Below are 144179 nucleotides of genomic sequence, written 5' to 3'. Positions count from 1 at the left end.
CAGTTTGTAACCTTACAACATACTCAGACCTGGAAAGTAGCTGAATTTTGCAGGAGGAGAAGGTTAAAAGAACAGGTTGAACATATTTGTTGTTCTTTGAAATCATTACCTGCATTAAATATTATTATATTTATCAAAACAACAGCTGTTTATAATGAATATATAGCTCAATACTGCCTGGCAATGCAGTATACAGTATATTTGTGAATTCCCCCTGGGATGAACAATCTATCTACATTCTACAAAATTGATTTGTTTTTTGGTGGTGTGTACTAGTGTAATGCTGCCTCCTAGTGTCCATTAGTGGAACTACATAATTTAATAACATTTTATAAAGAGGTATGAAGTATTACTCTGAATTTTCTAATACTCTAAAGTAATTTTTAGAGTATTAAGAACACGCAGATCACTCGTGCCACATTTTTGTTCTTGTTTATTAAAAGGCTTACAGTAAATTCTGGCTTTATTTGTCCATGCCCTCCATTTATACAATACGTTGGGTTGATCTAAATTGAGATTCTGTTAGAATCATCGTACCTTTTGACCTGCTCAGTTTGAACCACACACAAAACCCTGAGGTGATGATTACATAGCAAACATGAAAACTGCAGGCCTATTTACAGCCTCGCACCATGATGTGTTACACACTTCGGAAAACAAACAAAGCACACATGTATTACTGAAACAAGACCATCTGTGCCTTTATTTGTTGTTATAAAACTTCCACAGCAGTCTCAGTAGTATATTGTTATAATAACTGTTTCCTTTTAAAAACACTTAGAATGTGGCTGAGGTGTAGACTTTCAGCTTTAATTCTATGAGTTTAACAAAAACATTACTTCAACTGTCCAGGAATTTACACACATTCCCTCTATTTTTACAGCCCCAAAAGTAATCAGACACTTGACTTATAAGGAGTAATGGACAGGTGTTGTGTTTTTTGCTCCTTATTTCTTGACAAATGAAGGAGACGAAGGTCTGAATTTGAATTAATCAAGTTAATTCCAAGTATAACATTTACAAGATTTAAGATTTTTATTTGTCACAAACATGGTTATATGCAGAATACAACTTGCAGTGAAATGTAAACCTGATTGGCCACTCAGAAATTTGTGCATTAGGTAAAAGAGACTATAAGTATAAAATAAGAGAAAATATGAGAACAGAAATTAGCTAATAATAAAGCGGTATTTATAAAAGTGCAAATTGTTTAGTTTTGCTATATATATATATATACATATATATACATACACAAAAATAATTTTGCCTAAAGTATTCGCTCATCTGCTTTTATATGCAAAATGAACTTGAACAGCTTCAACTCCTCTGGAAAGGCTTTCCACAAGGTATAGGAGAGTGTTAATGGAAATTTTTGACTATTTTTCCAGAAGCGCATTTGTGAGGTTGGACAATTCATCCAAAAGGTGTTCTATTGGGTTAAGGTCAGGACTTTGTGCAGGCCACTCAAGTTCTTCCACACAAAACTCTGTGCACTGGTGCGCAGTCATGTTGGAACAGGAACGGGCCGTCCCCAAACTGTACCCACTAAGGTGGGAGCATGAAATTTCTTGGTATGCTGAACATTAAGAGTCCTTTCAATGGAACTAAGGGGCAGAGCCCAACAACCAAACAACATTTCTTTACACTTGGCACAATGCAGTCAGACAAGTACCGGTCTTCTGGCAACCACCAAACCCAGACTCATCCATCAAATTGCCAGACAGTGAAGCCTGATTCGTCACTCCAGAGAACACGTCTCCACTGCTCTACAGTCCAGTGGCGCTTTGCATTGCACTTAGTGATGTAAGGCTTGGAAGCAGCTGCTCGACCATGGAAACCCATTCCATGAAGCTCTGTATGCACTGTTCTTGAGCTAATCTGAAGGCCACATGAAGTGTCTGTAGTTATTGACTCTGCAGAAAGTTGGCGACCTCTGTGCACTATGCGTCTCAGCATCCGCTGACCAGCTCTGTGATTTTACGTGTTCCCACCCGTTTTCATTATGTTATAATACCACTAACAGTTGACTGTGAAATATTTAGTAGTGAGGAAATTTCACAGCTGGACTTATTGCACAGGTGGCATCCAATCACGGTACCACGCTGGAATTCTCTGAGAGTGACTTATTCTTTTACAAATGTTTGTAGAAGCGGTCTGCATGCCCAGGTGCTTGATTTTATACACCTGTAACCATGTAAGTGATTGGAACACATGGATTCAATGAATTGAATAGATGAGTGAAAAAGTATATGATAAAATGATGCTTCAAAGCACAGGGAGATAAAGTCTCAAAACAAAAGCAACTCAAGCTTCTTGAGGCAAGTAAACAAAAAGTATATATAGGTTAGGCATGTGATAATAGAGGGAGTATGTACAAAAATAGCTGTAATTACTAATTAAAAAATGCAAAATATTTGTTGAATCAAACATAACTTCGTGAAGTAAAACTGAAAGTCTGTACATCTTGATTATTTTTTTTGTTTTAAACCATTTGTGGAGATATAATTATTATAATGGGTCCAAATACTTATGGGCCTGAATTCATATAACTCCGCATAATACATCATTATTAACCGCAGCTTGAAATACTTTGTACATATATACCTATTAATATAGTATAATACATACTATACATTTATATTCTTCTTCTTCTTTCGGCTTCTCCCATTACGGGTCGCCAGAGCGGATCATCCGTCTCCACACCCCCCTGTCCTCTACATCTGCCTCTGTCACACCAACTACCTGCATGTCTTCCTTCACCACATCCATGAACCTCCTCCTTGGCCTTCCTCTTTTCCTTCTTTCTGGTGACTCCATCCTCACCATTCTCCTACCGATATACCCCATGTCGCTCCTCTGCACATGTCCAAACCATCTCAATCTCACTTCCCTCACCTTGTCTCCAAAACGTCCTACATGCACAGTCCCTCTAATAAACTCATTTCTAACCCTGTCTATCATCGTCACTCCCAACGAAAACCTTAACATCTTCAATTCTGCTACCTCCAGCTCCACCTCCTGTCTTTTACTCAATGCCACTGTCTCTAAACCATACAACATCGCAGGTCTCACCACAGTTCTATAAACTTTCCCTTTCACTCCTGCAGATACCCTACTATCACAAATCACTCCTGCTATCACTATTCTCCACCCACTCCACCCTGCCTGCACTCTTTTCTTCACTTCTCTAACACACTCTCCATTACTCTGCACTGTTGACCCCAGGTACCTGAACTCCTCCACCTTCTTCACCTCTTCTCCCTGTGACCGCACCACTCCACTGCCCTCCCTCTCATTCACACACATGTACTCTGTCTTAGCCCTTCTGACATTCATTCCCCTTCTCCCCAGCATGTACCTCCACGTCTCCAGCCTTTTCTCAACCTGCTCCCTACTCTCACCACAAATCACAATATCATCTGCAAACTTCATAGTCCACGGAGACTCCTGTCTGACCTCATTCGTCAAACTGTCCATCTCCACTGCAAACGGGAAATGGCTCAGAGCTGATCCTTGATGCAATCCAACCGTTACCATGAACCAGTCTGTTGTTCCTACCGCACACCTCACTGCTGTCACACTGTCCTCATACATGTCCTGCACCACCCTCACATACTTCTCTGACACACCTGAATTCCCCATATCATACCACAACTCCTCTCTCGGCACCCTGTCGTACGCTTTCTCTAAATCACACAATGCAACTCCTTCTGACCTTCTCTATACTTCTCCATCAACATTCTCAATGCAAATAAGGCATTTGCGGTGCTCTTCCTTGGCACGTCTCTTTGTCTTCCTTTCTATTTCCAGATGTCACACCAAGTATCTTTCTAACTGTCTCCCTTATCACTCCTGCAGTAGATGCCCAATCATCCAGCACCTCTTCACCACCACTGAGCCCCTGTCTGACCTCTTCCCTGAACCTTACACAACAGTCTTCCTCCTTCAGTTTCCACCATCTTATTCTTATTTCAATTTTCACTCTCCTCCTCTTCTTCTTAACCTTCACAACCATCCTACATATCACCATCCGATGCTGTCTAGCTACACTGTCCCCAGCCAACACCTTACAGTCTCCAATCTCCTTCAGGTTGCATCTCCTGCACAGAACATAGTCCACCCGTGTGCACCTTCCTCCACGCTTATACGTTACCCTATGATCCTCCTTCTTCTTAAAATAAGTGTTCACCACTGCCATTTCCATCCTTATAGCAAAATCTACCACCATCTGCCCTTCCACATTCCTCTCCTTAAAACCATACCTACCCATCACCTCCTCATCACCTCTGTTCCCTTCACCTACATGCCCATTAAAGTCTGTCCAATCACCAATCGTTCATTCCTAGGTACACCATCTACCACTTCATCTAATTCACTCCAGAATTTTTCCTTTTCCTCCATCTCACAGCCCACTTGTGGAGCATAAGCACTCATGACATTTATCATCATCCCTTCAACTTCTAGCTTCATGTTCATCACCCTATCAGAAACTCTCTTCACCTGCACTACACTTTTACTGTACTTTTCCTTCAGAATCACCCCTACACCATTTCTCTTTCCATCCACACCATAATAGAACAGTTTAAACCCACCTCCAATGTTCCTGGCCTTACTATCTTTCCACTTGGTCTCCTGAACACACAACACATCTACCTTTCTCCTCTCCATCATATCAGCTATCTCTCTCCCTTTACCAGTCATAGTACAAACATTTAAAGTACCAACCCGAACCTCGCCTCTAGTACACTTCTCCTTTCCCTGTCGTCTCTGTAGACGTCTTCCTCCTCTCCTTCTCCTCCTTCGGCCAACAGTAGCCCAATTTCCACCGGTACCCTGTTGGCTAACAATACTTGTGGTGGTCGTTGGTAACCCGGGCCTCGACCAATCCGGTATGAAATTCTTATTCGTGATCCGAATATTCGATTTGGCACATGTTTTACGCTGGATGCCCTTCCTAACCCATTTAAGGCCCATTTATCCAGGCTTGGGACCGGCACCAAGCGTGCACTGGCTTGTGCAACCATAATGGCTGGGTTACATACTATCCATTTATATAGTATAGTACTATAGGGTATATACTATAAGCACCTTGCATATAATATAGTATATAGGCATTTTTAGACCCAATTACCCTGATTCATGCTGAACTATGCTGTCTTAAATTGCTAAACCAAGATGGTGCAGGGGTTATCATAAAACTCGTAGCAAGATCATTAATTCCAAAACAAGATTTAGCCATATATAAAGGTTTTACAATAAATACTTCTCTTAATATAGAAATGGCCGAAAAAATACATAATCTGTAATAAATAAACCTTATTGAAAAGCACAGCTCTGAAGTGATGGTGAAACAGTTTGTGGTTTTACTGTTCTGCATAAAGGACAGAATGCAAAGGATTGTGTTTGTGTTTACATATCGAGAACAAATTGAATCTAGATTCTTTACTTTAAAAAGGTGAAGGAATTATACCTGATTGTAAAAAATCTTGAATATTGATTCAATTGGCTGTTCCAGTCTACTGTAAAAATTTGCACACAACACAAAAACTTATTTTTCCAATCAATTAACCAACATCAGGAAACATCAAGGTTTTAATAAATCAGTGATTACGATGCAAATTATGGACTCCGTTCGAAGACGTGCAGTCAGAAGAGGCAGGTGAGGAGGTGATGAGGCAGTGCCCCTCCTGTTATATTCCAATAAAAATAAACAAAATGTGAAATTAAAATATTTTTAGATATTAAATAATACAAAAAATAATTATTCTCTGAGATGTGTTGTAAATAAAAATTTTTAATTATTCTAAACTTTTTATCGTTAAAATTGCTGAATTGCAGAGTTGGCCTGTAATTGCCAGCAAGGCGCAATGAAGTGAAGAAGCCGAGAGCTCTTCCTCACCTCAGATCAACAATATACTATTTGTAGACTCTTATTTGCACGTCATCAGCCTTCAAAGTCTATGTAATGTATTTTACATATCTTTGTGAAAGTGATTTTTTATATTAAAGTAGAATTAGAGGCAGCATTTCCCATTGCTGCAACCACGGCACCCTGCGAGAGCCTGTGTACTGATTGTATATTATTAAATAACAAGTCAATTCAAGAGTCAGGTCAAGTCAAGAAGCTTTTATTGTCATTTCAACCATGTATGTAAATCCAGTCCATTTTAGACCTCAGTCACTGCAGCTCCTACATTTATCCTGTTGCCTATAATGCATTAGATGGCCTGCATCTTGACTTCTACAACAGCTTCTTTAATTAGACGACATGGGCGTTACTATTCCATGCTACTTCCGGTTAGATGAACAACTTCCGCTGACGTATTTTAAAAGCTTGGCGGTTAGGATTTTTGCCCGTATACATCGCAGGCTAGCTGTGTGGAGTCGGCGGACGTGTTGGGTTTTTATTTCTTGTTGTTTTTTTTAAGTTGGAGTTTCTTTAAGGAGGTGAAATGGACGCAGAAACTATGACCTTACTGGCTGGACTCGTTGTCAAAATCAGCCGCAGTGACGGTAAAAGAAGTAAAATAGAATAGAAAGTTAGCAGCTAAGCTAAAGGGAGCTAAGGGTTTTCTTGCCTTTTCTTGGCCTGTGTCTGTGTGTGTGTCTCTGTGTGTGTCTGTGTGTGTCTCTGTGTGTGTGTCTGTGTGTGTCTGTGTGTGTCTGTGTGTGTGTCTGTGTGTGTGTGTCTGTGTGTGTGTGTCTGTGTGTGTGTGTCTGTGTGTGTGTGTGTCTGTGTGTCTGTGTCTGTGTCTGTGTGTGTGTGTGTCTGTGTGTGTGTGTGTCTGTGTGTGTCTGTGTCTGTGTGTGTGTGTCTGTGTGTGTGTGTGTCTGTGTGTCTGTGTGTGTGTGTCTGTGTGTGTGTGTGTCTGTGTGTGTCTGTGTGTGTGTGTGTCTGTGTGTGTGTGTGTGTGTGTCTGTCTGTGTCTGTCTGTCTGTCTGTCTGTCTGTCTGTCTGTGTCTGTCTGTCTGTGTGTCTGTGTGTGTCCAAATAATAGTTGATTGTGATTTTTTCTTTCATTTGTAGGGCATATTTATCAATGTACTTTGTCCCAAAGCAGTTTTAAAGAGATTAAGTTTATCCCTAATGAGTGAGCTAGTGGTGAGAATTGCAAAGAAAAACTCCCTGAGATGTTTTGAGGAACCAGTCTTCATCTGGGTGGTGCTGAATGTTAATTCATTAGTTGTCATTGTTGAGGTTTACTGTTAAGTAATGATCATGTAAATGCAGAACTGTTCATGCAAACTGTGGCCCTTAGTAGTTGTAGCAGACTGCTGATATTAAAGTCCTAATCAATCCTAAAAGTGAAATCTCCATCTGTGTTGTGTATGTGTGCAGGGCGAGTTCACAGTGCAACAGTAAAAACAGTCAACGCTGCAATGTCGACAGTTCATGTGGAGTGGGACGAGAAAGAAGTGATCAAAGGGAAAGAGGTTTGCAATACTCACCTCTTCCTGAGTGATGTTTGTGAATCAGAAGATCTCTCTATAGCTGTAAGCGTTTTGCTTTTTACTCATATTGGTGGTTCTGTGTGCACTAGATTGACATGAGTGACATCTGTCATCTCAATGCTGATCTCATCGAGTACTTAAAATCAGGACCTCCTACTGCTCCAGCCCCGAAGCCTGTACGGGCACCTAAAGGCGAGAAAGTGAGTTTGATTGATGGATTTATACTGTTGCTGAGAAACCCTATTTTGACTGTTTATTATTATTATTATTATTATTATTATTATTATTATTTATTTTTTAGGTTTACCAAGACCTACAAACCTTTTCATTTTCCACTTTTAATTTGATCGAACAACCAGGAAGGGGAAAACATGTATTTTATAGACCCAAAAAACAAAAATTACAGATAGCCTGCTTGCACAAGTGTGCACACCATTTTATGAGCCATGTGACTGTGCTCAAACTTAACCAAACTCAAGTTCAAAAGTAAATCATGCACCTGTCATTAATTAAGTGATTCTGATTTTTAAAAAGTGTAGATTAAAAGAGAGGTAGAAAATATTTATAAAATAAAATTTGATGTACCTTGGGACAATAAAGGCCATTATTTGGTAGAGATAATGAGGTACCAATGTGACATTATTGAGAACAGTGTGTCTTTCCAAAATGTATCAAATTAGTATACAGAAACTTTAGGTAACCTGCCAAGAGACAAAATTCAGCAACAGTAAATGAGGTGCAGGAAAACCTGGCAAGTATTCATAGCCATGTGGGCAAATGTGTTTTGGTCTGATGAGCCCATGGTAGAACTTCTTGGCCATAATTCTAAGAGATAAAAAAAAAAAAAAGAGAGAGAGAACTATAGACCATTTCAGCAGCTATTTGTTCATGTGATGTCTTTGGTCCTTGGACGTTTCCAATTAACTAGCGTGCATATTCAAAGCGTTGTCTGCTTAAACACAGTGATGTTGCGACAGTTTATTTATTCCTGCGATTTAAAAAAATGTCAGAATTATGACTAGGACCATGTGGTTCGTGCTCTCAGACCAGGAAATAACTTGCTGTCAGAAATTAGTGTTTAGTGTTAAAGGGGTGCAAAATTATTGGTAAAATTGGCAACGCCAAAAACGTATAGGAACGTATTTGAAATTTTGGAAAATGTATATAAACTGTACACAATAATAAATATAAACATATTAACAATATTTGGATTTAAAAATAAAATTGCTTTTATATTGTTATAAAACCCAAATTCAGGATATTTATGTATAAATGTACTTAAAAAAAAAAAAAAAAAAGCAAAAGCCACAGAGTAACACTTTTTTAAATTTAAGTAATTTTAAAGCTTATATTGGCTGCTTGTTTAGTGCATGGGGGATTTCTCCTTTAAACAAATTTACTCATGCTGGGTTTTTTGGTTTCTGTAGATAAATAAAACTTACAGGCCCAATTACAAAAAAAGATTTGGTGTACAAATGCATAAGCATTTGCTGAAAACCACAACATTGACTAAAACTGTAATTGTTTACTGCGGCTATTTGCTGCTTTTAGGTTTAGTGTTCGCACCGTTTTAATCGAATCCATCAGTACGTGATGCAAACAAGGCGATTGTGCGACCTGTTGCTTGTCATAAGATGGCAGCATGCAAACTAGTACAGTAAATATTTAAAAAATAAATGTAATGTAAATACTCACCAAAAAGGACATTTTGGACATTATATTGTGAAATTCAGTGTTTTTGACGAATGCACAGTGCATGTAGGGGGTATGGAGTTATTAACCCTGCAGTAAGGGTACTGTGTGCATGTGATCGATGAATGTGCAGAGTAGAAATTTGACTGAAATTGCTTTAAATCTTTTATTTATTATTTAAGTTCCCTTTTTATAGGCAATTTTGTAAATTCCTAGTTTCTCATTAATTCCCCGAAAATTCCCATAATTTCAACCCTAGTCACAGATAGCAGTCAAACCCTTTCGCCCAATGTTCCACCACAACAAAAAAAATTCATAGTAACATGGCTACACGCTTTTTATGGATGTTATAGGCCAGTTTAAATTTTCTTACCACGCATGCTATTTTCTAACCCGGCCATGCAAGAGCACTAAATAACGCCCTGGTTACTTGAGCAACAAATCAAAGAGGAGCATTTTAAGTGTCATCCACATTCAATGACCAAGTTTTTCCGTCTTTTATCGCTTCTCTGTATAACCACATTTTTTACACAATTCCACAATTTATAAAACATTGTGGATTGGCCTTGGATGTACGTCATGAATCTTATGGATTGAAATTCAAAGACTGGTTTATTAATAATTGCAGTATTGTTTCGGCAGTATTGCGGGTAGTCCCTGTAGATATGTACACGGTTTCGCGTTGAGTCGATTAAACTTTAAAAAAATATTTCATACTGTGTGCTGATCAGTTATTCGGAGCAAATTGTAGTTTTACATTCCATACATGGATTTGTCTAATCTGTTGCTACTATGTTGTAAAAACTTCAAAAGCAACTACAATACTTGATGCATAACCTGCTGCCCATTTGGCAATGAGTTTCAGGCTGCTTGGGCCTTGCCTACTTGGAACACATGCTCAATTTCCTTTGCTTCATCTTAATAGTTTTCTATATCGTGCACCATGTGCTATTTTCTGACTCTTTTTCACCGTGTCTTTAACCAGCAATGATGAACCAAAATTATTTGAGCTGTATTTTTGGTTATTGAACTGACTTTTGTACAACTGTGTTTTTGTTTTTGTGATCGCCATTTCACAGTTTTGGTTTGTGCATTTACACATAGTTGATATTTATTGCTGTAATGTTGTGTGTATTAATGTAGGCATTTTCAATTGTAATAATCATCCTCTTTTTATTTTTATTTATTTATTTATTTTTTCTGAGCAGTCTACCAAGTCATCAAAGATACCTGCCCCTTCAGAGAGTAAGTGGGTTTTTCATTTGGTTCATTAGAGGGATTTTTCAAGCATTGCAATGCATTTGGAGCTGTATAACGTTAATGTGTGTTTCCTGCTTGAAGTGGCCCCTCCTGCTGGTCCCTCTGAGGAGCCAGGTTTGTATGTTTCATGGCTCCCTTTCTGAATTATACACTCTTGATGGGACTTCATAAATCAAAAATTGATCCTAATAGTTGATTGAGGTTCTCAACCTTGTATGGGGTTTTTGTTTTCTGGTGATTATATGCAGAGTCAAATGCGGTCATGTTTAAGTGAATTAAACTGAGTGAGATTTTATATATATATATATATATATATATATATATATATATATAGAGAGAGAGAGAGAGAGAGAGAGAGAGAGAGAGAGAGAGAGAGAGAGAGAGAGAGAGAGAGAGAGAGAGAGCTCGATCGATCGATCGATCTCTGGGAGTATTTATCTCCCAGAGAGAGATCGATCGATCGCTATATCTCTGGGAGTATTTATCTCCCAAATGCAACATTGTTGCTATATTCTATAGTTTATGTCTCAGATGGCTAAAGGTTGAGAACCTCTGGGTTTCACTAAACATTGTTTCCTCCCTTCTATGCAAGTCATGTGCTGATTGTGTGATCAACACTCGGTGTTAGGCGCTATCATTCTGCATATAACCTATATGACTATAATTTGTGAGGCTGCTACTTAATAAAACCCTGGCAGCACTAAAATGAATAGAATTGAATTAAAATGAAGTTGGCTGAGTAACATAGTAAAACAATTGAGCGTACACTTATAAATATACCGTAATTTACGGACTATAAAGCACATCCATATATAAGCCGCACCCACTGAATTTTACAAATATTTTTATTTTTAACATAAATAAGCCGCAGTGCCTACACTAATGTACTTTACACAGGCTTTAACGAAAGAAACGTTACACATGGTGTAACGGGTGAAATATGTTGCGCTTCCTTTACGAGCATAGCGGTATTTTGAAATAGCATGCCACTGCATTTTTGCGGTATTACTGCGTGTGTTCAAGACAATGAATATGTCCTTTATTATTTTCTGATGCTCATTTCTAAGTTTCTTTGTCTAACCCTTAACGCTGTTGCCAAGAAAATTTAAAAAAAGCACGAGTTTTGGAAACCTGTCTGTGCTTATATGATTTCTGTTGCAACTGGAGTTAGCGAGCTCTCCCTTCACCCAGACTCAACGCGTTACAACGGCTTGTATCTAAACAGTAGCCTACCAAGAAAGTCATTGTTCACTGTCTTCCTCCTTCCTTTCACAACAATTTCTCTCGGGAGATTGTCTTTTGGCATCGTCGTGCGTTTAAAAATCACCCGATGGAAGTGTTTATCCTGAAGCCGTGCCGCTCAGAACACAGGTGAGGTGCGTGGTGGTGGTGGTTTTTTTTTTTTTCTTTTTTTTTTTGTGAAACCAGGAAAAACCCAGGAAAAATTAATAAATTAGCCGCTTTGTTGTTAAATCCGCGGGTTTCAAAATGTGGGGGGAAAAAGTAGCGGCTTATAGTCCGAAAAATACGGTATATCACCAATACCAAAGGTAAGGGGGGAAAAAAAGCACTGTCTTGGCACAATGGGCCTCATTTATCAGGCATACGACTATGACCACCTGCCTAATATTGTGTTGGTCCCCCTTTTGCTGCCAAAACAGTCCTGACTTGTCGAGCACTAACAGCATCTTCAGCAATTTGAGCTACACTTTTTGTTGGATCGAACCACTCGAACCAGCCCTAAAATTCCCCAAATTCACGCCCCACATGCATCAATGAGCCTTGGCTGCTCATGACCCCAATATATCCCACCCACTAGCACGTGCCATGATGAATCATAAGAGATAATCAGTGTTGTTCACTCACTGTCATGATGTTATGTCATCATGCCTGGTTGGTGTGTGTATATACATTGAAGTCTAAATCATGTCTTTCCTTATTCATGATCACCTGGCTACAGTGCTGAGCTTTTTATTTTTTACTTCGTTTAACCAGCTGACCTTTTGTCTAAAACAGAGATGCTGCTTCATTTATTTGTCTAAATTTGAAAACTTTAATTTTCAGATCCGTAATTTTATTTATTTACGTGCTTTGATCCTGTACATTGTTTTAATTGTCTTTAAAGAGTAAATGTAACAAAGTATTTATAGAAAAACAGTGGCCTAGCCAAATGAAGGTGATTTTTGGCTGTATCTGTTTGCAGCAAATTTGCAGTGGTACGACAGTCATAGCAGAAGTTACCTCCTCAACAATTTGAACACTTGTCACTGAATGTGCTTTATTAACATTAGCGCTCTGCGTGGATGCTTCCTACATTTAACCAAGTTCATAAGCTGTGCTTTGGAAAATTAAGTAGTATTTGTAGTTGTCATGGCCATCCATAAATCAACGAATCGACTTGTCCATATTATATTGACGTAATATCAGCACATGACTGCAGCTCTTTCTTACCAGTGGTGAAACTCACTAATTATTAGCCCTAGTAATCAGGATTATCTGAAAATGCACCGATTAATTAATCGAATCGACTTGCCAGTTTTATTGTACCCATTATATCATTTGTATAATTCGCCCTACTCTAAATCGTTTAACTTTCCTTCCAGTCTCCAGACGAATGACCACTCGGCAGACTTGTCTGTTTCGACCACCAGCCATTCCATCTGCTGGTGTGTCACATGCTAATGATGCTCCCAGTAAGGAGCAGCCTTCATCTACTATTCCAAGAGCCTCAGGTCAGTGCAGCGCTTTGTGGGTAATCATGTGCCAAAGGCTTTTCTGTAACTGTGCTCGTTATTTAGCTAGGGTCCTTAATCTTTTCAGGGCAAAGGATTTCAAATGACTGCGACTCATTAATTTTATGTGATCAAAAGAATAAAATGCTTTTAAATAAATGAAAGGTAATGGAACCAGTGCATTTCTGTGACTATCATTAATTGTCTGCATGGAAAAAGCTCAGACTTTTTTGCGGCCAAGCCCCTACGTTAGTGTGGTATGTTGAGACTAAAAAAAGCATTTAAATTGAAGGGCATGTTTGGCTGCAGGATAAAAAAATAATTAATATTAAAAAGTAGTATAATAAATATTACATTTTGTATCAACATTGAACGGCAAAGAACATTTAATTATATTATCTAAGGTTTAAGGAAACACTTCTTGCCTAAAAATTAGACATTACTGTGCACTTGCTGCTGTCTTGGATTCTGTATTTACTTGTTCAGGGGATTGTGAATTGTGAATATTTTTTTTTTTTTTTGTTTGCAACAAATTTGACAACTGAAATACTGCATCTGTGCCTTTAATTATCAATAAATGGATGAGCATTTAATAACTGATTTATACTCAGGTGGTCGAAGTGGCTGTTGGAAAACTGGAGCTCTGTTACATTATTCAGCTGTTTAGGAACAGCTACTAATCCACAATAGTTATACATTTATGGCAAAAAAAAATAAGCCATTACAGCTTTTTTTAGGGCAGTGTAATGGGGGACATCTTAATATTTTAGTCATTAAAACTCTATCGTTGTGATTAATTGAAAGCACACAGCAATAACGTTTTATATGGATTTCGATAACTTTATTTCGCATCACGACAGGATTACAAAGTTACCCAAAAAGACAAGTCGTGAAACCCCCATCTCTGCCTCCTGCAATTGAAGCAGTGTCGGAAAGCGAAGCCTCAAAATGCGCTCCTGCGCATGCTGCTAGTAAGTTGAGTGCAGTCTGCTTGCACATTCGGATCCCTTGTTTTATATTGGTGCTGGTTGAGGGCAAATTTTATTCTGCTTATGAGACTTCGATCAAAGCGGCTGATTTGTAATAGCAAGTCAGAAAATGAGATGAAACCGAATCCCCTTTATTATGTATATTTTGTTGATTGGCAAATCATTTGCATTGGTACTATCCCTTGCTTTGTGTTTTAGACCAACGCCTTTCACGAGCTCCAGAAGTAAGCAAAATTACAAACAAAAGGCTGTCCGTTCTAGCTAAAATCCCAGAAACTCATGCCAAGAAAGGAAAGGTATGTAGTAAATTGGAAAACTAAATGTTTTAATAGGCCACAATGCTACCTCCTCATGTTTCCATTTATCCTCAGTATGGGGATATGAATCGCCCCAACAAGCAGTTCTATCAGATGATTGAAGATTATCGCGAGACCGTGGAGAAAGTTCCGTTGTATTTGAGCGACCCTGTAAGTAGATCAGCATTGTGTCCCTACACCATCCACTTTAAACTGTCCATGCGTTTTGCTTATGTATTTTAGTGAATATTTAATAAATCTGGAATACATGTGTTAAAGGTTGAACTACACAGAATCTGTGTGTGTGTTCGCAAGCGGCCTCTAAATAAAAAAGGTAAACATTTTTAATGTTTAAGAGTAGCTATAAAGGGATGTTATTTATATTATAGTTAGTGTTTTATTACTATAATAATCTCTAAGACTGTCTTAATTTTTTACTTTTTTCCCCCTCTACAGAATTGGCTAAGAAAGAGATTGATGTGGTGACAATCCCAGGAAACGGAGTCCTCCTGTTCCATGAACCCAAGCAGAAAGTTGATCTCACCAAGTACCTTGACAACCAGTCTTTCCACTTTGATTACTCATTTGATGAAGATGCCAGCAACGATTTAGTTTACAGGTAACTGGGTGTGTCTTGTCTGCTTTATGAATTCAAGGGATGCAAATATGGAGGGTGTGTGTGTGTGTGTGATATTGGTCACTGTGAGATCTAGAGAGGGTACGTTGTTGGCAAAGACTTTCTTGGAAACCGAAATGTTTTTCATTTGTGCCCATTATAAAAACATATGTAATATTAAAGAGTTTTCAAAATGAATGAAGCAGAGTTTATCTTGTTTGAATCTGCTTGGTATCGGTAAAATAATGGTTGCTGTAACTTTGTACATATTTAGGATTTTTCCAAGACCATGTTTTCTTTATTTAAGGGGGGGGCTGGATGGTAGCTTAGGAGGGCTGACTACTGGGAGTGGCTGTTAATCACCATACATAGCAGATGCATCATAGTAATGAGAATCCTCTTGTTCTGGTCTTCATCCATTGCTGTGTATACACACTTTTGAGGTGTGTACCTTTCTAATGAACACTTTTCTATCCTATTTTCAGGTTCTCTGCTAAACCTCTAGTTAATACTATTTTTAAGGGTGGAAGGGCAACGTGTTTTGCATACGGTCAAACCGGGAGTGGAAAGACGCATGTGGGTATACAGTCAGTCTTCTTCGAAGTGCTTTTGTTGTATAACTGAGAAATCCTTACTTTTTTTTTTTTTTTTTTTTTTTTCTGTCCTTGTAGACGATGGGTGGAGACTTTTCAGGAAAGGCTCAGAACAGCTCCAAAGGAATCTATGCATTGGCAGGTGCCTTGTAAACAAGGACATCTCTTTGCAAACGATTGCAAATTTTTGTATCAAACAGTTTTTTAAAATTTGTTTTCCTCCTTTACAGCCCAGGATGTGTTTGCGTTCCTGCAGCAGAAAAGATATGCTGATCTGTGTGCATATGTGAGCTTTTTTGAGATCTACAATGGCAAGGTGTGTAAACAGGATTCAATACATATGTCTAATTTATCCACTTGGTTTGCTTATATTTTGAGTAGCAACTGTAAATGCTCAGTGCTTTTATTGCCCCGTTCCTATCAAGGATTAACTGTCTTACTATCCAAAGGAATCAACACCATTGCAACATCTGCAGTGTGTGAAGTGATTTAAACGAGGTTCATGCTTAAGTGTGTAAAGCAATACAAATTAAAATGCCCTTTAAACATAGTGGTCCATCTTAATTTTGTGTTGATTTCACCTGTTCCAGGACAGTGCTTTTATCAGCACTACGCTTTTGTTGACACTAAACAAATGTATGAAGCTTTAAATTTGAGCTCCTCATGCTCCCTTGTCTTTAGCTTTGTTTGACTGGTGTAGCTATGAGTTATGGTGTAGTTAAGTCTTGAGAGAGAATGTGTAATGACCTTTCAGTCCTTTCAAACTAATGATTAGTACATTTTCTTGTGTAAACACCCTCCTATAATTGTAAACTTATGACTGCTAAACCACCTGTGCCCTTTAGCTGAAATATCTTATAACAATGTGTTTTCAGGTCTTTGACTTGCTGAATAAGAAGGCAAAGCTGCGTGTGCTCGAAGATGAAAACCAGCAGGTGCAGGTCGTTGGTCTGCAGGAAATGCCTGTCTCATCAGTTGAAGATGTTATAAAAATGATTGAGAAGGGCAGTGCATGCAGGTAAAACTAAAGCACCCAATAAACTGTTCAATGCTTCCTGCTACCCAGACTGATCTGACTGAAGTCAGTAGTTTCACCAGAACCACAGTTAATGATCTCTAGTATTATCTGGGGATGAGACACGATCTGGTCAAAATGAGGGCTTTGAGTGAAGTTGTGTACACTTTAAGAACTATGCTTTTGAGTAATTGGATGGCTTGTTTGCCCCTCTCTTTTAGAACATCCGGCCAGACGTTTGCCAATGCCAACTCGTCCCGTTCCCATGCCATCTTGCAGGTTATCTTGAGGCGGAATAAGCTGCTTCATGGTAAGCTCTCTCTGGTAGACCTGGCAGGGAATGAGCGGGGCACAGACGTCAGCAGCAATGATCGGCAGACTATGGTGGAGACGGCAGAGATCAATCGCAGTCTTCTGGCATTGAAGGTACTGTATGGCTTCCCAGTAGTCTTATTGTAGGCACTGAATCTTTTTAGTCTAGGCGTTTTCTGTTGCGCTGTAATGGAACGGCCTATACAGTGGTCCCCCAGAATTCGTGCGGGCTACGTTCTACGACCAGCCCCTACAGGGGGACAGCCCCTTTATGGTACCTTAGTGAATTCATATAGACATTACGCCAGTAAGTTGGTTCCTTTTTAATGCATACTCAGCAGAAAATGTGAACTAATGGATATAAATGCTTTATCACTCAAAATGAATAATACAATAAGGTATTGATTAATATATTAATAAACCGTGAATTATGGGGGTTGATCGTAAATTCTAGATATTTTCAATGCATTTTTTGAATTTCACTTTTGTAAACAATACAATGGTTCTCTTAATTTTTAATCAGGGACTAGAGTTTTTCTTCCCCCTCATAAAAGGTCATTTAAAGCTGATTAATCACGGTAGAGAGCCAGACACTATTATTGGCATCAGTTTTGCCTAGGACGAGGAATGCATGCTGTGAAAGTGTCAGACTTTGTCTAATTACTGATTTCCAGGAATGCATCCGATCGCTGGGGCTGAACAACGAACACATCCCCTTCCGGATGAGTAAGCTCACCCAGGTGCTCAGAGACTCCTTCATAGGCGAGAACTCCAGGACATGTATGGTAATTAGAGCTGGATCGTATGCAAGGAAGATCATTTTGTCAAGCACCGTAAAGCCAAAAGCTTTTGACTATCTGGGGGAAAAAAAATAATAAACTCAGTCAATTTAAGGTTTTTATAACCTGCTGCATTAGCTGTGATTAATGAATAAGCAAATTTGGCAAATAATGAATAATATAATCTAATAAATTATTGGTAATGTTAATTCCTGAACATATGCATTTTGTTCAAACGGTGACCAAACATCTAAGTGATTACAAATGAAACTACATTAGGATCAGTTAATAATATCTATGCAGCAGTTTATTTTAATACACAATTTAAGTGTGACTACACCATAAAGAGCCATTAATAAATTAATGGTCACATGGTAACATATTTCTATAACTGCTGAAAAAAATGGTGTAATTCAATAGAATAGGAGATAAATTACACAAGCCTAAGCACATTATTGATGTGCCTTTCAGATTGCCATGATCTCACCCGGGATGAGTTTTTGTGAATACACTCTTAACACACTCCGGTATGCAGACAGGTACAGTACAGCTTTCTTCGTATTTGAAAGTGCATCTAATTCCTTTCTGTTGCAAAAAAAAAAAAGGGTTGTCTTAAGGGTCCCTCTAGTGGCTAGTGTTGTCTTTACACTTGGTTCTGTCTCCTGCTGGTAGGGTGAAGGAGTTGAATTCATTGTCGAAAGGAACTGCACAGAACACCAAGTTAACTGAGGAGTCGGCGGAGGAGGGCACCAGTTTTGTGGAGGAGGTAACTTTGTCTCAGCTTAAAGACGATTTAATTGTACAGAACGATTGTCTTTTGGATAAAAATGTCCTCATTAAACCCTATGCATTATGATTTGTTTCAAAGTAAACCGGTTTTATTTAATTTGATTTCTGACCACTTTTTATACAGGAGGGTATTTCTGCAGAATATGAAGTCATGGCCCAGTTGTCTGAACTCGAAGATCGATTCTACGAAGATCTAAAGGTGTGTAGATTCACACTATTTTAGTCTGCGAATTCGGCTAAATGACTCGCCCAGCTGTGCTGCTGCAGACCATATGCCTCTGAGAGGTGTTTAACCACTTTCCACTTTGTTCACATGCTTGTCATATGCCCTTCAGGGTGCTGCTGAAATTGGCCAATCTATGGAGGAGACTGCCTATGATATTGTGAGCGGAATTGCAGATATCGACGCTTACATGGAGCGACTCCAAGGTTCGTTCCATAATCGAGGTCTAACAGAAATATCACCCAGGCATGTAAAAAAAAAAAAATGTAATAAATTAGTTTTTGCTGTCTTTTTTTTTTTTCTTTCCATGTAGCATCTTACAATGCTGTGAGAACAGCTGTTGAGGCAATAAAAGCCAGCGCACACAACCTGGCATGACCCGCAAACCGAAGAAAAATCCACGTTAATGTTGCTGCGTAATGTTAACCTGTCCCTTGATAACTCAAAATTCCCTTGTAAGTTTTAATTACAATTTGTTTGGATGTTTGTGTCGTCATATTATAAACCTTCTTATTCACTGAATAAATGTTTACTTATGACAGATTGCCTTACTTTTTTTTTTTTTCCTTTCTTCCAATTCTGAATTTAGTTACCAATACGAATTATGTGTTCCAGGAGTCTTAAAGAATAATCAGTACAGGGTAGTTATCTGTAATTTAACTAATTACAGTACATGGTTTAGCAAAACTGAGCAATCTATAGTGCTGTACTATATCAAATTATATACTTATGTATATACTAGCACTGTTCAAAACTGAATATTTTTACTTTTGTTGTATCGCCATTATGAAATCTAAACTCTGTATCCCATCTGTACCGTTATAAACAGTGCTTCACTTTTTCTAACAGGAGGAGGAATTGTATAAGGCTTCAGTTTCAAAATAGTCAGCGTAGATGATCCTTTACTGTTTTGTGTTTACTGGTGCCTAATTCTTCAACTTTTATTTTAAAAATGCATGTAAAAATAGATAAAGTATCTGAAAGGAACGTTTTGTTTCAGAAGGTACAATACCCATAATAGGGATATGTTCATTTCGTTGCTTTTAATTTATGCCCTATAGTCTTGCATGGGTTTGATGTCCTCTGTGGTATGATGTTGACTTTCTATCACTCGCTTATTAAACCAATTACATTCTTCCTTGACCCTTAACAAATACAATTCCTATTTACAAGTTCCAAGGAGTTTACACATGCTCTGTGAGCCAAAGACGGGACAACTAATCAAAGACCTACTAAACAGCCCTCGCTGAACAGTTTTTCCCCCAAATGATTAAAAAAAAATAAACAAACCAGCCTGAAACTGGGTGGCCCTGTGTCTGTGTGAGGCCCACCAGTCCAACTACTTCTTTTGCAAGAACAACCCCCCCACACCCACCCCCGAACACACACTATCCTACTCTCTGGGTGGCATTCCACAAACCCATTCCCCTTTAATAGACATACGTCTCCAACCCATATTCAAAGACCACACTGCTGATTTATTATTTTTTTTATTTTCCCCCCCCCATGTTATTGCAAATTTAAAAATGGATGCAATCGTTCCTTTATGTTCAGACTGCACAAATCGATAATGGTTTCTCTGTGATCTTGTGACGTAAACAGAGCGCTGTCTTGCACGATTAAGGTATAGGCTTCAACTCTGTACTGTGTTTACAATATAATGACTTTTAAATGGTGACTATTCTATGATGTAAGGAACGGGCTGTTGCTCAGTTTGTGGCACGATTTCCTGTTTAGTCATTCGGTTCTTATGTGAGAAAGCATTTAATCCTTTTCAGAGACTTGAGGCATCACACTAGCTGACTGTTTTGTCAATGCGTAAGTGAATGCCTTAGTATTATTGATCGCAGTTTTTACAATAGCTGTAAATGTAAATAACTCAAATCTAGATCTTTTTTTTTTTGCTTTTTCCAACATGACTCAGAACTATGTAAAGCATGTCTCATCACGGTTTGACGTTTTTAATAAATGTCAAACCCTGAAAGTACGTACAGCTTCTAATCTACCTTATGTTTACATTATTTCACGTCGCGTGTTAGGAAAGCTGCGTTATGTGTAAGTTGAGCTGTGCAGTTTTGACTGCGGGAAGTCGGACTATTCCATGTGACCGCTTTCCACGAGCTCCTGCCTGGGCTTAAGGCGGCTTCACTCCAGTTGTCTCTCTTGGGATTGCAAGGCTTTGTGTAACCTAATCTGACTAACTGCTGTTTCTAAACTGTTGACGCATGGATTTTCTTTTGTGTAGCAAGACTGCAGCGTTATACTCGAAAAAGCATTTACTATAGAGTATGGATGGTAATAAAAAAAGCGAACGAATCTGTGCCATGTTCAGTTTCATTGCATCCAATCGCTTTGTTGCACGGCATCTTCATAAAGATGAATCGCATCGCATGGGCAGTCGCTTCATCTGCATCTTTTAATGTATCGTATCATTGGCTTGCGTCGAAATGCCAATTGCATTGGCCTCGGTTATGGAGATGCGCATCCCTACTAAAGGGGAGCGCATTGACTTCTGTTTTCATTACTCCTGATTTAATTTGGATTTTGTTTTTAATTGTGGAAGCCTAAAATAATGTTCAAATCTTCATGTCTGTTCATCACTTATAAAGTGACATTTTACATTTACTGTGACTTACAATTCACAGTAGCACAGTAGCTGTCCAATCAAATAATTACATGTTCATGGTATTGCTGTTCCACATGGTGTGAAAGTGTAGGAAGGTCAAATAAGATACGTGTTCATATAGGATTATATTAAGGGGTGATGGCTTGAAATATAAAATGACTTTCATGTATTATTTATGTGGTTGGAGATAAGAGTTATAAAGTGGATTTTTTTTGTTTTGTCTCTCCCATACCCCCCCTTCCTAAAAGCTAATTTCTATATTTTTTTTTAAACGACGACATGAGCCATTTTCTCGCCCGAGTAATGCGTTTCATATAACCACTGAGCATTTGTGTATCTGTTGGCCCCTGACTTTGTTTGACTCTCTTTTCTCTCCCTGGATTCAGTCTGTCCACATGAATATTTTTCTAGGTTTAGAGAGTACTGGCGGCAGCCGCCTCTCGGTTCCCATCACCTTCACAGACTAAATAAGCAGGCAGAACCACCCAGCGAGTCCGACCGAGCACAGCAACCTCTGTTTGCTTTTTCTTTGTGCACGTTCCCTTTCCATCGCCTTCTTCATTCCTGCTCTTTGACTCTGCCTCTCAGTTGAGCAGCGATGGGCGGTTACAGAACCAATCCGTCTCGCCTCTTTTAAATGGAGATTCCCAGGCATGAAGCAGTGAATCAAATTTGCGATTCCAGAGCATGAAGTTAATCCATTTGTTTTATTAGTAGCTCACAGAAAGGACCTGATAAACTTGCCACAGTTCACTTTGATGGGAAAGCATGTAAATTGTCAGTCCGTTTTCCTTTGCTACAGGTGTGGTTTAACCCAATGAATTAACAAACCGCAAAAAAATAAAACTGCAGAAACGAGGGTGGATGGGCTGTGGTGCAGTCTATATAAAAGCAGTGTACATAACCAGGCTGAAACCCTGCTTACACAGCTGACAAAGGACTCTTCAAAATGCCCTGTGTCTCTGGAAACACTTAATTCCACTACATAGATCTGGCATCGACAAGAAAGAAGCTTGAACAGGAAGCATTGTTAAAATCACACACTTGGCTTGTAATTGGCTCACGGTTGTAGCACAAACACTGGTTTGGGGAATAGACACAGACCTGACCTGACTAGCTGAGGTAAAAAATGTCCAGTGATAAACACAGTTATAAGAATGTATAAGTTTAAGTGCCTGTAAGTTTGTTTCTTATAAGTTTATCCCTAATGAGTGAGTCAGTGGTGATTTGAGTCTAGAAAAGAAAAAAAAACCCTTGAGATGGAATAAGGAAGAAACCTTAAGAGGAACCAGACTAATCTGGGCACCCATCCACATCTGTATGGCACTGAACGTCTGTTCATTATTTTGTGATCGGCACCGAAATGCGGAACTGTTCATGCAAGTTGTGGTCCAAAGCCGTTGTAGCAGACTGCTGATATTAAGCATAGTCCAAATCCATTCATGTTCACTAAGTAACTTCATGGATCTTTAGGCTGTTCATGAGGAACCAGACTCGCAGAGTGAACTCCAATTTAAGAGAACTTGGTCCAGAGGTAGGGCATTGGTATGACTCAGGCAAGGAAGAGAGAGAAACTATTATTATTACTACTATTATGTAAAACTTAGACACTGTACAATGTGATCAAGGTGTAGACATGGACTCTGGCAGCAAACCTGAAGGTAAGCCAAAAGGTAACACCGATTAAGAGGGATCTCTGGTATTAGAAATGACCCACCACACCACAGTCAACAAACAGAAGTGAAAGCGTCAAAGTTTGGGACATCAACATCTAAATGTCCCAGTTCACCAAAACACTCCAGGCTCCTTTACCTATTTGCATCGACACCACGACATAAAGGGTAACGATGTGATGCATGGGTATTAAAAAAAGTGCTTAAAAATCATAATAAATTCTCATTACCATTCAGTTATGTTCTGTAGATCATACTTCTATTTTGTATTACAAACCAGTTCAGACACTAATCATAATATCACAGATATAATATCAAAATTAAGCAACTCATTCAATGACTTTGCAAGTGTGTTTATGTAGCCATTAGGGGGCAGTCAAACTGTTTAAATCCAGGGCTCCTTAGGTCTCATATTCACTTTTCTTTTAACTGCTGACACTTCTGAAAAAATTAACCAGAATCATCCAGCCTTTAATTATTTGGCTTTTCCATGAAAGAACACAACTGCAGAGAAAGAGTGCAGATAGCTACTACAGGCAGAACTTTTTCCCCCAAGCAGTCTGTTCATATGCGTGTAGAATGTGTGAATGAATTCATCTACTGTTTTCCCTTTTGAGCTGTTTTGTGTGAAGGAATTGGGTGTGCACTACATTTGGCACTGTTGGTGTTACAGGAGGTTGATATGTAACAGGCATTGGCAGCACTTTCTGCCTGTAGGGCGGCCATGTTTATGGCCGGTTCTAAAATGCCGAATGGACAGCATACTTGTCAACACAGGTGTGCGACCACAGCTACTCACTGAGGCAGCGGTTTATTAAACACACAAATGAATAGCAAGCTTTCATTGCTATTTGTAGGGCATCTGACGCAGGCTGCCGTTATTTGGCCTGGCGTGGACCGAATACGTCGAGCCACGAGATTCTTCATTTCTATTCACCATGTCGGTGCACGACATGTCCACGCTTACTTTTATTTGTTTATTCAATTTTTTGCTCATGCTAGATTTTATGCTCAAAAGCAAAACAAAAAATGTCTCACTCCATTTCAAAGGGCATTCCCTCAATGTATCTTAAGTGTTTAATAGGAAATCCATCTGTGTCTTTTTGGACAGGACCTGAAACCTCAATCTTCAGACAAGAGGCCCACTGGACCTTTATAGTATCACTTGAGGCTTGATCAGGACGTTGATATATCCTCCTGTCTGGAAAAGGGGTGTTTGACCCTTCTGTAGCACTGATTGATGATAGTGATGAAAGCCACTGAGGATTGTATTTTGAATTTTGGGTCACATCCTGTTTCTATGTAAGTCCTAGTAAGACTGATGTCTCATAAATGAATAAGAGAAATGTGCTGGAGAAAGAGAAACTCTTCTCCCCTCTTAGCTGATCCTACCGGTTTTTTAATGTCATGGGACACAAACAGACATGTCAAAAGCTTGATTCTTTGAATGGAGACGTATAATTTGGATCATTGTTCTAACAGAATTTCCAAACATTAACAAGTTATAGCAGCTTTGTCAGAAGCAGGCAAATTTACTTTTTAGAATCTCCTGATGCATCTACATGATGTCACTGATCCTAACAAGGTCTCCAGGGTGTTTGGGGGGAGCCCTGAATCCCACATCACCACAGTTCCTCAATCCTAAACACTGGGATCTTTCCTTTAGAACCATTCTTTTTTTTTTCCACCAAACCTTGACTGTTTGTTGCCAAACAGTATTGTTTTTGTCCTGGAACCTGGTTCTAATCAGATCCAGTGGTGTCTCACGAGCTCCAGCCACGTACGTTTGTGGTTAGATGAAAGAAAAGTCTTCTTTCTGGCATGGTTTACAAATAGTTTATTGGCATAGAGTTTGTTGTGTAATTACAGATGGAAGACTTTGTGACCTCAAAATGGTGCTACTTTCTGGAAACGTTCAATTGTGAACTGTATATGCCACTTTCTTTCCAAGGACGAATGCTATTGTTTGTAGGCAGTGTTTGGTTTATGAGGGTGAACTTGTTATTTGTCATTTGATTGGCGTATATATATTTTTCGATGTTGTTGAATGACTAGTGGACTTTTTACCTCAAGAAATTATTTTAAATATAATTTTTTGATAAGGGATTTTATTCATTCATGCTTTCAGTATGAGATGTAGCTAAGGAACCACAAAGATGTTTTTTTCCTCTGACAAATCATACTTCTAAAAGGTGCAGTAGTCCTTCACACAAAGACACACGCGAATGAAAAGTCAAATACAGTAATTTCTTTAAGTTTTATTTCCAAAAATACGTATCAACTTGTACACGTCAACACTGCATTACAAAGATCAACACAACAGCTTCTTCAACATGCCAGAATGAAACAAAGAAAAAGACAAAGTAGGAAAACAAATCTTCAATGAACAATTACCATATCATGTCACAAAGTCAGTGGGTGGTGGTCAGGGCCAGCAAAACTTTCTCTGCCGGCCTAAACACCATTAAAAAGCACTGACCTACATTAACAACCTAAATTCTAATGTTTGTTTTATGAAATTGTATAATTTTTTCCCAACAGTTTATTCTCTTCATTTCATAGCGTTTCTCTTGGCTGCACTGCATCCAGTACGTGTATGTGGATGTTAGATTTTTTTGTCCAATCAGATTTCAGCCTGTATGTGCTGTCATGTCAATCTAATCTGCCCAGGGCCTTCAAAGTCAGTACTGCTGGCTTTTTACCATAGTCGACTTAAGAAAAAGCTGTTACTTTACCCAATCAGATTTCAAATTTGCCTCACAGGGCAGCTAGCTGGCCCAGAATAACATCAGCATTTTTCCATCCTCTGATTGGTTGGTATTCACCCTCCATATGTGATTTCTGTAATGCCACACGTTGTTATGTTGCGTTTTTGTATTGTATTGATGGTTTCTATAATTGTGACGTGATAGTGGTGGTATTAAGAGGTGGATTAAATCGGGTAAGTCCCCACTGAAGGCCCAGGTACCAAATGCATGGTCCGCCACTGCACAAAGTAGACGAACCATTAGTATTTAATGGACAAATGATATTAAAGTAAATCATTTTAGATAAAGTTAATCCAGATATTCATTGCTGACTGTCTTATAGAGGGGCAATATTTTTATAGAACTTCAACAAAAGCTGGTTCTCAAAGTTTTTGAGAAGGTAGAGGATGGAATTAAGACATGTGACCAAGGCAAGCATTTTGACATGCATCAAGGATGGAGAGAATCCAGGAATTTTCCAAAATAAAAAATTGTTAAGAATCAGATAATAAATAAAATGGAAATAATGTAAGTTATATATTCTGTCTGTGCGGCCCGGTACCAATTTCCCGGGGGTTGGGGACCACTGCCTTATACCACTAATATATTGACACTATATTATTGTGGTTATCAAGCTTTCTTATTTTTAGTCTGAACCACACCACCTAGTGGTTGTTCGACATTCTACATGTTATTCCATCATGACCTGTTTCACAGGACTGTTAAATAACTGCAGTGATCAGGACCTCAAAGCAGTACCAGTTTCTTCAAGAGACATCATTTCCATTTCCATTTCCATGGCACCTCTATATTGTACCATACATCTTGGGCTAACATCACAGTCCAGAGACTGCATTTGTATAGTGCCCATATTTGGACAGAAACTAAAACCCAGAGCACCCAAGGACACATGTGGCCCCGCTCTTAACGCCCCTCAACATGTTGTGCCTGGCCACATGAAACAGCTTTGCCAGTCTCCTCTCTCCCTTCATTACGTTTTATTACCGCTTGTATGTGTTTAATTATAATCTGGAAAACTTTTAAGCCAGTGCCATACAGAGCACACTACCTTATGATTATTACCCGTTTTCGTTTTTAGAACTGAGACTCCGCTATATGCAGTGAGCTGCTGTGGCACACAATTTGTAGGCAGCAGCCCATGGAAAGGTCCAAAGCAGAACCCCGACATGACTGCCATTCGCGCCATTATTGTCTCAACCACTTCTAAACACTGGGTTTGCATTACAAGCGCACATTTGGGCCCTTCTGCAAACAACACAGGGCCAGAATGAATCAATTAAACAGGCATTCCGTGGGTTCCTGTTTATTTAAACATGTTTACGCGGCAAGGGGCCTGTCTGCGAATTCATATTGTTCCCGCTCAAGAGGAGGAGAGATGAGAGATTGCAAACACATTTGTTAGTCTGAAGCAAGTTGTATAAATATTGATTGCCGGATTGATCGAGATTAGGAGTGTCGGATGTATAGGTCAGAGCTAAAACATGCAGCTGGAACACTCTTCCATCATCACGGCGTTCATTTGCACGGATCCAGACTTCTTTTTCCAAAGACTGACTTTCTTTACACGATCGTCGGATATCCACTTGCACTTGTTCAAAAGCATTTGAAAAAAAAAAATGCTATAATTCTGTAACATGTAGGCTGCCTAATAAAACTTCCATGAAGAAAAGCAATGCTTCACGCTCTAACTACGAAAACATCTCAGGCCAAACCGCTGGGTCAAGTGAGGAAAACAATTCATAAAACAAATCTCTTTTTTCCACAGTCAACAGATGTAAAAATCATTGCCAGTCTATAAAAAATACATATGCCTTTTTTTTTTTTTTTACTAAACCACCTGACTAAATTTAAGCAACTGTAGCCACTCATTTAGCTGACCACCCAAGAAGCCCAACAGATCATGTGTTGACTCGTTTGATCTTGCACTGATTTTTTTCCTCCCTCCCTCACCATACACACCTCTTTCTTTAGCACTTGCTTTACCCCTGATTCTCGCCACCTACATGCAGTGATCAGTTGTTAAAGATGCCAGCTGCATGTGCATTTATTCTATTTAAAGCATCTTTCCGTGGGTGCCAGATGCCATGTGCTATTTACCAACAACTTTATTAACATTTCCACCAGCCTAATTTATACACACTGTTACATACATTTACATTTATGGTAAAAGGCAGACGCCCTTAACCAGAGCGACTTAAAACTGAGCAGGTGCGGGTTAAGGGCCTTGCTCAAGGGCCCAGCAGTGGCAGCTTTGGTGGCATTTGAACTTGTGACCTTCCGATCTAAAGTCCAAGACCAATGCCTTAACCACTAAACTACCACTAATATCTCTCAGATATATATACACACACACACACACAATATATTTTTGACTACATTTATTGAGTTTTAATTAACACACACACACACACACACATATATATATATATATATATATATATATATATATATATATATATATATATATGTGTGTGTGTGTGTGTGTGTGTGTGTGTGTGTGTTAATTAAAACTCAATAAATGTAGTCAAAAATATATTGTTTTGATATATATATATTTTTTTATTTATTTTATTTTTTTTATTATTTTTTTTATATATAATATATATAATTTTTGCATTTTATGTGCATTTTTTTTAAGCATGATACACTTCTAATTCAACACAGTTCCATTTAATGTTGTGGAAAAGCTGACAGTTACAAATCCATTTTTTACTTACGTCATAATAGCTATAAACATTCCCTTACCAGCCTCTCTTTTGTCTTAATAACATGACAGGCTGAACTGACTTTTAATTTGAGTCTTCTGTCCTTCTGTCCTTCTCGTAGGAAGACATTTTAACCTCAGACTGTTACAAAGCAGACACTGGTGAGATTTTTTTCAAAAAAGAAGGATCCACATAGAAATATCAAACCATATCAATGCTTTAATCTGTTGAACCACTGTACATATGCTTACATATTAAGTCAAGTCAAGTCAAGTTTATTTCTGTAGAACTTTTCACAACAGAAATTGTCTCAAAGCAGCTTTACAGAAATCAACAGTTAAGGTGAATGGTGTGTATTTATCCCTGATGAGCAGCAGTGGCGACTGTGGCAAGGAAAAACTCCCTTAAGTGTAAGGGAGAAGTGAGGAAGTGAGGAAGAAACCTTGAGAGGAACCAGACTCAAAAGGGGAACCCATCCTCATTTTGGTGACATCAAGAGTTTGATCATAAATCTTTCAACAATACAGAACACTGGAGAGTGAGAACTAACATGAGTACTGGAGTATAAGATTATAAGTAATGTTCTTCCTACAGTCTTATACAGTCTATATGGTTAGTAGCTCCTAGTTTTATGAGCTCAACATTTGTGATCATCACAGATCCAGCATCAGCTTCTCCACGCCAGAGCCTTTAAACACTCCAGGAGGTCCAATGTCAAAACCACACATGTAGTGGGATCCAATTGGCACTGCTACGTCTCTAGATGGTTCGGGATGTTTGCGAGTTCGGCATCTACTTCTGCAAAGGTCCGTATTCTTCACGAGGTGGGAGGTGACTGGAGCTGGCCAACCTCAGGATGCCTCGGGATGGGGAAGGAAAGAGAAGCAGTGGAGAGGAATTAGCATAGCTGCTGTTTATGATATTAACAGCACAAGTTGATAATGTGCATGTGATCAGATGTTCTGGAGCACAAGGTTATGATGTGAGACGTATGTTATGTGTAGGCTTTGCTAAAAAGATATGTTTTTAATCTGCACTTAAACTGGGTGAGTGTGTCTGAACCCCGAACACTGTCAGGAAGACTATTCCAGAGTGTAGGAGCTAAATGTAAAAATGATCTACCGCCTTTAGTGGACTTTGCTATTCTAGGAACTACTAGAAGCCCAGAGTTTTGAAATCTCAGGGAGCGTGACGGATTGTAGCATGTTAAAAGACTGGAGAGATACATGGAGATAATCCATTTAGTGCTTTATAAGTACATATATATCACAAGCTGTAAATATGATACATGTTTAACACCTCCAAACTGCCAGTTTTGGGCACCTGAGCAAGCCCTTAACTCACTACTGCTCATTTAGTAAATGAGATCATTAAGAGTCGCTTGGGATAAACACTTCCAACAGGAAGTGGCTATATCTCGCTATCTTTGTCTCTGTGTCTCTTTTAGTAAATGTCTTTGTCTCACTGTATATGTCTCTCTCTTGCTGTCTCTCTATTTGTTTCTCACTCTTTCTAAAGCTGTGTCTGTGTCTGTGTCTCTTTGTCTTTGTCTTTGTCTTTCCTGCTTATTTACATGTCTAACAAAGTTTTGAGTTTTGAAGTAATGCCATTAGTGATTTATGATGAAAGACTTCCCTGGTTCGATTCTTACCTTTAGTTTCATATTGAACATTATAAGAAGTTTTTAAAAACAGAACAATGAAAGGTCATTAAAATTGGTTGCTGGCAAATCATGGTATATCAGTGGTGCAGGTGTTGGAGATGTGGTTCTTGTACCTGAGTCACTTCTCATAGACTTCAAGTTACTGAGAGAATAAACAGGAAGGAGAAATTTTGACCCTCTAAAATCTTGATCTAAGAGAAAACAGTGGTCTCCTAACTATAGAAAAACCAAGAGTCCAATAAGCAACGCATTATTTACCACCCCTTTGGTAGTCTAGTGGTTAGTGATGCGGTCTCTGCTATCTGGCTCACCCAGTTCGATTCCCACTGCTTAGCTTTCCTTTAAATTGTTTAAAAAGTTTTAATAAAGAACTATAAAAGGTCCTAAAAATCAGGTTCTTGAAGGAAATCCTGTGGCTCAATTGGAAGAGCTTTGCCTCTGGGTTGAGAGGTTGCTGGTTCAAACCCCGGCCAGGGCTCAAAGTTAAGAGTGTGGAAGGTTCCGGTGGCCGTAGTAAGGAAGGTGTCAGGAATGGCTGCGTGGAAGGTTGGTTGTGGACGGTTTCGGAGGGTGTATCCTGAAACAGGGGGCAATATCCGGGCATCTGCCCCCCCAGCTTCTGAGAAGCTGAAAACAGGGGGTTATGAAGCAAAAACGTCCAAAAAAGTATTGACTTAGTTTTGCAGCTATAGGGAAAATTTCTGCCAAAAACCTATCACCCCCACTTTTTCTGAGGCTGTGAAGCAGCAGGTCTTCACAGCCTTTGTTCACAGTCAACCACTCCATTGCTCACCACAGAGTACTTTCCACACAGCTTACCTAGTGTGGGGACAAGCCAGAGTTGAACCAGCAACCTCTGAGCTCAGAGGCAAGGCTTTTATCACAAAGCCATCAAGTCCCACAACACACCTTCTTTTTTTTGGGGGTTTATCCTTTGTTTCATGCTTCAACACTAGAAATTCAGACCAGACAGAAACACAGAACGCAGGATTCGAACCCTGAACCCCAACAGCGAAATACCAGTCTTAACCCACTGAACCATTGGGAAGGACCAGCTGCGACGATTGTTTAGCGCGGTCTATCTTTTCTTTCAAACCATCAACACAAAAATATATTGCTAAAGACAGACGTAGGAAGCAAACCCATAACGTGACTAGCAAGGACAAAGCAGGATTTGAACCCTGATTCACACCGTTAGCAAGGCACCAGCATTAACCCACTGAACCATCAGGAAGGACAAGCTGGGAAGCTTGTTTAGAGCAGGTCTATCTTTCTTTTTAACCCATCAAAACAAGAATATGAAGATGTAGGTATCAGGAATTTAACCCACCTCATGACTAGCAGACAGAAAGCCAGGTTTGAACCCTGACCACCAACATTAGCAAAGTACCAGCCTTAACCCACTAAGCCATGAGAAAAAAACTGGATGGGAAGCTTGATTAGAGCAGGTCTATCATTCTTTTCAAACCATCAACACAAGAATTTAACGCTAAAGAAAGATGTAGGAAGCGAATACAGATGTAAGTAGCACAAGTTGAACACACATTGTAAATAGCAGGAAGAAAGCAGGATTCGAACCCTGATCCTCACCATCAAGTCAAGTCAAGAGGCTTTTATTGTGATTTCTACTCTACACAGTGGTACACATTACACAGTAAAAACATGACAACGTTCCTCCGGAACCCTGGTGCTACACTAAACAACAACAAGCTACATAAAGTGCATCGAGTGCAACCTAGTGCAAACAGTGCAGACGAAAAACAGTACAGACAGACAGTGCAGACAGAAAACACAAGACAACACAAGACAAGACACAAAACCTGAGATAGCCAACTAGTAAACCTACTGTATACTCTGAATATACAGTACTGTATGAGGAGAAGTGTAAAAACTATACCCGGGAGTGAATATAAACAGACACAATGTAGTGCAAAAAACAGCAGCAGTCAAGAGGTGCGAAAAACAGCATGTAAACAGTATAGTATAATAACAGTATAGTGTAATAAGATACAGTAAAGGTGCAAAAAACAGCATATAAACGGTATAATAGAGCCAAAGGTGCAAAAAACAGCATGTAAACAGTGTAGTACGGTAGAGTATAAATAATAATAAATAAATGATGGTGGAATGGGCTGAGATGAGTAATGAGTGTGTGTCGAGTGTTAAGTCTAGGACTTCAGCGAGGCACCAGCCTTAACCCACTGAACCATGGTAGAGATCAGACTGGGAAGCATGTTTAGATGAGGCACAAGCCTTAAACCACTGAGCGACCGCGTGTGCTTTTTGGAGGGTTCATACTTTGTTTCATGCCAGCGCAGTAAGAAAGAAGGCATGTAGGACTGGCTTTGAAAACTTATTACCAGCGTGGACTATATTAAGGACCATGTTCAGGCACAAGCCTTAACCCACTGAGCTACCACAGAAGTGCTTTTTTTTGGTGGAGTTATCTTTCATTAAAGACCAGGAAATCAATCCAACACAGAAAGGACAGAATTGAAATGTTTTCAGAGTGGCCAAGGTCCAGAAGTTTTATTTACCAACACAGCAACCAGAAATCAAACTCTCAAACTCATCCTCGTGGGGACCCTGACATTAACCCACTAGGCTATCACATCCATCCATCTATCTATCTATCTATCTATCTATCTATCTATCTATCTATCTATCTATCTATCTATCTATCTATCTATCTATCTATCTATCTATCTATCTATCTATCTATCTATCTATCTATCTATGATGTGAGGTCCAGTTAACAGCTAAAACAGGTAGCAGTAATAACTACTTTTTACTTAAGTACATGTCAGAGCCAAGACTTCTTTACTTTCACTTGAGTAAAAAGGTATAATTAGTACTTCAACTTTTACCCGAGTATTTTAAAACATGAGTATCTGTACTTCTACTTAAGTAAAGGATGTGTGTACTTTTGCCACCTCTGTTTGGAGCATACAAACTGCAGGGCTACAACAATAACTTGGGAAAAAAAAGCCAGGGATGTATCAGATTCAGAAATGCGAGGCAGTATTGTGGGAGGTTGAGGAATTTACAGTGCACGCCTTTCATCTGCATAGGTGGGCTCGGTGCACATGGGACTCTCGCCTCAGGACTCATAACAATCAAACAGGAAACGTGAAGCCAGGTTGTTACACCCTTCCCTCCCCCCACTGCACCTGAGCAGCTAGTTCCCTCAAATCAACCTACAGCTCAGTGCACACAAACGCATCCTGCTGAGCCCCAAAAACAGTATCAAAGTATTGCATTGTAGATTTTAATCTAACATCTCCTAGTGCATCCTACAGCATTAAAAAAATCATATAAAAGAAACACACCACCATACAGAAGTTGATTTGGAACATTTATTTTGTTAGTTGAATTCTTGTTAAGGGTGAAGGGAAATAACGATCACACAAAGATTGTGTTTTTTTTTCTTGCACATGGATTTCTGAAGTCAGTGTTTTAGACAACAAATAGATATTTGTTCAATTTTTTTAGATGAAGAAGAAAGCAAGGACATCTACACAAGGTGGACAGTGACAACCACACACCCCTCCTTCATTTTCCAAACAGATTTTCTTCTCATCTAACAAAAACAAAAAAAAAAAAAAAGAAAATCTCCACTCCAACCAATTTTACACCCCCCCTCCCCTGAAAAAGCAACAAATAGATATAATTATATATATTTGCATTTGTAATATATTTACTCTTTAAAAATATAACATCAGTCTAGAGACTAACATCTGTACAAACTACAAAAATAAAACTTTTTATATAAATAATTCATATGGCATGACATAACATTTCAAATAGAAGTACAGGACCCCCATCCCCAAGTCTTTCCTTATTGCTGTCACATAAATCGAATGTTTCCCTGGGTTTAATCCTGGCAGTGTTGTGACCGGTATTGAAAAAAAGTAGAATCCAAGAAACAGAGAAGAAGAAATACTGGCTTGAATGAGTTAATACACTGGTCTAGCTGGAGAAGTCTGTGGGAAAACAACAATCCACCATTGCATGGAACTTCAGCTATGTATTTACCTCTAAAGCAGCTAAAAATAAACAAAACCTTTACCTCCCTTTGTACTTAAATAAGATTCCCTTTTGACATTTAAGGAACACGAAAATGGACCTGCTATATATCTCATAGCTTCAGCAGGAGAACTGTAACAAATGGAAGACTTAAACTCTGTATAGCTGATTATATATATAAAAAAAATGCTGCCCCTCAAGTATTCAAGTGTATTGACTGCGATATAAAATTTGTATATGAACATATTGATTCTGTAGTCCTGAATTACATGGCAGGTTTTACTGACCTCAATAGACAGAGGAGACAGTGAGAAGCTATAAGGCTAAACCTTAGGGGTTTATGGACTGTAGAAGAAGTATACATTTTTCATCACTGTCCATTTAGCACAGAACTACACCAATAGTGAAGAAAAAAAAAAAAATCAAGTTTCCACGTGTGTCAGTAAGCAAAATTGAAATAAATGCTATCAGTGAAATAAAGGTAGAAAGAGATATTTCAAAGAAATTAAATACTTGTGACAGGAATGGACTGAATATATCTAAGTTTTCGACATGTTACAGTGCAATCAAAGACAAGACACCATCAGGGAGTACAGTGCAGTGGTTGCTCAGAGGTTAAAATTCTGTGTTAGGGACAGTAAGGTTGTGAGTTAAAATCCCAACACTGCTAGACATCCACTGTTGGGCTTTTGAACAAATCTCTTGACTTTTGACTCAAAGGCCCAAAACTCAACTGGATTCTATTTCTCTTTTAAGTCCCATTCAAAAGAAGTGTTTGCCAAATGAATACATAGAACTGTGATGTAATCCGGGAACAAGTCAACGAAATTCGCAGTGTAAGAACATATTAATCGAATGTTACAGCTTACATCGAGGAGGGGGTTCTACTCATTTTCAAGACATCATCATATATGATGTATAGCAGCAAAAAAAGAACACTGACCTTTCATTTGCAATAACCTAATAATTAACGTCTCTGAATTTTTACATATAACACAATTCTCAATCTTTACAACAACAAAAAAAAGAGGAAACAAAGCCTATGGATCCTCTTATATATCTGACTTTTACATAAGACAATACACAAGTGATACAGTACTCTTTTAAATAGTTTTTCCCCTCTTTTAGTATTAAAATATATTTGTATATATTTATAAATGTATATTTTTTTAATATCTTTTAAAATAAATCCTCTTATCTGTGAGGTTTATGTACAGTTCAGAAAGACAGAGCATAGGGACCTCCCAAAACAGCCAGAAATAGATTCCAGACAAAGGGGTTTGTGGAATTGTAGGGTGAAGATGTGTGCTGTCTAGAAATCTTTGGCTGTTTGGGTCCATGTAGAACCTACAACACACAAAGAATGGAACAATCAGTTAGAACCATAGTTCTTTCGTTTTTTCTTACGTCATCAATCTAATTTTTATTAAATGCACATTATGTCTTGATCCTGTTGAAATGTATAGATGACTTACCTAGACCCTGTTTAGCTTGATGCTGGTGGTTATCTAGGGATTCCAGATCTTGTAGTTGTAAAGAGTCTCTTTTGGAAGGCTGATTAGCTTTTCCATACGTTTGCGAAGTCCTCTTTGAGTTCTCAAAAGAGTCTGACATGCTGTCCTCAAAGACCTCGTGCACGGTACCCTGATATGACCCCGGCAGATTGGGGTGTACTGACACGGTTACTGAGGCAGTGGCTGTAACCATAGTGACAGTGTTGCTTGGCGGCTGCAGTGTGTTGCCACCTTGTGGCAGAGCTTTAGTCCTGTTCTGCTGTGGCCCTCTGCCTTTCTGTAGTCTGGGACCACAGTGAGTAGTTCTCTCGTAAGAGTATGCACTGTTGTTGGGTAAATGGTGTTGCCTGGATCCCTGGCACTCCGACTTGCCATTCCAACGTGTGATCTGTGAACTGATGGAATTGACTGCATTCTGCGCTGCCTCGTTTTGGGGGCTTGTGGCTGATGGAATTTCATTGTAAGGTTTTACAACCTATGAAATACAAGGCATCAGATTAAAGCTCTGAAACATGGAGACAGCAATTTTATCAACTTTATTAAATATGAGAAACCTACTGTGAGCTTCGGAAATGATGGGTTCTTGCTGGCTTCCAGCAGTATGTGGGAAGTTGGCAGCTCTGAAGGTGTGGTTATGTATGCAGTTCTGTCACAGTGCTTGTAGTCTTCCTCCCCGATACCGGATGTGTTGGTCGTTTCAGAGTAGTACTCGGAGTCTGAGACCTCGGTGAAGGCCTGTCGTGGTGCTCGGGGGATGTGCCCAGCATAGTAGCCATGGTTGTTCATGATCCTGGGAACGGGTTCCGGTGAGGGACTGGAGAGCCCGCTGGAATTACTGCCAAGAAAGACTTCTGCTGGAGGGCCCATGATGGATAGCAGAACAGGCAGCAGTACCAAGCCATTTAGAATTCCCAACAATGTCAAAATGGTCAGCACTGCAAAAAAGTACCTTTAAAAGAAAACAAAATGGGATGCACATTTTACTTAAAAGCACCAAAAATGTAATCATATGCAACCTAAAAGTGGCACTGTGTGGCAAATTATTTCCTAAAAACAGTGAAATGGGTTCTAAGTTCTAAATTCTACCCTCTGACTCCTCCTCCCACCATTTCCTCTTGCCATGTCTTCTCTCTTGGCAAGCGGACAAAGCTGAAGAGAAATTCCTACGCTCCATCTTTGGCGTAAGCACTGGCTTTCGCTCCCTCTGGGAACCCTCATCTATCACGACTGCACTGGCACTTCCTGAATAAGTGTGTTTACATTAGTGAGCGGATTCTACACGTCAGAAAACACTCACCTCGTTCCAAAAAGCTTGCTCTCACTCTCTCTCTCTCGTAGCATATTCTTATTAACCCTTTCCATTTCATGACCTGTTAGTAGTTTTCCTTTTAGCAGCTTAATATCCCCTATCAGTGAGATCCCATTTCACATTGAGCAAGATACATCACCTCTGTATTTATGCTAGGCAGGCCAAAAAACCTAATTCTAATTCTTCCTCCTCAAATGTTCCCTTTAGCAATAATCACACCACAAAATTACAGTACAAGGTCATCCGATAAAACAATTAGCCCAAGAGCCAACGGTAAAAGTAAATGGACAACAAATCCAGTATTGTAGCAGATTTTTGTGATTCGATTGTAATTTTAAGTAAATCTAGTCCATAATAATGTAAAATGTATTCCTCTATTCCTCACTGGAAGCTGACTCTGACAGCAATGCATGATTGGGGTGGGATATATAGCCTACAAGGGTGTAGCTCTAGGTGGGTTGAATAAAGATCTAAGTAGAGCTGTGTGTCCTGGTTGGTGTGCTAGTAGAAAGGCAGTCATAATGGGCTGCAGAGCTACAATAATTTGCGTCTCTGCGTTTCAGCTCATGGCACCAAAAGAAGGCTCGCCCCTTACCACAAGAAAGGGAGCATGAGAAAATTAGAGAGTGCTTCAGTTTATAAGCTCAAACATACACAGACAATATGAGTCTTCGAGCTGTGGTTCAGATATCTGGAGGATAAGAAAGAGAAAAAAAACAGTCTGGGAAAAAAAAAAATCAGGATGTGGATTCTGGGACTTTAAAGTGTTCCCTTTAACAATCCCTGCCACACACACCCAAAATATTCCTTAATGTCACACCCAACAGGACTGGACTAAACAACTGCTAAAAGCTCTACTGGGAGCATTCAAGTTTTAGAGTGGAAGCTGCTGTACATTGACCTGTCTCTTCCAATGAGCCCATAGGTTTGTCTTGGCAAGCTAAGGACTCTCAAGCCAATAAATAACACAAGTCTTTTAGAAAGATTGCAAGGCCAGACAGCCAATGCCCCACTAAATCTTTATTCCGGGGTGCATTCCAAAGCGCTGTTTTTATATAACAGTACATCATACTTTCAGATGAGCAGAACTGCAATTACCTACGTTTACTGTTAATTTGCCATTTATTTCTCTAAAGGGAAGGGCACAAAATTCTTCTCCCATATACAGTTTGCCTCATTCTATTACTCAAACCTGCATAATTGTTAACAATTTTGTGTGTAGATATCTTCAAGCACACAGAGACCCCATTCACACCTGGCATTAACATGAGTGTTCGAATTATAAATGGACTTATTAATTAACCTATTAGTACAACAATCCTATTCAGTGCAGTCTTTTTTTCAATTAATGATTTCTAGAAGAGATTGATGCATTTAATCTATTTATGTCAAGGGTAATGCCAGTCCATTATTTTGTTATATACTTCTGTTGTTATGTACACGTGAGGTCATATACGTCCCAGACTACCTCTGATTGTGGGTTAATTGTGTCTTTGAGATGCACTTGATTCCACTGATCTGTACTCAGAATGCATGCTAATGCAAAGGTTCTCATGTTCATCCCCACAACCTGATAAGATAAATGGATTGTGCTAAAAATAAGAATTTGGAGGAACTGTCTGGGTAATCTCAAGTTATTTTCAAAAAGCTTGTCATAATCTGTGAAAACACAAGGTGTCTAGAAGTTTTAAAAAGCCAAGTGTTTCAGGCTTTACTCGAGTCCACCTTTGGTTTGTGAGAGGTTTTCTGACTCCCTCTTTATTGTGTACATGAAAAGACTGTAAAAAAGATAATTGTTTATTTTACTAAGTCAACATTCTAAAAGTTGATTGTAATTTATTAAAGCTGAAAAAATACAGAGGAAGAAAAAGCAGGGGAAAAAAAGTGAGAAGACATCCATGGGCCCCACTTGGGTTAGACCTCCAGAGTAGACCTAGTGTTAGGAATTCTGTTGTTTATATAAACTGTAATCTTTTCCATTCCGAGTCAGGGGTTGGAAGGGGTGGGTCCTTCTGAGAGGGGCCGCTGAGCTTGTTCTGGTGTTTATTCAGTGTCCCACCGCCAGGAGATGTTTACAGGACCATATTTATGCTACTCCCCAGCTAGAGGGCCTGCTTACTTGTGCTGTCTCTCATCCACCCTTTCTTTCGCCCTACATCTAAACAGGACCTCCCAGTGTGAATGCCCCAATGCTGGCACACTGCACCCTCCAAGTGGTTTGCTCCAACTACCCCACCCCCTACCTCTTCCCCCAACTCATTCTACTTTACCACTGTCCTAAAAGGAACCCCTTTTTCCCAAACAACCTGACTACACTGTTCTTCCTCCTCTCCACCTCCTCTTTATACAGCTTTGTCTCAATCTTTAGGGTAAAGAGAAAAAAAAAAGGAAAAAAATTCCTTTCACCATCTGACTTCATTCAAACTCTTGGAGAATGTCTGAATAGTTGTGGTGCCAAGAAGCCACCCTGGGGGTATTTAGATTTTTTTCAATGTACTTCTCCTCAGTTTTACTCTCTTCTCTAACTAAGCCATTTTTATGTTGTGGGTCTGTTTGAGGCTGCTCTCAAGGTTGTGGTCAGGATCCAGCAGAGCCCAGATTCAGCAGAAAAACACTGCTATTTGCTCTTTTTTCTTTTTTTTAAACCAGACATTTAAGTGAAACAGGGAAAATAGCAGGCCAAAGGCAGTGCTCCAAGGCTTTTGGTTGGGGCCTTTCTGACCGGTCGAACTCACTAATGGACTAGGCAAACATCCATCTTATGTGGTGGCCTCTTTAGGCACAGAGGCTCTCAACCGGATGATTGGACATACTTCCCAAGAAAAGGGTTGAGAATGTGTGTGTCACCACCCAGTGGGTATTTACATGTTTACGAGCAGCTGTTACACACTCTTGAAGTTTTCTACATTTGTTTTTGCGATGAAGCAACACTAAGGGGTGGCCTGAACTTCTTGAGTGGCAAGGCCAGGTGAGGAGTGAGGGATGAGTGACACTTGTCACCCTCCTGCTTTAACCCCGAATAACATCTGTTTCTTTTGCCTTAGTACAAAAACTGCAAAGCCTACACACCTCTGAACAGTTTTCAGTATGTGGACGTGAGAGGGGCAAAAAATTAGTAAGATTATCACTCACCTCATGATGAAGTCAAACTCTGAGCCAGCCAGCATGAGCACTCCAAGTAGAGTGGAAATGGCGCCATCCATTACAGGTGCAAACATGTGCTCTAGAGCCACAACTGAACGTGTGTTTCTGTCTCCAATGGCAGTCAGAAATCCCTGCGCAGACAGGCAGTGAAACAGCTATGAGCCACTGTGTACACACCTCTTTCCTATTTACAAATTAGTTTCTTCTGCAAAATTTAGATGATGCTAAGAATGTGAATGTTTTCTCTCTTACCAATGCAACATGCACTGTAAACTCCACTCCGATGCCAACAGAGGCAATGAGAATAACCACAGGGATGGCACTCAGCTTGATACCAATCAGACCCATGATGCCAAACAGCTCTACAGTCATCATTGCCAAGATAAAAACCTATGGAAAAATGTAAAACACATTGTATTAAACTTGTAGCAAACCACCAAGCTTAACCATCATCTGTTGGGCGAAAGGCCCAACATCTTGTATGGAATGTTTAAAAGTCATTACACTTACAGCCACCCCCCAACTTGACCCTAGACCACCCCCGCCTCAAGCTGCCCCATCCCAAATCCCACAGATTCTTAAATGGGTTTAGCAGACCACAGTCACAAATGGGCAGATCTGCCCAGTTCCCAAATATCTGTACAAACCCAAGACAGTTCTTACAGCTCCAGTTCAAATATAAAATGAGTGTGTGTGTGTGTGTGTGTGTGTGTGTGTGTGTGTGTGTATGCGTATATGTGTTAGATCCCTCTAAACAACCTGCCTTCTTCAGAGAAGAGGACACTTTTATTTGTTTTTTATAGTTATTTATATGTCAGTATTTAGTGTGTTTCCGTCAGTAATACCCCTTCCCAGAAAACAGAAATTGTGTTCTCTTCGATTCCTAATGTCTGATGCATTGTTGGATTTGAACCCTCCTCTAACTTTCACTAAAGAATTAGGAATAAGCAAGGGAAGAAGAACAAAAAAAGTGGACTTACAATAATGCCTGCTGTCCAGGGGTTAAGTAGCAGAATGGCACACACCAGGAAGGTGCAGGCGAGCACCACACTGATAGACAGTAGGAACCAGTGGCGCAGGCCAATGTACTGCTCCCAGAAAAGGAATGGGTACCCGTTAGGGTAGTTTGGGATGCCCTTGCGCATAAATTCTTCACAGATGGAGCGCACACTCTCAATGGCCTCAATGAAGTCTGAAGCTTGTCGAAGGCCATTCAGGTAGAAGGGAAATTGGGCAAACTCCAGAGGCTCAGCAGCTGGGACTAAGAAAAAATATCACAACATTAAGACACATAATGTGGGGACAGAGGTAAAATGAGAACAGGTTTTAAGGAGGACACTTACTACGTAGGTTCTCTCCAGTGGTATCATATTTGTCATGAATCCACTCATGAGGGTGGGGATAGAAGTTAGCCTGTGATGCTGCATAGCCCAGGGGATCATTACTGACCCACACAGTCAGGTAAATGTAGAATACCTCTTGGGGGATCAGACCATCATTATCAACCAGGCGTCGAGATGTTAGCTAAAAGAGAAAATGTATGAATACAATTTTGCCTCTATTTTACCTAATACAAATGCTTAAAAAATCAAATATCAAATATTACATTTGACATGTACCTGGCTGTAATTGAATGGCTCTTTTTTAGAGCCAGTCTGAATGAGCAGTTTATAAGCTAATGCTCCGTCCTCAGTACCATTGCGGTAACTGTCATGGGTGATCCTGCCTGCTTCCCAGTCAGAATCAAATGCAGCCTGCAGTCCTATTAAAAACAATGTTATGTTAGAGTGACTTTAAACAACAACAGGTGTTTGTCACATATCAACTTTGTTCCATAAAAAAAAACATGAAATCACTCTAGAAGCACTGAACAAAATCACTTATTTTTGGAGTGTGTGTGGGAGGTGAATAAACCAACCAGCAAGAGCCTTTAATACACTTCAAATTACAAAGTCTGGCAACAACTTCCTCAACCATTCTTAAATTACAGAGATCTCCACACATTAAGGCAGTGTAGTGGCAAAGACACTCTGAAGACCACTTTGACACCAATTTTTTTAATCAGGTTCTTTTTCCAGTTGATTTTGCTTTTTTCTAGGCCAGGTGAAGAGGTCATAAGCAGGCAGAGATAACCTCTGACTCTTTCTGATCCTCCTCCCTAAGGCCAAAGTAGGAGGGGGGAAAATTACATATAGACTTATTTGAACTCTAATTGAACTGAGTTCAATTTATCCTGATCTAATTGATAATTTCAGCTGAAATATCCCAAAATTTAATCCAAATGAACAAATCCTAAGTATTTTTGTGCCTTAAATCGTGCCATTAGTTTATGGGTGTCTTTTCCATGGAAACATTGATAATAAGAGAATTTAATGTTCATTCAAATTAACCATTACAAATAGACGCCTGTTTCTATATGCACCCAAATGATACGAGCAAAAAATCGGTTCCTACCTCTGAGCCAGTCATGGAAGTAGTGGAGCCACATGCGGGGCAGTTTTTTATCACTGTCTCTCACGATGTACTTGACCGAGTTGAAGGCATTGTGAAGCTGCAGGAGCTCGCGTTGAGAATGGGCGTAGTCGAAGCCGTCCATTGTGACCAAGTACATATTGTAGAAAGAGAAGTATTTAAACTGGGCCGAAATGAAATCATATTCCTTTGTGTCCCTGGGCACGATATCCGTCAAGTAGAGGCCATCATGGACCATGGTGGTACCGTAAAGGCTGATACTGAGCAGTGCCACAAATATCACCACCACCACTGTCTTTGTCTCAGGCTTAAGCAGCAGTGGTGCATACTTCTCTCGAGCAAAGCGGGGCAGGTTCCACTGCAAAAAGGGCAGAGGCACACACTCACGTCCGAGTCTCGGCTCCTCTGTTTGCGCTAGCAAGTCCCGAGTGGAGCTGGAGGGCATGAAAAGCTGGGAGCCGTAAGGGTCAGCGGTGGGTCTGGAGTCTGGGGGTGACACCACCACAGAGGGAGGGCTGGTCGAGATCTGAGACGTCGGGGGCAGAATGGTGACGATGTGCTGACCAGCAGCATCACACTGGGTGAACGCCTGCACTGTGGTGGTGATGTGAGTGCTGGTGGTGATTGTGGAACCAGCAAACGTAGGAGTGGGTGGGCTTTGATGATGGGTGTGGTTATCGCTGGCATCAGAGTACTCCTGACTTTGGATCTGGATTACTCGCGAGGAACACGGGCTGCGTAGAGGTGGATAAATAAACAACATTAATCCGTGACCAATTAAGATCAATATTAAATAATAAACATCAAAAACAATGACTGACTGCACTGAAGTAGTTTCAAGCAGGCTTTTCTGAGGTATCGTACAGTTAGTAATGCCTACCTGTAAAAGCAGCAGAGGATGTCCAGTCGTTTGTCCTTGCGTCTATGCAAATCCAAACTCAGAATTGCAGGGAAGATGAGCAGGACCATAGCAAAGTTAAATACCACCACAATAGCGGCCTGGAAACAGCGAGAATTTCAAGAGTGATTAGACGAAAAGAACCACACTTTCATTTACAACACCCAACTCCACAGCGGCTGTCCCGACTTGATAAAAAGCACTCTTAGCATTCAAGCTCCCTCACTGTTTTAGTGCCTTGAGACTGAATCCTGGAAAGTAAATTCTGCACCCTAAATCAAACAGCTTTACCCTCCTCCCTACTTCTACTTCAAACATAGTCAACAAACTAGTGAAAGGAGGACTCCCAAGGATACGGCTGGCCTGAGCAGTATTAAACCCCCCCCCATCCACCCCACAACCACAACACACACACACACACACACACACACACACAACCTGTCTTCCTGCCTGCCTGGGGCAGACATTATACTACCTATCACTAAAGAGCAGGACCACCCAGTGTTTGCTTAGAGAGATCAAAGAAATGCAGCTTGACAGCTTAGTGATATACTGAGTATTCACTCATCCCATTACACTCTCTGCTCTATATCTCTCACTGAATCTGTATAAGAACAGGCTATGTTTTTAGGTGGACAGAGGGGAGCAGCCATAAACATAGGGCGAGGGAAAGAGGGATGGCCAAAACGAACAAAAGCAGACCCTCATTTATTACGCCTACACTTCATTGACCTTTTCAGAGTGGTACCGTTCCTGCCAGCCTACTGAAAAGCCACCGCAAGGTGCAAACGTTTGCAGGTCTCTCGCTCTCAAATTCATACACAATCAGGCTTATTCATACCTGCAAAGAGAAAGCACGAAGAGCAGGAATGGGCACTAGAGCTGCCATGAAGAAGGCGATCATGTTGTTGATAGATGTGAGAGCCACACTAGTACCAGTCCTTCTGAGACAGTCACCAGTCATTTCCTACACACACACAAAACAGCAAGGAGTAAATACACAGTCTAATACACGGCAACAAAAATATTTAACACATATTTTAAAATGAGTGACACAGCAGCATTGTGCTTAGAGTATAAATCAGCCTCATGCCTTAAAGGGGATGTTGGAGCCAGCCTCAGTAAAAGAATGAGCCAGAAGGAACATGTCATCCACTCCGATGCCTAGTGCCAAAAATGGCAACACCTGTGAAGGATTACAGCAATCTCTTTTAGAATGTGTCTAAAAAATTATTATAAGAATCAAACATGATCACGCGGGTCTCTGTGTGTACCTGTGTGGTGGCAGCGTTGAAAGACAACCCCAGCAGAGAGCATAACCCTAAACCTGCAGCTACAGATAGCGCCACCAGTAGCACTCCAGCTAGACCTACAGCACCTTGACTTTTAGCACAGTCCCAGCGGAGCATGGATACACATGCATAGGCCAGCTGCAAACACACAAAAAATGTTTTTAATTTTGATTAGAAATTCAGTTATATGAATTCAGCATCCTTATAATAACATAGCAGTTGTAACAAATAATTTACCATGAGCAGGTAACCTCCTGCTACCCTGATGACACTGACATCAGAGAAGGACTTCATGATGTCATTAAGAGTAGTTGTAGAAAATGCGTGGACAGTAGAGGAGGAGTTCTGGGGAATGCTTCCATGGACCGCCTAGCAAGAGAAGCCATGATCACAAATAATTAGAACTTATTACTAGACATTATTAGCAGGTATGAAAAGCAGATATGAACATGTTACTATTATGATATATATTACTGAAATAAGCCTGTTTGCTTATCATATATCCTCTATTCATGTACATTTTAAATGACTATATCAGCACTTCACCTCAGCTTTTAAAAGCAAATGACACACAAACAGCCCGATGTTAACACACCGAAAGTTTGATAAGCATGGAATAATGAGCACAGATGCCAGGGTCAGGGGTCAGAAGGATCATATGAGATTACCCTTCAGGCTACTCCATCAGTTCTATAAAGAGCCAGGAACCTGAAGGGGAACTAAATACGTCAGCACTTTGTTTTTACAGTGCCCTGCCCCCTTTTTCCCAACACCACCTTTTCCCCAATTTTTGCCCATTGTTTCTCTATCTCCCTCTCTTTAACTCTTATGTTCTCTCATTCGTTCAGCATGCTAAGTGTCAGTTGTTTCTATAATTCTGAGAGGACTTTTTTACTATAGCTGAGGATACATGGAATGCAGAAAAACATTGCAATTCTTTAATACACACAGAAGTCCCTGTTTTTTTTCCTAAACAAGTAAACAACCCCTGCCCTGACCTCTATTGCAGGTAAATCCAGAGATCCATGCATGCTTATGTAGTATTTAAAGAGCAGAAAAATACCTCAACAAACTTTCTCTGCCAGGATTCCAGGATGGCAGTGGCCTTATCCTCATTCCAGTTTATGTCATGGATCTCATAGTCATCCTTAAAGTGCTCATATAGCTGCTTGGGACTCATGAGGAGAAACATGGTCTGCAAAGCCTCTGCACTGCAAGAGAAAAAGGAAGCGTTAGGTGAGACCCACATATGACCTCATTCACAATATGATGGGGAGGTGTCCAAACTCCTCCAAGACAAAGTCTTTCATTAAAATAAAACAAGTTCATTGATTACATGAATGTTCATCTAGACAAAAGACAGTAAGTTGGACAGGGTTTCATTTGATTCTATTATATTCTCAATTTCTCTGCAAATCCATTATTGATTAAAGTGATTTACATTTTTGTCAGCTATACTAATTTATTATCTCTGTTTAGAACTTGTGTGTCCATTAATAAATCAATGCTGCATTCAGATTTAAAAACTCAAAAGAAAATTCCTCTCTGTTTGCACAGCCTGCATCTTTCTCTCTTACCTTTGCAAAAATCCCTGTGAGTTCTTTGTCAGTTCCCCCAGGATCAGCTCCTCCTGCCAATGCATGAACTTCTTGGAGAAACCATGGCAGCCACCCTGAAGTTCCACAGAAATATCTGGAGTCTGAACAGGACAGCAAAACAAATTATTTAAACACCTAGAATCTGCTTTGCATATATGCAACTGTGGCATATGTCATGTCCATGCATGCATGCATTCCAAAGGTCCGTGCCCACCTGCCGCAGGTCTTTATTGGGGGCGCTAAGTGGGCAGTCTGGGTCATTGGGATCAAGACAGGGCCGGTTCATGTAGGCATGGCCAACTTGAGCCTTGTCCAGCATCTCCTTGAAACCTTCTAATGAGGTAAACTGGCTCAACTCCTCCATGAGTTTCAGCGGATCCAGATTCATCCACTGAATATCAGGCATCCCTCTGGATAAGACAGAAAATATGCATCGTTGCATTAATGACAATAATGACTGCATTAATATGTTATCTGAACATACAGCTTCAGTGCCACCCTTCATTCACTTCTATTCACTATTGGTTTCTAGGCTGGACAGCACTAAAATTTCATGCTGGTTTCATTTGGGTCACAGCCACAGCACAAAGTAGCGTTTATTATCCTATTACACGGCTGGAGCATAAAGCGCCGGCAGGCCACGGACTTCAGTATCTTAACCCCTGTACATAGAGTCATAACAATTACCTCTGCCTCCCAAACATCTTGATATGGTGCCAAGAACATTCGTGGTGGGTCAAGTTCTCCACTAACCTATTCTATAGCTCAAAACTCGATGCTTGCCGGGCCTCTTGCTAAACACTCTAATCCACAGCCTTCTAAACTCAATACCAAAGTGCCCCACTCAAATCTACATCTGAAACAATCGCAACACGCTATGCTGTATTAAGATGTCTAAAAAGCTATATTTATAAAAGGTACATGATTATTAAATGAGGAAGCCTCCCCTCTTGCATGTATGTCCTCTCGGGGTATTTATCATGTTAGACATAAACGACATGAGCGTAACCGGTTGCAAAGCCGCAGTTAATCAATATCAATGCGTCAAGTCTCTAAAATGTAATTTTCAAGTTAAAGCTATTGAGAATTACAGGGAGAACCTGATATTCCCAGCCCAGTCTTTCTGTTTATATCCATTAAAATGATGCAAACTCAGGTTGATATATGCACCAAGGAAAGTGGGGGGTCTTTCAGAGTGGCCAGTGCTGGCTGCTGAAGGGAGAAAGAGAGAGGGAATAGTGTCCTAACACTGGGCCCAATCTCCAATAACTCATGAAGAGTAGCTTAGAATAAAGCTGTGCCTCTCCCATTCCCACATACCAAGCGCCTTTGCTCCTGCCTGCAAAAGAGAGCCTCCTTTATCTCCTATTTTTTGCTTGAGTGAACTGGCCTAGGTCCTTTTGTTTTTCCATAGATTGCTGCTCTTTGTTCTGTCAAGTTTTCCTCTCTCTCTCTCTCTCTCTCTCTCTCTCTCTCTCTCTCTCTCTCTCACTCACTCTCTCTCTCACTCTCATTCTCTCTCCCTCTCTCTCTTGCCTCACACTGCTTCAAAAACCTTCAAATTTACTGAAGAAAAAGCAAGAAAAGACATTAGCTTCACCCCTAGCTCCATGCACACATGCTGAAAGACCACAGAAAGAGAAAATCATTTGTTTGGTAAAGAAAAAAAAAAGAAAACACTAAGCCCAAAAATTTAGAGGCAGTGGTTAGAGTGCTGAAATTCACAAAGGCCCCTTGAGTGAACTGAAGATAGCAAAAACACACATCCATCCATGCATGTACATCAGTGCATAATTATATTTTTCTAATGCTTTTTTTAAAGCTATAGATGTCAGTAATCTAGACCAAAACCAGTGTAGAAACCAGGACAAATTTCCAAGCATGATGCCAAACATTTTGATAGACTGGAAAGAATAGGTGCATAGATCAAACATTGCTGTAAATTTCGTGCATGCTTCGCTCTTTCTCTTCTGCTGGGCCCGAGACTTGAATAATGCCCATTTTATTTGTTGGACAACTTACAGCTCAGAACCCAAGCGATTACCATGAGAATGCACAGTGTTACCCAGTGCTGACAAAGCTGGGGCCCCCTCACTGATGGACACTCAGTCGTAAACCCAGAGAATGCTTACCATTGTTTGACCAAAAGCATACCCCCTCCACCAGCCTGGACACCCACCCCCACCTCCTACCCACCCTGCAGCAGCCATCGCTTCTGTTCCTCCCTCTGTCCACTATCCACGAGGGCTTCTTTGCCTGGCTTTGATAGCAAGATAGATGGAAAAAAAAGTGCAAGGTGCTCTGTCACAGCTGTGATGACAGCACAAGTCCTGGTGATGATGGAAGCAAGCACTAGCTTATCATCAACCTAGATGGAGCTTTTGCTTGGGGCTTGATATTGGAGTTTGTCACTGCTAGTGTTGCCTCTGAGACGAGGGGGGTGTTCTTGTTAACAGAGCATATGTAACATGCAGAAAGGTTGAGTATGCCCAGTCCAGCCTCCTGAGGTTAACTTTAGCTGCACATACTAAGATATGCTATGTATGGCTAGTATGTGTCAGTATGCGAAAGTGTGTGTGTGTGTGTGTGTTTTGTGTCAGATAAGACACTCACGGTAAGTAGGCTGAGCCTCCTTGCAGTTTTGAGCCCTCCCAGAAGCAGTCCAGGGGGGTCACAATCATGCAGGGAAAAAGCTTGTCAATCATCTAAAGGAAAACAGAGCAGCAATTTTAAGACACACATTCATCAATAGAGCAAGTGTATAATATTCTCCACAACAAGGTCTGGGTAGTTTTGATATTGCAAAGTAAATAATCAAAGAAATAAAGTCAATTGTCATAGCAGTAACTTACCCTCTCGATCATGACATTTTCTATAATTGGCACTCCAGATTTGAAGCAGATTTTGTTAAGATCCCAGGATCTGTGGGAGAAAATGGTTTGAATTGTCATACATTACATGATGCAAGTATTGCAGCTGAGTTTCAGGTCTGTAATTATGGAAAAAAGATCCTCCCACAATCTTTTTTCGAGGTTGCACTCACTTTCCATAAAGAGACACCTGGACTTTGCTGGCTGACACAGCTGCCTCAAGGTGGAGCAGCAAAGCTTCCTGGGTAAGAATATTGGTTCCTTCCTGTTTGGGTGTCTGTATAAGCATCTGTGAGGTGAACACTGCTTCTTCTCCTTGTTTCTCCTTTGTGTAGCGCAATTCCCTGCTCACCCTACTGCCAGCTAAAAGAGTGGAAGAGAGAAAGTCAAATGAATGATGTTTGGTATTGTAGACAAAAGACTTAGAATTCTTGTTAGGTTTAGTAACTGTTTATTCCCTAACTATTTAGGCACTGCAACAAAATATCAGGTACATGGGTAAACACATAAGCAGTTTTTAGCTTAATTATGCTAGATAGATTATAGAATTACAATAAGCACCAGGTTAATTAGCCTATGCATCCCTTTGTTTTTTCCCAATCTGTAAGAAGCTATAACATACCAACTAGTGCCTAGTTCATGGTTAACCTCACCACCATACTATCCAAAGGATAGCCTAGGCCTAGATAGAATAGCTCCTCCTGTCCTCATCATCCCCCATCACTTAGACCCAAAGCTTCATAAAATGTATTTATATGTAGAACAATTTCTATTTAAAAATGTGCCTTCTCTATTAAAGGGCCACATGATGGGAAAGAAAGAAAAAAAAATGGATCTTAATTGATCTAGACATATGAATATAATATTAAATGCTAATTTGCAACCATGCTCTGTCAAACGTAGGCCTAGAGGTCTTTACGTCTATCTCACACTGCTTCAATTCTGGTCATGTGAGAACTTCATGACTAGCCTTTTATTCCCAAGCTGACCCATGAACAGAAAATGCAGATAGGCTGGATAGTGTCCTGGTTTGACAGGCAAACGCTTGCAGAACTACAGTTTTGTGAAACCAGTGTGTGTGCGTGTGAGTGTGTGAGTGTGTGTATGAGATAGGGGCGAAGAGAGTAAAAAAAAAAAGAACGCTTGGACCTATCTGAAGAAAGAGAAGAATGAAAGAACAGGCAAAAACACTGTTCATTTGGTATTCAGTGCTGAAATAAAAGACATCAAAAAGAGTGGAGGCGAGATCTAAAGTCCAACCCCCTAATTAACGAAGGCGGTGGTGAAAAGAGTGCACGGGGAAGCGATGGCTATGAACTATGTGTTTCAGCTACTCATGAAGCAATGTGGCCCAGATCAGAGGCTGCCTGTATGCAACAATACAAAATGCAAGCTACTGTATTGTATAGCTGTTAAAACATATATAGCTGTTAGTGGAACTTCTCTTGCAACTGATATCGCACATTGCCATAGTACTAGTTTCTATTTGCCGATCCTTTTTGCACAACAGAAATGTGTGCTTGATTTTATTTTTTTGGGTCTTGCTGTTCTGATGCCATGTTCACATTTAATACATTTAGACATCTGCAGGAATCGAGCTGCAGTCCTTGGGCCTGTAATTACAGGGGCTCCTGAAGTAAATTATAGCTATTTGTGTCTGGTTCCTCCCATCTGGACCACCCAGATAGAGGGCCGAGTGAGAGCTGTTGCTCAGCCAGTCTCCAGATGGGAGATCTGCTCTCTCTCGCTCGCTCGCTTTCCACCCACCACTGCTGTGTGCTTAAAGAGACAGGAGCCAAATACTTTCACAGCCAGAAATACAGCCACAGGGAATGGGAGGAAATGGGCATAGGGGCAGGCATACGTATTTCAGAATGGAGAGGTTTAGAGTTCTTCGCTGCTATGCTGTTTTCGGAGATAGTGTTTCAGGAAGCGTAGGCTTTACTGTAACAGGGTTTACCCAACTTCTCCTTACAAATCAGTTTAGCCATGACGGCGGGCTACACGTTATCTTTAATAGCCAGAAATTCATTTCAGAACAATAAAAAACGAAAAAGTATTATCCTGTTAAAAGGGTTAATCCATCAGCAGCACCTCTCTCTCTCTCTGTCTCGCTCTCTTTCCCTCTCAGGCTGAACATCTCTTTTGTGTCCACCATCATTTTTCACAGCCCTGGGAATGACATCACCACCACAGGCCAATTATCCACCAGGAGGGTCTGACCACTGCACCCCAGCAGAAAAAAAAACAAACCAAACCTCAATATCTTGTAAAGTAATCATTTGCTTATCTACTGCCCCCACGTTTTTTTTTTCCCTGTAGATGAAACGCCAATGTTAAAAGCTAAACCAATCTTTGATCTCCAGGACCGCCTTTCTTACAGCTTAGAAAATGAACAAGACTGGTGTGAAGGCCTACATACCCAGCAGGCAGCCTGAAAATTGACATGTAATTAAGCATGGAGAAGAAGCCCTTTTCCTTCATGGGTCAGCCCTCTGCTGGACTTCACCTACATGCCACATTGCATCCCGTTTGACCACCCAGGAAGCAATGAACTGTATCCCAGCAAGTTACAGAGGGACACCGGGCATGACACAAACATACTAGTTCATGCTTATGAGGCTGTCAAATACCACAAATGAAAAGAAGCCAAATAAACAAAAACCAGATATAAAAAAAAAAAGTTTATACGTAGATGATAAACGGTGACTTTTGTAAATTTAGCTGTAAACATAGCAATATGGAAAGGAAGTGGTTTCTAGTGTGTGTGTGTGTGTGTGTGTGTGTGTGTGTGTGTGTGTGTGTGTATGTGTATGTGTGTGTGGTGTTTTAACAGTTGCAAGTGGTGCTGTAGTGTGCAGTTGCTGGCACCGAGTCCTTACTCCATTATACCAGGCCACCTTCAAAGTGTTGTGGACCAGATTAGTGGGATTAGGAGGCCATTGAAAAGACCCATGCTGATTTGGAGGAAGTCCCACAAGGACGAGTAGTGAAAGAGACATTTTTACCTGGTTCTGCCACCCAAGTTAAAAAACTAGACTAGTGAGTGCCAGCAAGCACCAGCACATACACCCGCATCTAAAACCACCCAGCACAAACCAAGACTGTTTGCCATCTACACACTCTGTCTTTGATTCATCTTATCCATTCCAGGCTCTTTGCTTCGCCTTTTTGAAGGCACACTGGGCTAACAAAAGGCTAGATTTTGGCCAAAGTACAAATGTTTTTAGACGCTGCAGCTTGACTGCAACTCTCAATCATAGACACCATGAATGGGACATCCCTGAAGGAGCATTTGTGCCTGTCTCTACCGCCCCTGAGTGAGAAGGAGACGACTCCACCTCTGGCTCACCAAGAGTGGAGAAAGGGCATGGGGAGATTCAGTGCACGTCTTTGTCACTCTCATTTCCAGCTCTTTTTATATGTTTCCCAACAAACAGTGAAAAAACTAAAGGGAGAGACCCACTCAACAAAAACAAATGGATCGAGACTTTTCCCAGGCAGCTAAAACAATGTGTAAGAAAAGGGAGGGACGGATTCACTTTACCTAAAGAAGCACTGCTGATGTCAAGGGTGTTTCTGTCAAGTGTTTTTGTCCACTCGGGGTCTGTTCTTAAATAACGCTCTGATCTCATTTTTTAATGAAGAAAATAGAGCCAAAAAGAAATCAAGACAGATTACAAAATCTAAACTCCTGTTACCATCTATTCAAACCTCATGCTTCTGTCAGCATTGACATAAATTTCCACTACGGCTGGCATTTAGGCCCTGGCCATTTCCATATGTATAGCCAAGCCTGTACTAATTATGCTAATCATCCCTAGTGTTGGCTGCTGTGGAAAAATGCCCACATTAGGCACTCCAGTGGCTGCTAATGCAGCTTAATGTGTAGTTGAAACATACATTCATCCCATGCTGAAAAGCAAAATTTTTCCACATTGCTGGTCTTATTCAGACTGGAAATGAATTTACTGAGCCCATGAGCCATTTTTATTCTCCTCAAGTTCAAAGAATTGTTTTTTTTGCTTTTGCTTTTTTTTTTTTGCCTAACCTAAAAAGAAAATATACAAAAGAGATATTTTTGCTTTCTAATGGATCTGTAACTTTTTAATATTGTCTACATGAAGAAAAAACTGGACCATTTCTGAGGTTAAATTAAATTGAGGACTAGATAGAGCACACAGATCTCACAACCCTTCCGATGTAGAGCAAGAAAAACATTAAAATAAACCTTCGACATAACGCCACCTTCATAATACTTTAATTATAAAAAACATATTTGATTGTGTAGTCTCGTGCTCTTTCAAATTCTTACATTTTTTGTATTTCGTCAGAAAAATGCTGCACATGCGCCGATTTGCTGACTGTGTTCAAAGGATTGAAGGTAGAGCTAGTTCACCAGCTCCTCGATTTGAAAGTGACTAGCAAGAGCAGCATTGGGGAAAAAGGGAGGCCTGCTGAATTGAGTATTCAACTCATAGGCTGTTCTTGAGGAACGAGGGCTGGGAGTCTGGGCTGTGGTGGACACTTCTAGGGGGTTGGGAAGTGGCAGGGGGTGGGCTGAAATAAACATTTTCAACTGACCCAGGTTGACTCTGGCCTTGTTTGTCCTTTCAACTGGTGAGGTCCGAGTTTTTGCTGTATGAGATTATTTTATGTAGCCAGACTGCTGCAACCTACAATTCATGTCCAATAACAGTTCATAGAGAGGATTATTCTTGCAAAGCTGCTCTTAAACAACTTTTATTTCCAATTGTTGTATCTGGTTTTTTTCCTTGTTTCAGAACACTAAACATATTACATCCATCAGGCATTTTCCTCTAGGTGGCACCTAGAAACTTTGCAAGGGGAAGGTATATGTTTGTTCTCCCTCCATCCATACTCTTCCTCAGAGTGTGGCGACTTTAAAAATCTCGGCCAAGCTTACTACCCAGAAAGCCTAGCACTCTTTTTTTCCGTAATGTTTGCACAGCTTGCTTGTGTTGCCCATGTCTGTCACACGCACCGAAACTGTGTCGAGACAGATGAGATGAATTAACCTCGGCTTGTGCGCGAGTACACAAACATCTTTTTCTGTTTAACAAATGGTGCTGTCCTTTTAATCCCATGGACATTTTTTTTGTCATTTTCAGAATCGACAATTTAATTCTGTACAACCCTTCCAAAAGGTTTCCATTAGTCATGTGACTGTGCGTGAATACACTCCGAAACCACCGCAATGGCATGCGCTTGTCAATAACAAGCTGTTGTTTATCCTTCCTTCTGAAAGAGAAATAGACTTACATTCTCTCAAGGGTTGCTATATGATTGAAACAAGATGGTGGCCACCTCGGAGAGTCAGGCTGAAATGACTCTGACTTTGTTCTCCTAACAAATTATCCTCTGGAACGAGTGCACACGTGGTGCGAAAGTTCCTATGGGTAGGAAGTTTTAAGATAGCTCTGATAAAACGCTGCTCTCCCCTGCCCCCAACCCTTCACCCCACATTCTACTTTATTACCCCCCTTTTCTTCTTACTGACAATGGGGTCCAGCTCAGACTTTCCCAAGCTTCCAGCAATGACCTCAGCCCTCTTTAGCCAAAGCAGACTAGTTTTAATTTATCATATTGTAATTTTTAAAAAATCTTCAACAAATTTGCGCAACAGATGGTAATGATTTAAGCACAAAAGTGTGATTACTAATTACTCAGTGTTTACCAAGCCCCTGCTGAAATACCAAACCTGAAGATGAATTAAAAGTGATTGACACTTAGTATTAAACTGAAAATAGTAGTCTCTCTCTTTCTAACATTACATTTCAATAAGAAAGAGATAGTAGGCTCAAAGCATATATAAGGGGACAACAAGGATTCACTCAGTGTGCTGAAAATGTACCATTCACAGGCTTCCCAAATTCCCTTGCAGTATGTGGTGTCTCTTAGCACATCATTTGAGAGAACGCGGAAGCAATTGCAGATGCCCGGGTGGTCCTGGTGGCCAGAGTGACATTTGGCTTCTTGGGGGGGGGGGTTGCCCTGACAGCCTTAGGGTATATGATGATGGTAGATGATCCCAATCGGCCAGCCTTCTTTTTTTTTTTTTTTACATTTCTACATTTACTGAACACTGCGTATACATTATGCGTTGGAGATATTCTTGGTAAATTAAAAAGGAAGTGCGTGTGAGCCCCAGGTGTCCACCTTTTTATTAATTCTTAGGTGCTGTTTTGCCAATTGATTGCATTTGTCTTAACAGTTTTGTGTCCTGCAGCCAAACTTCGAACTACACTCTTGCGAGCAGTGGATCCGTTAAAGACGCCTTTTCTTTGTCCGTTTGACTTTTGTGTTTGTGTGTGAGAAGAACCTCTCCATGTTACCAAACCACTTACTCTTCATTCAGTGGTGAGCAGCTTTGTCAATGGGCTATTGGGGGGAAACAACAAGCAGAAACTTTAGTAACATGGGCCCTGCCTCTTAAAGGCACAGCACCCATTTACAAGCATCTGCACTTCTATCTATTCACCTCTGCCTCTCTGTGAGCCTTTATGGTTTCATAGGTGCTCTAATTTTGTGACCGACTGTAACAAGTTCCTCTCTACATGGCTTGCATATAACTAACTCAGTATGTGATAAAAAAAAAAAGTGAAAAAGGAAAACGTTAGATGTGTGAAGAAATATATATGAGCTTCCTGTGTTAAATAAAGGATTTAAAAAAAAAACAGTTTAATACAGTCCATAAACTGGCTAGACAAACACTTCCCTGGAGCACACATGTCCCTTGTACAAAATCGTGCACTAACAAGTTCCTAAAACTAGATTTATAACCTGGTTATGGCAAACTCCTTACGTCGGAGTATGTGTTTATGTCCGTATGTGTGTAACAGGTGGGTAAACTTCAGCTGTGTTCACTTTTTTTCCCCTCCTGTCGCTAGAGGAAAGGGTGCCTTTATTGTTGAATGGAATCCAAGAATAGTTAAGGACCACACAGAGAGCTGGAGGGGGGGAGGGGTCAGTGCCTCCAAGATGGCTAACAATTCACACAGCCCATCTGTGCAGGGGATCAGCACCACTGCGAAAGCCTAGGGGGCTTAAAAGGAATTTGGCAGTGTGAAAACCAAATAAAGATACCCGAAAACGCAGAGATAAGTGAGGCGTGCAGAAAAGACGTCAAATGAAGGAAGGGAAGAAAAAAAAAAAAAAAAAACACGGCGCAAAGGCAAACAATACTGCCTGATGGGGAGAGAACAAGAGACGGCTTGCACGCGCTAGGGGGAAAAAAAAGAACACTGCTTGTGCGTGACAGAAGATATGGAATTCCTGAGCCCACAGCCCGTGTTCAAAGACCGAGCTTCTGCACACTGCAAGCCCACAGAGGGGCTGGTGGGAAAAAAATGAACTTTTGAGAAGTGTACAGCTTAAAACAAAATCTAATTTCCATTCAGTAGCCTGCTGCCTGTCAGCTTGTTTGTGGAGCAGTAAAACAGGGAAGCTTCTCCAAAAATAGGCAGTGAAGCAAAAGGAATGGTGTGCATGGTCAGATGGTGCTGTCTCTCTCTTTTCCTAGACCCCCCACGACTTGACACCAGAATGTAACACTCACAAACAAGTTCATTTGGCTCACACATCCATTCCCCAAACATCCCCAGCCAAAAAAGACCCCAAAAGGCCAAAAGCATGGACTCACCTTCCACCCATAGCTGTTCGATGTCCGTCTCGATGGCTGCTACGCGTAGGCCAACCGAGAGAGCTCCAAACACGAGGAGTCCAATAAAAAGCACTTTTCCACAGTGTCGCTGAATATGACATCCTAGAGTAAAGAGGAGAGCCTGGAACCGGGCCCGGAGCCACAGTGGAGCTTTCTGACCCGCAGCTTTTCCCTGTGACACAAGAGAGGAACATTTAGTCACTTGGTCCATAGACAATCATTTCGGATTCATGGCAATGACGCACAGAGAATGTATTTGTGAACTGTGTGAAAGGCAGGCAAAAACATGGATTTTCAAAAATATAAGATGTTTAGTTATAGAGAATATATTAAATGAAAGTTGCCTGATAAAGGTAAAGACTATCAGTAGCAAGTGAGAAGAAACATGCATCTTTTATTTTGTGTTAAACCCTAATAAACTGACAAAAACGGCACAAAACAACAGCTTTCAAATCTCGATTTCTGCTACCTGTATTTCCTTCTCAAACCCCACAGGTTTGTTTGTTTATATATTTGCACATGTATGATACAATTCCCACTCGATACTCACTACAAGCAGATTTTCTCATGAATCCAATCTGACCTTGGTTACATACTGATTCAAATGCTATTGCATAACTCGATATCTGACTGAACCCCGGCCGATGAATAAAACATCAGTGTTGAAGAACCACAAACGGATGGCTCGTCTCTGACCACCTATGCAGGACTTCTGAACTAACCAGTAATCAGCGCCTGCACGACTGTTTTGGCTTCGAGGGAAACGGAAATGGTGATTTCGAACTATCCAGTTTCATGTGCCAAGCAATTCAAACGTCACAGCTTGATGTGGACCACACACATGCACAGCAGACGCTATGCTGGGGCAACCTTCCTTAGGTATTGCATTTCGAAAAACATTCCTCAGACAGTTTCTAAAAGCTGACCGAAAACAATGTAAAAAAAAATACAATCTGACGTGTATTTATTTTTTCATGTTTTTGGCTGCTTTCTACTTGTTTCAGACCCCAAAAAAATAAAAAAATAAACAGGGAAAAACTTTGCACTACATATATATACATAGTATTATATATAAAGTATATAATATGGTATATAATAAGTATAAAATTTAAGAGAATAACAAAAAAAAGTGGCAGTGTAGCTGTGTTTAGTTTTTAAGTAAAAAAAAAATCTTTGGTGCAAAGTTTTCAGTCTTCAGTCAAAGGACACAGTATTGTTCCTTGCTTTCTAATGAACCCTGGCTGATGATGGATTTCGAGGTTTGCCATCAAATCCACATGAAATCTGTCAGTTATACAACTTCATCAAGAAAATGCTCCACTGGACCCAATCAAACATGAAGCCCTGGCTGATAGAGAGGATCACAAGTGCATGCGCGCATCTGCCTGTTAAATGAATGGAGGCTTCATACAGGCTTTTTCTCCACTCCTGGTTTGCAAAAACAAGAACCACAAGAACATCATGAACATGCAGGAGAAGCTGCTGGTGGTACCGTTACTTCCCTGCGTGAGCGCATTGACACTTTTTTCCTCCTTTCTAAAACAAAGTGCGACAAAACAAAGTTGCGCAAAATGACGAAAAAACAAAACAAAACAAAGAGAAACACTCGGATGCGCTCCGAAAAAAAAATCACCTTAGCGATCTGTTTGAGCGCAAATGCGGCGTGGCAGTAGCTGGGTCTGCGGGTGAGGTCCGGGTTCCCGGAGCGCGTGTAGCTCGGGGGTAAAACTCCGGCATCCGAGGCCATAGTCCCAGCGAGGCGACGAGCAGGAGTCGGCGAGCAAAACGGAAGGCGGGCGCCTCGGTAATCCGCGGACGAAGCCCGAGCGCATCCGTCGCGCACAGCTCCGGAGGTGAGCTCTTCTGCGTGCTAGTGTTCCGCTGAGCCGAGCTCCTCCAGCACCATGCCCACATCATGCGCTCGAATCCGGGTAGATCCTTCGGTCTTCATTCGGTCTGGACGCGCTTTGCCTTGGCTTGCTTCTTCTTTTTGTGTTTGTTCTCCGAATATTAAAGCGAAAAAGACAGATAGATAAATAGAGGGAAAAAAAGAAAGAGAGACAGAGAGGTACGAGGCGAGTGTGACCGCGCTCTCGCGGCGCTTGAACGTTTGGAGGAAGGTGAATCTCTCCACTGAGAAGATCCTGGAGAGGGAGGAAAAAAAGAGCGCGTTGGGTTTTGATGGAGGAGCGCTCTGGTTCTCATTGGCCGAAGGAAGAGGCAAATTACTTTACAAACATCGCCTATTATTAGCTGCTAAGCAACAGCTCGCCGGAGCGGAGAGAGAGAGAGAGAGGGAGAGAGGGAGAGACCACCCAGGCAGAGCCCTCCAAAAACCCCAGAGGCGGCGGGGGAGAGAGAGAGAGAGAGAGAGAGAGAGAGAGAGAGAGCTCTTTCAGTAATCCAGAGTGAGTTCAGGCGCAATCACACATGCCGTCTATTGAAAGAGCTGTTTTTTTGTCTCTCATATCACAGAACTGATTGTCCAAACACTCTCAGAGAGAAGACCTGCCTAACACACATCACTTTTTGAAGAACGAAACAACACTAACATTATTACTACTGTTCCTGCACTATAAAAATAAGAACAATCCAGGCATCAAAGTCATAAAAAAATACTAACTTCATGTCTAAAACTTCTCTATAACAAGCTTCACTCCACATAATTCTGAGACTTAGACCAGGTCTAGGTCTATCTTATCTGGACAAAATCAAAGGACTGTTTTTGGGGGTAGGAATGCTTGTCTCTAGGGTTGTACATTCAATTATACATCGCGTGTACGAGCAGTTACCTTGGAAAGTGTGCGTACTTACTTTCATAACATAATTGAAACATTAGGACCACTGTTGCTCCTTTGTGGTTATGTTTTTGTCTGATATATTTGGTCTATAGAGCCCAAGTGACACATTTCTTTTCCTTATCATTTATATATTTTTTTATATTTACCTTTAAGGGATTCTTGGCTTCAAGAGATCTAGCTTATCTGGACAAAGGACTTTGGGGTAGGAATGCTTGTCACTAAGGTTTTTACACTTATTACAAACAATTAATTCAATTTCATTGATTCACTTTTATACAGTGAATAAAGCATAGGATTGTAATTTATTTAGAAAACATTGAAACTTAAGGATCGCTGTTGTACCTTTGTGGGAAAGTTCTAGTCTCATATCTTTGGTCTATTAAGTCCAAGAGAGACACTGCTCAGTTTGACAAAGAGGACATGCCTAACAGATGTATGAAACTTTTCCAGCACTATAAAATAATAAAATACTGCCAATAAATTCAGGAACATATACAGACCTTACTTCAAATCTAACACTCCTCTATAACAAGCATCACAGGGCATGATTCTGTAACTTGACTTTTACCAGGACTAGTTTTAGCTCATCTGGACGAATGAATGGACTTTATTTGGGGTAGGAATTCTTGTCACTACACTAAAAATATTCTTGGATTTAATAAATTTTTTTATGTCAACCTGTTGATTATTTAGTCTAACACTTTTAGGACAATTAAAATTCAAATATCCTAAAAGTTATTATTTTTACATTCTGTAAAAAACAATTCATCCAGTTTTATTGATACACATATGTGTGTACTTTCAGTCACCTGGGAAAGTGAACATACTTATTTTTAATACATAATTGAAACATAAGGACTATTGTATTTTTGTGGACATGTTTTTGTCTCATCTTCGTATCTCATATCTTCGGTCTATATCTTTTTCTCGTCCAAGCAATGTCTCAGAGAGCAAATGCCCCAACACATATAACATTTAATAAACAGTTCCTGTACTTTTATTTTATTTTTTTCCACTATTAACCTTCAATTAAATACATTTATACAAACATACATTTCATCTCTACCTTTAAAGAATTCTTGACATTGAAAAAAATATGTCTAGATTATCTGGACAAAGAACTTTATTTGGGGTAGGATCAATTACACATCATATGCACTTTCTTTTAAAACATAACAAACATAAGGAGCACTGTTGTACCTTTGTAAGTATGCATTCGTCTCATATCTCTGGTCTATAGAGTCTAAAAGAGACATTATTTAGTCTAGTCTAAACAACGCCCCAGATAGCAAATGCTCAAACATACAGTATATAACACATACCGTATATATAAACAGCACAAGTACTCTTATTTAAAACTATTAATCATAATTAAAAATTTGCCAAAAAGTCACAAATATGAACTTTATATATGTGTTTTCAAATGATTCTTGATTTTAAAGTTGAACCCTTTTAGAATGCTATAGCATCAAACAATTCAAATATCCCCTTAGTAGTAGTTCCCTTGTGTATTTCTGAATAATACCATGTCATTTTTGTGCATAAAAAGGTTTAAAAGTTTGTCACAGATTTCTAATCATTTACTTCAATGAAGAAAGAGAATTAAACTAACTAAAAAAAAATTCAAGGCTTGTTCATGTGACTTACCTTCAGTCAGATTTTGGTCTTTTGAGCTCATGTATATTGTCCAGGACAAGAAAAAAGCGCCAAAAATCTGGTCACTTGATTGTCAATCTCGTGTACATTGAACATGTAAATGTATGACATTTAAAACATAAATGTTTTACCATTGTGAATCCTAAACCGTTTATTACCTCTGAATTTGTTTGTGAACTAGTGTAGTATTTAGAGAGTCTCAATTAGGTGCTATATATAAAATGCAGTGGTAAAAATCAGCTTAATTATAGGTGCTCGACGTGGTACTTTTGGTATTTTAAAAAGCCCCCATCCTTGTGCACAAGTTGTCACTTGTGAGGAAACGATAAATTATGAGGTTTTGCTGATTGTGATCCGTCTATAGAAAAGCTTAGTCATGTGAACAGTCCAATCAGGCCTCTTGTTCAGTTCCAGGACTGAAGAAATCTCACTATTCATTGGCAGTGAAGAGAAATGATCATGAATTTAAGCGTGAATTCCTGTTGTGAGTTAAATGTTCACAGATCATTGATTGCGTTTCCGTCCCCGGTGTGCTAGTATCTGGCCTAATCTAGAGATTGAGTGCTGATGGGTTGAGGTGAGCGTGTTTGCTCAGTCTGAACGCAGGTATGTGGTGGGATTGCATCTTCTATAGCAGTGAATTTAGGAATCATCGTATAGGTTTTGAAAACGTTATGATATTAAAAGGCAAGGTTACGCCATAAATACCTAAGAAACATTCGTCCTGTACAATTCTATGTAAACGTAGCGAGTGTAGCCTTATTTACTAACTAAAAATAAAGTCTTTTTCAGACATTTGCCTCAAATCTAATACGCCGATGCTTTGCCACACCAGATGGTGCTGGAACTGTGGGCAGCAGGAGGGGAGGTGGGTGTCAATCACACGCATGAAATATAACACACACTAGTACAAGGTTATGAAGAATGCGTGTTTGCTCCGGTGATGCAGAGAAAGACAACTTTTTTAATTTAATGAGGGTTCATGTGGAATGCGAGGAATTGCTCTGTGCGGTCAGGGCCCCTTTAAGGCTAACAAACTGAGGGAGGTCTGGCCTGACGTCTGCAGGCCTTGGATAAATAAACTCAGGAGATGACCATGCGTTCTCCACAAAGCTACCATCATGCAACCCCCCCCAAAACGTAAACACCTACAGCCATGTGCCTTGTTTCTGCTAATACCTTTTGCTAATGGCTAACAGTATTAACACTTAACGCTGCGTTACGTGTTTTTTTAGGCATTTATATTACTGCAACTGAGTGAATGTGAAGTTGGTGTTTTCCTATTATTCAAATAATATCATAACACAGTTTAATACATTCCACAATAACAACTTTGATTTCTGTGGTATAAGTGGAATAAAAAACTTCAGGTCATGTTGCTATTGGATAATCATTAATTACTGTTACTTGCCGCTAGTAAAAGCAACTTTTGTTTTCCACTCAAACTGCAAAGTGTAAAAAAAATATATATTCATGGTCTATATTAGCCACATGACCCAACAAATATCCGATCATTCACCTAAGCCGAGGTCCCATCCCCCATTTTGGTTTACTAGTTAAAACTACTAACTGACACAAAGAGAATTCTGGGAGATTAGTAATAAAAGAAGTAGCGGTTACAATGACAGGAATGTCCTGTTTTAACAGGTATTCTTATAGGGTTAAAGGTTAATGTAGAAAGAAGCAAGAAAAGGAAGTGCACAGACAAAACGCACCTCAATCCTAGGAGGCATGGAATCCATGCAGTGCCATGGAGCTCTTAATACTCTCGGAGATTACAGTTTTACTCAGTTGCTTTGGAGAGTTTCTCGAATCAGCCTTAATTTTTGTGAACCAGTAAATGCATTTCTCAAAACAATTAGTACAAGCAGCACCACACAAGGGATTACTGGCCTGTGTTTTTATCAAAATCCTTAGTTTATCTCACAAAGGTAAGTATTTGTGTCAATGAACATCTCACTGCCATCAGAATAACAAGTCCTTTTGTCATTGTTTAACGGACAAGATTGCAAAACGTTTAGTCATGTCGTCAGCAGGACAGTGTATGATTGAAAATAAACAGGGCTGAATTTCTTCTGATAAGAACGTCAACAGCACACATCTACACATTACTGTATTTGGAATATTGATTGCTAGAGACCAGACGGGATTCACTTTTGCTGTACTGTACTAGTGCTTGTTTGTTTTTTGGTTGTTCATTTATTTTCAGACATTGCATTTCACAGAAAACAAAACTGGTTTTTAACTACTGTGCATTGAAAGACTGATATAAGGTATGATATATTTTGATAAACATTACAAGCAATTGAAAATGTAGGAAACAGAAGAAAATTGTACACAATCTTATAAACGAATGTACCGAAGCATTCGCTTTTATGATGTGGAGGTTGAACAAGTAGTTTTGAGAATTTCATTTCTGAACCTCTGAAACTGTAACCTCACTCTTTTCATAAGGTTTTTTTGCTCACAAAGGCTTTTTCGTAATGGGAGATTTAAAAACGTGACACGTTTTTAAATGTAATTTCGGTCTGAAATATTAATACACTCATTTTTTCTAGCAGGTTTACATTTGAAGTTTAAATTCATTACATTTAACATTAAGACTGTTATTATACATATTATACACTGACATTTCTCACGCAGTGACCATCACACAGGTTAGACCAATATAAAAAAATAAATTAATATTTTATATATATTATACATATTATTATACAAAATACATATTTAGATTAGCCATTCCGCCCAGGGCGATACATTAGGAAAAAAAGAAACCACATTTGTCTCTAAAAAAGGAAGATTTTTTGCCTGGTAAAAGGCATAGGGGGATGCTGGACTCCTGCTAAGACCCAGGACTTGTTTAGTGAATATTTACAAAGCTTAAAATATTCTTAGGCCCCAATGGGCATTGTGACACACTGATGTGTACATGTTGGCATTGTAAAGGCCCATCGGTCGCAAATGGGAAAGCCTTGCCACCCACAGTCACAGATAAGATTAATTATGATAATATATTTCTGTCTCTTTTGTCGTAGTAATGAATGGCCCACCGAACGTTTCTTGTGGCGTCTTTGTTTGTGGTCCTTTAACAGTGTTATTGTCGAAGGGCAGAGTTAGCAGGTGGCAAGAAATCAGACCCTTTTGTTTTTCGAATTTCTTTATTTCGTTCTTTTGAGGAATATAAAAATATGGGCCTGCTATGAGCTTGAAAGAGGGGACAGCGCGACAGACAAGACGCAGAGAGGGAGAGTGGGGGGGAGAGACTTTTCAGGTGATCTGACAACGGTGTCCAGACAAAAGGATGGAAAGGAGTCCCAAGTGCCACTGAATTTTTTAATCAAATAAGATTAATTATTAATATCAATTAGTGTGCTGCACGTTATATAAGTGCCAGTGAAAATCCCTATTTGTCCAACCCTTTATATTATCTATACTGAGCATCGAAAATGATCTGACTGCATGAGGAAGGTCTTTTCATGATCTCAATTTTTACCTATGATTTTAAAATGTCATGAAAAGGAGTCATCAGTTGTTCCTGCTACTCCAGACAGTAAGTAAACACTGTCCACAGGTGTGGGTAACGAAAACTACCTTTTACATAGAGAACGTATAACTTTTCACGTTTTCTCCGAAAAGAGGCTATACAACTCCTTGCGCCACAGCAGCTGACCCAAGAGGAACAATAGCTTAAAACAGTGTAAATGTCTTGAGGATCATTGTCCCATGGCCTGTGTGTTCATTTCAAAGCTGCGCGCTGCCTCGTGTGTCTTTGAGGTTATATACGCCTTTACAGGCCACACAGCGTGCATACTGTCTTTGTTCGCCACTAAGAAAGTACTAATTGTTAAGTGTGTGTGCGCTGGAGGTGGGCGTGATTTTGAAGGGAGGCTTGCGGGGGACGCGGCGTCTCAAAAGGTGGCCGCGGAAAAAAGAGAGGAAATTCGTTTGGGCCTCAGGAACACAGAAGACAAATTGAGGAAGTGTTCTGTTAATGTGTAGGGGTCAGCAGCAAACATGCAGGTTGGTCCACTTGGGTGGCCAAGGCAGTCTCACACCCTGCACCATGCTCAGTCCTGGATGCACAGCATCCCCCCATGCCCTCTAACCAGACACACACACACACACACACACACACACACACACACAGGGTCCCTCTGAGCAGAAGCCCTGACCGCTCAGGCCTGTCTCTGGAACAGTCGTTTCATTCCTTCTTTCCACCGTGGATCAGCCATTACTTGGCTGGCAGAAGTATCTGGAGCCATTCCATGCTCAAATGATGTCACTCCCTAAGATTTATGACCATTGACGCGTCTACAAGTACCAATGCACTTACGCCACTTAATGTAACTGCAGTTCATACCCATTTAGCCACTAATGTGTTAACATTAGCACTTTTTTTAAGCATATCGCCTGCAGAAGACCCAAGTGCTACAGTGGACCAACTCAATATACTTTCTAGATTGCAGCAGGTTCGGTCCCTTCACCTTTTGCCGTCCAAGCAGACGAGCGCACAAGCTTGGGCTTGGAAACTACACAGAGACAGTAAGCCGGGCCTGATGTATGATCTGTCGGTTGACATCTGAACCAGGGTGCTGGAAAACACAAGCATCTGTCACGTTCGGCCCCGGAGGGTGGGGAATGACATTGAACACAGCTCCGGTGGGCTCGGATCCCAGTTTAGCTTTTGGGACTCTTGGGGTTCCAGGAGGCTCTGCCTAAATATACAAACCTTCCTCCATCCAAATGACCCATGCAGTGACTTGTAAGCACAACCTGGAGGTCTGGGTGCGGATGATGTGAGGACGGGGCAGAGGGCACGGCTTCTGATTAGCTACGTGGTATATATTACATACACAAAAACAAGACAGACATACAGAAGATAGTAGAAATTCGAGCTGATTTTCACATTTCAATTTCAGTTCAAGTTTTATTTGGCTGGCCTGTGAAAAGACCAACAATCTAGCTCAGCAGGGCAAATAAATTATACATTCAGCAAAAACCGATTCCTACTGCCGCGGCTTGGCCTTGATGTGACGAACATCCGACGGTCTTGAATTGGACAGCGTTCAGGCTGAGAGGAAAAGGGGAGGACAAAACACACAGCGAGATCCTCAAACGCACATATTAGTTTATGGATTTAGAGAGGACCATTACAAAGTCTAGGGAAATGATTTCAACATGTCCAAAAAAACTGAAAAACTACAAAGTACGAGGAGGTGAAGGCTGCAAAGACAAAGAACTCATGATCATTTCATTAGTGACACTAAACGACTTGGTTTGGCCACAGAGCCGGAGCAAGCCATGATAAATCATCAGCGAGAATCTTCCGGAGGCTCATTGGCCTTCGTGACTGAGAAACTCGCTTCAAGCCTGTAATTTAGGAGCTGCAATGGAATGTCATAAATCTTCAACAGCAAAGAGAGAAAAATCTTTAAGACTAGTCCTTTATAGTGTCTTCCGAGTTGTTGGGGGACGGAGGGGAGGTCTGGGGGAGACGATTAGCTGTGATGTTCTCACTGGGTGGTCCCATTGCTCTGCTTTTTTTGTGTACAAATAAAGTTAACCCTATTGTGCTTCTCTGCTTCTTCTGACAGCAGGACATGCAGTCGCTCACTCATGGTGGTCATACGGACAGCTGTAGAACCCACCTCACCGATTTTTACTTCTACAAACATCAATACAGCACCTCCCACCAAGTACACTGTAAGGTATATAGGACATCTCATTATGTCAGCAAAAATCACACCAAACTATACAACCAATCACCATGAATTTAAAGATACACACTTCTTGACATTTCAAATTGACCCAAGGCAAATAGTTTTTTCAGCTTGCGAGCTTTTAAAATGCACAAGTCAAAATAAAATTGTGTATATATATATATATATATATATATATATATATATATATATATATATATATATATATACACACAGGTAGTCCCCGAGTTACTATGGTTTGTCTTACGATTTTCTGGTGGCATTTAAATTTTTGTACAAAGAAACCTACTAGGATGTATGTTTCTCCTGCTTTTTTAGATGCCTTACTCTCGCCAGCGGTCGACAGAGATCAGTTGTCTCGGTTTAGAGTGCATATTTTATTCTTTTGTTTCAGGCGTTTTTTGTTTCAGGCGTTTCTTTTTTGTTTCATAAACCAGTTTTAGCTCTTGTTCAGTGTCACTAAAACAGTTTCTGTTGCCACAAAAATATAAAGTTGTAAAATGTATGCATTATGGTAGTGTAAATTGCTCTGTTTTGCTAAATTATGCACTGTACTTTATTAAATAATCATCATTGTAACATATCTTCATTATATTATATATCAAAAGAAATGTCAAATAAATAAATATAAAATAATTAATAAAGGCAACGATATTTTGAGTGAAATTATCATAAAACATCTGTTACAGTTAGTTGGTCTATTAAAGACTGGAAAAGTATTAATTTAAGGTGCATTTAGAACAGATAAAAATGTGCAACTACGTTGAAATTAATTAATTAAACTATTTAATAAAATGAATGAAATATTTTGATCAGTTGACATCCCTAATGTGTATATATATATATATATTTTGGTTCAGTACTGAATGTAATCCCTTTTACTTGCGGAACATAGGTAAAATCTGAGTTCCCTCAGGAACATGTTAAGTGTGGACTGTTAGTTTGTTTAGTCTCCGCCTTGCACTTTGAGTGTTTAAAATAAATAAATAAATAAAATAAATAATTATTAAACTTGAAACATCCACAAACATGCCAGGGTGTGTGTGTGTGTGTATGTGTGTGTGTGTGTATTATATATATATATATATATATATATATATATATATATATATATATATATATATATATATATAGTACAGACCAAAAGTTTGGACACACCTTCTCATTCAAGGAGTTTTCTTTATTTTTATGACTATGAAAATTGTAGGCATCAAAACTATGAATTAACACATGTGGAATTATATATGGAATTATATACATAACAAAAAAGTGTGAAACAACTGAAAAATGTCATATTGTAGGTTCTTCAAAGTAGCCACCTTTTGCTTTGATTACTGCTTTGCACACTCTTGGCATTCCCTTGATGAGCTTCAAGAGGTAGTCACCTGAAATGGTCTTCCAACAGTCTTGAAGGAGTTCCCCGAGAGATGCTTGGCACTTGTTGGCCCTTTTGCCTTTTTAGCACCCCATCACTCTCCTTCTTGGTCAAATAGCCCTTGATGCCTTCAGTGTGACTCTACAATTTTCATAGTCATGAAAATAAAGAAAACTCTTTGAATGAGAGGGTGTGTCCAAACTTTTTTTATAACATGTATTTAAATTTTTTTTATAAACTATTATTTTTAAGTAATTTATTACCAAAAAAAAAAAAGTAAACTGTGAATGTTCACAAATGTTAATAACAATAAACTGTGTAAATAAAAAAACGACAAGCAATTTTATGGTTTGCATTTCTTCTGCTCTAGAACCGTTACTTAAAAACTGTACAAAAATCTCACAAAAGTGAGTACACCTCTCACATCTCAGCAACCATTTTATTATATCTTCTCAAGAGACAATACTAGGGAAATGACATGTTCTGCTTCAGAATGTCCCAGTACATGTTGGAATCCATGTTTCTCTCAATGAACCACAGCTCCAAGTACCAGCAGCAGTCATGCAGCCCCAGACCATGATGCTGCCACCACCATGCTTGACTGTAGGCAAGACACAATTTTCTTGGTTACTCCTCACCAGGGCGTCACCACACATGCTGGTAACCATCAAGTTTATCTTATTCTCATCAGAATACAGGACATGGATTCAGAAATTCATGCACTTCGACAGGTCGTCTTCAGCACCGCTGTGAGCCAGCTTCAGAAGAGGCTTCCTCCTGGGACGACGGCCATGCAAACCGACTTGTTGACTTTTTTGACGCAGCTTCTGCACCTGCCGTGAAGCACGAGGACCCAACTTCTCTGATGGACCCTTGTGAGGCCTGTTCCGAGTGGAACCCATCATGTAAAACCTCTGTATGACCCTGGAAACTGTACTGCAACTCAGTTTCAGGGTGTTACTGATCTTCTTATAGCCTCTGCCATCTTTGTGGAGAGAAACAATTCAAATTCTCAAATCCTCAGAGTCTTTGCCATGAGGTGCCATGATAAACATCCAGTGGTCCGTATGAGAGACTTGTACTCAAAGCACCCAAATTTGAACTTCTTTAATACAAGATAGACAAATTTGTATGTTCCTGTCAAGCAGACAAAAACATGAATGAAGGATGGAAGGAATGAAGTCATTTGTTAAAGTCTGCTGAAATTAGTAGAACAGTTTAGTAGATCATATCTTTGGGAAATTAAATATTAAATGTAAACCACACACACAGACACTTTCATACACATCTGAAATAATTTCATCAATTTAATATGTAACAATTTAATTGATTACTCCATTTAATCAATATAAAAAAAATGTGTATTGCATTATTTTTATTTATTCTATTTAATTTTTTATAAATTATATTATTATTATTAATATTTATATTATTTTATTTATTATTTTTAGGCAATTTATTACCAAAAAAAAAAAAAAAAAACCTGTGAATGTTCACAAATGTTAATAATAATATACTGTGTGAATAAAAAACGACAAGCTATTTTATGGTTTGCATTTTTTCTGCCCTAACTGTCCCGAAATTTAACCGACCCGTGACTTAAAAACTGTGTGTATATACAGTATCTCACAAAAGTGAGTACACCTCTCACATCTCAGATCTTCTCATCAGGTCGAAAGCACCTTTTAACATTTCCCCTTTTCTGAAATAGCAACGCTAGATTGACAGAACGCACTTTGGAGCTCACATGGTGGAGAGAAAAAAATTCTTCCTCCCATTCTGCATAGAAATGGCAGGTTTTTGGTTTCGTACTTGGTTCAGCTCTTACACTCATTTTTTTATACCCCTTGTTTGGTAAATATAAACCTGAAGGTTAACCAGGTCACTAAGCTCGCTGGAGCTTTGCAATACAAGAGATTTAAGACTGTGACATCTGAGTGGCAGATGCCATAGAGAAAATAGATGATGGACTAACATGCTAAATTTGTCTACTAAATTTGCGATGTACTGGTCATTCTCAATCAACGTATTGAGTACCTCTGTTGTACAGTGTTGTCTGATTGCTCTTAACGTAATGCAGTAAAGAAAAACTCAGAAACTTGTGACTCAGGGAAAATAATGACACTGTCAACTGAGATAAATAATTCCAGGTTTATTCGGACACATTCAGTAAAAAAAAAAGGCAAAAGGAAGATGACGCTGCTTCTTTAGTGACAAGCTTGTCAAGCCCATAACTCCTGGTTCTAGATCTCCATGAGCTGATCTGATCCAACGATGACATCGTTGGTCCTTTCAGCTGAAAAGAAATGAAATGTAAAGTTCAGAATAAGCTAGACCCCCGGACCTGAGGAGGGCATTCTGGGATAGGGGCTGGTGTTTTTGAGATCTCATCACGCAACATTGATGACAAATATCGGCATCTATTGCCTCAGACCAACGCATGCTCTTCCACCATCTGGCGGTGTGCTGATTGCTTAAAACGAGGCCAAGCGTGCTAACTAGCACGAGAGTATATTTCTGCTGCTGCCAAGGACACGCATGCAAATACATGGGAGAAAAAGTCTGTTTTTGAGGGTCACTCAATTAGGCGGTCTAAAATGTTGACTCTAGCGAGCTTTTCCCCGTGTTTTCAATCAAAGAGAGCAAAACATGTCGTTGGTAATCTATGCATACGCCTCCAAAGTTTATCTCCGTTCCTTTTGTGTATTGACAAAGGAAATGGACCTGGCCTGACAGACGAGGCCCCTATTTATAAATACGTGTCATCCGGGCAGATAAATCCGAGGAAGGTCGATCTTCTTTTACCGAAAACGTCGCAAAATCCGAGCGAAACATTGGCAAGGTCGATCGGCGTTGCAAACGAAGCAATTTTAGTCAGAAGGCCGTCTTTATAAAAGATTTTTCTGCCATTTTAAGACAAGTACGGGATGGCGTGACTGATATCCGGGGCTGAGAACGAGACAGAATGGGAGTACATTTAAAAAACGGGCCTGGGCGCCATCTTTGACGGGTTCTAACACCCGATACGTCCTCGAGGGTCCAGATAGTCTTGCACACATACTCGCAGATAACCTGTCATCCATTTCAGGATGCGAAAACCCGAGCTTTCTAGAGCAACTGGTGAGACTCTTTATGAGATCCTATGACTGTGCTTCATCTAACACATGCTAACAGGTAAACAGCGCACAACAAGTGTGTGTGTGTGTGTGTGTGTGTATGGAAGCTGTCAGGTTGAAGCTAATTTACACTGACTGCACGAGACCACCAAAGAAGAGCTCCGACGCAGTCTAGAGTGCACTAATCACTCGACAGCTAGTTAGATAGGCTTAGCGATGTGATAAGACTGGTGGTGGTGTTAACATTAACGGCACAGGTGGCGAGTGGAAAAAGCTCTACATGCATAGAGAGATAAAAGTGTCCTGTGCTCCTTATCACATGTGTACCAACTACACGTTTTACATTTTAAACTTCCACACTTTTCTAGACCCAAATATCCAGAGTTTCCTAATGATTTTTATAAGACCATATTTAACACCTGAAATAAGGATTTTAAATTCCAACTGCAACTGAAACTGTAAACCTTCAATGCTGCAGCAACAGAACGATCGGTCATGCGCAATTCACCAAAGTACAGATTTTGGCCGTGTCCACACTAATAGATTTTCGTTTGAAAATTTTTTCTCTCTGTTTGACCTGCGACGAAAACGTAGCTTTTTGAAAACACTCTCCAAAGCGGATACCTTTCAAAACGCCATTTTCGCGTCGCAGCGTGGACCATGGAAACGGAAGTCATTGGTGTGACGTTTTAAAGAGCCGTAAGTAAGTGAGTAAACGGCAGGTGGAAATGAAGCGGGTCGAATCGTCTTACGTTTTGCTCATGCAGCCTTTTGTTTTATAAAAAAATATGACAAATTTCTTAAATTTTTTTTGTTAAAAAAACAACAACAAAAAAAACGAATAGGGAAATAGTATGGAAACACGAATCTTTTTCAATACTCAGTGTTCTTTTTTCCCGTATTAATCCAGACCAGGAAATCACTCAATTTGAACTTTTCCAAACTGTGTTGGAACCCTGCTAACAGGTACGAGAGGCGGTATTGTGTGCTGCAGCGTAAACGTCTATACGAACGTCTTCGCATCGTTCGTTTCGGTGACGAGACCGAATGTTTTACTGCAGGAGTTTTGGCACTTCGGGAACCGGACCGCTTTCATGGTTTGGGTTCTTTACTTTGATAGTAAAGCGTGGATATTGCGTCTCTGAAGTCATGGACGGGTGGGCGTCATGCACCGTGATTATTATTAACCGATGAAGGCTACACGAAAGCAGTTCTCTGGCATCGCTCTGAATTGTGGTCATGCACTGTTCTGTATTTAGTATGTACCCATGCTTTGGGAAGTACAGGGGTCTAGCTTGTAATTTGGGATTTCTGGGAGCACTTCAATAAGCCCCTGTCTTTCAGGAGGTTATGGCTGACTAATCGGGTCCAGCTCACAAGTGACTATGGAAAAGGAAAACGTGGTGGGGGTGGAGAAATGTAGCAGTTTGGGTGTGTACGAAAGGGGGGTGGGGGTGGCACACACTCTGTGTGTGTGTGTGTGTGAGGGGTTGGGGGTTTGCTGAGGCAGCAACACCCTGTTGTTCAGTCAATTAGGCCAGGAAGCCTCTGGACATCTTAAGGCCGCCTTAGGCACAGTCATTGATGGAGAGGCTGGAGAGCGAGTGGAGACCACCCGCAATACAACAGCCTGGAGCCACACACACACACACATGCACGCACATACACACAAACACAAACCTCACAGTATGATCCAACACCGAGGGGATTAACAATATTAAAAAATAAAGCGCAATTGTTCACACAAGCTTAAGTTTTAATGCGCTATTGAAACAGATTAACAGACAAACCACACACATACACGCACATAAAAAGAGACACACACACTGAAGCTGAAAAAGGCAGAGAGCACACCGAAACAAACACAAAGGCCTGACTTGATGATGTGTGTATGTGTGTGTGTGTGTGTGTTTGTGTGAAACGGTGTGAGTTTGCTCACCCTCCGGCTCGATGCACTGCCCGCTTCCCACCAGACAGTATTTAATGTCAGCACCTCGTCCGATTACGGCGTTGTTACAGATCACGCTGCCTTGAATGTTACACCTGAGGACAGGATATTAAAACAGATTTAGCCGTTTCATTTTGTGAACTGACGCACACACACACACAAAAACACACTCGCACACAAAAGCCGCTCCATGAGTCACTCACATTCATTGCTGCTATAATTTGTTTGTACATGATTAATTAAGTGCCTTCCATGCATATGCAAATGAGCTCAGCACTTACGTCATTACAACCTTATTACAGCTCTATTAGCCTGCAGAGTCACATGCTCACCCCTACACGGTTACATAACCACTCTAACAAAGAAAAAAAGTGTGTGTTAACAGTGTGTATGTGTATATATATCTATACACAGTGGAACCTTGACACTCGCCACCTCGATAGTTTGCGCCTTTTTCATTTGGAACCGGACTAAACGTAACTATCTGACGGTTCGCGAGAAGTTCGGAGTCGCATTTAAAAACAGTTTGTACTGATAAATTACATAAAAATGTTTGAACCACTATTTTATTATTGTATTATTCATTTAAAGTAGTAAATGAAACATTTGTAAGAAGTAATTCACAATTTTTGTTGCGTTTACAGTACAGTACATCTACAATTCCTCTTGAAAAAGAAACATTTTAAAGGAGAGTCAAAACCTCACCATTTTTTGTTACTCACGAAGTGTATATATATACATATATATATACATATATATATATGTATATATATATATATATATATATATATATATATATATATACACACACACACACACACATGAATATATATACATATATATTATATATATATATATATATATATATATATATATATATATATATATATATATATATATATATATATACACACACACACACACACACACATATATACATATACACACCTATACATATACACATATACATACATGTCAAGCCACAGCACCATCAAGCTGCCACCCTTGGGCCCTTGAGCAAGGCCCTTAAACCTTTTCGCTGCTGTAAAGTACATGTGACCAGGAAATGCATCTATTCTATTCTATTCTATTCTATTCTATTCTATATAATATGTAGGTGTGTTAATGTACATGTCAGCATACCATTTTTGTATTTGTACATAAGACAGGAGCAGTTTAGTGTTTACCGGACAGTGCTTTAAAGTGTGCATGCCATGACACGCACACACACATGCGCACACACACATGCGCACACACACAGACACACACACACAGTGCTCTAAGCTGCTCCCTGTTTACACCGCACGAAGAATAATATTTTCCTAGGCTCGCTTTGGCACCATAAAATCGTATTTGCACAGTTTGATGTTTGATCGAGCCAAGCCTGGCTTTCTCTCGCGCTCTCGGGCGCAGGAATATATTTCAGAAAAACACGGCAGTCTTCAACTTTCATGTCTTTGCACTAATTGCACAGCTGAGGATCTTGTCCTGCGTGCACCCAATCGCCGCCGCCCAGCCCCTACAGAGGAAACCTGATCTGGCCGTTTTTTTTTCTATTTTCTGCCAGTTTCTTTTATTCCCTGTACGCTCCTATTAGCACGTGTGTTAAAAACAACAGCGGCGTCTGAGGTGCGAGGTGGCCCGCTGTGCTGTCCGATGCCAAAATATATATTCGCGTGTGAGTTGAGCGGGGTGTTCGAGATGGTGAAGAAAGGTAGGTGTGTTTGCACTTCCTGTTCCATTCCAGACGGTTCAGGAAGTGAATATCAGGGCTGCCTTGAGATCTTCTATAGGACTAGAGGATTAGAACCTTCTACCATCCCCATAGGACCAGACAGAATTTAAATATCAGCTGATATTGGAGTGTGAATAGGAGTGTATTTACACACAGCAATGTATATTCAAATAAGTTACATTCAAATAATATATAGATAGAGAGAGAGAGAGAGAGAGAGAGAGAGAGAGAGAGAGAGAGAGAGGAGGAAGGGGGAGTTTACGGGTAGTGATGAGAGATTACAAGCATTGGAGAATTAAACAGTGAGACCACCAAAGAAGCACTGCTGAAATACCACTAATTACTGACACTGTGTTCCTCCTCATGGTGACCCCCTCCTTCACTCTCCTTTGCCCTCCACCCTTCTCATCCCTTGCTCCATACCACCCCCCCATCCCCTTTCGAGCCCAAAAGCCCCCAGAGCTTTGTAAACAACCACTCCTCCATGCAAACAAAGAGACAAAAAATGCAAGTGGCTTCTTTAACGTTGATAATCCCTTCTTACATGTATTATTATTATATTTTTTTATCAATCTGAAACAATTCCTGTTCCTCTCTCTCTCTCGTTTTCATTTCTTTCACCCAGCTTTAACTCGGATGTGAGGGTCCCCTGCGCTGGCACCAAACTCGCCTGCTTAAAACCACAATGAAGAAAAAAAAAAGATTTGGACAAAAACGCACTTATCCCACTCTCACTCGTTCGCAAAGATCAACGGCATCGACGACCCGCTCTGCGTCCCGCCGTTTACGGAGATCGGCTTCGATCTGAGCGGCTTTCGCTAAATCCAAAAAAGAAAGCTGCACTCGCTATTGCGATTCTCCAGGCTCTCCTTTAAGACGTTTCGCAATAAAACCCCTTCCTCTGCGTTTTTTCCGTTCGGCGTAACCCGCACGGTGATGCACTTGTCTCTCTGGCAATCATTACATCGACATTCATCACTTTTCTGGGTGCTTGGTGCATCGGCGGCCTGTTCAGGGTCAGCGAGCACCTTGAACCGCTTGACAACAGAAGTTTCTGTTTTTTCTCAAACAATAAAAACGCACCAGACGAAGCATCACCCCACCCCCCCAATTCTCTGGACAGCGTAGCAGGACGCTAATCGGGCTGCGGGTCCTGTCCTCTCTCTCAACTTTCCAGACAACAGGAAAAACAAAAATCTCTGTCTCTGTACAGTAATCACATAATCCTATCTGTATTAGAAACAGCCTGGCATTAGCGATTCCTTCATGGGGCTCAGAGCAGTTAATGAAGCAACGCCTGAGTATAAATGATATCAGTGAACAGTTCTGTGATCAGAGATATTAAAGTTCAGTCAACACTATCAAAAGTAACTAATATGAGTGCTGTTATATGGTATATAGTTAGCGCTAATACTATTAGTATTAGGATACTACTAGCCTACTACTAATGGTAACACTAATAATATAATTTCATTATCATCATCATCAATCCCACTTCATATTAGGTGTTTTTTAACGACTATATGCACATGTTTAAAATATATAAAAAAAATTTATTAGCATGGTACAATGATACTATTGCTGGCACAGGTTTCATGGTATGGGTAGGTTTAAGGGGTTAGGCTTTAGATGTAAGTAATGCAAATGCAGATCCTACTGTGTTCTGGTTAAATTATTATTTTTTTGGTTTACAGTATCGCGACACATCGTATCGTGAAGCGTGGATACGTATCGTATCGCCGAAACACGGCCCTACACCTAAACAATCGCGATAATTATTACAGAAACCGTCTGAAGCACCTACCCTTCTTCAATAATGACACCGTTCATGATGATGGAGTTCGTTATCTTGACTTTCTCCTTGACTGTGGTGGACGCACCGATGGTCGAGCGTTTGATGGAGGTTTTGTCCGCTATCTGGCTCGCAGCGCCGATGATGCTGTCGCCTCCGACCTTACGAACAGATAGTTACTGTTAATGCACAGAACCTTGAAAATAAATGGAAACGTGCATCTATGTGCGGTACGGATGGCAATCAACAATTCAGCCGCGACTGGACTTACGAGACTTCTTTCAGACACTACAGCAGACGGGTGAACTGGAGGTTCTTCGACCAGTTTGGGAACCTGAGGAACACCAAAATCAGTCGAATATAAGCATATAATAGTTTACATTACATTTTAAATTTATGGCATTTGGCAGACGCTCTTATCCAGAGCGACTTACATTGATCTTATTCATACAAGTGAGAAGCTATGGGTTTAAGGGCCTTGCTCAGGGGCCCAGGAGTGGCAGTGCTTTAACCACTAAGCTAGCATACAGCACATCGGTTTTGCTCACCACGCGATTGGCCTCCACGTACGCGGCTAGCGTGTTGACGCGGTAACAAACACTATCCTCCATGATGTGCACGTAGCAGCGAAGCTTTCCGCCGTGATAGGCCTCGCTCATGTCGCCACGATGATCGTTCCAGCAGGAGCGATCCCGCGCAAGCTCCAGGAGACCCTCATCTTTGGAGGAGCTCAAGATCTCTGTGGAACAGCATCAAGTGTGTGCAAGTGTTATTTTTGTTTTGTTTTCAATTTCACTAAAGACATCTATAACTTAATAGTGTACACTAGTGTGTTGGAAATCTGTATTTGTTATTATAGTGTGATTATTTGAATGAACTTGTGTATTAATAAAAATAATAAAATCAGCAAATTCTTTCACTGTTGCTAAAATGATTTCATACAAAACAAAACCCAAACAGAAACCCAGAAGTCTGAACTCCTTTCCTTCCACTTTATCTGACAAAAATGCTCCAGATCTATCAAATTTCAAGAGGATCTCGTGTGCATGTCATTCTACAGGTTCTCAATAGGATTTATATCTGGGCTTATACAGGGCCATTCTGAAGAAGAACATCTGTCTTCTTCTTTTTAAAGTATGTGCTTTGGGTCGTTATCTTGCTGGAAGGAGAAATCTTTTTTCCTCAGGTGTATTTCAGAGGCAGAGATCTTCTATCCATTATTCCTTCTATTGTGAATATCGTTCGAGTCCCAGATGAAGAGAGGCAGCCCCATATCGTGATTCCGCCACCACCATACTTCACCATTGTATAGTGTTTGTTTCTTGAGTAGCTGTCTTATTTTGCAGAATATATACATTTTTACAATTATACCCCCCAAAAATTCTACATCGGTTTTGTCAAATAATAACACATTTAGCCACCTGGTTTAAGGTGATTTTTTTTTTTTTTTGTAGGTAGGCTTGGGTGTCCTTGTTTTGTGAGAAAATGCTTCAACAACCTGAGACACAACAGAATCAAAAGTGACTATTGGTTGCCAGATTTCCCTGCAGCTCCTCAAATGATGCATTGTGGTCATTATGGTACCCCATTTTTTTTTCCACATGAAAACAACAACCTTAACAGTGTTCCATGGAACTTAAAGTATTTTCTTTCTCATATTATATTATACAGTAGATGCAATGTACAATCATTTATACAATGCTTTGTAAGCTGTTTGCAGACTATGGCACCATCATGTTGGATGAAACAAAAAAAATGATGAAACTTTATTAATTGGAGGTTAATCAGAATCATGTCACTGAGGACCAGTGTAATTACAGTTCTTTTGAAAATAGGGCTCATTGTATATGAATTTCCCAAAGAGTTGTCAAGTGTGAGTAATTTTTTACCCAGGAAAGTGTTTGTGTCTTTTTGCTTTTGATTCAGTTCGGTCTGATTGTCATCCGTCTGGACGTTTGAAGCTTTCATGAACTGTTTCCGCACCAGATACGGCACCAGCTCCCCCCGCAGAGAAGAGATGGACCTAGGGCAGGACAAAAAAAATCATCTCAGAATTATATCAGTGTATATGTATATATATCAAATATTTAGTTCACGATTGCTGCAGAAAAAGAGGCTTATACTTATATCCCACATGCACATTCATCATATCAGTGCACTGCTTCAGCACGGAATAGGGGACGACTATTTAAGGAATCTTTTCTTCATTCTTATAAAGGTTCAAACAAAGGCACAATGGGGGACAGAAAAGGACGACTATGTCACCACAGTGTGGATTCTAGTTCATGGGCATCTCCCAGGTTTAAAGGGATCAGGATGGAGCAGGGTTTGTTTAAAAAAAAAAAAAAAGCTTGGGGCCGAGTTTCAGTGGGTCCCTAACTATCGCTCCTGCTCCGGCTCCCCACTCTCACCCTTACGCTTTAGTTCCTTTTTTTTCGGTCAAGATTAGCATTTCCATTTGAAAGCCGTGAGAGAAACAACAGTTACTCTGTCCATTTCGCTCTTTCGCTACTCTGTGCCTCAGCAGCCTCAAGAGTGAAAGAGGTTGAGAGAAATGGAATGAGAGAGGGAGGGAGGGAAATGGTACCAAACAAAGCAATAGAAGGGGGAAAAGGCAGGCTACAAAAGTCAGTCGGATTTGATGAGAGAAAATGGGAGCGGGAGGAACCAGGGTAGATGATAAAGGCAGATTAATTGAAATGATATTTATATCAGAGGTGAATTACACTGACGGATGGCAGGGGTTTCCAAAAGCCTTGCTATGGCACGTAAGCACAGATAAAGTGGATCGTGAATGAGGACTAAGGGTCGGAAGAATTTCTTTATGCATCCGAGCTGTTTAAAAGTGAGTCAATGTACCCACCGTGGACTCTCTATAAGAAGATTCGACGCGTTTATGTCACTCTCTGAGCTCACGCTAACATGAAGCTCTCAGGTGGTGTGTTTCAAATGTGCCAGGCACCTCAAAGGAGAGGGCTAACACACACCTACGGCTTTTTACGGAGAGGAGAAAGTAAATCACTGTGTGTTTGATAGCGCTGTGGAATTAAGTTATGTAGTTTAATAATATAGTCGAGTTTCCATACCCTTCCTTAGCAAAGTTTCCATCCTTCCAACTTCATAGCCACCATTAAGAACGAGGGAGGTGCAGAGTAAACAAGCCAAAAGAGGCGTGAAAGGTCATAATTCATGGTGGGAAATTCCCCAGACTTACTTGTTTTCGACTAAAAAGTCGACCACGGATCTCTTAAAGCAGTACAGGTGGGCATCAAGGAGGCCTGTTTTGATGTGCATCCTGGGATGTCTGAGAGAAAGAAAGCGAAGCAGAGATTTGGACACGAGTAAACATTTGAGGAAAACAAATGCGAATGTGCAAATAAAAATATAATGAGGTGAATCTGTGCAAATCTGGGAGGTTAAATCTTCGAACTGGGTCTCGTGCAGTAAACGTTTAGAAAAACATTTGGCTGGCACCGTCTTCCTCCCAGCTTGGGTCGGATACAGTATAATTAGCCTGCACAACTTGTCTTTACTCTGCACATGGCCTTTCATTTTCCTTTCGTTTCCACTCTTAATTGCTCTCTTTGAGGTAGCGTACGAGGGTACGGGCTTAACAGGCCCCAAAAATAAAGGCGGTAGAGGGGGGCAGAAAAAACTGGGAGGTGACATGAAAGGAGCGCATGTTGCATCTGTGTATTGTCCCCGAACACTACACAAACCTTCCCTCCTGGTTTGACGTCAAGACCTGCATCGAATCCAGAATGGAGAAAGCAGCCCGGGCTGACTTCATGCTGCTGCTTGCTTATTCGCTCACACAGACCCCCCAGACTTTTTTACGGCCTGTGGCTGAGATGACGACGTTCCTGGAGAGTTTAGAAGCCCGGACAAGGCCTCACAAAATGACTGTCTGAAAGGATACGGTGACTCGTAATAACGGCTGACTCACTGATTTGGAGCAAAGGAAGTACACGAATGACATCGCAAGAAATTCGGCTCGTCTGGTCGCAGTCCAAATTTAATAAATATATATATATATATATATATATATATATATATATATATATATATATATATATATATATACACAGTAGATGTATTACTGTCTGGTAGTCATAAAACAATTCACATTTTAAAGCCATGATGTACAGAACATCACACAAACATATAGATGATGATGTATAATATCACCTCAGCAAAACAAATTCTATCTGCTAAACTAAAAGCCGAAAAACGATCCAAAATTTAGAATTAAATTAGAACAGAAAACCTTTACAGACTCTTCCAGATATTGTTAAATATGGTCTTGAAATCCCTGCCCCCAAGATTCTCCTCTTTCTTTTTAGATTTGTATTATTAAAAATCTTCGACTATTCGGGGTCACTCCCACATCGCAATGAGACTGATTTAAAAATACTGTAGAACCGAAATCGATCATATTTACTGATTACTATGAAATATGCATAATACGTGATTTGTTTTGATGCATGTGTTCAGTGGTCACGGTTTCCAGTTACTGAGAAACGCAATATATACAAGATCAAATTCACAGAAACGATCATGAAGCGTTTAAAAATTGTAGCATACACGGTACAGCAAAAAGTATGTGGACATGCGATCACCACACCTATAAGTGCTCGTTTGACCATCTGAACCCAAAAGCATTAACATGGGGTTTGTCCGCAATTTTACTGCGTCCACTGTCATGGGAAGTCTTTCCGCTAGATTTCGTAGCGTGACGGTGGGCATTTGTTTTTATTCAACCATGAGAACAATAATGAGAACAGACAGTGATGGAGGGTGAGGAAGCCTGGGGTACAGTCAGCATTCCAGTTCATCCCAAAGGTGTTCAGTGGGGTTGAGGTCAGGGCCGACATGAACCAGCAGCTTGACGTGATCGCTGGTCCAACATTCGAAGGGGAAGCTGAACGGCAAGTTTTTACGCCTGGATTCAATAAAAAGTTTATTTTATTTATACACGAGTTAACTGTGTATTTAACGCTGTAAATAACGAAAAAAAACTATATTTACTTCACAATGTACATTTCTTATTAATGATTTAAATTCACTTCGAGTTGTAAAATGTTTAGAACGATGCTCATGGTATGATATAAAGAACAAGCTAATTGTGCACTCATCCGCTTTGCTTACAACTCACTAAGTTCACAGAAAAAAAAATGCCACTTTTCCAGCTAATCACCATCTCTGTTTAAGATGATTAACATTTCTGTTGACGTTAAAGGCATGGTACTATTAATTAGATAATAGTGTCAGATTTATGGCTTTAATATCGGACTCCAATGCATTCCATAGTTTCGTAGTATATTTACAGCCTAGGACATAAATTTCAAGATGTATTATGGTTACAACAAACTGTCAGACGGTGTTATTGGATTTAATATCGCTCCTCACTTGTTGTGCAAGAAAAATAGACTCGAGTCCAAGTTAAGTATCACATGTTTAGTCCAACTCCAACCCGCATAACATTCAAACGCCAAAAACTCATCAAATGAGACCTTTCTGGAAATCTAAGTAGGCCGGTATAAGGGCTCAATTTGCAACACGACTTCCGAACCAGATGCAGGTGTGTGAAATGAACGAAGGTCTGGAACAATGGAGAGATAAGTAGCGAAGCTGATTAGATGTCGCCACCAAATAAAGCAGAATTAGCCTTAAATGTATTTATTTTTTTGTACAGTAAAATTGTGAGAAAATTTCATAACTTAAGAAACATTAACTATCTGTAACATATATTGTGTTAGAAAAAATCAATAATTATCTATAACAATCTTTATTTTTATCTTTATTTATTTTTATTTCTCTCTCCTGAAAAAGTCGACCCACATAGTCTCACTTTTGCACCCGCCTTACTCGCCAGATTTGGCACATGCGAACGTCGCCCTCTTCCCGAAGATGAACATCCAGCCCAAATTTTTAAGGTGATCAAATGTAAATATAAATAAATAAAGTACCTTTTTGTAAACTTTCTAATACCACCTCGTGTGTCACATTTCTCTTCTCTCCTGCTAAGAGAGCGATCTGACAAAAGCCAGAGTATGAAAAGCAGGTCTAGAGTTATAACAAACTGTTTCACAAAGATGGCGGTTTACTCAACCTTAAACAGACCCACACATACAGTATATAACTCAGTGTGTGTGTTTGTGTAGAGGTTAATTTGTGTGCTTTTGTATCTGTGTAGATGCATAAAAGGGTACTATATGATATAGTACTGTGTATGCACATTACATACATATACACATACTGTGTGTGTATGTGTGTGTCTCTCTGCTCATGGCCACATCTGGTCCCAGTGTGTGCAGCTCCCACGCGTGCTAGCACACTGTCATTTACACTTGCTGGAGATTCTACAGAGCCAGAGGAAGGAATTAAAAAGCGCAGCACTGATTTATGCCAAGCTTCCAGTGTGTGGCAACACAACACAGCACAGCACCTGAGGGCGAGCGCAGCTGAGAGAGACAGAAAGCAATCGAAAAAGAATGTGGAGAAAAAAAGTGTTAGAGTTAAGAAAGATAGACATCCGGAAAGAAGAAAGAGCGGACAAACAGAATCGAATACAGAGGAACAGGTGCAATTAATGCACGAGAATGTATGAACGAGGGTGGAGGAAAAAAAAAACACACTTAACGCATTATTGTTAACATCTTAGGAATTAACCTGGACTGGGACATAAAAGCACCTTCTGCTCCTTTCCTCTGAAAAATAACTGTATACTGTGCGTCAGACTCAACACAGCATCATGAGGGCACCACCACAAGCCCAATTAACATTAGGAATACCTAAAGCTCAAACATGGTTTTGATTCCTGTTGTCTTGTGCACACTAATACAGATGAAGCTACTAATAAAAATGCATGTCAGCCTTAAATAGTGAGCGCATGTACACATACTCTTTCTATGGTAACATTAAGCATGCAGAAATACATAAATACACAAGCACACGTTTCCAATCAAGTCTAAGTGAAGCCCAATTCTCCAAGTTGAACGACGATCCAAGGAAATAAGCATTTCTATAATAACAGAGTCTTTTATAATCTAAATATAATGGAAATTTTTGAAGAAAATGTAAACAATAATAAAATAAAATAACAATTCAATGATTTAATTTAATCCACTTCAAAAATGGAGTAAAACCTGGAGTTTTACATATTTAATTTAAACCGTATAATTTTTTTATTTATATAAATAATTACATTTACAGTGTAAATGATTTTTGTGTAATAGATGCAGTTGCTCTGTGATATATTTTTTGAGGCTTCCTGTATTATTTATTTGTTTGTTTGTTTATTCATTCATTTAGTTTTTAAGCTTGGGCATTAATATTGCCTGCTATTCAAGAATTTTCATTCAGCATCAGTAAAGATTAAATGGTATTATGTCATGAGCCCTCGCAGAGGGGAGAGTGGGTGACGACTCTGCGGAATATTCGCAAAGCTATCAGGTTTACTCTCTTCAGTGAAGCATCTGCTGAGAAACCTGAAAGACCTCTGGTTATAGGAAACTCTATTTTGGGGCACGTACAAATAGCTATACCTTTAGGGGCACCAGCAGCACATGTTAGGTGTATAGCTCTTAGTGCTGCTAGATCAGCATATTTCTCCACCCTTATTGAAAATAACAAGCATAATCCTAGATTTTTATTCAGCAGGGTAGCAAAATTAACAGGGAATAAAAGCACTGCACTAACATGCACACTATCAATAATAACATAGAAAACATCAGGCAAAAAATCCAGACGATTAATATAAATCCAAACTATTTTATAAATAACCCTGTAGACAGCAGTGTAATTACAACAGACAATTACAAAGTTTTACTCCTCTTCAATAGAAGGATTAATCTAATTTATTTCCTCATCAAAATCATCAATTGTATTCTCGATCCCTTGCCTATAAGTTTCTTCAAACAGATAATTCCAGAAGGAATGGAACCTGTTCTAAAAATAATAAATTCTTCCATCAGCATTGGTTATGTACCTAAATCCTTCAAACTGGCAGTTATCAACCCTCTAATTAAGAAACCTGACCTTGACCCTGTCAGCTATCCAACTATAAGCCAATATCAAACCTCCCCTTTATCTTCATCTACTCAGGAATAACATTTTTGAAATTTATTACTCAGGATTTAGGCCTCATCATAGCACAGAGACAGTGCTAGATAAAGTTGTAAATGATCTGTTATTGGCCTCTGATCAGGGTTTTGTCTTTTTACTTGTTTTTCTTGACCTTAGTGCAGCTTTTGACACCATTGATCATACTATCCTCCTTGCTAGACTAGAGAATGTTGTTGGTATAAAGTACACATCTCTTCTGGTTTAGGTCTTACCAGACAGATTGCTATAATTTTGTAGATGCAAATATGACTCCTCCACACTTTCTGAGGTAAAGTTTGTTTTTCTGCAAGGATCTGTCTTAGGCCCACTGCTTTTTTCTTTACATTTGCTGCCTCTAGGTGAAATTATATATTATGGTATTCGCTTCCATGATGATATGTTTCAGCAAACCAGATGAGAGACATCAGTTTTACAATGTTGAGGACATTAGACAGTGGATGCTTGATAATTTCCTTCTGCTCAAATCGGATAATACAGAAGTACTTTTACTAGGACCACATGCAGCTAGAAGTAAACTTTCAGATTACGTAGCATCTCTGGATGGTGTTTCTGTCTCAGTGTGTACAGCAGTCAAAGACCTTGGTGTGATTATTGACCCTAGTCTTTCTCTTGAGGCTCATATGAATAATATTACCAGGATCGCCTTCTTTTACCTTAGAAATATAGCTAAAATTTGAAATATGATGTCGTTACAGGATGCAGAAAAACTAGTTCATGCTTTTGTTACATCTAGATTAGATTACTGTAATGCTTTACTGTCTGGGTGTTTGAGTAAGTGCATAAATAAGCTCCAGTTAGTTCAGAATGCAGCAGCAAGTGTCATACAACAAAACAAAAAGACCACAGCACCCCTGTTTTAATCAGCCTACACTGGTTCCCAATTCAATATCGCATTGATTATAAAATACTACCACTGATGTATAGAGCAGCGGTCCCTAACCTTTTTTGCACCACGGACTGGTTTAAATGTCACACAATATTTTTACAGACCGGCCTTTAAGAAGTGGCAGATAAATACAACAAAACAAAAAAAGAGAATCCACTGTGTCGCTTTTTGTTCATTATGCTAGCTTGGGGGTTTCAATTAGGCGGTAATGTATTACATGTTACCCGCCGGTGCAGCCCCTTTAAGAAGGTAGCGGATGTAGGTAAGACTTGTGAACGAGGCAAGCATCTTGACATGCATCAAGAGTGAGTCATAGACAGATGTGGCAGAGAGAATCTGGTAAGTTTCCAAAAAAACATTGTTCAGTATCAGATAAAAAATAAAACGGAAATAAGTTATTTATTCTTTCTATGCAGCCCGGTACCAATTGAGCCGGAGGTTGGGGACCACTGGTATAGAGCACTTAAAGGCCTTGTACCACAGGTGCAGGCTATTTGTTGGTACCTCAAATAATGAAGACTTCCAATTAGTGTTCAAGGTTGAAAACATATTTGTTTAGTCAAGACATTTATCAGTATGTTTTTCTTAGGTAAAGGAGCAGATCTCAAGGGATCATATATGAGTGTTTAGTTGAACTTGGATATTTGTATGCTTTTGTCCCCTCATTCTCACCTGTCCACTCAGGTTTGGTGTGGTGGGCCATGTTTTAGCCCAGAGATCCCTCATTTCTGTATTACCTTCTGGCTCTCCCTTTAGTTAAATCAATAGCAGTAAATCTGTTTTGCTATATGTACATTGACTACTCTAAAATATATCCAAGTTTCATTTCTATAGTATTGTCCCTTGAGAAGTTATACTAAAATGGTTGCTGAAATGTGTGGATTGTACTCTATATCTTCATGGAGCTGGCTTTGTGCACAGGGGCATTCTCATGCTGAAACAGTTTGCATCTAAAGTGAAGGGAAAATTTTATTCTACCACATCTGAAGACATTATATACAATTGTGTGGAATCAGCCTCGATGCTGAAACTCTGGGAAGACTTGTGAGTTGTCTGCCAGAGTCTACAATTTGGAGCAGAACCACATATAATAGAAAATGTCAGAAGTCCTAAAACTTGTGTCCGTATAGTGTAAAACATTTTTTTTCTGTTATGAAATGTGGCAAAAGAATCAGGTGTGAACACAGTAAGATGAAGTGGTGTGGGGAAAAACGATCCTTTCTGCCATTTTATCTAGCGAGCAGACATCATTACACTATTTCCGCCAAATAATGTGAAATTCAAGCGTCCCGCTTAATAAAAACTAAATAGCGGCACTTTAAGTATAAATGTATTCCATTAAAAAGAATGTACACACTTCCAAACACATTTGTAAGCATTCCTAAATGCGGGGAGTTAATAGCTTAGTGATTAAGACTTCGGATTTTGGGCGGTCGCGAGTTCAAATCTCCAGCTACACCAAGCTGCCACTTCCCTCAGCAAGGCCCTTAACCCCATAGCTTCTCAGTTGTATGAATGAGATGAATGTAAGTTGCTCTGGATAAGGCCCAAAATGCTGTAAATGTAAATCTACTACCATTTAAAGGTAACATGGGCCGAAAAGGACCCCGGCGAGCTCGACCGATGCAGAAATGTCATTTACAGAGCTCTGCTCTTCTAATAGTCTTATAGTAACTGTTTTTAATAGTGGTCTCTTCCTAGACCTGCTCTGGAGGTGTTTGTAATGGTTCGGGCCGGTGAATCATTCCTCTGCCTTTCCTCTCTGCTTTGTCCAGATGGGACCGGAGTGGCAGGAAAAGCCTCGCGGCTGGCAGATGACTCGCACTAATGGCTTTAACGGCTTTCTGGTGAGTAGCGTGGCAGCGTGATGAGCTCAAGAGTACTCGCTGTCTGTGTCAACATACGAGAAATGCGCTGTCTGGATCTACACGGCTGTGTGGATGTAAAGAAGAGCTCAGGGCAAAAGGGACAGGACTGAAAATCATTAAAACCTTTTTTTTCCCTGAATTTTTCACAGAGCACATGCGTTCGCACAGTAGGCGTATGTGTGAGTGTGAAAGAGCCGGACTTCTCACCTGCCATCAATTTGTGGTAGAAAGCACAGTAAGGGTGTAGACGAGAGGAATCCATAAGACTCTCAAACTGCAAAATCAATTCAAGGGTCAATTAACAGCACATGTGCAGCGTATTCTCGCCCACCGGGGGCTCAGCACGTGAAGGACTACACAAGGCTAGTGTATTAGAGCACGTAACTGCATTCCGATTAACACCATGGACTGCAGAGGTGTCGCTACATGACTCCTCATGTCAGATGCGCCTGGAACTACGTGTGGTTTTTACTGTCTACAGATGTCCTTGACATACAAAAAAACAATGTCTGGGTACATACAGGGAGATGGTAATGTATATCCAGGCATGAGACGCCGCTTGCACAAACAGTGAGTAAGCCAGTGTTTGACTCCGGCAGACAAGTCACAAGTCTTCCCAGCAAGTTGTATTAATCAGTGCCAAATGCGTTACAGTGGATTATTATAAACAGTATCATTACTGCTAACGACAGGAAAATGTATACAGTCAACTCCTGAAAATTCGCGTTTGGAACTCACGGCTCGGAAAATTTGCGGGTTCTCATTTGGAACCTAACTAAGTGCGGATTATTTTAAAATTCGCGGGAATCCGCAGCAGGACCGAATGTTCAGGAACTTTAGGAATAACATTTTGAACTATGTTTTCAATAACAAATTTCATACACATTTTTTAAAACTTTATTGTATTGAAGTGACAATGTCTAGAAAAATTGACTAAGGTACCATAGGGTCTGCGGGGGTGCATTCAAAATTTGCGGATTTATATCTGCAATAAATGGACATTCAGTGCAACCCAGATGAGGATGGGTTCCTCTCAAGGTTTCTTTCTTATGCCATCTCGGGGAGTTTTTCCTTGCTGCAGTCGCCACCGGCTCGCTCATCAGGGACAAACTTACACTTATAAAGAACATATTCATTTTTATCGCCACATTATCTGTGTAAAGCTGCTTTGAGACAATGTTCATTGTTTAATGCGCTATACAAATAAAAATCATTTGAATTGAAAAGATTTTGCATAGAGTGCTGACCTCAACCTTACTGCACACATTTGGAATGAATTTAAACACTGACTGCACTAAGGCCTCCTTACTTCACCTTTATCAGTACTTGACTATACTAACACTCTCTTAGCTCTTGTGAAACAACTCCAAAATCGAGTGGAACATCTTCCCCAAAAATGCACATGAAGATCTTAAGGTCAAGTGTCCACAAACTTTTTCCCCATATAGTGTATTAAGCACATGTAGTGACTAAATCCTGTCCTGACTGTTTTTACTCCAGACTGCAATATCACTATTAAGAGTAGTTCAAGTCAGTGCAAAAGAGGCAGACTTATCCACTCAAGCTTTTCTTACATCCTCATCAATATTTCAGTGGAGATTTGATTTAAATGGTGGCGTCAATATCGATTCTAAAGTCCCTTTAAAAATGGATCAGTGTTACATAAGTAGGTGGACTGTATTAATGACCTACCGGTGTATCTTTAGGGTTTTATTTATGTCTCAATGCATCATGTCAGTCCTCTTATTTTAAGCACTGCACTTTTCCAACATCTGGAAAGACTACGTCGTATTTAATTAAATGACCAGGAGAAATAACCCCAGGTAACATATAGGGTATATTGTCCAAATAGACATGACATGGGTAAAAAAAAAATTCCATTACATTCCCAATGTGAAACAAGGCTCAGCCCTCACTTTTCCTTCAGAATCAAGACACTCCAGGAAGTGCTCGCTCTGTTTTAGTCTCTGGCTGAAACCAAATTGAATCACAGTACGATGAGTTTTTTTTTCTCAGAGAAGGAGGTCTTGGGGTAAATGATTGCGTTTCTACAACTGGGAAAGTGTACATGCAGTAAGTATGGTCATGTGGCCTACTACTGGTCAAGCACTAGGAGTGTAACATGCCCAATAAGAAGTGCTTACAGGAAGGGTCCAATATTATATAAAAAAAAAAAAAAAGTGTGTGTAGTTTGCATTAATTTTCTATTTTAATGACTGTGTGTATCATTAGCAGAATCTGATATGAGCAATGCAGAGATTGCTTATCACTTCTAATCAGTAATGACTAGGACTGCAAAATTCTAGGAATTTTCAAAACTGGAAACTTGTCAATGATTAAACCAGTCAAAAATGAAATTTCTATACAAATTTCCCCTAATTTCTAATTAACTCCCATAAATATCCATACATTCCTTTTATTTATTCCCCAGATGAAGCTCCAATGAAAAGTTTCCGGAAATCTCCGCCCCTTTGCAACACTAGTAATGAAATTTACATTATTTAACGGACATCTTGTGTTGTCCCATCCAATTATTATATATGACTTAAGTGATATAAGAAATTGATGTGAAAAATATCCAAAATACCTTTTGTAGGTTTTTTTCTGAAAAGTTTTATTCAGAAAAGAATTTCAAGGTACATGCTGTTATTTCTTCAGCACTGTATTTTATAATATATATGCACACTATTGGGGGTGTAGAGGCAGCTTTCTGGTCATGTAATGCAAAGCTCAGACCCAAGAGCAGTGCAGAAACCTGGGTGACATTAAAAAGTGATGACAAAGCAATAAAAGCTGTCTTTTTCTCTTGGCAAGTAGTCAAGCTCCCGGCATGGCACGTGGCTTTATGAGGTCGCGAACCAAAGGAATCTATTAATACGGGAGATCTGATCATCAGATTATCTTAATTCATGACAAAGCTGGATCACACAACGTACATTTATTTATTAAGTGCCAGTACCACTGGCTGTACTATGCATCCAAGCTCCAAAGCAAAAAAAAAAAGAAAAGGAAAAAAAAAAAAAAAAAAAAGTATCCATTCTGTGGGTTTCCATTCCAACCTCTCTCGGAGCAGAATAGCTTTCCCGCGACACAAAAAAGAGCTTTGTAAATCAAATATTCACATGTTCATTAGATGAGTAGGCCTTCTTTCAGAAAAAAGTCTAAATCGCCAGCTCTCCTTCAAACCCACGGATGGAACGCTTGCTCAAAGGAAGGAGAAAACAAAGCAAAGAAAGGAGAAAAGGAGAGAAAGACTTTAGAGTGGGCCAGGGAGGGAGAGCTGGTGGAAAAGTGGGGCCCGCTGAGGCCCGCTTAACAGGCAGCTCTTGTGAAGGGCCAGCAGCCGAGGAGGCCTCTTGTTTTTATTAGCCGTCCCACACAAACACAGGGTCGGAGTCCTGCGAGGCCAGAGTTTTGTTCTGCACCCCCAACCTTAAACAACAGCCTCTGCAAAAAAATACAAATACACTGATCCGCTTTGACGGCTTATCGCCGCTACTGGTACTGTAGGTGGTATAATTCTCACCACAATCATCGGCGGACCTTTTCGCATGGCTGATACACCAGTCTACACCAGTCTACCCCAGTCAACACCAGTCTACCCCAGTCTACACTCTCCCCTGGTGGTGAAAGCGGCATAGAAGTGCACCAGCTGGAGAATTCGGGTCAGCGTGCATTACACAGTCGTGGACAGTAACGTAAAAGTAAATGCAATTCGTGACTGTAGTAAGTAGCTTTTTTCACGTATCTGTATTTTACTGAAGTATTTTTTTTTTTTTTAAGAGACTTTGACTTCACCTTCACTACATTTCAATGTCAAAATATCTTTTTACTCAGCTACATTTTGCGAATCAGTCATTCCTTTTTATTTATAAGTGGATAAAAACTTGGTCAAGCAGGCAGTAGTAGTGCAGTATCTACTTAAACATACAGTTCAGGATCAGTTCAACAGCAAGCAAAACATTCTGAGAGGAATAAATGATGGAGGAAACTCCTGACTCGAACTCGCCGCAACACCCAACACCCGTGGCCTCGTTTGCGCGATTTGGGAGTGGTGGTTTGGGGCTCATGCTAATTTTAATAGATATCAATTAGTCAAACACACGATTAATATTCTATTAATAGATGATAATAGGAACATTATAGCCATAATAAATCGAAGTACTTTGGATCCTTAAGTACATTTGAAAGCAAATACTTTTGTACTTTTACTTAAGTGCAAGTTTAAATGGCACTTTTACTGGAGTCATATTTAATCAAGTATATTTCTACTGTAGCTCAAGTACATGGCTTGTGTACTTCCTCCACCACTGACAATACACTTATTATTAATCAGGACAAAAGACGTGGACAATGTCAAAAAAAAAAAAAAAAACAATAATTCAGAGCAGAGTCTGTTATTTTTATTTTTTTATAAAACTGTTTCATTTCTGTGTTTGTTCATATGACAATGGATTGTCTATATATTCTTATATTCTGTATTATATTTTCCTAAAATCCAGTGACCCCAGAGGGTTCATTGTGTGCATCATGGTGGATTTTGGTGCTAATTTAAGACTTGGCGCATCATTAAAACACGTTTAATGCTTTAAAAAAAAAAATTATTATAGTCTATTAATTTGTTTATATCTGAGTAAAGAAGGGATGTTGTAAATAAACGTGTGTTGCGCTAAAGAATATATATATATCTCCAATATCAAATTCCGTCTCTTTTGTCAAAGCTTTATCTGTAATCAGTTTATTATTAAGTGTCTTTAATGTCGCATAGATGACACAGGGAATGAGGTGTTACTATAGAAACGATCGTGTGTGATAAACAGCTCTGGTTCATACTTGCGCATGATGGTCTTCCTGATGACGAGCCCTCCCTCCAGGTCGGCTTCATTAGCCATGAAGAGGAGCCGCTTCCCCGTGCCATCCACTCCCACAAAGTCCCGCTGCTCTCCTAATGCAACAAAACAACACACTCGGTCACTATACACTATGCAGTCGTATGGGGTTTGTCCCCCCAAAACACAGTGCCAGCACTGAGAGTATTTAATTAAAATTTTGTCGCTATCGTCATCGTAAGATGGGGACCATCTGTGTTCGGATCCCTGCGACTGTCAATACAACAATTGCATTAGACTACTACCAGTACGACTACTACTACTTAAGACTGGTTTAGGAAATATCTTAATTTCGCAAATGTATTTGAATAATTATAACCAAAACTTTCATAGGGAGCAAAAATATATATGTGTGCACAAAGCTGTTGTCATGGCAATGCCGTTTGTCTTTTTTTTTTTCCTCCCCTAAACAAGCTACATTTGTGTGTTGAATGATTTAGTTAGCCATTCATTTATTGGTCTGCAATTGTGCATTTGGAATGGCTCAACAAACGACTCATAAGCGAATATTTGCGTTAATGTCCTTTTCCCTGAGTAACCTGGGTAACACAAGTTACTTGGTTGCTTTACTTACCAGAATACCAGGTTCAGTTCAATTCGATTTTATTTGTATAGCGCTTTCAACAATGGGCCAAAGCAGCTTTCCACAGATAAAGAGGTTCTAAAATATGAACTTCTGTGTTGCCTACAAGTTTAACCCTAATGAGCGAGTCAGTCGCAACAGTGGTAAGGAAAAACTCCATTAATGGTATTAGGAATAAACCTTGAGAGGAACCAGACTATAAAGGGAATCCATCTTTATCTGGGTGGCATCGAATGTCCATTCATCACAGTTCCACTATTGTTGAGGTGTTCAGTGATGGACGCTTAAATGCACAACTGTTCAAGCAAATTGCAGTCAATGTAGTACACTGTTTATATAAAATTACAATCCAAATCCATCCTCATCATTCTTCAGTTGCTCGGTAACTTCGTGGATCATGACATACATTAATTCCAGTTTCACCATGCAAAAGGTTTTAGATCCACTTAGACATATGCTGATTGAAGCCATGTTCCAGATTAGCAACCTACTAATCTTCTATCTTTTGTACACTTTTCCATTCATTTATCCATTTAAACTCAGTTCAGTTTTAGCTGGATCTAGATCTTTACTGACTGCAACGCTGAAGATTGTGATCTGACTGGCTCGCTGCTCTTTTGTATACACATACTTTTCAGCAGGAGAAAGGAAAAAAAAAACAATCCACCGCAACACAATGAGCAGGAGATTGATAAAGTCATTGGCGTGAGAGAAGCTTGGAGAATCCATTCGGCGAAAGAATGAAGCAGTTTTGTGTTAAACACTGCATGATCATGCAATGTTCGCTGACAGGCTACAGGAAAAAAAGGGAATCTGCTTCTTAATGGCTTATAATACTGTATACCGCAATTTCCGGACTATTAAGCGCACCCATATATAAGCCGCACCCACTGAATTTGACAAAGATTTTTATTTTGAACATAAATAAGCCGCACCTGTGTATAAGCTGTGTATAAACTAATCAACTTTACACAGGCTTTAACGAAAGACAGTGTCTGTTACATGGTGTAACGGGTGAAATATGTTGTGGCTCCTTTAAGAGCAGAGCGGCATTTTGGGAATAGCCTGCCAAATAATATATTAGTATAATATATAATATAATATAATAGCATAATAATTTAATCTTTTATAAAAAGAAAATATATAAAAATAAGTCATTATAATTATTATATTGATTAAATTGAGTCATAGAGTAAATTGGTACGAATGAAATTGAGTAAATATATAGAAAAATTTAATTCAATAGATTACATTTTAAAAACTCATTTAAATAAAATGTTTGCTTGGTTAAAAAAATATATTTATGTAAAATAATATAATACTTTACAAAAAGAAAATATATAAATATAAGTCATTATAATAATTATATTGATTAAATTGAGTAATCGAATAAATTAGCACAAATTAAATTGATTAAATATTATAGTATTATATAGAAAGATTTTATTTTAGTATTTTTATTTTACACATTTATTTTTATTTTTTACAATAGTTTGTGTACAATGTGTGTGCTTGTTTTACACACAAAAAAAGAAAATAAATATTTAAAAAACCAAAAAAACAGTGACACTGATCTTAAAGTGTGAGGCCGAAAAAAAAACTTGTGATCCGCCATAAATACGTTTGTGAGGGAATTATAATAGTGTTTTGGCGTACACATGCGCACCGTACTAAATGCCCTGTACTGGAACGGATCGGCACGAATACGTGGAGCGTAACACACCTATAAACATTTACTAACCGAAAATTCTTTTTGTATTTGTAGAAAAAAATTATTATCCAATTAATATACAATAACTTCTTCTTCTTCTTCTTCTTCTTCTTCTTTCGGCTGCTCCCATTAGGGGTCGCCACAGCGGATCATCTGTCTCCATACCACCCTGTCCTCTACATCTGCCTCTTTCACACCAACTACCTGCATGTCTTCCCTCACCACATCCATGAACCTCCTCCTTGGTCTTCCTCTTTTCCTCCTACCTGGTGGCTCCATCTTCAGCATTCTTCTATATAATTTATGTCCCTTCTCTGCACATGTCCAAACCATCTCAATCTCGCCTCCCTCACCTTGTCACCAAAACATCCTACATGTGCTGTCCCTCTAATAAACTCATTTCTAATCTTGTCCATCCTCGTCACTCCCAACGAAAACCTTAACATCTCCAGCTCCGCCTCCTGTCTTTTACTCAATGCCACTGTCTCTAATCCATACAACATCGCAGGTCTCACCACAGTCCTATAAACTTTCCCTTTCATTCTTGCAGATACCCTCCTATCACAAATCACTCCTGTCACTATTCTCCACCCACTCCACCCTGCCTGCACTCTTTTCTTTACTTCTCTAACACACTCTCCATTACTTTGCACTGTTGACCCCAGGTACCTGAACTCCTTCACCTTCTCCAGCTCTTCTCCCTGCAACCGCATCACTCCACTGCCCTCTCTCTCATTTACACACATGTACTCTGTCTTACTCCTACTGACTTTCATTCCCCTTCTCTCCAGCGCATATCTCCACTCCTCCAGGCTCTTCTCAACCTGCTCTCTACTCTCACCACAAATCACAATATCAATTAATATACAATAACTATTAACATAGAAATTCCCAAAATGGAAAAAAAAAATCCCACAATCCCATGGCACGAGTTACAGTACCTGCTTTCTTCTTTCCTTTCTGCCCAGGGACGGTCTCAGTGAATTCATGCACTTTGCTCATGAGCATAGAGAGCGTGGCATTGTGGGCTCGGAAAAGATCCACCACCTCGTGCAGCGCCACGTCTGTTATCAGGTCACAGCTCACCACCAGGATGTCCGTCTGAAAGCAAACATCTGCATTAAATGATTGTGTGTGTTTACAGGACTGTATTTCGTTTGTTGTTGTAGAGTTTGAAAAAGCAGCTTTGGTGTATAACGCATGGACACGGTAAAGCTACTATTTATAGGTCAAGCAAGGGCTATTTTGGTCGTCCAGGGTTAATAAATCCATAATAGTATCATGAAGAATTCTATCTTGAAGGGAAGGCATTAATGTCTGCTGTGTGATTAAAATAATTCACTTCCTGATTTACTACTACGAGATTTAACTTGACAGTCCCTTCTTGCATCGTTATTGGTTTTTCTCAGTGGTGGACAGTAAGGAAGTAAATGTAATTCGTTACTGTAATATTCACGTATCTGTACTTTATTGCAAAAGATATCAATCAGTGTTTGACTCATTGATATCATTCTATTAAAAGTTTGGTGTGCTGAGAGCAGTGTTGGGCAATAACGCGTTACTGTAACGCAATTACTTTTGACAGTAACTAATACAGTAAAAAACAGTGACACTGATCTTAAAGTGTGAGGCCGAAATGTAGCCTACAGTCTAACCTGTGACGCATTGTAAGATTGGTGGATGAACCACTGTAAACACGAAGAAGTCAAGTCAAGTGGCTTTTATTGTCATTTCTACTATACACAGTGGTACACAGTAAAAACGAGACAACGTTCCTCCGGAAACCTGGTGCTACACTAAACAATAACATAAAGCTACGACACAACACAAGCTACATAAAGTGCATTGAGTGCAACCTGGTGCAAACAGTGCAAACAAAAAAAAACAGTACAGACAGACAACACAAGACAAGACACAAAACCAAGATAGCGCTGACCAGTAAACCGACTGTAAACTTGGTTATACAGTACTGTGCACTGTAAAAACTATACCCGAGAGTGAATATAAGAACACAATGTAGTGCAAAGAGGCACTGTGGGCGTGTCTCCGTTTATTCAGGTCTGTGCGGCAGTAACGGCGAGTCGAGGCGAGAGCAAGACGAGTTCCTCAAAGTGGAAATATGCTCATTATTTCTCTTTAGTTGAGCATAAAGACAAAAACCTTTTAGTCAAATGTAAGCTGTGTGTTTCTGGTTCGAAGCTCGTATCTACTGCGATAAACAGCAACTCCAATCTGTTGAAGCTCCTCCAGAAACTCCACGCCTCGACGAAGCTAGAAGCTATGCGCTAACCCGGTGTTCGGTTCTACATTGTTAATAATTTTCATACTTAAGCTGTGAAAGGCACATGTTTAAGACCTCTACACAACAGCAGAAGCCACTTTAGTTTTTGATTGTGAATATATTATTCAGCTTGTTTTGTTATTTATTTCAGAAATCCTTGTGATATATTCAGTTTGTGTTGGTCTGACTTTAATAAAATAGTGCTTAAAAATTACTTTGTGTTTAAGTCAGTTTTGTATTTGTTACTTTTTAAATGAAGTAACTAGTAACTGTAACACATATAACACATCTGAATGGGATAAACGTTTCCTGATGGATCAGGCGTACTGACTGATCCTTCTACGCCGAATCTTTCCGGGAATTAGCTCAACCGCTGTGTAGAAACTCAAAAGTCCCGGTTCGACGTGAACGCGCATAGTATATTAGCTTGGTTGGCTATAAACCATCCAAATGTACACATTCTGAAAATTTTATTTGAAATTATAATTTGTATTTTTTATTATTGTTTTTACCTGGTTAATCAATACCAGTGACTTCTATTATATACATGGACAAGATTTGTGTTTTCGAACGCTTTCCTCAACGTGGGCCTTATTTTAGTGAAGCTAATGTGGGGGAAAAAAAATATCGGGATGAAAGAGCGACAGCTTTTTTTTTTTTTGTCATTTAAGTTTTCAGACACTGCTATGTATATACTACAGAACACAGCATGCAGTTAAAGACTTCGAGACTTCCATTTACACCATCGATCTCATTCATACAACTGAGCTGGGGTAAGGGTCTTGCTCAGGGGCCCAGGGGTGGCAGCTTGGGTGTGACCTTCTCATGACTCATGACCTTCTGATCCAAAGTCCAATTCCTTAACCACTAATAATCATACACTTCGTACAGTATCCGTAAGGAGCGACGTGAAGCTTGTAGAGCAGCTCAGCGGCTTCCACACCAGTTCTGACGCTTCGTAAAAAGACTCGTATGAAAATCCCCCCTGTATTTCTCTTGACGACAGTCACAACAAGAGTCGGGTTTATAACGGTATGGCGCGGATGACGTGGGAGCTGCAGGGAAGGAGCGGGGGGTCGAGCCGCCTCCATAAACACTTCGCTCTGGCCGAGCCTTCATCTGCGCGTGCATATTTGTATATGTGTGAGCGAGCGCAGGCGCGGAGGGGAACCCGGCGATAAATCGTGCTCGCCTTTGCCATTGTTTCTGTTTAAGTTGTCTGGTTCCCATCTGGTCTGCCCATCTCGAGCCTGTGGATAAATAAACCGGGGGAGCGTGAGGGGCAAAAAAAAACGGGCCTGTAAGAGAGCGCCTGGCTCTGTGAGCGCTGCATGCCTCATTGGGGAGGCTCTGCCGTGACGCTCCAGCTCCGGTTCTCTCTCTCTCTCTCTCTCTCTCCCTCTCTCTCCCTCTCCCTCCGGGCACACGGCCGACCCGAGGACACATGCTCAACAGATAAAGATGGACAGAAGATTGACTATTCGGGCCTTCAACTAAACAGCTACAGCACTAGGCAGCAGGGATTTTTTTTCTCCATATGCAGAAGTTCTCATAGTAATACAATGTGCTCCGTGTTTGTCTTCCACAGAACATGAACATCAGCATAACCGCTAAAGAAGCAGAGCATGAAACTTTATTCATAATTGCTGACTAATAAACTACTGAGCATCATCCTGAATCGTCAAATATTAAAATAAAGAAATCAAAATAAAATATGACCATGACAACATTTATGGGATTTGAAAGATCCAGAGCGACTTCCTTTTTAAAAAAAAATCTCATTCATACACAGCTATAGTGCAGACGCCCAGGAGGGGCAACTCGATGTGGCTTGGATTTGAACTCATGACCTTCGGATCCAAAGCAGTCCCCTGCATTAACCACTAAGGCCATGTCCACACTAATACTAATGTTCGAAAACGCATATTTTTCTCTCTGTTTTTTTTTCCCATTTTAAAAAGCTGGAAAGCAAATGAACGATTTGCGCATGTGCGGTTCAAAAACGTTTCGGCGTGGATGAGCACATTTTGGGAGATGATCGAAGAGATTTTAGACGAAAACGCCGTTTTCAAATGTATTTTTCGGATCAGTAGAGACGTAGCATAAGCTACCACCCACCTTAGTATAAAGTATCATAATGTGGTGAAAACCGCATGTACTGTATTCTATAAATGATCTGGCAACATAATGCAGAACCTCCATACGTTAGAACAGGATAAAAAAAAACGTGACTTTTTCGGAGACTAGAACAGCTCCAAGCCACTTGAATGAGGATAAAAGGAAACCTGGTGAGGGAATGATTGTTTACAAAACCTATAAGTGATAACCAGAGCCATAGAAGTGATCAAAATTAAATGTAACTATAACCAGATATAATTATGAATTCAAATATATATGAAATTAATCACCATTTTCCTAAAACAGAAGTTACTCCTTACATAAGCGGTCATATCGCTAATTTTTCTTCCCCGAAATTGCATTTTGGAACAAAATGTGCTCCTGTCAGCTGTGTGTGTTTATACATTTTATAGCAAACTATTCCCAGGCACCGTTTACAGAGGCACAGTGTAGTTTATACCTCTGCATGCGAATATACATCATTTACATTGATGGGGCCTAATAAGCTCTATTTATTCGACAATTTCAACGTGCTGAAAGACAGAAGGGGAAAAATGCGCGCATGAAAAATGCCATACGAACACATCTGCCCATGGGAGCGCACACACGTGGGCAAAAAAAAAAGAAAAAGCCCCCAAATATGCAACAAATGTGAGTCCACTTAATCAATGTCACAGCAGAACCTACCACTTAACACGGCATGGATTTTTCTTTTCTCCACGACACGACAACTGGCCGAATGCCTGTGGGCGCCTGCGTCCCACACGCCGCATCCTGGTCACAGGGACACAAGGCAGCAGGAATCACAGACTAGATGCATTCAAACTCGGAATACCGCTGTGAGACTCGGAACGCGACTCGGAGAGCGAGGGAATGAAGAGAGGGGGATGGGGAGAGGAGAGGAAAGAGGGGGTAGGAGGTCAGGCCACCCACACACTGCTGTAGTTCTGCCTGACTAACCTTCCCCCCCCCCTGGGGGGGGCGCTGCCAGGTGAGACCACCCAGAAGGAGAGGAGAGAGGAAGAGGGTGGAGAAACAAGTGAAGGAACAGTAAAACAAAAATCAATGCTGGGGAAAAATAGCTTGTTTGAGACAGTTAATATTCTGTCTTCTGGTGCCTTCTTTATAAAAAAAAGAAAAAAAAAAGAAAAAAAAAAAAAGAAAAGGGTTTCGGTAAATAAATACAGCATCGTATAAGAAACACGCCGCTCATATCCCTGGAACAGGAAAACATTTTTTTTTTTACGTATTCCTATTACAGATTTTTCATTTTTCTGCCATATCCCTTGTTAAAAGCCTGACATATTAGTGAGCATACATCAAGGTTTTGATCATTTTTTATTTTACTTTTTTTTTTTTTTGGGTTCAAAAGTACAAAAAAAAATTTTAATTCAAGAAATCTAAAATTAAGTTCTTGTGTTTGTTGTATGTGTGTTTTTTTTTTTTTTTTTATAAACAATTACGATGGTTTCAGTAATTTTTTTATTTTTTTATTTTTTTTACTTAATATTGAAAGTAAAAAAAAATTAAAGAAAATGGCTCTTTATTGATTCTGAGCAATCTGCATTCTGATTCTAATGGGAAAATGACTCATTCATTTATTAGAGATGTTTTATTTGCATAATCTGTATCTTACAGTACCAAATATGACGAATGCCCTAAAGTGCACAATGTTTTTGAATTGATGATCCTAACCTGGATGTAAAAGGGAATTTCATTGGTGGTCTTTTCTTTCGAAAAAAGTGTCAACACCTCTTTTGCATATAGTAAAGAACATAATACAGACTAAAGCAACATGTTCATGTATCGCAGACAAACTTGTTCTGCCATGGATCTGTGAATGTTGTGCGTAGTATAATGCTGTAAGAAAAGGACGTGTGTCGGATTCCCATTTACCGTCACTCTCTTGTTGCTTTAAAAAAAAATAAAAAAATAAATAAAAACACACAGTGATTCATATGAACTTCTCAGAGTGAAGCCAGAATGTTGGATGAAGCCGTGAATGGATTATGCACTGATGGTTGATCGGTTATTTTATATCCAGGTGGTTCAAGAGCACCACGATCCCAAATAGTCGAAAAAAAAAAAAAAGACCGACAAAACCGAACTGTCAAATGTTACAGTTAAACAAATAAAAAAAAAAATATGCAAAAAGCATTCATTGCTTTAACAGACACAAATATTATATTGTACTATATTTTACACACACACACACACACACACACACGTTTTGGTCCGTCTCATGTTCATCTCGAGTAACTATAGAGTTACTCTATAATATAGTATATACACAATATAGAACTGCGTCCTTTATATTTCTGAAGAGTCTTTTAATCAGATCCAAAAGAAAGATTCAGCTTTTTATTTCAATTCTTAAAAAGTAAAAATCACCAGAGCTTGGGAAGAGGAATTAGACCTGCAGTTTGAGGATGGTTTACAGGGAAAAGGTGTTAGATAAAATACGCACTTCCACGTCATGTGCTGGACAGGACGCATCTTTCTAAGATTAAATAATGGAAGATATATCCCAACGTTCCCGACATATGAAAAACTTTCACCCTGTAACCTCAGTCATATGTTTGCTCTCTGTTCCAAACTGCAGATGTTTTGAAACTCCTTCTTTAAAATTGTCTTTGAAGTTTTTTTTAAATCAAATTAGACATCTGCCCTTTAATTGTCATTTTTGGTGTTTCATCTCAGCGTCAACTTCTACCCCATAATCAAAGTACTGTCGCATTTGCATCTTTGCTTGCTCGGCGGAGATGATCTCGGACCTCCCCTACAACCTCCTTCTCTTTCTTCTAAAAATTTAATCTTCTTTTTAAAACTTGAAAAAAAAATTCAAGTATCGTATCAGAGGCAGGAGGGAAGTTTTTTTTTTTTTTAAACGATGACAACAATTTATTACCTTCTTTAAGAATGTACGTATCCTGGAGAAGTTGTTTTTGTATTATCATTTGTTTCGTTTATGTATTCCCCTTTTGTTTGTTTTTATTCTCTTTCTTTTTTCTTCAACCTTCTTTAAATGTCCCTTTGTTCTGGTTTGGGATTATTGGGTGGTTTGGTGGTCGGGGATCGTTATAAAATGTAAAAGTGCAATTTTGCAATAAATATTTGCAATAAAATAATAATACTGCGACTTCGCTACAAATAAATTAGGAACCAAAAAACTTTACAGTCTTAAATTAACTATAGCTTGCAATCAGATCCAGTCGTACGTATTTGATCCGGAATCGTAACCAGAGTCTGAAATTTAACGTCAAGAACAACGGTAGAAACAATGACCACAAGCAGGACGTGTTTATATGGTACTGAACAAGGTTCTCCTTCTCAAACATACAAAAACACACTTCTTTGGAGACATTCTTCTCGAGCAAGACCTGTGCAGGTCTGCCGACGACTTCAGGAAGCGAATGAAGCGTGGTGATGGATGCGCTCTTGCTCTCGCTCTGGTTGTCATTTCTGACATGATCTTCCCGGGATAAATGCCCATATAAGGAATTCCAATCTCAAAATCTTTTATTTCATTTTTTATTTACTTTGGCCATGGTAAGAATCCAACTCTAACAGTAACAGTGTAACGTACACATATTCGTACAGAACCTTTCGGAGTTACCTCACGAACATGTTAAGTGGCAAACCGCAAGTTTTGTTTCGTTGCACCAAATCGCTGCCACTTCTCGTCATCGCGACCTTTTTTATGACAGTCTTAACGATATGGATTCCTTTTTGCATTTTATCTACAGTTACAAAAATTTGATTTTAAAAGGAGCCGTTCTGACAATTCCACATATCAAGGGAGTGAGTGAATGAATGAATGAATGAATGAATGAGGGATGGAAGGAATTAAATAATTTGTAATTATACACATTGAATAAAATAAATAGCGTGTGTGTTTCTTTAATGGAAACATCAGACTAAATAAGGTAGAACAGGTAAATAGGACATATCTTTAAAAAACATTACCTACATTGAGTCTAACAAATGTAAACAATTTAATGACATTTTTCCATTTATTAAATTTCAATCAATTTGATTTGTGCCAAGTATTATAAAAAAAGTGTACTGAATTAATTTAATTTATTAAATAAAATTTTTTATATACATTTGTAATTTTTTTAAACTAAGCAGACGTATTATTTAAAATGTAAAAAAAAAAAGTAAACTGTTGATGTTCACAAATGTTGTGTAAAAAAAACAAAAAACAAAAAAAAAAAGCAATTTTATGTTTGGGGGGGGGGGAACACACCCCTATCTAACAGTGTTAATAACTCAGAATGCATGAAACAGCATTGGATTCCCTTTAATCCCCCCTTAAAACAGCCATTTTCTTGTATCTATATGAGTCAACGCACTCACATTGGGTCTTATTTTGATCTGAGGTCAAGTAGTTGATACACTCTAGAAAAGATGTCGGTTTCCTGATGTAATTCTCAACACAATATCAACAATATCAGTATTGAAGTGAGTAATACGAGCCATCTAATGCCGCCTAATGTAGCGGTTGCACGAAACACTGAAACGGATGAACACGGGCGTGAAAAAGCAGAAAATGAATGGATGAACGTGCGATGCAGAGCACGTTGATGCGAGGTGAAGGATGTACACAGGCAATAAATATCAGTCAGCTACAATTTAAGGTCAGCCAGCATTTTTTTTTTACCTACAGTCGTCTAGCGTGCTTTTATCTCCACGCGTCCTGTGTATGACACAAACCTCTGGCCCCATTCCTGACAAGACCTGGCAGAAATCTGCAATAGACAAGATTATTCCGTTTCTGCCTAAACATTGACTCAAGGCATCACTATGAACCCAAACACTGGCTAATGAAAGAGCGCTTTAACGACAACACTGTCAAAGATTCCCCCATTGTACGAGTGTTGTTTGCTAAGGGAGGACGAGAATGCTGAGCGTATTGTCCGCAAAATAAACGGGGATTTGAAGCCCCTGCTGCCAGCTGCCATCTCTCAACACTCGACGGACTGTTCGTGCAGTGGACGCCTCTGCCACTCAATGCATTTAATCTCTCGGTTTTCTCCCCGGGATTAGCGATAAACGCATCTGTGCGGCCTAGCGTGCTAGAGCAGGCCTTTTTCTGGAACGTTCCCTTTTCCAGTGCATCAGGGTTTATTATGGCGGAGTTAATCTCCTGTGAGGAGCACATGTTTTTACCATCCCTCCCACCAAACTCCCACATTTTCATGGAAGCCATGCACGACGAGGAATGAAATGGACCTAAGGACACACACATACATAAATGATATGTTATCCTGATCCTGGAATGACAAGAGCAGAGAAATAAAAAAAAAAAAAAATTCTGGCCGGCCCAGATGTGATGACACTTTCGAACCCTCTAATAACTCATAACACATGACTGTAACCCACACGAGTAAACACCACCTGTCCCGTCTGCTCATGCGGTAACCGTCACACGCGTAGATCTGGGATTCCCGAGGCGGACTGGAGGGTCCTGAAATCATGCCTTCCTGAAGGTTTTCAGCAGGTGAAATGGGGCAGCATGTGAAGTCACGGATCGTGGAGTCACATGCCGGTCACGTGGTGGCCAGGTGAGGCCACACACACCCGTCAACCGCTTCCAGTCTACACGTCTACACGTATTCTCGGTAACGTTCACACCTACCGAGACCGCATTTATCACTATACAGTATGTACACTTTCTTTTTTTTTACTTTCAAAGCCTATAGCCTGAGCGTAACGATGGAGATCTCCATCTGGCTAAACCTTCAACACACTTACAAAAACTCAACACCGTCGCATTACTGAAACCCGCTTCTTGTACGAGCAATAAAGCAATTCTAGAGCACGTTTAAAACACCAGTACTGCAATTACATGCCTTATTGATTTATTCAAAATCAAAACACAACAAAGCATATCAGAGTGGATTCACACTGATAAAATATTAGAAATAAATAAATATATATATATTATTATAAAATTTTTATTTATTTTTTTGAAAAATAGGAAAATGCCAGGAATCAACGCCGTAATTTGGCTTTCCTACCGAGTTTTCTGCCGAGTGTGCGCTTGAGGTATGTACACAGATCCTTAGAGAACAGTGTGGGACTATTTAGATATTTTAACAATTGTAAAGTGTGCGTAAATGCGTGTGTGTGTGTATATATATATATATATATATATATATATATATATATATATATATATATATATATATATATATATATTTATACACATACACACAAACACACACACACACAGAGTATCTCACAAAAGTGATTCCACCTCTCAAGTTTCAGCAGCTAATTAGTAAATCTTCTTAAGGGACAATAATATAGAAATAAAACTTAAATATATTTTAGTCAATATGTCGCCTGAACAGCAGTACAGATTTACTGTCCTCTAAAAATAACTCAACATACAGCCATTATTGTCAAAATAACTTCCAACAGAAGTGAGTACACCCTTAAAGTGCCAATATTGCTGGATGTTAGACACATGGCGCTTCTGCCCGCCACAGGTACTCAACAGGGTTCAGGTTTGGAAGCATACTTGGCCACACAAGTTCAGTCTCATCAGACCACAGGACATGGTTCCAGTAAGTCATGCTCTTGGACAGGTTGACTTAAGCATACTATTTGCAGGAGGCATGCAAGCCGACTTGTTGGAGTGTGTGGTCTACGGTCTGAGCACTGACAAGCGGATCTTCTGCTTCTGTATGCTCTAAAGCAATGCTGCAGCACTCGTGTGTCTGTTTTTTAAAGCAGCTTCTGCACCTGACGCACAGCAGGAGGACTCAACTTCTCTAATGGACCTTTGCAAGGCCTGTTCCGAGCGGAACCCGTATGGGAAAACCTCTGTATGACCCCGACCGCTGTACTGTACCTCAGTTTCAACGTGTTACAGATCTTCTTATAGCCTCGGCCGTCTTTGTGAAGAGCAACAATACTAATTCTCAAATCCTCTGAGAGTTTGTTGCCATGAGGTGCCATGTTAAACATCCAGTGTTCAGTATGAGAGAACTGTACTCAAAGCACAAAATGTAACTGCTCGAATACAAGATACACAAATGTCTATGGTCCTGTCAAGCAGACAAAAACATGAACATGATGAATAGTAGATGTGGCTTTGCATCGTTACACAACATACAGCTGTTATTCTCACTTTTGTGGCAGTTATTTAGACAATAATGGCTGTATGTTGGCTTAGTTTTCATTTCTGCACGTTGACTCAAATATATCCAAGTTTTATTTCTATAGTATTGTCCCTTGAGAAGATACTAAAAATAGTTGCCGAAACATGAGGAGGTCTACTCACTTCTGTGAGATACGGTATATATATATATATATATATATATATATATATATATATATATATATATATATATATAAAATATGTATGTATCTATTGATGTATGCATGTATAGACATCATATCACTGTAATAAATATTTCAAAAAAAATGTATGCAACAAGTAGCAATCATAATCAAGGTAAAGAAGATTCCTAATGTTCACAGAACCAACAGATTTACAGCAAAAAGCTAGGACCATAATCATCCCTGTGAGGGTTCGATATCAACAAGTTCCATGAGCCAAAAAGTCCCTGGAGAAAAGTACCACACAAAGTGCCTCTAACTACCCTCGAACGAATGATAAGGAAGGTAAGGCAAAAGCAAGCTACAGTGCACACTGCTCTACTTACACAAAAAAAAAAAGAAAAGGATGGAGATCCTCACCTAAAAGCAGACCTCTCAGACCTCTTTTTAGGGGGTTTCCCTCTACTATGTGTATTAGGTGTGATAATTAAGAACTTAATCTTGACCATTTCTGGCAAGAGTTCTTAATTCGAAATGGTCAAAAAGGCGTTGACTAACGTTCCAGAAGTGCAGCTCTGACAGTAGTGCAGACTGTAACCTAAATCCCAGGTTTACATTAATGCACTTGCTCTAATACTTTAATATGTACACGTTACATTAAACAGAGCCCTGTACAGCAGATACGCCACATGCAGTGATAAAAATGAATCCCTATGCACTTGTTGATATGGTGAAGTTCTCTGTGGGGACATGTTTATCTAACCTTTATTGCAGACAAGTTCACAGTGTAACAGTTAAAAGCTGTAAAATTCCTTTATGTTTTCTGTCCCAGGAAGCTCTTCGGGACAGAAGGTATGTCCCGGTTTCTATGGAACAGATGTTCCACAGCATTAACCGTAACTATAAACAGATCAAAAGTATGTTTTGTTGTTAAATAAGTAATAAATAGTTCGCATTGGCAGACTGGTGCTGTATAAGAGGAATTTTTTCAGCGTGCTTGCAGCTTCACACGACACTGTTTTTGACTGCTTTTCCTCCACAAATGTTCCATTCCTTACACATACACGTTGAAACGATGTCTAGGGAAAGCAATGTGTTTTGAATTTTTTAGTTCTGAAGGTTAATGCGTGCGAAGTTCTTGCCTTGATCTTTTGCTGAATGTGTCGCAGGGCGTCGGCGGTCCCCATATCCGCTTCCTCCTGGATGCACACCACGTCCAGCTTCATCTTCACGTCCAGCTTCACTCGCTGCTCTGCGCTCAGTGCCTTCTGCACTTCTTTTGTGGTGATCACGATCACCTCTGAGACAGACAGAACACCAGCGATTACACACCGGACTATGCACATATATCGCATCGTTCTCTAATAGGAGATGGGAATATTCATGCAGGAATTCACCTGGGAACAATTCATATGAAAAAGGAAAAAAATTAGGGGCAAATCTGATCACTGAATAAATGTAACCATGATTCGGAGGAAATACATTCAAGATTGATTTACACTCCCAGTCAGAAATATGAGGTTATAGAATTTTAAATGTACCATAATTTACGGACTATGAAACGCACCCAAATATAAGCCGCACCCACTGAATATTACAAAGATTTTTATTTTGAACATAAATACGCCGCACCTGTCTATAAGCCGCAGGTGTCTAAATTAAAACTAATGAACTTTACACAGGGTTAATGAAAGACAGTGTCTGCTACACGGCTTGTATCTAAACAGTAGCCTACCAAGAAAGTCATTGTTCACTGTATTCCTCCTTCCTTTCACAAGAATTTCTCTCAGGAGTTTATCTTTCGGCATCGTCGTGCGTTTAAAAATCACCATCGGTGAAGCTTTTCTCCCAATGCTGTGCAGCTCAGAACACAGGTGAAGTGTGTTTTTTCATGCCCGGTTGTTTTCAGCGTGACGAATTATTCGCATTTCCTGTTGACAGCTGAGTGAGCGGCAGGTCAAACGTCAGAGGATCATCATTCATATTTATGATGTGGTGCGGCCCGATTCGGTGGGAGCACATCTGATTTAATATAAAGAGTTTTATTGGTTCACCTGAACCCGTTCGGCAATTTCATTGGTCTAATGTTATGGGGCTCAGTTTTTTGGCTTGAAGTTTGTGAAACCGGGAAAAACCCAGGAAAAATCCATAAATTAGCCGCTTCATTGTTTAAGCCGTGGGGTTCAAAGAGTGGGAAAAAAGTAGCGGCTTATAGTCCGGAAAATACGGTAATACCGTTTAATAGCGTACATATTCAGTTTGTGCCAAAATAGTAAAATCACGAATCCTGTCTTCAGTCATTGTTTTCCTTTGCTTTTCGTCATGAGTTGTTTAGGCAGTCACCAATGACTATAAATCAGAGACACCTAAACTAAAGTTGGCCTGTGGTGACCTGCGATTTGGCCCGCAATGTCAAATATGAGAATAGACAAAAAGGAAAACTAAAATTCTTCTGACACAAATATTCATTTCTATTTCAAAACCTTAAAACCTTTGACCAGCTTTTTTTATTCCCATTTTATTGACTTTCACAGACTGCAGATTACGTTTTATGTAAAATTGACCATTTTCGCATAACCCGATTTCCCGCACTTGTATCGCAGTTCTTTCTCTGCTTCGAGTAATGAAGTCTGAATTATGGCATATATGGTATAATATATGAAATAAGGAATAAGTAAATCATATAATATGTATACTATTTACCGTATTTTTTGGACTATAAGCCGCTACTTTTTTCCCCACGTTTTGAACCCCGCGGTTTAAACAACGAAACGGCTAATTTATTAATTTTTCCTGGGGTTTTCCCGGTTTCACAAACTTCAAGCCAAAAAACCGAACCCCATAACATTAGACCAATGAAATTTCCAAACGGAAACGAAAAAACTCACTTCACCTGTGTTCTGAGCTGCACTGCATCGGGAGAAAAACTTCCACCGGTGGTGATTTTTAAACGCACAACGATGCCAAAAGATAAACCTGAGAGAGAAATAGTTGTGAAAGGAAGGAGGAAGACAGTAAACAATGACTTTCTTGGTAGGCTACTGTTTAGATACAACCCGTTATAACACGTTGAGTCTGGGTTAAGGGAGAGCTCTCTAACTCCAGTTGCGACAGAAATTATATAAGCACAGACAGGTTTCCAAAACTCGTGCTTTTTTATTTTTCTTGGCAACGGTGTTACGGGTTAGTCAAAGAAACTTAGAAATGAGCATCAGAAAATAATAAGGACATATTCATCGGTCTTGCACACATGCAGTAATACCGGAAAAATGCGGCGCCAGGCTATTTCCAAAATGCCGCTCTGCTCTTAAAAGAGTCACAACATATTTCACCCCTTACACCTTGTAACAGACACTGTCTTTCGTTAAAGCCTGTGTAAAGTTCATTAGTTTCAGTGTAGACAGTGTAGAGTGGGTGCGGATTATATATGGGTGCGTTTAATAGTCCGGAAATTATGGTATATGATATTGCACATTACTGTGTTTAGTTATGGACTGGTGCAAAAAAAAAAAAAAAAAAGAGAGCTGGTCTTTATCATTATTAATAATTTTGTAGTTGAAAAATGCTACAAGTCCCCACTTTTCTATACCTGACATATACTTTCACTGGTCCTGAATTACACCGGAGTCGAAACTCACACTAACCCCTAACCCTCTAGTTTTGACACAGCTTTAGTCCAGGAACTTCCGAGCATACTTCACAGAAATGAATCCCGAAAGCAATAGACGAATCTTACAAAGTTGTGTACTATTAAACGTCGATCATTTCTGCAATGTAGAGTGCAAATCCAGAGTTGGCACTAATCAGATAAATGCTCCGACACATTTTAAATACATCCATTGTTAATTACTCGCCAAAAGCCCCCGTGCTCATGCCAACTGGAAAAGCCGTCCCTAGTATCCTGCTCAAGTGCACAAACATTTTTCTCGCAAAGCTGCTTACGTACTGTAGTTAGTAGTGTGTAGAAGCTATTGCAGGACTTTGCTTGGCCGGGCTGTTGGCTGTTAACAGTGCATACTGTGCTACAAATAAAGCTACGCTCTGTGCTGCCGGCCAGGCAGAACGCCACGAGCGGGATTAGTCAATATCAGCTAGGTGTAAAGAATAAACATTTAATTATCATTAATACCATAAAACCCGGTCCACAAGCATGTATGCCTCTTTATCCCTGCTTGGCTTTAAAAACAGGATTTTCTTTTACCCCGAAACCACCCACCACCACCACCACCCCCCTCCCTCTACACTGCAATCTCTATATACTGCAAATTTAAACATTAGTTAATTCTCTATAACTTAGGAAGACATTTAGATTTTTTTGGGGAGGGGAATGAAACAGCACAGCGTTCAGGGTTAGTTCATGTAGAACTGGGTCACGCAGTGGGCCTGGATCATCGCATGATGGTATCAAGAGAGTCGAAGTCAGGAAGAGAATAACCAGGTGCTCCTCTCCGCGCCAGTATTGCTTTCTTCATAACTCCCCCTAGTGCGAGCTGTCTCCGATATGACATTAAATCAGGAAATTCTTGACGCTTTATGCGACCGAATCAACATAACAGTTTATCGCCAGAGTAAACCGTTAGGATCCGATGCTTTCGTTCCTTTTTCAGTTTGAAATGGTCCGGAAATTTTGAAACCGGATTTAGCCAATAGCTATTTAAACCTGCCAGCTTGGAAGCTTTCACATGACAGGTTCTCTGGTTTGACTCCAAAAAAGCAGAGGTTACATTATTCTGACATGAGAAACCCACAGAACACCAGAAGGGTCAGAAGACATGCTGAAGTATCTCTATTTACAACAGCTCAACAGAATTTTGTGTGATCTTTTACGAAGGCAGCGTTATCTCCGCGGTCAGGGTTCTGAATAAAGGGTCAGCTGCTGTTGCTCTGTGAAGCATTGTTCTGATCTACTGTCTGCTCTGTTGTGTGCCTGGACAGTGTCCTGTATCTGCCAAATGCATGACTATGATTTTAAATTGATATAAAATAAGATTCTGGCAGACTTGTTGATGTGTATTTTGAGACAACCTTATCATTATTGAGGTATTTTTTTTATGAAAATTGCTCATGTTGTTTACACCATATTAATATTTATATAGAACTTTACACAGTTCCTTAAATAAGTATTCATTCCCTTATCAAATTTGTCAGCGTTATTAATGACTAGGGGTGTAACGATACTTTTGTGTACAGAGATTTTTTCGGTACAGGGCTTTCGGTTCGGTACGCATGTGTACCAAATGCATTCCTTTTTACGTGCGGAACATAGTTCAAATCCGAAATTCCTCAGGAACGTATAAAGTAGCGAGTTTATTCTCCGCCTCGCACTTTGAGCGCTTTTTCTTTTACTTGAAAACATACACAACAGTGAACCAATAGCGCTAGCTGCTAAACAGGTAGTGATACTAGCGCTGTGGATTTAAGACTCATTTGTCACAAACATAGATATATGCAGGATAAAATGTGCAGCAAAATGGAAAGTAAAAAAAAAGAAGAATCTTGAGCCCATAACACTCGTGTTAGCCGCTAGCCCCTTTCTGGTTAGCAGCAAACACTAGCGCTATTGATTCTTTAGCATTTTATGTCCAGCTTCAAGAATTTCTCTTAAAAAAAGAACATCCTGACAATTCTGCATATCAAAGGAGTGAACGAATGAAGGATGGAAGGAATGAAGGTATTTGTTAAAGTATGCTGAAATAAGAATCTCAGGTAAGTAGATTATATGTTTAGAAAATCAAATGTTAAATATACACATCTGTATTACCCACTTAGGGTCTAACAAATGTGAACTATTTAATTACATTTTTGCCATTTATTAAATTTTATTTAATCAAGTCAATTTCTGCCAATATAATTAATTTAATCAATATAATATAAAAGTGTATTACATTTATTTGATTTATTCTTATTTTATAAAATATTATATATATTATTTAACCAAGCAGGCATTTTATTTGAAATTGAAAAAAAATGTTTTTATCACAAATGTTAATAATAAACTGTGTTAATAAAAAATGACAAGCAATTTGATGTTTTGCATTTCTTTGCCCTAACCGTACCAAAATTGAACCGAACCGTGACTTGAAAGTCGAGGTATGTACCAAAACCATTGTGAACCCCTACTAATGATGCATTGTTCCAGTTAAAAAAAAAAAAGAGAGCTGGTCTTTATCATTATTAATAATTTTGTAGTTGAAAAATGCTACAAGTCCCCACTTTTCTATACCTGACATATACTTTCACTGGTCCTGAATTACACCGGAGTCGAAACTCACACTAACCCCTAACCCTCTAGTTTTGACACAGCTTTAGTCCAGGAACTTCCGAGCATACTTCACAGAAATGAATCCCGAAAGCAATAGACGAATCTTACAAAGTTGTGTACTATTAAACGTCGATCATTTCTGCAATGTAGAGTGCAAATCCAGAGTTGGCACTAATCAGATAAATGCTCCGACACATTTTAAATACATCCATTGTTAATTACTCGCCAAAAGCCCCCGTGCTCATGCCAACTGGAAAAGCCGTCCCTAGTATCCTGCTCAAGTGCACAAACATTTTTCTCGCAAAGCTGCTTACGTACTGTAGTTAGTAGTGTGTAGAAGCTATTGCAGGACTTTGCTTGGCCGGGCTGTTGGCTGTTAACAGTGCATACTGTGCTACAAATAAAGCTACGCTCTGTGCTGCCGGCCAGGCAGAACGCCACGAGCGGGATTAGTCAATATCAGCTAGGTGTAAAGAATAAACATTTAATTATCATTAATACCATAAAACCCGGTCCACAAGCATGTATGCCTCTTTATCCCTGCTTGGCTTTAAAAACAGGATTTTCTTTTACCCCGAAACCACCCACCACCACCACCACCCCCCTCCCTCTACACTGCAATCTCTATATACTGCAAATTTAAACATTAGTTAATTCTCTATAACTTAGGAAGACATTTAGATTTTTTTGGGGAGGGGAATGAAACAGCACAGCGTTCAGGGTTAGTTCATGTAGAACTGGGTCACGCAGTGGGCCTGGATCATCGCATGATGGTATCAAGAGAGTCGAAGTCAGGAAGAGAATAACCAGGTGCTCCTCTCCGCGCCAGTATTGCTTTCTTCATAACTCCCCCTAGTGCGAGCTGTCTCCGATATGACATTAAATCAGGAAATTCTTGACGCTTTATGCGACCGAATCAACATAACAGTTTATCGCCAGAGTAAACCGTTAGGATCCGATGCTTTCGTTCCTTTTTCAGTTTGAAATGGTCCGGAAATTTTGAAACCGGATTTAGCCAATAGCTATTTAAACCTGCCAGCTTGCGGAAGCTTTCACATGACAGGTTCTCTGGTTTGACTCCAAAAAAGCAGAGGTTACATTATTCTGACATGAGAAACCCACAGAACACCAGAAGGGTCAGAAGACATGCTGAAGTATCTCTATTTACAACAGCTCAACAGAATTTTGTGTGATCTTTTACGAAGGCAGCGTTATCTCCGCGGTCAGGGTTCTGAATAAAGGGTCAGCTGCTGTTGCTCTGTGAAGCATTGTTCTGATCTACTGTCTGCTCTGTTGTGTGCCTGGACAGTGTCCTGTATCTGCCAAATGCATGACTATGATTTTAAATTGATATAAAATAAGATTCTGGCAGACTTGTTGATGTGTATTTTGAGACAACCTTATCATTATTGAGGTATTTTTTTTATGAAAATTGCTCATGTTGTTTACACCATATTAATATTTATATAGAACTTTACACAGTTCCTTAAATAAGTATTCATTCCCTTATCAAATTTGTCAGCGTTATTAATGACTAGGGGTGTAACGATACTTTTGTGTACAGAGATTTTTTCGGTACAGGGCTTTCGGTTCGGTACGCATGTGTACCAAATGCATTCCTTTTTACGTGCGGAACATAGTTCAAATCCGAAATTCCTCAGGAACGTATAAAGTAGCGAGTTTATTCTCCGCCTCGCACTTTGAGCGCTTTTTTCTTTTTACTTGAAAACATACACAACAGTGAACCAATAGCGCTAGCTGCTAAACAGGTAGTGATACTAGCGCTGTGGATTTAAGACTCATTTGTCACAAACATAGATATATGCAGGATAAAATGTGCAGCAAAATGGAAAGTAAAAAAAAAGAAGAATCTTGAGCCCATAACACTCGTGTTAGCCGCTAGCCCCTTTCTGGTTAGCAGCAAACACTAGCGCTATTGATTCTTTAGCATTTTATGTCCAGCTTCAAGAATTTCTCTTAAAAAAAGAACATCCTGACAATTCTGCATATCAAAGGAGTGAACGAATGAAGGATGGAAGGAATGAAGGTATTTGTTAAAGTATGCTGAAATAAGAATCTCAGGTAAGTAGATTATATGTTTAGAAAATCAAATGTTAAATATACACATCTGTATTACCCACTTAGGGTCTAACAAATGTGAACTATTTAATTACATTTTTGCCATTTATTAAATTTTATTTAATCAAGTCAATTTCTGCCAATATAATTAATTTAATCAATATAATATAAAAGTGTATTACATTTATTTGATTTATTCTTATTTTATAAAATATTATATATATTATTTAACCAAGCAGGCATTTTATTTGAAATTGAAAAAAAATGTTTTTATCACAAATGTTAATAATAAACTGTGTTAATAAAAAATGACAAGCAATTTGATGTTTTGCATTTCTTTGCCCTAACCGTACCAAAATTGAACCGAACCGTGACTTGAAAGTCGAGGTATGTACCAAAACCATTGTGAACCCCTACTAATGATGCATTGTTCCAGTTAAAAAAAAAGACAATGTATTATTTAGCAGGAGAGTTTAAAAAAAATAACTAGTATTCAACCCCTTCTGATCATCAACATTTGCTGCAATTTGGAAATTAACTTTGTAATAAAAGAAAAACACAGCAAGGATGTGAACGTATTTAAAATAAATGGCAAAGCCTCCAAAATGTACATTTGTGGAATGTAAATCTGTTCGCCCTGGAAGTATTTTACCTCCAGGGCGAACAGATTTACATTCCACAAATGTACATTTTGGAGGCTTTGCCATTTATTCTTCCCCAACCTTTAACCACAAAATCGGAGGCAATCAATTGTATATGATGTTTCTGTACGTGGTATCATTCATTTTCCATTCACTTTACTTCAACTAGGAGACCCAAACCTGTTCCAGCATGACAATGCCCTTGTGTCCTCCATTAAGTTAACATAGTTTACATGGGTTTAGAGTGGAAGATCTTGAGTGGCCTGCTATCGAGCTCTGATCTCATACCTACTAAACGCCTTTGGAATGAACTGGAACGCTGACTGCACCTCAGGCCTCCTCACTCTACATCAGTACCTGACTTTACTAAGCACTTGTGGCTGAATGAACACAAATCTACGCTCGTGAATCTAGTGAAACATCTTCCCAAAAGAGTGGTGGTTATTCAAACAGCAAATGGGACTGAATGTGGAATGGGATGTTCAGAAAGCACATATGAATCGTATGGTCATTTGTCTGCAAACTTTAAGTCCAAATATTGTCTAGTGCTCTTGAGATTTCTCAGTTTTTGTAGTTGAATGAGCACAAATGTCCAGAGAATGGAGTTTATTATAATGGCAAATTGGGACTACATGTGGAATAGATAAGATATATGGAAAAGAAGATATTAAAGAAGCACATACATATTTTGGACAGGTTTCCGATGCTTTTTGTCCATACTATGCTACCTAGGCATTATAATTTATCTAAAAATTTTGTGCTTAGCTCTTAAATCTGTTTTCAAAGCTGGCAACATATCCCCCAAGTTTACATGTCAGGAAAGTTACTCATATTCAGAGTTGGTTTATGCATATCCTTGAGCTGGTTTTGCCAGGTGGCCCAATCAGGTCATTAAAACCTCTGATGGTGCCAGAGATTTTTTTTTTAAAAACAGTATAACATGAGACTAGACACCCAACACAAAGCTAAAAAAACAAAACCAAACATTATTAAACGAAACACTACATGGCATACATGATGTATATACACATGTGAATCTGAGAACTTTCAAATAAGTGAGTCTAGTACTTTTCCAATAAATTGCTAAATGTATATTTCTACTACTACAGATGACTACATGGTTTCTCACGATGGTCTCATGCTGGTTTCTCATGATTTGCCAGTTTTTATATTTATTTATATATAAAAAATAGTAAATAAATAACTTATTATAATAATGAACATAATATAATTAATATAAAGCTTTGTTTCAGCTGATTTGCCCACGTTTTGCTAGATAAGCTTTATGAACTTTATGTTGTTTATAATGTCATTTATCACAGACACATTCCTATAGAAAGCTCTGTGCCACACATGCAAATCCTTAATTACTCCAGAGGTCTGAATGGTGGTGTGTACAATTTACAGTATCAATCCCTCAACTCCGAATGCGGCTGTTGGTAATTAAAATAGCTATTAAACCTGTTAGGGTTTTGACTTTGGCACAGCACATGGATGGCACCGTACAGTCTCTCCGAACATATACGGGTAGAAACTTGCCCCTCACTCCTGGGTGTCAGTCAACGAGGTAAAAATGATAGCAGTGTGTGGGCTGCTTAAACTGTCTAATACTATATATCAAGCACCACACTATACATCCTAAGGCAATGACATTCCAAATTACAGACCAAATATTTGACTTTGCATGGTGGGTGTTCTCTAAACATTTTTTATATACCGTACTTGTCTATTCTGTCAGCACTGCCTCCATTTAACAAACTGCAATGATGATTGGCTAAGGCATTGTTCCCCAGGACCCATCAAGCCTAAGCTTAATGTCTGTTATTTCTCAGAGTTTTGTATTATAATACTCATCACCAGTCATATATATATATATATATATAAACATTTATCACTTTAATGGGAACAACTTAAACATTTACAGATTTGTAATCACTGGTTTAAAGTCAAATCAAAATATTTCTCATTCAGGTCAAACTTGTATGAAAGTCCAAAAGTATTCTTTTGGGCCATTTATTTTAAATAAGAACCAAATATTTTATTTTTTGGATAGTTACCAAAACATTTATTCTACTTTGTGGTACACAAACATTATACAGTAAATACAAAAATGCTATTTTATGTATACAGTACTGTACTGTATTAACATTTTACTTTATTTTAGAAGTAATAATTCAATTTAATTCATAAATTCCATTATTTCAACACAAAACTCTATTAAAAAAAAAAAAAAACAGTTCCCTATAGGTTTTTTGGTCTATTGTGATATCAGCCAAACAAGTTAGTTATGTGGCAAATGCAATTCCGTAATAAAGCGAGATTCTAATAGTAAAGCGGGAGATTACTGTATACTGTTAAAAGTTTGTGGACACATGGCCATGGGATTCTAATGTACTTTCTGAAAATCCCATTCCACATTCAGCCTCGATTTGCTTTTATAATAACCTCCACTCTTCTAGGAAGATGTTACACTAAATTTTTCTCGTGTGGTTGTGGAGATTGGTGCTCATTCAGCTTAAAAGGGTGTTAGTAAAGTCAGGTACTGATGTCTAGTGAGGAGATCATCATGCAGCTGGCTTTATGCACAGGTGTCCCAATACTTTGTCCATATAGTGGAGATACTTCAGACTTTAGACAAAATCTAAATGTCTCAATGGTGCTCTGACTCTGACAGTCTTTCCTGCTTTATGCTGATTTATAATTTTATTAGGCTTTCCTCTTCTTTTTTTCACTACAAGCAGTAGACATACTTGGGCACTTGGAAGACATGCTTTTTTCACTAAAATTGCTGCTAGCGAGAGAGGTGGATCTCACAGGGCGAGTGATACGCTCATCCCAGTGGCACGTCCGACGTAGTGTACGTTGTACGCTGTAGCACTAAATTTTTGGGGATTTTAAAAAATTTATTTTGCTATTTTGCAGGGACAATCTGTACTGACTATACATAGCGAGAGAACCTCATCAAGTTCCTCTTCTGGGAAGAAGTTCCACTAGAATTTGGAGTGTGTTTGGGAATATTTGTGCTCATTCAGCCACAAGAGTGTTAGTAAAGTCAGGTACTGATGTAGGAGAGGTGAGGAGGCCTTGGGTGCAGTCAGCGTTCTAATTCATCCCAAAGGTGTTCAATAGGCTTGAGGTCAGAGCTTTATGGCTGGTCACTCCAACCCATGTAAAGCATGGAGCTCGCTTTGCCTTGCTGGAACAGGTTTGGGTCCCATAGTTCAAGTGAAGGGAAATTTTATTTGAATACATCCTCAAACTTTGCGGTAGCAGTTTTGGGAAGAACCACATACGCTAAAAAAATTGGGTGTCCCAATACTTTTGTCTAAAATAGTTAATAACGCGTCAACACGAATTCATTTTAACGGCTTTAATTGTATAAACACGCGATGAATGTACGTGCAATTCTGTTTGACCAATTCTATTAAAAATACAACAAAATAAATACAAAAGAGGCTAAATTAAAACCTTCAACTCAAACATTTGTTTTACTGATGCGCCAAGTCTCAAATCAATCACCAAAATCCCACCATGATGCCATATGATATATATACACACACACATATATATATATATATATATATATATATATATATATATATATATATATATATATATATATATATATACACAGTCCCTGAAAAAAGTTTTGTCGCTTGTGTACAAATTGACCTGAAGTGCCGCTTAAATATATTTCTAATCAAGATTTTTTTTTTTTTTACAAGAAATGGCTCATTTTAATCTCAACAGCTTTTGTAATAATGTTTCAGTGCAAAACGAAACCTTCACATCAACTGCAACTAGACCTTTGCAAACATGCCTAAGATTCACCCTGGAACTAAAGTTTCTATTATCAAGAGGCTGAAGACCAGATCCACTGCTGATGTGGCAGACACCTTCAATGTGTCTCAGCATCAAGTACAGAGGATAAAAAAAAGATTTGACGAGACTGGAGACGTTTTTGACAAGCCCAGGTCAGGCAGACCCTGCAAGACAACTGCTCGAGAGGACCGTTTGTTGGCTCGAAAATCCAAGGCCAGCCCATTTTCCACTGCAGCAGAGCTCCACGAGACCTGGTCAGCTGAAGTCCCTGTGTCAACCAGAACAGTTTGTCGGATTCTGTCTCAAAATGGCATTTGCCAAGGTCCACAGCCTGCTAAAAGGATGGATGCTGGAAAAGTGGCAGAAGGTGGATTTTTCAGATGAATCTTCTGTTGAATTACACCACAGTCGCCGCAAATATTGCAGGAGACCTACTGGAGCTTGCATGGATCCGAGATTCACCCAGAAAACAGTGGAATTTGGTGGCAGAAAAATCATGGTCTGGGGTTACATCCAGTATGGGGGTGTGCGAGAGATCTGCAGGGTGGAAGGCAACATCAATAATCTAAAATACCAAGAAATCTTAGCTACCTTTTATATTCCCAACCATAAAAGAGGCCAAATTCTGCAGCAGGATGGGGCTCCATCGCATACCTCCATCTCCACATCAAAGTTTCTCAAGGTGAAGATGATTAAGATGCTCCAGGATTGGCCAGCCCAGTCACCAGACATGAACATCATTGAGCATATGTGGGGTAGGATGAAAGAGGAAGCATGGAAGACGAAACCAAAGAATATTGATGAACTCTGGGAGGCATGCAAGACTGCTTTCTTTGCTATTCCTGATGACTTCATCAATAAATGGTATGAATCCTTGCCAAACCGCATGGATGCAGTCCTTCAAGCTCATGAAAGTCATACAAGATATTACATTTGGATCTCACAGCACCACTACTTAATTTGCTGACATATTTTTGTATTTGCAGTAAATTTGTTCAATGTCTGTATAGGTGACAAAACTTTTGTCAAAAAAATTTGACCTTTCTGTCTTGATTAAATGATAAATCTTTTTTCAGTGAAACTCATTTATTTCAGTGCATTAAACTTTATTTGGGAGGGGTTTAGCTTTTCATATGAGCTATTTCTAACACCAATTGATTAATTAAAAGTCAGGTTAATAGCAGGTGTTTCTACAAAATAGATAAGCGACAAGACTTTTGTCAGGGACTGTATATATATATATATATATATATATATATATATATATATATATATATATATATATATATATATATATTAGGGATGCACCGAAATGAAAATTCTGGGCCGAAACCGAAAACCGAAAAAGAGGAAAGCAAGGCCGAAAACCGAAACACCAAAAGAAATTATGCCAATTATTATTACCATTGCATTTATGTCTATGACTGTGTACTAACCTTACTAAAATCAAGGCATTTCAATTGCATAAATTAATATTAAAGTTTCAAAGAATAAATCAATTACAAATTATGAAAATATTTATTTATAGCACATTGCAACAATGCACAGGATAAAATAAATTAAAATTTAGTCTTTAACTTAAATGCACTCATGTGTACATTAAATAATAATGTACAGGCCCTCTGGCCTGCTGAAAGGTTGTAAAATTAAATATGTTCTTTCATAAAAACAAAGTGCATTCAGAACAAGTGCAACTGCTTAAAGATACAATACAACACTATCACTGGGAAACTGCCTGCCTTTTTAAAAACGTTCACCACAGACGGAGTGCGCATGCTCGGAGAGGTTTTGCTTTTCTGTGCCGCGTTCCTCTCATATTCAGCATAGCGATCGGGATGTTTGGATTTCAGGTGATAAATTAAACCCGACGTGGAGAAAGTCTTTGCAGACGAAATTTACATTACATGTTTTGCAAATCGCTATCCGTGGGTCTTTCTCAGATATACTGAAATACGTCCACACCGCAGACATGTTGTTTTAGACAGGCACGTGCGGGCCGCGGTTTCTGTTTGCGTCATCACAACAAACTGTTTCGGCCGCGTTTTTTCGGTAATCAAAGTCTTTTCTGGGCCATTTTCGGACGAAAATTTTCGATGGCCGAATATTCGGTGCATCCCTAATATATATATAAAAATTATACAGTTGTGTAAAAAGCTGTTGGCTCCTAAACTTTTTTTTTTTTTTGCATGTTTGTCACACTTTATTGTTTCAGCTCATCAAACTAATTTAAATATTAGTAAAAGATAACACAAGAGAACACAACATGCAATTTTAAATGAAGGTTTTTATAATTGAGAGAAAACAAAATCCAAAACTACATGGCCCTGTGTGAAAAAGTGTTTGCCCCCTAAACCTAATACCTGCTTGGGCCACCCTCAGCAGCAACAACTGCAATCAAGCGTTTGTGATAACTTGCAATGAGTCTGTTACAGCGCTGTAGAGGAATTTTGGTCCAATCATCCATGCAGAATTTTTATAATTCAGCCACTTTAGAGGGTTTTCGAGCACGAACCGCTTTTTTAAGGTCATGCCACGGCATCTCAATAGGATTCAGGTCAGGACTTTGACTAGGCCACTCCAAAGTCTTCATTTAGATTTTCTTCAGCCATTCAGAGGTGGACTTGCTGGTGTGTTACCTTTTACTAATATTTAAATTAGTTTGATGATCTTACACTTGCTTTTGTACGTTTATCTTACACTTGCTTTTGCATCCTGCATGGAAACTCAGCATCTAAATAGATATGTAAATGTAAATATGTGTATGTTATACACATCTTATACAAACATAAGCTGCTAGTTGATGAGTGCTTGAATGTAGAGTAGTTAGATCACTACAATATGTAAGTTATGGGGGGGTCCCTGGACTAAATAATAGGGCCTGACAGCAAGAAAATAAGTATAGGTGTGAATTATTAGTGTCTGGATGAAGATAGCAAGTCAATAACTGATGCTCTGGCAGTGGAAATGCAGAGTGATGGTTTGGTCGGTTTTTACCTTCAAAGCCGGCTCTCTCCAGCAGGTTCAGAGGGTACCAGATGAGTGGCTTGTTGCCCACAGGTAGTAAAGGCTTTGGGGTGTTGTAGGTGAGGTCCATCATGCGCGACCCACCACCAGCGGCCATCAGCACCGCCTGCAGCTCCATCTTCAGTCCCTGCCAGGTTAAAGAACATCCACAATTACTGCGATCATTCACAAATTCATATCATTTTAAGGAACCTGTTCAGTTCACCCACATTTTGAGGATCAAAACAAAAACTTCTCACCTTGACATGTTGAAATTAGTTAAGAAAAATGGAAAAACTGAACGTGGTGTAACGTGTTACTGCTTAATGTACGTGTTAGACATGATGTCATAACACTCAACACTTTTCTATTGCATCATCATATGATATAAATACAGTAAAAGCACCGGGGCTGCGAAATCTCTTTAACACGCAGCACAAAGATTCAGTTTGCGCAATCAATCAGCACATTTGCTTCAATTTAGTCATTTACTTTACAATTATTTATCAAAAATAAAAAAGAATATATATAACAGCCGGGTACAGCTAGCCGGCTAACTTACCTGTTCAGCACTAACGCATGCAAGTTACAGCGCCGTTAGCATTTAGCACCAGCTCCCAGAAATCTCCCGCAGGAATGAAGCAACTCCACACCAAATGCAGGAAATGTAATTTAAAGAAGTTTTGTTTTTTTTCAAAATATTCCGCAGATGTTAAAGGATCTACAATAACGTACCGCTTTATGAAATCTGATTAGCTAACCAAGTGGCTAACATGATGACACCCGTGCCGTTATTTTGAAACCGTCCTACTGGAAACTTAAACCAGAAACTTTCGTTCCTACATGTAAACAGGAGGTTGTTCCTGTACTTCTTAGAGTTATTATCACAACCACTGCTTTGCTGTAATACAGTAGAAATGTAAAATAAATCAATAAATTGTAACAAATTAGAAACTTAATAGCTGATATATTAAAATATATCTATTGTAAAGGTTTTTTATTATTAATTATCATCTATATACACTGATCAGGCATAGCATTAAATGGTCGCCTTTTGCTGACAAAAAAAGTCCTGACCCATCTAACATTAACAGCATGAATTTCTTCTGAGATTTGAGCTGTTGGATCGGACCACACATGCCAGCCTTCGCTTCCCACGTGCATCAATGAGCCTTGGCTGCCCATGACCCTGTCGCCGGTTCACCGCTGTTCCTTCCCTGGAGAAATTTTGATAGAAAGTGACCACTGCAGACCGTGAACACCCCACAAGAACTGCAGTTTTGGAGATGTTCTGACCCATTCGTTTGTCCATTAAAATTTAGTCGTTGTCAAACTTTTTGTTACAATACCACAGTTTGGAAAATGAAATAACAACAATTATTGTTCTCAGATACAATCATTATAATTATCATAATATATTCACATCACACCTTTTCAGCATTAGATTCAATTCATTTGATTGTTGGTGGTAGCAATGTTTCATTTGAATGATGTTTGTTGCTGTAAATGCTGTAGTTCATTATAGTAAGGAGCAAAAAAAAAAGTAGGTGATGATGACAGCTCATTTTTAACACCATTAAGAACATAAACTGGTACCTAAGAAAAGTTTTCTAAATTTAATAGATAGATATAACATTTCAGTTTCTTTTTTGTGTGTGTGTGTGTCCCAGAAAAGAAACTGCTCCCTGTCCTCCAGTTTATTGCAAATAGGAGGTACTGCAGGAGAAACCCTTCCACTGCTGCACACATCACCCTTTACACAGCCTCTCCTTCAGTCAACAGACATGGCTCAAACCCCAATCCACAGCCCTCCAATGTAACAGCAAATTGAACTCTGGGAATGTGGCTTGGCTTTGTTTTCTCTGGACGGGAGATGAGCTTCGTTGGTCGCTGCCTGCAGAGGGAACCCTGGAATAACAGGGCAGGCTGCAGCACCCCCTTTGTAAAATTCGACGTTAAGCCGCACTGAAAGATTAAGTCAAAAGGTAGTGAATAGAGATTATAAAGGGCCTGAAAAGCGTTTAAATCTTCTGTCCAATATGCTGCGCAAGCACACGCTTTTGGTGTGTTTCTAAAAAACGCACAACACGTTTTCTAAAAAGCAGCCTTTGTAAAGGTTTATTTGGTCACCTTGACATGCCTTCCTTTGAACCAGAGATGCCCGAACTAAGACTCGTGGGCCAAAGTTGGACCATGATGACCATTAATTTGGCAAATATATGAGACATGGGAAATATGAGAAAAAATGCCATAGCCCAAGATCTTCATTTTATTTTAACATAATATATATTCTTTTTATTTAAAGCTGAACAATGTCAATAAAAAAGAAATGTAAAAATATAAATAAATTGTGCATGTGTATTTCAAGGGTGCAGGTACAGCATGCTTTGTGACACTCAGGAAACAGTTAATTATGGAGACGTCGAGGCAGGGGCACACAGACGAGAGGAAATTGTCTGCTGATTTTGCGTCGTAATGAACTAAAACAGCTTCAGCTTTCTAGAAGTATGGAGGCGAAAACATTTACTGTTATGCAACATTTACTTTCGTCCCTCAGGTTCAGACAAAACAGTGCGAACAGACAAATCGTTTTTTTGACCACCCGGGAACTCCTGCGCCGATGATGTCGCGAGCACAGTTTACCGAACACACGCCACGTGAAGCCGAAAGACAGTTTGCCAACGGAATCGCGTTTAATAATCATAAGCAAACAGAGAGGAAAAAACAAGCAGCACGATCATTTACATGCTATACCCAACTTAACGCACAAACTTGCTTTTCATTTCACCATTAAAGGTAATGATGTTAAATGATGTCGAGGACGTGCATCAGATTAAACTTCACACCAGGGGTTTACGGATGCGTGTGCGGTGGCCTACTGGGTGTATGTCCTTACAAACAGAGTAGATGTCTACAAGCCAAAAACAATAAACAGTGTAATGTAGTGGTCTGTACTAAAAATATACATGATGATATCTATAGCTGAGCAAACCGAACTTATATACTGTAGGTTATAGCAAATGTTCGAATTTACAGCTTTTTATGTAAGAACTGTAACTTTAGAATTTAATGTTAAATCCATGTAAAGGCAGACTAGCATTACACAATAATGTCATATAATATAATGTAAAATAATAAACATAAGATGTAGAGCCTAACTACACTGGCCCCACATTCATGATTTACAGCACTACTATAACCCCTTTATATGTCACATATAATATATATAATACTTATAATAATTTCCCTGCCACTCTCCTGGGTTACGGCCGTGTTGCTCCTCCATCAGAAACATTATTACATTGTTCATAACAGAAATAAGGCCTACAATAGAAATGTGATAAAAGCTACATATGACCTAAGTTAAAGCTGCTGCTGAATAAGCTGTATGGCACTGGACCAAGCACAAGCGAGTAAGGGGACAACTGGAAACAATGAGCAGGTTAGCTGCCTCAGGTAATATCAGTGAGGAAATAAATCCCGAGTGTTCAGGTATATAGACAGCTTTGGCTCGTGTTAAAGCTCTAACAGTGCATGGTGGGAGTCTGACATGAACATTAAAACCTGTGGTTATCTGTGACCAGTGTTGGCTTATGTTTGATGGCAGAAGCATATGGAGATGTTTCATTTCTATATTTCTGTAGACCAGTTTTTATGTGGTTATTTTTATTACTACTAGTAGTAGCAGTAGTAGTAATAGTTGAAGTAATAGTAGTAGTAGTAGTAGTAGTAGTAGTAGTAGTAGTAGTAGAAGTAGTATTAGTTGAAGTAATAGTAGTAGTAGTAGTAGTAGTAGTAGTGGTGGTGGTAGTAGTGGTGGTGGTGGTGGTGGTTGAGTAATGGTAGTGGTAGTGGTGAGTAGTGGTGGTAGTAGTGGTGGTAGTGGTAGTGGTGGTTGAGTGGTGGTAGTGGTAGTGGTAGTGGTGGTGGTGGTTATGGTGAGTGGTATTATTTGAGTAATGGTAATGGTAGTAGTGGTAGTGGTGGTGGTTGAGTAATAGTAGTAGTGGTAGTATTGGTTGAGTGATGGTAGTGGTAGCAGTGGTAGTAGTGGTTGAGTAATGGTAGTGGTGGTAGTAGTAGTAGTGGTGGTTGAGTAATGGTAATAGTAGTAGTAGTAGTGGTAGTAGTGGTAGTGGTGGTGGTTGAGTAATAGTAGTGGTAGTGAGTGGTTGAGTGGTGGTGGTAGTAGTAGTGGTAGTAGTGGTTGAGTAATGGTAGTAGTAGTAGTAGTAGTAGTGGTAGTAGTGGTAGTAGTAATGGTAGAGTGGTAGTAATAGTGGTAGTAGTGGTTGAGTAATAGTGGTAGTGGTAGTGGTGGTTGAGTGGTAGTGGTAGTGGTAGTAGTGGTTATGGTAGAGTGGTGATGGTTGAGTAATGGTAATGGTGGTGGTAGTAGTGGTGGTGGTGGTGGTTGAGTAATGGTAGTAGTGGTAGTGGTGAGTAGTGGTTGAGTAATGGTAGTGGTAGTAGTGGTGGTAGTAGTGGTGAGTAGTGGTGGTAGTAGTGGTTGGAGGGTGGTATTGGTAGTAGTAGTAGTGGTTATAGTGAGTGGTATTGGTTGAGTAATGGTAATGGTAGTAGTAGTGGTAGTGGTTGAGTCATGGTAGTAGTGGTAGTGAGTGGTTGAGTAATGGTAGTGGTGGTAGTGGTAGTGGTAATGGTAGAGTGGTAGTATTGGTTGAGTAACAGTGGTAGTAGTAGTGGTAGTGGTGGTTGAGTGGTAGTGGTGGTAGTGGTTGAGTAATGGTGGTAGTAGCAGTGGTGGTAGTGGTTGAGTAATAGTAATAGTAGTGGTAGTAGTGGTAGTAGTAATGGTAGAGTAGTGGTAGTAGTGAGTAGTAGTGGTAGTAGTAGTAGTGGTAGTAGTAGTTGAGTAATGGTAGTAGTAGTGGTTGAGTGATGGTAGTAGTGGTAGTAGTGGTTGAGTAGTGGGGTTGTTGTTGTAGTAGTAGTGGTTGAGTAATGGTATTAGTGGTAGCAGTGGTAGAGTAGTAGTAGTGGTAGTAGTGGTTGAGTGGTTGAGTGGTATTAGTAGAGTGGTAGTAATAGTGGTACTAGTGCTAGTAGAGTAGTAGTAGTAGTGGTTGTTGGAAGGGTGGTAGTGGTATTGGTGGAGTAATAGTAGTGGTAGTAGTGGTTGGAAGGAGTAGTATTGGTAGAGTAGTAGTGGTAGTGGTAGTAGTAATAGTGGTGATGGTTGGAAGGAGTAGTATTGGTAGAGTGGTATTAGTGAGTAGTGGTTGAGTGGTAGTGGTAGAGTAGTGGTAGTAATGGTGGTAGTGGTAGTGGTAGAGTGGTAGTAATGGTAGTAGTAGTATTGGTGGAGTAATAGTAGTAGTAGCAGTGGTAGTGGTTGAGTCATGGTAGTAGTGGTATTGGTGGAGTAATAGTAGTAGTAGCAGTGGTAGTGGTGGTTGAGTAATGGTGGTAGTAGTGGTAGTGGTAGTAGTAGTAGAGTAGTATTGGTTGAGTAATAGTAATGGTAGTAGTGGTAGTGGTAGTAGTGGTTGAGTATTAGTGGTAGTAGTATTGGTTGAGTGATGGTAGTAGAGTAGTAGTAGTAGTGGTTGAGTGGTAGGGTTGTTGTTGTGGTAGTAGTGGTTGAGTAATGGTATTAGTGGTAGCAGTGGTAGTGGTGAGTGGTAGTAGTGGTAGTGGTTGAGTGGTTGAGTAGTAGTGGTAGTAGTGGTAGTAGTGGTAGTGGTGGTAGTGAGTAGTAGTAGTAGTAGTGGTTGTTGGAAGGGTGGTATTGGTAGAGTGGTAGTAGTAATGGTGGTAGTGGTTGGAGGGTGGTGTTAGTAGAGTAGTAGTAGTGAGTGGTAGTAGTATTGGTGGAGTGGTGGTGGTGGTGGAGTGGTGGTGGTAGTAGTGGTATTAGAGGTAGTAGTGGTAGTGGTTGATGTAGTGGCAGAGTAATGGTATCAATAGTAGTAGTAGTAGTGGTAGTAGTAGTAGTAATAGTGGTACTAGTGCTAGTAGAGTAGTAGTGGTAGTAGTGGTGAGTAGTGGTGGTTGAGTAATAGTAGTAGTAGTATTGGTGGAGTAATAGTGGTAGTAGCAGTGGTAGTGGTGGTTGAGTAATGGTAGTAGTGGTAGTAGTAGTAGTAGTAGTAGTAGTGGTATTGGTGGAGTAATAGTAGTAGTAGTGGTAGTAGTAGTAGTGTAGTGGTTGAGTATTAGTAGTGGTAGTATTGGTTGAGTGATGGTAGTGGTAGTAGTGGTTGAGTAGTGGGGTTGTTGTTGTGGTAGTAGTGGTTGAGTAATGGTATTAGTGGTAGCAGTGGTAGAGTAGTGGTAGTAGTGGTAGTGGTTGAGTGGTTGAGTAGTATTAGTGAGTGGTAGTAATAGTGGTACTAGTGCTAGTAGAGTAGTAGTAGTAGTGGTTGTTGGAAGGGTGGTAGTAGTATTGGTAGAGTGGTAGTAATGGTGGTAGTGGTTGGAAGGAGTAGTATTGGTTGAGTAATAGTGGTAGTGGTAGTGGTAGTAGTAGTAGTGGTTGGAAGGAGTGGTATTAGTGAGTAGTGGTAGTGGTAGTGGTTGATGTAGTGGCAGAGTAATGGTATCAATGGTGGTAGTGGTAGTGGTAGAGTGGTAGTAATAGTGGTACTAGTATTGGTAGTAGTGGTAGTAGTGAGTGGTAGTGGTAGTGGTTGAGTCATGGTAGTAGTAGTATTAGTGGAGTAATAGTGGTAGTAGCAGTGGTAGTGGTGGTTGAGTAATGGTGGTAGTAGTAGTAGTGGTAGTAGTAGTGAGTAGTAGTGGTTGAGTAATAGTAATGGTGGTAGTAGTAGTAGTGGTAGTGGTTGAGTATTAGTAGTAGTAGTATTGGTTGAGTGATGGTGGTAGAGTGGTAGTAGTAGTGGTTGAGTAGTAGGGTTGTTGTTGTGGTAGTGGTGGTTGAGTAATGGTATTAGTGGTAGCAGTGGTAGAGTAGTGGTAGTGGTAGTAGTGGTGGTGGTTGAGTGGTTGGAAGGGTGGTAGTAGTATTGGTAGAGTAGTGGTAATAGTGGTACTGGTGCTAGTGAAGTGGTAGTAGTAGTAGTAGTGGTTGTTGGAAGGGTGGTATTGGTAGAGTGGTAGTAATGGTGGTAGTGGTTGGAAGGAGTGGTATTGGTAGTAGTGGTAGTGGTAGTAGTAGTAGTAGTGATGGTTGGAAGGAGTAGTATTGGTAGAGTGGTATTAGTGGTAGTGGTTGATGTAGTGGCAGAGTAATGGTATCAATGGTGGTAGTGGTAGTAGTGGTGAGTGGTAGTAATAGTGGTACTAGTGCTAGTAGAGTAGTAGTGGTAGTGGTAGAGTAGTGGTAGTGAGTGGTGGTAGTAGTAGTATTGGTGGAGTAATAGTGGTAGTAGCAGTGGTAGTGGTGGTTGAGTAATGGTAGTGGTAGTAGTAGTAGTGGTAGTGAGTGGTTGAGTGGTATTGGTTGAGTAATAGTAATGGTGGTAGTGGTAGTAGTAGTGGTGGTTGAGTATTAGTAGTAGTAGTATTGGTTGAGTGATGGTGGTAGAGTAGTAGTAGTAGTGGTTGAGTGGTAGGGTTGTTGTTGTGGTGGTAGTGGTTGAGTAATGGTATTAGTAGTAGCAGTGGTAGAGTAGTAGTGGTAGTAGTAGTGGTAGTGGTTGAGTGGTTGAAGGGTGGTAGTAGTATTGGTGGAGTGGTGGTAATAGTGGTACTAGTGCTAGTAGAGTAGTAGTAGTAGTGGTTGTTGTTGGAAGGGTGGTGTTGGTAGAGTGGTGGTAATAGTGGTGATGGTTGAGTAATGGTAGTGGTAGTATTGGTAGAGTAGTGGTAGTAGTAGTGGTAGTAGTGGTTGAAGGGTGGTATTAGTAGAGTAGTGGTAGTAGTGGTAGTGGTTGACATAGTGGCAGAGTAATGGTATCAATGGTAGTAGTAGTGGTGGTGGTAGTAGTGGTAGTAATAGTGGTGCTGGTATTGGTGGAGTGGTGGTGGTAGTGGTAGTGAGTGGTGGTAATGGTGGTACTAGTATTGGTAGAGTGGTGGTGGTGGAGTGGTGGTGGTAGTGGTGGTAGTGGTGGTAGTAGTGAGTGGTAGTAATAGTGGTACTAGTGCTAGTAGAGTAGTAGTAGTGGTGGTAGTGGTGGTTGAGTGGTAGGGTTGTTGTTGTGGTAGTGGTGGTGGTGGTGGTGGTGGTGGTAGTAGTGGTGGTGGTGGTGGTGGTGGTTGGAGGGTGGTGGTGGTGGTGGTAGTGGTGGTGGTGGTGGTGGTGGTGAGTGGTGGTGGTGGTGGAGTGGTGGTAAAGTGGTGCTAGTGTTGGTAGAGTGGTAGTGGTAGTGGTGGTTGGAGGGTGGTGGTGGTGGTGGAGTGGTAGTGGTAGTGGTGGTAGTGGTGGTGGTGGAGTGGTGGTAGTGGTGGTGGTGGTAGTGAGTGGTTGGAGGGTGGTGGTGGTGGTGGTGGTGGTGGTGGTAGTGAGTGGTGGTAGTGGTTGAAGGGTGGTAGTAGTAGTAGTGGTAGTAGTAGTAGTGGTGGTTGAGTGGTTGAAGGGTGGTAGTAGTAGTGGTGGTAGTGGTGGTAGTAGTATTGGTAGAGTAGTAGTAGTAGTGGTTGGAAGGGTGGTATTGGTGAGTGGTAGTAGTGGTGGTAGTAGTAGTGGTGGTTGGAAGGGTGGTATTGGTAGAGTGGTAGTGGTATTGGTTGAGTGATGGTGGTAGAGTGGTAGTAGTGGTAGTAATAGTGGTACTGGTATTGGTAGAGTAGTAGTAGTAGTGGTTGGAGGGTGGTGATGGTAGAGTGGTAGTAGTGGTAGTGGTAGTGGTAGTGGTTGAAGGGTGGTAGTAGTAGTGGTAGTAGTAGTGGTTGAAGGGTGGTGTTGGTAGAGTGGTAGTGGTAGTGGTAGTAGTATTGGTGGAGTAATAGTAGTAGTAGTAGTAGTAGTGGTAGTAGTAGTGGTAGTAATAGTGGTAGTAGTATTGGTTGAGTAATGGTAGTAGTAGTGGTGGTGGTGGTGGTGGTGAGTGGTGGTGGTGGTGGTTGGAGGGTGGTGTTAGTAGAGTAGTGGTAGTGGTAGTAGTAGTGGTGGTGGTGGTTGGAGGGTGGTGTTGGTGGAGTGGTGGTGGTGGTGGTTGGAGGGTGGTGGTGGTGGTGGAGTGGTGGTAAGGTGGTACTGGTGTTGGTGGAGTGGTGGTGGTGGTGGTGGTGGTTGGAGGGTGGTGATGGTAGTAGTGGTGGTAGTGGTGGTGGTGGTAGTGGTGGTGGTAGTAGTGGTAGTGGTGGTGGTGGTGGTTGGAGGGTGGTGTTGGTAGAGTGGTGGTGGTGGTGGTGGTGGTGGTGGTGGTGGTGGTGAGTGGTGGTGGTGGTGGTGAGTGGTGGTAAAGTGGTGCTGGTGTTGGTAGAGTGGTAGTAGTGGTTGGAGGGTGGTGTTGGTAGAGTGGTGGTAGTGGTGGTAGTAGTGGTGGTAGTGGTGGTGGTGAGTGGTGGTAGTAGTGGTAGTGGTGGTAGTGGTTGGAGGGTGGTGATGGTAGAGTGGTAGTGGTAGTGGTAGTAGTGGTAGTGGTGGTAGTGGTAGTGGTTGAAGGGTAGTATTAGCAGAGTGGTAGTGGTAGTAGTAGTGGTAGTGGTTGGAGGGTGGTATTGGTAGAGTAGTAGTAGTAGTGGTAGTAGTGGTAGTGGTGGTTGGAGGGTGGTGTTAGTAGAGTGGTGGTAATGGTGGTACTAGTATTGGTAGAGTAGTAGTAGTGGTAGTGGTTGAAGGGTGGTATTGGTAGAGTAGTAGTAGTAGTAGTAGTGGTAGTAGTAGTGGTAGTGGTTGGAAGGGTGGTATTGGTAGAGTAGTAGTAGTGGTTGGAAGGGTGGTATTAGTAGAGTAGTAGTAATGGTGGTACTGGTATTGGTAGAGTAGTGGTAGTAGTGGTTGAAGGGTGGTGTTAGTAGAGTAGTAGTAGTAGTAGTAGTAGTAGTAGTTGAAGGAGTAGTATTAGTAGAAGTAGTAGTAGTAGTAGTTGAAGGAGTGGTATTAGTAGAAGTAGTAGTAGTAGTAGTACTAGTATTAGTAAAAGTAGTAGTAGTAGTAGTAGTAGTAGAAGTAATAGTATCAATAGTAGTAGTAGTAGTAGTAGTAGTTGTAGTGGTAGTAGTTGTTACTTCAATAGTAATGATAATAATACGAATAAGGATAATATTAAAATATATTACAATATATAACTAAGCATATAACCAATCATGACAGTATTCTGCTATCAAGTTTTTACTTTTATATTTTTCTTATTTTCATTAGTCTTATTAATTATAATGATTATCTAGACCAAAAATATTTGCTAAATAAAAAGCTAAACAAATAGATTACTATAATAACTATACTTTGTACTGTATATGTTTATAGACATGTTTAACGTTGTGGACATTGTGGACGTTCCTATTTATGCGAGGGAAAAAACAGCTATAGTTATTTATACAGTCACAGAAAAACCACAAAACCTCTCTATTCTAAACACACACACACACACACACACATATTTACCCTATGTACTGTGTGTGTGTGTGTGTGTGTGTGTGTGTGTGTGTGTGTGTGTGTGTGTGTGTGTACATATAACTGTTATGAAGCCCTGATACTGGAGACTCCCTCCAAAAATATTAAATAAGTGTCTCCTTATAGAAACCCTCACTATTAATTGCTGTTCATAATGTCACTGTTAGTAAAGAAACAATACTGTATATACTATATATATATATATATATAAGAACATACAAATATATTCAATATTTTACTGCAATACTTTGTGAAGAGGCAGACCCTGTAATGCGAATGTGTTGTGGTATACAGAATTAATCATGTTTATATAGTCTCACTACCTACACACTTGTTATAATACTTAACATTAGTATATATACATAATAGCAGTTTATAAATATCTAATTACAAACCCTGTGATAATAAAACTGAAAATGGACAAAGAAGCACAAGCCATCGCCAACGAGCAGATGAATAAGAAGGACTGGGAAAAAAGACCAATGAAAAGCTGCATTCAATAAAAATCGACCCCCTGCTTGTTATTAGACTTGTGCGAGGCCCCGAGGTTCTGGCAACCATCGCCTTTGCAGCCACACAATTCCTCCAATCCATCTTTATTTACAAGCTGTCAGCTGCGTATTGGTGGCATCATTTCTTTTGGGCCGTTTAAAGGTGGATTGTGATTCGAAGCAGGGCCATCATAAAAGTCAGCGCATGCCACTGGCACTTCTGCACTGATTAGCTGCTCTTTAAGAACACTGTCCCTGTGACCACAGCATGCTCTGCATGGTGGAATGAAAAACACAAGTTCTTGTTGATTCTCTTAATGATGACATGCAGCTGTACGAAAGAAATGCATTTCATATGCCACCCTGGTCTCTGAAGTAGTCCCTAATTCATACAGTGATCTCAAATTCATACGAATGTCTCTGAAAGAAGAGCATGAGGTGAGACTTGCTGCGCACATACACATATCACACACACACACACACACACACACACATCTGTGTTTTTAAATGTATTTGGAAGAACAGAATGTGTGTGAAAGATGATCTTATATTTACATTTTACAATGTATGTAATGGCAGGTGCTTTTTATACAAAGAAATCTCTGGACAAGGGAAACTTGCTCAGGGGCCAGACAGTGGCTCATTGACAGTGTTTACATTTCCACTCCATCCTCTAGAACCCAAATCTGAACCTACAAGTTACATGTCATCTTTTTTTTCTCAACATCCCAACATCTCCCACTGCTCCAATCTAGTCTAAAATATGATTATAACTATGCAAATGCGTAGTGCAGCCGTAACAAATTCGCTCAAACCTTGGGTTTGAAAGGGAGCCAGTGCAGCGTTCGTGAAGGTGAGCGGAAAAGTGAGACTGACGGATCAAGCCACAAAAGTCGCACAGCTACCACAGGGCTCGATTTCCTCCTGATTTCCTGCGCCTTTGGCCCAAGCAGCTCTTATAAATCATTCTCAATTCCCTTAAACAAGCCACCCGGATTAGGTCGGTTTAGATCATAAACATGCGCCGGGGCCAGACCACCCACAGGGAGGCCTCTGACCGCCGTAAGCACAACATGCTTGGTGTGGTTTGTTTGTGTGTGTGTGTGTGTGTGTGTGTGTGTGTGTGTGTGTATGAGGGAAATAGAAAAAGAGACAGAAAAGTGGGGGCCACGGAAACAAAAACAGCAACCCCGTCCCCCTCCCCTTCCTTATTCATGGTCAGCCGCTGATAGACTGTGACATGGATAAACACACTGAACTCTGCAGGACTACACGCCCTCCTATGTCTCAAAACACTCTTTTTTTTTACTTTATCTGAAAATGGAAAATGATATCTGGCTCTTATTCTGCTCCACAGACATCAGCTACTTTCTCAATGCCAGAATTACTGTCTAATCTGAATTTCACTAGCACATCAAACTTTTTAACATGCTACAGTGGATCAAATCCATTATACACAGACTTACAGATTGTCTTTTTCATACTTTTAAGACTGTTCATGACTATTTCTCCAACTAAAACATAAAAGAAAAAGAATTGCAACATGAAATATAAGAAAAAGTAGTGTCCTACCTGAACCAACCCACCACTTTATACCATTATAATGCCACGGCTATATAAAACCATCAATACTATACAGACAGACAGACAGACAGACAGACAGACAGACAGACAGACAGACAGACAGACAGACAGACAGATAGATAGATAGATAGATAGATAGATAGATAGATAGATAGATAGATAGATAGATAGATAGATAGATAGATCATCAGGGTAACAGGGTCATTATGTTTTTACAGAATTATCAAACACAAAAACTGCACTTAAGTTGCATCCATTTAATAGCAACAAGATCATTAAAGACATTATAATGACTTTGTAATCTCCTTATTCAAATCCAAAATTTTCTTAACGGAAAAAGTATGTTTTTTTTTTACAAAACAAGAAATTTAAATAGTAAAACTTCCTGCTAAGTATAGGGATAAACATGCTCAGGTAACAGGGTTAAGTGAATGTTGTGGGACACAAAACGAAAAAATTAAAATTTTTCATAAAGTGACGGAAAAGAGTGTTTCAAACACAAGATGCTAATGGATTAATGCATTAATGCAAAAAATAGATATATAAAATAACATCATGAAATATTTAAATGACTAAATTCTAATGTAAAATGTAGCTATACTGTATATCTGTTAAATATACGTTCGATATGTTCAGTTGTATCTATCTACTGTTATGTTCTTTATTTCACAGGTTGGATGCAAGATTTATTATAAAGTATGTGAAAATGGGAGAACATAGTGAAATGAGTGCAAGATTAGCGATTGTAAAATTGTTTACACAAGAGTTAAAATATTTGAACAATGACAAAGGAAAAAATTATGATATGTTTCCACCCAACATGGAGGAGAACCGAAAAGGAAGTTTTTAGCACATGGTTTCTATTAACACAGGTCTCCCCCAGTGACATCTCATTGACAGAGAATGTGCAAGAAAACACATTCGCAGTGCCATTAGCAAGCGATAAAGAGGCGTAAGTCACGACCACACAACTGCTCCATTTGTAAACGTCCTAAATAGCAAAAGCAGGTAGTGGAAAAGTCGCTCAGTGTCATCATGTTATGACGGAGAAGCGCTTCAGGGCTAACCGTGCTATATAACTGTCTTCTGTGTGGATGGGAAAGTATTTATGACCTGGTTTTATGAATCAAGCAATTAGAAATTTGTTTTTATAGCCCATCGACATTCACTTGGCCATAAGAGCAGAAAAAACTGTGCGTATGTGAAAATCTAAGAGAGAGAGAGAGAGAGAGAGAGAGAGAGAGAGAGAGAGAGAGAGAGAGAGAGAGAGAGAGAGAGAGAGAGAGAGAGAGAGAAAGAGAGTAGTGTGTGTCTCATAGTGTGTGTCTTATACAACAGGGTTTATGATCTGCCAGCTGCAATGTGGAATGTAAAACGTTTTTTAAAGAGGAATGATCTAATTGCTCACTAATTCACACTACATGGTGTCACTGTTACCAGTTTCTACTTATATTTTAATTAACAGTTTTCAACATGCACAAATCTATAATGTATTCACGATGTTTATGTAAATATGACTTTTCCAGCTATATGTGGTTCTCTACCACAAAGCCAGCAACATGAAGATATGGCTTACATGGGTTGGGGTGGAAGATCTTGATTTGCCGGCTTTATAGTTTTGACCTCAACCCTATTGAACATCTTTGGGATGAATTGAAACGCTGACTGCACCCCAGGAAACCACACTCTACATGATTACTTGATTTTACATTCTTCCTCAAGAGTAGTGTCTGCATGTGTGTGTGTGTGTGTGTGTGTGTGTGTGTGTGTGTGTGTGTGTGTGTGTGTGTGTGTGTCTGTGTGTGTGTCTGTGTGTATGAGATTGATTTCTTTGCTTGGAATATGATATTATAATCTAATTAACAGAAATAAATATATATAAAAAATAATATTGTCAGGGAGCTACCAGTCACGCCTCCCTCCAATGCTCACACTCTCATTCAGCCTCTCCCTCCTACAAATCACCTACACATGTCCTCCTCCTACTAATCACCTACACCTGTCCTCCATTTACCTGTCCCCTTTATAAGGTCCCTATTCTTCTTCTCTCATACCGATCTACCAGTTACGACCATAGATCACCTGGACTCCCTACCTCTCTGGTTCCCTGTGCTTCCATGCTTCCATTTTCCTGGCTACTCTACTAAGGAGCACTCAGTTAAGTGTACCATTTGCTCCAGTCACATCTCAAACTCTTGTGTGTGTATGTTTAAACAGTAAAAGAAAATAATATTTTACTCCCAGTTTCTGACGCCTGGTCTATCCGTGACAAATATACCATCTAAACCACCTAACCACATTGATAAACAGCCCCAACTTCTATAGTTAAGGTGGATAGGACTTTGTTACTAGTAATTAGTTGTGAGAAAATTTGTTTTGACTCCAATGAGGATGAAGAAGCAAACTGTTCTGCTACAAGCCTACTGAGCAGGCATGAAATCATTTATGTTACTGTATGGAGGAAACAGTCTGGTAGCCAAATATGACTATGGTGAATTGCCCCTAGGTGTGAATTAATGCCACTTACTGATTTTCAATAAAATGGAATCGTGAATCACTAAAAAATAACCAAGGAGAGGTACTGAAGGTGAATGAAACGAAGGAAAGGTAAAATAAAGTGCATTTTCTGTATATGAGGTTATTTTGTAATATCTGTAAATGCATATGTCTTGAACCACTGTATTGTCTAGAACAACATCATAACAAAAAGACTGTTAAAAAAAACTCTTAAGCTAGAGTATTGGGTTTATAGTCAAAACATCATCATGCTGCAATTCTATGATATCCAGATGAGGTCGATGAATGGTCATGTACATAAATTGCGATGTTCTGTATCATTCACCAGTACTGTATCTATTTAGCAAAGTAATCAAAGTGGTTCCTGGACTCCTAAAGTTCACTGCATGAAGATCTAAATTGAGAGTGATTTTTTTTTATTAGAAGTAAGTGAAATGTAACTTATTGCCAATCATTGTGGTGTAAAGTTCTCCGGTTTCAGGTGCCGTCATTCCTATGTTGCGGTATTTTGTTGCTCCATCAAGCTAGATCACACAAATACTTAAATAGTGCATAACGTGCATAATATTATTCGTTTTTCTGCCTTCCTCTGCTCCATTTAGGATGCAAAACAAAGACAGATTGCTGTACTCGTTTCTGTCATAACGCATGCCAGTTTTTCTCGCATTTGATTTGCAACACACATCAGAACAGATGCCTGGCAGAAAACTTGTGAGGCCTAAATATGAGTAACCCTCTGATCATTTCTGAAATGAATGCTGCTTGCGTATCTTACAAACTTAAAAAAAAGGTCTTTTTCCCCAACATTTTCTCACAACCATTTTTTTTTCTGCTGTGCAATTTTTCACTAAGATGTTATTAAACTCCAGAATGACTTGAGAGACAAGTAGAAATAGTGCTTTACACGCCTCATCAGCATTGATATTGGGGGCAGAAAGCATATGTGCCCCCTTGAGCTTTCTAATTTGTGATAACTGCTCTGAGAATTCCCATTTACCCCCCTGTAGCTTTTAAACAAGGGCTTTGCACGGTGACACTTCATAAAACCCGCTCGTGGCCTTGTAAAGGCGGACAAGCAGACCTTCCGGCCCTCAGGCTGGAGATGTGGACGCCCAGAGCTTCTTGTACGTACTGAAATCCAAGCCTCTGGCTGCTTCACACGCCTGGCCTAGCTTGCCTCGTCTCTCCTTTTGGTTAATGATTGCTATAACTTGCAGGGTGGCAGAGATTCAAGTGGGCAACTTGGGCCAGAAATTGGATAATGAAACAGTCGTGATGGTAAAGCAAGCAAAACCCAGAAAAAGAAAAGGAGTGTGTGAGAGAAAGAGAAGGGAGAAAGGCCTGGAGGTAGTATTTGGTGTTTGAGTACAAATCTGTCCAAACATGGCCGTGGGAGTGGAAAATGGGAGTTATGTTGCGGTTTTTCTTCTTTTTTTCTTTTTATTATTATTATAACGCCTAAACACGAAAGTTGCACTCATTCCAGCTTCTCGGGGTGCTTGCTGTGCGCTAATTCCCGGCACACATTCGCATTTAAGCATAAATACTAGACTCTGTTTAATTCGGTAAGAACATCCGTACACACAGCACGGTGTACAGGTGTGGAAGTTTGTACGTTTTACTGCCGAGACGAAAGTGTGTTTTGGAGAATTCTGGAAGAGACGCCACAGGAGAGCAGAAAAAAGGGTTACATGCATGCCACACACACACACACACACACACACACACACACACACACACACACACACACACACTTGTTGGTGCTTGTGATCTTTGTGTGTGTCTGCACAGACTGTTTGCCCCAAACCCATCTGACTGTGAGGTCTTCTAACCACACACAGACCCCTCACTGATACAAAAAAAACCCCTGTGTTGTCTTTCTGTCTGTCTCACTCTCACCCTGTCTCTCTCTGTGGGGAGTCTGTCCTTGGGCACCCATCACAACCACACTCATTAATTTTCTGGGATTTTTCTGGATGCGGATGTGTGCTAGCTCTACTGTAGGCCTACAAGAACTTGTTTATGGTTAAGGGATTTTCATTTAAAATAATATATATTTTTTCTCTCAACGTTTAAAGACTTTATTTGTAATGATAGGACTTATGCTGTGTGTCTGTCCCTGAGGTCCTGCTAGTGCTGTCCAGCTGGCCCAGGTCTACCTAGTACAGTGACCGAAATCCAGGCTTCAGGCCAAAAGGGGAAATATAAAAATCCTTAAACAGATTTATAAAGATTTGATTTATCCCTGGTCGACAACGAAAGGAATAGCTCACAGAGTCTGTGCCAAATCTCACTCATGGTTTACTTGTATGGCTTCAGAATCAGTGTTTGTGTGTGTGTGTGTGTGTGTGTGTGTGTGTGTGTGTGTGTGTGTGTGTGTGTGGATTCCAATCTTATTGTATATCAGAACAACCAGAGTAGAGTCAGTCTGGCTTTCAAATTGAATGCGTGTAAAATACTTGGAAAGTGATTCAAGAGGAAACATCAGCCACCGTCTGGAACAGTAGAAATAGCCTTCGATTGTGTTTGTACAGCACTTCTGGTTGGCAAAAAGACAAAAAAATAAATGAGCAAGAAGAAACATGATGTGGTGTTTCATTAATTTCTCCTCTTGCCCAAAGTCCTCAAAGATGAAAGGAGGCATAAAGCACCGAGGACGTCCGTAATAATGCGCTATTTTGCCATAATTACAGCATTGAAGCGATCGTATTGAAGGACAAAGTGTTGGTATTACATCTCCGTAAATAGACCAAAGGGCATTTCATGCTTTCTGTCATTAAAACCACAAGAAGAGACAGCTATAATGACAACCATCATTACTTTGTTGCTGTAGTTAAATGTGTGGTCTACTTTGATTTTCTCTCACCTTTTGACGTTTACTTTGCATTTCCAAAGAATAATCTCCATTTGTTTTCTAGCAAGACCTCAAATGTAAACCAATCTAACAAATCTAATAATCCCTCTAAGAATCTAATCTGCTGTTTTTTTTTTTTAGAGTTTATCAAATTACTTTGTATTGTGACAGCTAGTTACAAGCATTGAGCTAATTTCTATTAAACAACATATTAGCATGCTAACATTCACTGATTGTCCTTCACTGACACAATTGTTTGCCTTTCAATTCATAACCATTAACACAACATGAACAACACAAGCTAATCCCAGGCTACTAAATCAGAAATATGCCATTTTTATTTCTTAAAATACTATACAAAATGGGAATTTATCACATTTTTCTACATTTTCTACATCATTTCATAGTTTAGAAATCCACCTCCGAAAAGATCTTGAGGCCGTGATCTACTCGAATGTGACACACAAGGTGCAAGCTTGTGCAAATGGGAGATCTATTGCTAACTAGTGAGCAGAACATGAGGGTTAACACACAAAGGCAGTGTTCGGCGGATGCTGATCTCAGAGTGAGTGTGGAGGCTCTGAGGAGCTGAGCGCTGTGTGAGGTCTGACTTCGCAGCAAGAGCAGACTGCTGGCAGAACAAACATGGGTGGGACCACTCACCACACACAGACACACACAGACACACACTTCCAGCACACACACATACACAAACGCACACACATAGACAAAAATCCCACACTTGCATTTAGTAGGCTAATGAAGGCAAGGCCCAGACTGACTCATGTCTTGACTCAATGCTTCATTTTACACTTTCAACCTAACAATTATCTCCCAATGCTTCATTTCTTATTTAATTACAAGGTTGAGCGGAAAACTCATTCAAGGCATCGATTTTTTTTCTTGTGCATGATAGTTATTGCTTTCTGCTCTGCTAGTTTGTTTCATGTCAATGCTTGGGGCAATTTTGGTATCAAATGTTTTTACATCTAGGAATACTGAATAGAGTAGTTTAGAATCCATAACTACAAATCCCCGAACGTACATGAAATCCACCAAGTCGTAAATTGGGTTTCTCTTCATGTTATGATAAGCTTCCAACGCAACATTGTGCTATTCACTGTGTGTCGTCACTCGTACGAATATCCAAAGAGCATACAATGTAATGGCATATAGCACGTATGATGATGAAGACGTAAGTCGAATATTTAGTCATTTTTATGATTTTAAAAACAACTGACTGCCTCGCTTTATAAAGACACATCACAAAATAGACATATTAAAAAAGCATTATGTGAAGAGATGAATGATGGAGGTTGAAGTGCACAGCATATGGGTTTAATCAAAATCAACAACAACAAAAAGTTTTAAATCTGTTTTTGAAAGATGTCTAACATTTGGACACATCAGAGCATATTTCCTGTCTAGACCAGGACATCATAAGCAGAACAGTAAACTCATTTCAGATTTCCTTAATACACTGCAATGGCTAAATGTCAAGAGGTGTAATAGACAAACATAACATTATGATACATCACAATAGAAACTGTAATGTATTGAAATATTTTACATTCGGCCTTACAAGATGATGTTCTACATGAAACTTGAACTTCAGATTTGTCCACCATAAACTGTATGTATTTAAAAAAAAAAGAAAAAAAGAATGATGATCGTTGATTATGTGAAGGCAAATAATGAACAATTCTTCAACAATTAATGATAACAAAGAGATTTATCCGCATAAGAAAATGTAATAAATGTATCTGCAGAACTCAAATTGGAGGAAATGTCAACTTAAACACACACAAAAAAAAAAACGCATCGCACTTTCATTCATTTATAAACAATGTTAGAATTTATACACACTGTAAATACAATTTATGGAATTTGTCCTTTTTATGTATGCAGATCATGTGAGATTAACAGGCACACTGTAGACAGTAAAACTGGGATTTTAACATGAATATCGTGAATGAAAAAGTCTGAATGAATTAAAAAACAAGTGAATAACGAGATGGGGTTAAAAAATAAAAAATATCCATATCTAAATATACAAAAAGAAATGGTGTATTTATGTACAAAAAAGATTTTTGTGGTTTATTGCGGAAATGTAATGTAAGAGTATGAATATGGCAAAATACAGTTTTCTCTGTACTCTCCTGACTATATAAGATTTTTAAATAAATACTATGTGACATTTATTTATTTATTTATTTGTTCATTCATTCATTTATTCATTCATTCATTTATTTATTTACTCACTTAATTATTTATTTATTGTAGATTTATAGGTTTTAGGAATTCTAACGTTCAGAGATTATGCAGAAAAAAAAAATTCTGACACCAATTTGCAATAAACAGTGCAATTTTTTTAAATAATGTTTTAATTTGCCGCTCTTACTTGTACATAACGCATTTAGTCGGTGTTAATTCCTAATCCAATTCCGCGAATTTAAAACCGGAAATCTGAAAACATGTGCATCTCGACCTATTCGTCGACACGCCGTAATGAAGGCCCCCCAGAAATATTTGTATGTTTTTCCTTGTGTGAATCCAGCCTTTCTCTGTTTATTATTGTGCTCAGGTAGACGAGCATGTTTCCCCGGGACTGTTTGAAATGAAACCGTGTAGGTCGCCGCTGAAATAAATGTTTATAGCATTCCAGCCGTTTTGTACGAGACCAGATGTGTGGTCCTGTCAGCACCTAGTAAGGGGCGATGTCTTGTAAAGGTGTGTGTCTTTGTGCATGCTCCGTTTACCTGCCTGCGCTGTGGCCCGCCTGTGTCTGTACACGCAGCTGTGTGTAGTCTGAAGTTGACTTCGATCCCAAAAGCGACATTAAACCACAACTATAAATTCTGATAATATATTTATATGTACACCGGTTAAGGAAAAATGTCCGGGGCCTCAGCAAAGCTGGCAGTCTTGCCTGTTTGAAGACAATATTACAAAATGAGGTTCCGTTTCCAACTGTTTTCTTACAATACGGATCCATCTGCTGAAAAGCTCAACACCATGTTTTTTTTTCCCCTCTCAATGTGTCTTCGAAAATATCTCAAACGGTCAGCTGGGTATTAGGAAAAAAATGAAAACATGGAGTATCCAAGGCTTCGGTGTAGTTTGATTTGTGCTCTCATTGCACATATCGATGCTCCAATCTCAGCTGGAGATATATCAGTAATAGAGATTTATTCCGCATGGTCAGTTGGCCAGGTAGCCACACAGGAAAGTGAATATTTCCTCTGAGACTGTAAAATAAAGAAAGTGTGTGGAAACGATTGGATGTATTAAGAGGACTTTATTAAATGCAAGAGAGAGAGAAAAAAAGAGAGAAATGTGGCCTGTTCTAAGGTAAAGGTATATTCCAAAAGCTAATGTTGAACAGAAGATTTGAGCCTCTGGTTATTGGTGATAAAAGTAACAATAACACATCCTATATTTCTGTATACAAGCTTTAAAAAATTAAAATTTTTTAACAGAAATTCAAATATTTTCCACTACAAATACCATTAAAAATCATTAAAAAAAAATTTTTCAGTGCATTGTGTTTG

The 144179-nt window shown here is 39.6% G+C and overlaps 3 protein-coding genes across 6 annotated transcripts; 1 reads left to right on the top strand and 2 right to left on the bottom strand.

Moving 5' to 3' along the window:
- The first annotated feature begins 6324 nt into the window (after positions 1–6324).
- kif2c (kinesin family member 2C) lies at positions 6325–19289 on the top strand. 3 transcript variants are annotated; one of them, XM_046852707.1, is made up of 22 exons: positions 6325–6513; positions 7340–7434; positions 7542–7652; positions 10353–10389; positions 10486–10518; positions 13008–13136; positions 13997–14107; positions 14324–14421; positions 14497–14592; positions 14701–14755; positions 14878–15040; positions 15523–15613; positions 15709–15772; positions 15861–15946; positions 16506–16648; positions 16867–17071; positions 17632–17742; positions 18208–18275; positions 18409–18502; positions 18650–18724; positions 18861–18954; positions 19062–19289. In XM_046852707.1, the coding sequence occupies exons 1-22, from the start codon at positions 6453–6455 to the stop codon at positions 19124–19126; spliced, it is 2085 nt and encodes a 694-aa protein (XP_046708663.1). In that variant the 5' UTR covers positions 6325–6452; the 3' UTR covers positions 19127–19289. The 3 variants fall into 3 exon arrangements, with proteins under 3 accessions (XP_046708663.1, XP_046708664.1, XP_046708665.1); XM_046852708.1 differs by lacking the exon at positions 10486–10518; XM_046852709.1 differs by lacking the exon at positions 13997–14107.
- Positions 19290–33525: 14236 nt separating this feature from the next.
- On the bottom strand, positions 33526–59221 carry ptch2 (patched 2). 2 transcript variants are annotated; one of them, XM_046852244.1, is made up of 22 exons: positions 58624–59221; positions 56970–57162; positions 49480–49669; positions 49289–49358; positions 49050–49141; positions 46651–46846; positions 46416–46537; positions 45902–46049; positions 45076–45207; positions 44821–44976; positions 44640–44732; positions 44388–44513; positions 43529–43647; positions 42631–43382; positions 41796–41938; positions 41520–41700; positions 41157–41437; positions 40429–40566; positions 40165–40307; positions 36282–36672; positions 35685–36198; positions 33526–35556 (listed from the first exon to the last, which is right to left on the bottom strand). In XM_046852244.1, the coding sequence occupies exons 1-22, from the start codon at positions 58735–58737 to the stop codon at positions 35522–35524; spliced, it is 4329 nt and encodes a 1442-aa protein (XP_046708200.1). In that variant the 5' UTR covers positions 58738–59221; the 3' UTR covers positions 33526–35521. The 2 variants fall into 2 exon arrangements, with proteins under 2 accessions (XP_046708200.1, XP_046708201.1); XM_046852245.1 differs by lacking the exon at positions 58624–59221 and adding an exon at positions 57541–57656.
- An 11453-nt stretch (positions 59222–70674) lies between these two features.
- Positions 70675–123514, bottom strand: eif2b3 (eukaryotic translation initiation factor 2B, subunit 3 gamma). Its single transcript, XM_046852226.1, has 12 exons — positions 123259–123514; positions 122688–122844; positions 108032–108189; positions 96139–96298; positions 92848–92959; positions 80348–80437; positions 79023–79156; positions 77682–77872; positions 77405–77467; positions 77146–77294; positions 73598–73701; positions 70675–70838 (listed from the first exon to the last, which is right to left on the bottom strand). The coding sequence occupies exons 2-12, from the start codon at positions 122833–122835 to the stop codon at positions 70786–70788; spliced, it is 1362 nt and encodes a 453-aa protein (XP_046708182.1). The 5' UTR covers positions 122836–122844; positions 123259–123514; the 3' UTR covers positions 70675–70785.
- Positions 123515–144179: the final 20665 nt, after the last annotated feature.

The sequence above is a fragment of the Silurus meridionalis genome, chromosome 6 (assembly GCF_014805685.1).
Source record: "Silurus meridionalis isolate SWU-2019-XX chromosome 6, ASM1480568v1, whole genome shotgun sequence".
Taxonomy (NCBI): domain Eukaryota; kingdom Metazoa; phylum Chordata; class Actinopteri; order Siluriformes; family Siluridae; genus Silurus; species Silurus meridionalis.
Note: the sequence above shows the minus strand (reverse complement) of the source record. Positions and strands in the feature narration are given on the sequence as shown.

Excerpts from the sequence above, each read along its gene's own strand:
- kif2c (XM_046852707.1), top strand. The coding sequence starts at position 6,453 with ATGGACGCAGAAACTATGACCTTACTGGCTGGACTCGTTGTCAAAATC. Across the intron at positions 10,390-10,485 it reads GATACCTGCCCCTTCAGAGA|TGGCCCCTCCTGCTGGTCCC; the intron begins GTAAGTGGGTTT and ends TCCTGCTTGAAG. Across the intron at positions 15,947-16,505 it reads TTGAGATCTACAATGGCAAG|GTCTTTGACTTGCTGAATAA; the intron begins GTGTGTAAACAG and ends ATGTGTTTTCAG.
- ptch2 (XM_046852244.1), bottom strand. The coding sequence starts at position 58,737 with ATGGCCTCGGATGCCGGAGTTTTACCCCCGAGCTACACGCGCTCCGGG. Across the intron at positions 44,514-44,639 it reads GCTCCAACATCCCCTTTAAG|GAAATGACTGGTGACTGTCT; the intron begins GCATGAGGCTGA and ends GTGTGTGTGTAG. Across the intron at positions 43,383-43,528 it reads ATCCTCTGCTGCTTTTACAG|CCCGTGTTCCTCGCGAGTAA; the intron begins GTAGGCATTACT and ends ACCTCTACGCAG.
- eif2b3 (XM_046852226.1), bottom strand. The coding sequence starts at position 122,835 with ATGGAGCTGCAGGCGGTGCTGATGGCCGCTGGTGGTGGGTCGCGCATG. Across the intron at positions 80,438-92,847 it reads AGGAAGACCATCATGCGCAA|ACATCCCAGGATGCACATCA; the intron begins GTATGAACCAGA and ends TCTTTCTCTCAG. Across the intron at positions 77,295-77,404 it reads TAGTGTCTGAAAGAAGTCTC|GTCGGAGGCGACAGCATCAT; the intron begins GTAAGTCCAGTC and ends TCTGTTCGTAAG.